Consider the following 127,632-nt stretch of genomic DNA (forward strand, 5'->3'; position numbering starts at 1 on the left):
GCCAGTAGAATGTGACTTCGGGTCTTTGTCTTCTTCACTGGATATACCATATCTGGCAGGGGAGTCTAAGCTTTCACCTGCTTCTGTAGTGGAGACTAAATGATCTAATGATTTGTATTTCTCTGGACTCACCATATCTGGCGGGCGAGACCTGGAAGCTCTCGCCACTGTTGTTGAACTGCCAGTAGAAGGTGACCTCGGCGGGGTCCGCGCTGACGGTGCAACGCACGCGCAGCGGCTCGTCTAATCGCGCACCAATGAGGAGCGGCGTGGGCTGGGCGCATACTCGGCGACTACCCTCGATTCAAGAAGATGACGTCCACTCCTTGGCCAAGACCTCCAAGGATTTCCACAATAACCGGTCCTACGCTGCCCACGTCCAGGTCAATGCCCAAAACCTTCACTAGATCGTCAGGTTACCAAAAAGGAAGCCCGCTTACACTACTTTTACTACGAGAACTGTTCTGACCCAAGGGTCATCATTTCTAGAGCTATGTGCCTTGCTTACCGCTACTTAAATTTGGCAATGCTGCGGGCTATTTGAAGTAACGAGACGTGTTCTTCGCTGAACTCACAGCTTTCGCCTGCTCCTGCAGTGGAAACTAAAAGATGTGATGATGACGCTCTTTGTGGGTTAAAAAAAGTAACCTTCCCAGCTCGTCTGGCCACCGTGGGAAGTGAAGGCTCCTTTTGCTCCAACCCTCGACCTGCCTCTAGTGTATGCAGGAGCAGTGGAGACTAAATGACGTCACAAGACTCACCGTATCTAGCGGGTGAGACCTGGAAGCTCTCGCCGCTGTTGTTGAACTGCCAGTAGAAGGTGACCTCGGCGGGGTCCGCGCTCACGGTGCAACGCACGCGCAGCGGCTCGTCTAATCGCGCGCCGATCAGGAGGGGCATACTGGGGCGACTACCCTCGATTCAAGAAGATGACGTCTATTACTGGTAAAAGGCCTTCTTTAAGGATTTCCACAATAACTGGTCCTGCGCTGGCCGCATCCAGGTGCTTCCCAAGGCCGTCACTAGATCGTCGAGGAAGTCCGCTTACACTGCTTTTACTACGAGAACTGCTCTGCCCCAATGGCCATCATTTCTAGGCTATGTGCAATGTGCATTGCCTACTGCAATAATTCTGCGGGCTATTTGGAGTAAGGAGATGTGTTCTTCGCTGAACTTACAGCTTTCGCCTGCTCTTGCAGTGGAGACTAAAAGATCAGATGATGATGTGTGATGTAACTTTGTGGGTTATAAAAAAGTGACCTTCCCAGCTCTTCTGGCCACTGTGGGGAGTGTAGGCTCCTTTTGCTCCAATCCTCGATTTGCTTCTGGTGTACTATAGGGTCAAGCTCCTGCAGTGAAAACTAAATGACGTCACAAGACTCACCATATCTAGCAGGTGAGACCTGGAAGCTCTCGCCGCTGTTGTTGAATTGCCAGTAGAAGGTGACCTCGGGTGACTACCTTGTTAAAGAGTGACTAAGGGAGAAGAAATACACTTACATCAAGCCTGCTCGTCTGGCCTGCGTGGGATTTTAAGGTCAAATCCTGTATTTGCTTCTGGTATATTAGAGCAGTTCGTACTCCTGCAAGCCTGCCTGTCTTGGTCTCCACCAAGACCTAATGATGATGGACTCACCATATCTAGCGGGCGAGACCTGGAAGCTCTCGCCGCTGTTGTTGAACTGCCAGTAGAATGTGACTTCGGGTCTTTGTCTTCTTCACTGGATATACCATATCTGGCAGGGGAGTCTAAGCTTCCACCTGCTTCTGTAGTGGAGACTAAATGATCTAATGATGATGTATTTCTCTGGACTCACCGTATCTAGCAGGTGAGACCTGGAAGCTCTCGCCGCTGTTGTTGAACTGCCAGTAGAATGTGACTTCGGGTCTTTGTCTTCTTCACTGGATATACCATATATGGCAGGGGAGTCTAAGCTTTCACCTGCTTCTGTAGTGGAGACTAAATGATCTAATGATGATGTATTTCTCTGGACTCACCGTATCTAGCAGGTGAGACCTGGAAGCTCTCGCCGCTGTTGTTGAACTGCCAGTAGAAGGTGACCTCGTGTCTTTGTCTTCTTCACTGGATATACCATATATGGCAGGGGAGTCTAAGCTTTCACCTGCTTCTGTAGTGGAGACTAAATGATCTAATGATGATGTATTTCTCTAGACTCACCGTATCTAGCGGGTGAGACCTGGAAGCTCTCCCCGCTGTTGTTGAACTGCCAGTAGAAGGTGACCTCCGCGCTCACGGTGCAACGCACGCGCAGCGGCTCGTCTAATCGCGCACCAATTAGGAGCGGCGTGGGCTGGGCGCATACTCAGCGACTACCCTCGATTCAAGAAGATAACGTCCACTGCAAGTAAAAGGCCTCCCCCAAGGATTTCTACAAGAACCGGGTCTTGCATTGCTGGCATCCAGGTGCATCCCGTGACCTTCACTGAATTGACGGTCCAGGCTTACTTATGCTTGTTTCCTGCCCCACGGTCATCCTACGACATAGCTCGTAGGTTGACCGTGGTCGTGTCTCATCAACTGCTACTAACATTTGACAATACTGCAGGTTATAACAGGGTAGTCCCTGTAATAGAGACATATTATTCAATTGCAAGCGTAGCGTGAGACATCCACGCACAAAAGGTGGACAAATGACATTAGGTTGCAGGAAGGCGCTGGATGCAGGCTGCTACTAACCAACCAAACTGTAAATCATTGGGAGAGGCGGCCTATGTTGAGCCGTGAGTATCCTGAAATGATGACGATGCTCTTCACTGGACTCACCGTATCTAGCGGGCGAGACCTGGAAGCTCTCCCCACTGTTGTTGAACTGCCAGTAGAAGGTGACCTCGGCGGGGTCCGCGCTCACGGTGCAACGCACGCGCAGCGGCTCGTCTAATCGCGCACCGATCAGGAGCGGCGTAGGCTGGGCGCATACAGGCGCGACTGTTTGTAAAAAGTAGTAGTAAGTATTATTCTTGGTATTTTTTACAGGCGTCATCTTTCGGGATTCATGAGATGGAACAGGACTAGATTTCCTCGAACCGAAGAGCTCTGGTACCTACTATAGTCTGGTCTGTGAGCACGTAGAATTTTGTCCAATGACCTCAAGCTACCCATCCTTATCGCTCGCGCGTAATTATGTTGCTGTCGCGCTCGCACACTCACTGCGGGCGCCCGTCGCACAGTCGCGACAGCAACATAATTACGCGCGACAAAATTCTACGTGCTCACAGACCGGGCTTTAGTTACGGTACTATTACTCTGGTACGCACCTGCGAGGATCGCCAGGAGAGGTATCATTTAGGGAAGGCAACTGTTTGAAATGCTTTCAATGACATATTTTACTCAGTTTAAAAATAATTATTTATTGTAATGAGTTTTTTTACTGGGTCGAAAAAAAAGTATGAGAAGTAGTCTCTCGTATACAAGGTGGAATTTTGTAATGCCACCTGGAGGGAAAGTACTCTTAATACTGCAGACAGAAAATTTCACAGAAAGAAAAATTCCTTTATTTTTTTAAAGAAAGAGAACTGCATTAATAGATTTTCGAAAAATTTTCGAAAATTCACTACCATACCATACAATTTTCTGTACACATTAAAATAATTTAAAATTTTATGGATTTCCTTTCATTTGATTTATCAAGTTTGTTAGAGAGATTTCACTTGACCCTAACGATCGATGCAATAAAATACAGGGTGTAATTTTTAACAGATTTTAGTTAGTTCGATTCCCGGGTGTGGCAAGCAAATTTTTGGAAATCTTTGAATGCAGTTCTATTCCTTTTCAAAAATAAAGGAATGTTTTGTTTGAGAATTTTTTTCTATCTACAATATTAAGAGTTATTTCCCTCCAGGTGGCATTACAAAATTCCACCCTGTATACTGTATAGTTACCTACTCGTTTCCACCGTTGCAACTTTAGGATATTATACATTCAGCTTTACCGTTAATGTAAAGCCAACCAGACCAAGATTTGGTTGAAAGGACATAAGTACTTATCTTGTTTAAAAAAGTCTATCAAAAAGTGACCAGCTCCACTCACACTGCACCCTCAAGTAGACCGCCTGGCTGCTGGACTCTCCCATCTGGTTGGCCGCACGACAAGTGTAGAGCCCTCCATCCCTCCTCGTCACTCTCTGGAGGACCAGGGACTTGGTGCTGATGAAGACTCCCGAGGAAATGTTCTGCGCCACTAGCATATCCTGGAATAGGATTGATGGTTAGGATTTGACCTGATGAGGAGAAGTCAAAAGATTGTCAAAGTAACTAAGTACCTACATACAATGTTGGGAGCAGGACGTAAGGTATAGATCGTTTCATCCACAAAGACGCGCCCCACCATTCTTCAGCTAATGTTTGAGTGCTATCGGTAGGTACACGCTAAATTATCCATGAGTGCACACTCACACTGCAATTTAATGACACTCGGATTGCTCGGATCAAACTCCCCGCACCCCGCGCTTCACTCGACCAAAAATTGGTGGGGCGCGACTTCGTGGATGAAACGATTCCTGTGTAGCTGAGGATGCCGGTTAAATGTGACCGTTTCCATCTTCGGCCTAGTCATCACTTTGTATAATTTTTTTGTAATTACTCCGACAAATAATATTAAAAGAAATTATGTGTAATACCTTACATCAAACTACCTATACATTTATGTTGCAATATAATGTATGTATAACCTTTTGATATTACGTATTAATTATGTCCGTGTGCTTAATTTGCCTCTTGAAACTGAAACTGAACTGTTTCAGTAACCACAATATTATACGACTTTTCAATTAAATATAGGTTTATGCACATCAGTTGTGAACTAAATATCTAGTTAAGTGTCCATTTCAGTCACCTAAAATGGTTCGCATGATTGCTAAAATCTTTTGTACTATAAATAATTTCACATATTGGAGCAAATAATACGTAATTTGATATTAAAATTCAAAGCTAGTTTATTAAATTCCACGTTATATTTCTAAATGTTTCACAATATTTTCAATACATTAGAGGCATATTGAATAAATTGGCAAATCACGAGCATGGTTCGAATATTTTCATAAATTAATTTGTAAAAAATCCATACGTCGTCAAATTGAATAAAAATAAATGGAATATTTGTGTAAAATTACCGAGGTTTCAATATAGTCGATTTATGACAGCGTTATTAGGTATTTTATTACGGAGGAATTTAAATCGAAATACTTAAAATTTCATATCGGTAGCTGAATTTGTTCATTCATAATATTAACTTATTACTGTAGGTAATCATTACTATCTTCGCAGATAAATGTTAAGATAAAAAAATACTAGAGTTTCATTCAACTTTAAGCCCCTTCCTCCCTTTTAATTTTATTCTATCGTAAATTCAATGTCTCCTGTCAAATCAGATACAGGTAATTTTCTGCTAAATAGAGCTTTAAGTAATAACACATATTTCAGGTTTACTCCCGTAGTGGTGGTGTGAAGCCAAAATATCTTGAACGTAAGTTAATTTAGGATCGAGTAAGTGTTTTATTTAAGGTTGTTGGAAGTAGATACATAAGTGAATGAATAACTGTGAGTGAATGATTAAAATAGAGAAACAGGTTCCAGACTCACTCACGTTGTGAAACGAGGAGATCCGGTGCTCCTTGGTTGGCTCAGATGTTGTATTCGAAGTACATAAATAATTGATTGATTGAATGAGTGAATTAAAGATAAAGAACATATTATGTATATTGCAAAGTCATTCACGTTGTTAAACCTGATGAGCTCTTTGGTGCTAGCTTCAACGTACTACTAGAGTGCATATGTTAATGAATGAATGAATGAGAGTGAGTGAATGATTCCAGACTCACGTTATGAAATATCTTGTGTTCTTTGGGTAGGCTCAGATGTTCGTCTAGCCATTGCTAATAAATTAATGATTGAATGCTATTAAGACTATCAGACTCACTCACGTTGTGAAACCAGGAAATCCTGTGCTCCTTTGGGTTGGCTCGGCTGTTGCACTCGTGGTATATAAATAAATGATTAACTGAATGAGTAGGGAACTATAAAGTTACTACCTACCACCACCACCACCACAGGATGGCGCTGAATGCAGGCTGGTTCCAACCGGTGAATCTAAAAATCATTAAGGGAGGTCTATTCAACAGTACTACTGCTGAATACTGCTGCAGTAGGCCTCCAGTGGCTGAAATGATGATGGTGATAAAATAAAGTCACATGTGCCAGACTCACTCACGTTGTGAAACCAGGAGATCCTGTGCTCCTTGGGGTTGGCCCGGATATTGCACTCGAAGTACACGTCGTCCCCTTCCTTGATGTCGTTGGGGTTGAGAGTGCTGCCTAGGGACATGGTCAGCACCGGTCTGTCTGTGGAGAAAGATTGGGTTCACTTCAGAAATAGTTTTCTCAGAAAGGAATATCCATTTTCTGTCTGGATAATTTTTATAAACTAGTGAACTCATTTTCGATGGCTCCTACGTATAAGGGCGAAACTGCCGCTTACGCCTTTTTCCAATTATTTAAGCAATGATTTCACTTTGCCCTAATCTATAACATCAGTAAGAAAAAAAAAATTTTTTTCCATTAGATACAAAATAAAATTTTAGGCAAATAGGCGTATGTGCAAAACTACGCCACGTATAAAGCCCAATCATACGATTCGTCAATCTATACGAGTAGTTGCTTACATAAACATATATTTTTTATAATCCAAATCTTAAATAAAGCCATGAAAATATTTAGCAAATTGTTTTATTTATAAATTATGACACATTATATAGTTATTTAATTTTTAGCGCTAAGAGTCGCATCTCAAACTAATTTGAAAATTATAAATAACTTGAAAAAATCGAACTGCCTAAGGCATCGTGGGTTAAAATATGACACATTATGTTAAAAGACCTAACTAAATTTCGAGCACAGTATATGGGCGTATTTGCGTTAAAACGTAAAACGGTACATTAAACGACTTTTTCTAACTGATTTATTATTGATATAGCACATGATAACAATTAAAATAATTACATGCATAAATAAAGAGAGTAATCGCTTAAAATATTATATTTACGTTGTCATTTAAGTCTCTTTACGTTGAACAATATACATGAAATTATAGAAATATGCCGACGTAAAAGGGCAATGCGTAAAATCTCAAAATATATAAGAAAAATATAAAAATTGATAACAGCAGTAGCAAAAGCATTACATGTTAAGGCTAAATGTGAAATTTCATTAAATTCGTTTTAGTACGTCAGAAGATATGACCCAAAAATATGGTTCTGGCCACTAAAATGGCTCTCCTGTAAAATTTACTTTTTTCACTTACGCCAGTATACGTAGGAGCCATCGTTTTGGAGATCCGGACACATACTACATACTTAAAAAATCCGTTCTCTTTTTATAAAATTACTGGTAGACTATTGAGAAAAAGTAGCCGTGTGATTCCGGCAGAGTAGAATTGCACCACGCCCACTTTCCCTGCAGTAGAAAGTGTCACCACTGCAACTGTTCCCGAGTAGGTACTTTTCCCGGAGACGGCCAAATATGGCCTATGGTTGGGTGTAATTTTTTTATATTTTCTATAATAGGAAAATATACAGCTTAGAATAATGAAATCTGCATTTTAACGAGTTTTACATTATGTGTGAAAGTATTTAGTTTTCCTTTTGTCTCTTCAAAATCAGGAAGGGCTGACTGTCATCGTCTGACTGGTGAATTTCCTGTGCTATCTCAATGCTGTGACTTACAGACGACGCTCATCCTGAAGGAGTCTTCTAGGCCGAGTACCGGGTTGTCAGCGCGGCAGCGGATGACAGCGCTGTCCTCATTGCGGCAGCATGTATACAGAATGACTTACAGACGACGCTCATCCTGAAGGAGTCTTCTAGGGCGACGCTGAGCACCGGGTTGTCAGCGCGGCAGCGGATGACAGCGCCATCGTCTTCTGGCTGCGGCAGCATGCTCAGCCGACTAACTGTCGTCGTCTCATTGGTGAATTCACTGTGCTGTACAAATATTTGAAATTAAAATATCTAGTTGGAAACATTTTTGGAAGTTGATCCCTTGGGAAAGGTCTTTTTCCTGAAGTAGGCTTGGTTAATCCAAGCCAGCCATGACAAACTGGGAAGAAATTCACAAAAAATAATTATGTTCCAATTGGGAATCTAACCTGGAACATGGATTCTTATACCATGGAACCAAGAAGGCGCTTAGTCTAAGCGCTATATTTCACCGGGACACCATGGCGGCGCAACCAGTCGCCGGCTACCAACAAAATGTATACAGCTCTATAGTAGAGAGTTACTCACCTGTTGTCCGTTTGGTTGCGCAAAGCTGCATACATTTTTTTCGTAGCGGCGACTGGTTGCGCCGCCATGGTGTCCCGGTGTAATATAGCCCTTAAACCCAGTTTTTTGATTCGTAGTTAAATTATCCAATAGTCAAATTTGACAGATGTCAATTGACAAGTGGTTAAATATCAGAAAAAAATGTTTTTAGAACAATGATTAGCTTGACTTTTAATACATTTTTTTTTCTGTTAGTTTACATTTTGGGTAATATTAGTAGAAAAATTTAACAATGAATCAAAAAACTGGGCATAAGGGTGAAATTAATAATTTATATTTTTCTTAGCAGTATTTACTAGTGTTTAAGAAAGTTACTTTTTCTCACCTTTCCCCTAGTGTATCTCCTATTTTCCCTGTACCACGTAATTTGCGCGGACGGCCGACTGCCGTGCGATACGCACACTAACGTGATCTCTTGGTCCGCTGACATCTGCCCTGGTTTGTTCGTGATCATCACTGATGTTGGCCGTACTGCGGACAAAAATGGTCTTTAATGACGTGGAATTTGTTAACAAACCAAAAAGATTAAACTCATCCTTGCTATAGAAAAAAACCTACACTAAAAAGCAGAATAATAATTACTAATTACCTACTTATTTATTAGGACGAATTATTAATATTTATGTAGGTATACCATGATTGATACTTCTGGAGTCGGTGCCAAGATTATGAAACATGTAAAGTTTGCCTGCACCGACTCCAAAAGTATCAATCATGGTATACCTACATAAATATTAATAATTCGTCCTAATAAATAAGTAGGTAATTAGTAATTATTATTCTGCTTTTTAGTGTAGGTTTTTTGGAGTCGGTTTTATTTTTTTTTATAAAATTTAACTTATTTCTTGCTTTTTAGTTGACTAATTATTACCTTGATGTTACCACTGAAGGTAGGCAGTACATTGAGACCATATTCTTAATGTATATTATAAAAAAGTTCATCCCCAATTTTCCACCCTTGGGGGTTGTTTTTTTTATTATTAAATTTAAATGGGACCACCCTTGAGATATTACCTATACGCTGAAAAAAGATTTGTTCAAATCGGTTCATAATTGGCGGAGCTATCGCGTAACAAACATAGAAAAAAAAACATACGGGTCGAATTGAGAACCTCCTCCTTTTTTTGAAGTCGGTTGAAAACATGTAATGATCTATGATCATTATCTGATGGTAATATGGAACGTCGTGGCGGTATACGTCACTTTGTCCGCCTTTTGCATAGCTAAACATACTGAACTATACACTCGAAAGTTTGGTACCTACAATAAATCAATGGAAAAGACCTATTAACACAAGAACAGACGGATATTGACGGTTAATCCACAGTGTGCTTACCATGCGTTTACTTTACGTGTATTCGCTAGAGACTGCATATAAAAATGACATTGTATGTATGAAAGATTGTATAGCGCCCTTAGCGGCTACTTTCAAGAACTAAAATCTTCATAGATTTTTGTGACGTACTCTCTAGAGACCACACTGAATAGCACATAGGCTATATTTATCCAAATCTATGAGGGCAAAGCCACGGGAAAAAGCTACTCGTGTAGGTACCTAATCAAAGTGACTGCAAACTAAGCGTTAAGTCCATCTATTTAAATGTAAAAAACTTCATTAAAGTAGGTAGGTAATTCATGTGGGACTGGGTATTTTAGAAAGTAAAAGATTCGAAATAAAGTTTTAGGACAACACAATATCGTACATCGGCGTACGACATACTCCTAAAAACGGCGTAATATCCTTTTTCATTAGCTACGGGCATAAAAATTTACAATAATCTGCCTACAGAAATCAAAGCTATGGAAATGCCTAAATTTAAATCAAAGTTGAAGTCTTGGCTGATGAAAAATGTGTTCTATAACCTAAGTGAATATTTTAAGTTACATATTAAGAAAATTATTATAAGTGCGGTCGGTAGCACATCAGACTATACGTGTTTGTTGCAAAGTCACCAGTAGGTACTACGTCGAAATAAGTTTTGTCTCGATGTGGCATCGTCTGTATAATTTAATATTGCATGCTCAATATGAGCAATCTGTTGTAACGAATTTTATGCCCAAACAACTGCAAACTGTATACAGAAAAAGCAATAAATAAATTCTATTTTATTCTATTCTACTTTGGCATTTTCATGGAATATTGATCTAGAAAACTTACATCTCATCTCAACCCTAGCAGTCCTTTCATGGGGGCTCAGCAAGGGAGTATTCGTGGCCTGGCACCTGATGCTGGTGTTCAGCCAGCTCCTCTCAGCACCGCCCACGCTGATCCTGCTGATGATGACCTTGCCATCGTTCTTCAGGACCGTGTGGTCTTCCAACGGCTTGTTGTTGATCAGCCAAGTGAGGGTCGGCTGAGGGCGGCCTGCAAAAGAGAGAGTAGGTTAGAGGTGTTTTTTAAAGCATTTGAAGAGTTAAATATGGACATTATACGCATTTTTAAATTCCACAAAATAAGACAGACAATTTCTCGATGCGATAAATACATTTTTTTCACCTCAGTAAGGTGCCAATTCTCAAGAGAAAAACATAAAACGAAAAACTCAATTGATTTGAGTCTCCTTAATCGAATTACCGTGATTTTTCAAGTCCATAACATTATCTCCCATTTACCTCCAACTCAATTATGTAACTGCTCACAAAATCTCTAAATGTGGTTCAAGCCTTTCAGAAATGAGCCCCGGAATATCGCCATTGGATATGACTTAGGAACTTAAAATTGAATTCCACAAATGAAGAAGATTTGAGTGGATTCGTTAGAGAGCACTTAGTATGATAGACTCTACAAAAAATGCGGCAATATTATAATTTTTTTTGGTATTACTTGTTGCAATTCACGAAGGCGAGTGAGCATTAAATGTGTGGTGGCTCGCTACCGTTCGTTTTTCAAAAGTTTTGATAGACATTACACTATCCTTATATTGTGCATGTACACGTACACACACAAGTGAAGCTCACTCACCTTTGTAAGTTGCAAGAACTATAAATCTAACTAAATTAGTGGAAATAAACGACAGTCAAAGCACTTTGACTGTGACTTTGCCAATACTTAAAGCGTTTTTAACAATTTATAAGTTAATTGCAAAGTAAGTATTATTGGCGTACCTCTAAGCACCTTATATCGAGGTAAAGTAGGTATCAGTAGCGGGTTTTAGTTTAAATTGCACAGAAAAATCCTATATTTGATGACAAAAAATCGGCAAAAATGATAAACTTTCAAAGACTCAAAATTTCATTGCTAATAACTGCTGAGTAAAATGCGCACATGGGTGACTTTTATCACCGTGATAGTATGTTTCTCCATATATAAGAATAAGGACTACGTTGTCTCTCTTTTTCTCTTAAATATAAAAGTGTAAAAGAGAAAGAAATAGCTGTAGAAATACACATTAACTCTACCACCATAACCTATGACCTAGCACTTAAATATGATATGTTTAATTTTAAAAGCTCATCTCCTTCAGCGTAGGACGAGTCTAAGATTGTCTATGGATTTGTGAAGGATTCCGAGACGTCTGTGATGTTATTTGTCTTCATTGTACGGTAATTGATGGAGATTTAGATATAACAGCTTGATAGAGCGCTACTTTGCTTCGGAAAGCAGTTATTTTCGAAATGATGTTCTATTTACAAAGTCATTTAGTTAAGTATGATTTAGGTACGGTTATTAAGTGAGTATTTAGGGTACGTTTAACTAATTGCTACAAAAATATATTTGATTTTATGTACGTACCTATTTACGTGCGTTAAAGTTCTTCAATCAATACAAAAATGTTTAGGTGAAGAAAAGTTTCAAGCAGCATTCAAATAAAAAATATTTACGTATTTTGCATTAATACACAATATTTTGAAAATTGGACATACTTACCTACACGTTAATAATAAAATAAAGGTTCAATTGCTTAACATTAATGTACAATCGTAAAATGTATTAATGTGTGTAATGTTAGTCACGTAAAAACAATAAAATGTACACTTACAATATTACAACCGGTAGGTTACGCGATTGAAGAGAAATAATATTTTTAATTATTCAATTACTATTTGATTACTCTCATACGAGTAAACACGCTTTCATTACAGATTTTAATGACGCATTAATTCGTTCACGATAAAATAAAAGAACGTCGAAAAATATCAGCACATTATTTTTTACGTTTAAATTCGGAATCTCCATTAGCCAATTTTACTTTTAAAACTGCAAAAACAAACTCTATCCAGCCAGCCTCGCAAATCGAATAGCCACTATTTAAAAACTTTTTGGACATTCGCATTTTGATTCGATTTTTTAAAAATCGAAAAACTGATGGCGTTTAAAAAGCTGAGGTGAGGTCCAACAAAGTGTAGTGTTGTTCAAAGGTTTAATTGCCAAAATGGTGAATATTAATCGATTTATTCGATTGAAGCTTATACGAGTGCCTATCGAATTGGTACGAAAAATAACTGGAAAGTTATAAATTTTAACGAGATAACGTAAATATTTGTGGATTGCCTTAATCCAAGAGGTCTTATTCCGTTGGAATTTTCTCGTATAACTAAGTTATTGAGTTTGCGAACTCCTCAAAGAATTGAACGAAAATACGTCAGAGCTTGTTAGTGTTTTTATGTTTCCCACTCATAAAGAACGTAGGTTCGATAATATTTGGCGCAAGCAGAAGTTTGCTGGAATGTTTACAAACGTAAACGAGTGTTCTCTAACATAATTTTGTAAGAAATAACAACATTGAAAGTACTTACTTAGCGTTGGAACCTTGTGTCTAAATTTTGAGTTAACGTTTATAATTAAGTAAGGTACTCTGACTTTTGCTTGCTATTTTACAGAAGTAGGCCGTGAGATGAATGTAGGTACCTACTACGAGTACCTCGTCAGGTAAATGTCAAATCAAAAATTGGCTACAACTAATACTTAATGCAAAGTATAGGGTTATTTTAGTCATCTTGGAGATCCTATTTGAGATCAACTCTATCATTACCACATCAGAATGCATTTTCAAGGATTATTTTAAACTAGCGATAGATAGATGGCTTGAAAAATATAAATAACTTGAAAAAACGAATTGTCTAAGGCGAGAATCGAGCCCACGATTCGATTCAATTCAATCTTGCCAGGCAGTTCGATCAGCTTCTTCTTATCGTGTCGACAACAAACCTACAGTATCAGCCTAAAACTCTGCTACAAGAGTGGCGTTGTCAGCAGCATTCATTAAATTCTCCTGCGTGCAGTTGCTCGGGAACTCAGGCAAACATGGCAGTTCGATTTTTTCAGATTATTTATAATTTTCAAATTAGTTTGAGATGCAACTATTAATGCAAAAAATTAAATAGCTAGATAGATAACTTTGTAAGGGTGCATACTTATACAAGTTCAATAGATTTAACATTCCTCTTTAATGATCAAAACCGCATTAAAATATGTCATGTAGCTTCAAAAATCTAAGCACACGTATAAACAGAGCTATTCCTATTTGTCTGTACATATCCAAATGAGACTCTTCGCCTGCTGGAATATGGTTTAAAAATTTCTTAAAATAAGTCAAGATAACATTAAGGACATAGTACAGGATCAACCAGTAACTTTAATATAGACGTTCATAATAATAGTTTTGTAGTTGATTTAGTATCAATAGTGTCTATAGTGCCAAAGGTATTTACTTCGTGAAATTACTACTATCAATCCTAAATTCTTTCAATTTTAAAAGACTCCCCGCAGACTACAGAGTTTTAGTCGGCTGATAGTTTGGTCGGGTTGTTAAGTATGAACATGTATGGAAGGACGCATATTCCTCGTTCGTCAGCTGTGTAACTACAAATACTGAAGTTTTTTGGTCACGTCTCTAAAAATGTGAACTCGATGGAGAAACTGGTGGTTCAGGGCTAGGTGGAAGGCAAGAGAGCACGCGGTCGATCGCCAATCCGCTGGATAGATGCCATCACAAAGGCCACTGAGTCCACCATGGTCCAGTGTACTCGCGACGCCTCTAACCGTCAGAAATGGAAGCACATCGCCAGGAGAGCTACCCTTGGAGATGACATCACCACACCATGTACCTCACCAGCGCAACCACGATCACTCTGACAAGAGTGCCCGACTAAGAAGAAATTCCTCATTCAAATTGCAGACCGGCCTATCAGCTGACTAAAAATCTATGGGGTGTTAAGTTAGCATCAAAATACTACATAGTAAAAATAAAGAGTAGACTGAAAGAGGTTAAAATTCACTTACTGTTTCATTGACAAGTTCATTACTGCTAACATTTCGATTGTGGCGCGCAAACATGGCCTCTTAAATTTAAGTACTGGAATCATTAGGCCGGAATATTTTACGTGCCCTCTAATAATTGTAATCTTCTTTTTATAATTATAAAAATGTTATTTTGTTTTCGTTTCTATCTCCTAATATACATAATGAAGGGCGACTTTGATCCTTCTGCGCTTAAATTTTGAAAAGGCTTATGAAAAATTTTTGCTGAAAATTACATTTATGACTGTTTAACTGTTTTAAAAAAAGGAGGTTCTCAATTCAACTGTATGGAATGAAACGAAATAATAGTATTATGTTATAAGCGGATTAGCGGGCAATCGGCACGTATCACTAAAACAGACTTACAATCGAGCAAAAACGTTCTGGAGTAGGTCTAGTCCAGGGATGGCGAACCTTTATGTATCAACGTGCCACTTTTCCGAAAAAAATGTTTGACGTAGTCTTAGATGTGCCATGAAATAACACCTAATGCTATCAATGAGGGTATAGTACAAGTGGCGCCACTGGCGAGTGTCAGGACCTTACTCTACAGTGGCACTAACTGATGAGGGCAAATACGATAGCCCTTATTACATTATATTTCTACTATTTTATTTTATAGTGAATTTTGTGATTGGTGGCGTGCCCTAAATATTGTGGCGCGTGCCATCGATGGCATTGCCATTGGTTCGCCATCCCTGGTCTAGTCCATTCACCATACAATTCTGTTCTTTCATGAACCATCTTAGAACTCAACATTACTTTCCATCATGTGAGATTAAGTTCAGTTACTCAAGTAAAAAAAAGAAAATATAATTTTAAGACAAAATCGTGTCAGACGGAGGCTGGCCAAAAAATTTTACATAGGAGATCCCATGGTCGTGGTCACAGTGATAACGACGATGATATTATGCCTTTCGTATTTGTGTGCAGGATTTTTAATAAGCTAACCCAAATAGCCAATAGAGTCCAAATTTCCTTGGCAGAAGAGCATAATTTTAAGTTTCCAGTTCCTAAAACCCCGAAATTACAACTATTTAGATACCATCATTTCCTACTGTTAAGCATTCGACAGTTGATGCCTGAACTTTTGATATTATCCACATGCCTGAAGTATCAAAAAAGCAATTAAAATATAGCTATTTTCTTGCTACTATTTTAAGTAATTTGTTCGGAATTAGTGGACACAGTTTTCCGAGTACGGTAGACAATAAATTATCATTAACGTTTGTAGAGGTCTTTTTTGCGGAGTTTTTTGTGGGTTCTCAGATAGGGAGAGAACGTCATTATCTTATATTATTTCATACGTGAGGCTAGAAAGAAGATGACGTCATTATTTTTTTACTGGCAAGAATAGCTGTGATTTCATAATTTCGTAAACCTTCCCCAAGGGAAGCCAGAGCTGCTTTTTTGAGGTTTGATTTGAGTAGGATGCATCCTACTCTATGTTTGTTGAGACTTATGCCATCCAAGAACTTGTTTCCAGCTTTCGATGGTTCTTCAACAGAAAATATTGAGCTTGCTATTATTATCATGGGACATTATGTCCATTATTTTGGTCTTTTGCCCAACTTTAGCCTCAGCTTCGTTTTTGTAGGTTTTTTTCCCACTGTAGAATTAACAATCGTATTTCTGCTCACGCCTAGGGTATGGGAAGGGTAGTACTGAACCACACGAGGAAAACCATAACTTAAATTTCCCTTTCTGATTTAATTCACTCTCATTATACACATAGACGTTCCTCGACGTAGCTTCTTGGTAATTTCTCAGATGAAGTTACTCGTAATTTGCGAATATTTCTCTTGATTTAAATCCCTTTGAGGCATAAAAATGGAATGGATCCGCCGTAATTGGGTATGATTGAATTTGTGAAAAGTGTGATCTTAATTTGTTTTTGTAGACTTGAAAATCTTGTTTGATTCAAAGATTATTGTAAGGGTATTTAAGTAGGTATTACCGCGCAAAATTTGATTTCTACCTTCAATATTATTATTCTATTGGGTTCGTAAAAAACATAACATAGTTCCACTTCCACATTCCACTTTATTTATCTTGGGCGTGTAATTTTCTGCATTATAATAAATACTGTAAAGTCAAGCTTTATTGAGTGAATAAGCATAAGATTTATTAATGAATTAAATAGCACATTTAGAGGTTTGATGTAAAAATCTGCAACAGTTAATCAACACATTTTCTTTTTAATTTGTTCAATTCCAAATTAATTTAAAAATCAAAAAATCAAAATCAAAAATATTTAGGTATTCAGTTTAGACCACAAGTGGCACTTATGAACGTCAAATATAAAAAAAGAAAATATATTTAAACAAAATTCCGTTGTTCGATTCCAAAAAGAAAAAAAACTAGAATGTTGTTGTTCGAATCCAAAAAGAAAAAAAATTTAATGTTGTAGTTCGGTTCCAAATTTAAAACAGCAAATAAAATGTTCCGTGAAACACAATACAGATTAGCTACATTCCCCCCAGTGTCGGGAACGGGCTTGGCGGGAAGAATTTGATACGGCGATGTCGCGCGGAGTTACGTCGACGGCATGCTGCTATTAAATTGGATGTCCAAGCGATGTTTTTATTTTTATTTTTTACTGTTTTTATTGACTGCAAGGTCGACATTCGATTCAATCAAGGAAAGGTTGAGGCTTTTTATTGCTTGAATTTCAACGTTAAGACTAATCTCGGGACAGATTCTATGACTGAAGTTGCAACAAAACTTTTGAGCTTTGTTTTGTAATTTTCTTTTGACAATGGATAAAAAAAATTACGTTAGGGTATTATTCTATCTAATATATTATTATCACCTTTGTTCTGCTGTATTTTTTAGGTCTGTCACTTTTATTACAGGTAAGTAAGTACCTATACCATTTATTAACTAAATAGTTTTCTCCTGTTGTAGCATGTGACGTAACAGACTTGACACGGTATAGCATCTTCAAGCATATTTATATTTCACTGACGTTTGACATAAGTAAAAAAGGACACTACAGTTAGTATGTGCTATACTTGTTGTGTGACATAAGGTTGCCAACTTCCTGTGCAGTCATATACATATAACGAGGTACAAATCTACTTGTCATGAGGTCATGAACTTTGACCTTCAGTATCTTAAGATGCGTACTTATACGAGAGTTCTTAGCTAATGATATTTACAAAAGTTTACTCATATATTTAGGCAGGTTGAAAGATGTTCCCGTAATTTTGATAGATGTGCTACAAAATTAGGAATTACTCAGTTAAGAGAAGGCATTTACCTACAGAAACAGAGGTGTTGCTACCATTTGGCATGGGGCACACTGAAAACCAGCGCCGTGGCCTTCGTCACCGTGGGCCACGGCATATGCTGAGTGGGGTCCCGTTTCAGTGGGCATCTTGTTGGTGAATGGGTGGCACTACTCAGTTTACTCTTGTTTTTATTTTTTCTTCTTCCATTATTATGTACTGCCACTGTCATGTCTATGTAATTGCCTGTATTTGTGTAATGTCCATTGTAATAAATGTATCTTTTTTTCTTTCTTTCATTTTTACAGTCAGCATCAAATAGTTCGTGACACCCAAAGTAGCGCTTAAGTTCGCAACGTCTTTGTTACAATTGGAATAAGGTTGTGTTTTAACTTTTTGGCCACTTTGTCACAAACTATTTGACGTTGACTGTACATAGACTTTAACCCCCTCATTAATAAAAGTGACACCCTAGTTCATTGGTTCCCAAACTTATTTGAGACGCGCCCCCTTGTGACCATACAAAAAATTCCGCGCCCCCACTCATTCCAGTCAAGATTATTTATTTGTCGTATCGAGCAGTCTGGAATGCATTCCCCACGCCCCCCACTTTGGTAACCAATGCCCTAGTTGAACTCTGGCTAAAATTGACATTTAGTATGGATATGTCATTTTAATCCAGGATTCATCCTAGGTGTAACTTTTTATTAATAAGGAGGTAAAGTTTCGGGTGTCTCTATGTATAAAACACATTTTATGTTTACAGCCGTTTTCGGGAGATAATATTACAAGTTTAATTAACTTGGAATCAGATAGAACTTGGGTTAAATTAAATAATTACCATGAGTAGGTACTTTCAATTATAATATGACTAGCTTTCCACCCGCGGCTTCGCCCGCGTGGTATTTTGTCTGTCACAGAAAAATTTTATCGCGCGCGTCCCTGTTTCAAAAACCGGGATAAAAACTATCCTAAGTCCTTTCCCGGGACTCAAACTATCTCTATGCCAAATTTCATCAAAATCGGTTCAGTGGTTTAGGCGTGAAAGCGAGACAGACAGAGTTACTTTCGCATTTATAATATTAGTATACTTAGATTTATTCGTATACATACAAACTCCTATTTAACACGTGTAATAATACCTTTATCCAAAGGCTTTTGAGTCAAAAACATACTTCCAGTAGGGATGTTATGGATATGTAGTTTCGGTTATGGATACGATAACGGATATTGGAGTAATATTATACCGGTTTCGGTTACGGATATTTTTTTATTTCAGATATCCGAAAGTTTTGGTTACGTTTACGAATATCTGTGCTAAATATAGAATGCAAATTCCAATAGTTGTCTAACACAGTTCATGTCTTACGAATAGAATGGGTACAGAAGATATTTCTTTGGCATCTGTCATCTTCTTTTGGTCTCAAAAAAAAAAAGCTTTTATCTTATGGGAAAAAACTCATGTAGGTACTTCAAAATGCAATCATTAAATCAGCGTAGGGACTTGCTTGACTCTGCCTACACTATCCGAAACCGTGGAATCGGTTATGGTTACGGTTACGGATATTTTTTTATTTCGGATATCCGAAACTTTCGGTTACGGTTACGGATATCCATAACATCCCTGCTTCCAGGTATTTTAATGCCTCCACTAAACCAAACCACGCAAAGAATATGAGCTCCAAAACAGTGTGCCACTAACAGCCCATTTCGTTTTAGCTGGTTCACACGTTACGGCTTAACCACGTAATTTGAGGTTTATTTTACACGTCATCTCGTTTGAACTGACTATGAAGCTAAAAATTATATTATGCCTATATTTAGAACCAACAAAATGGCGGAGTTAACAAGGTTTTTAATGAAAACCACGTCTAAGCAAACTTATAGAACTATAGATGAATTTACTGATTACTTTACGCTACAAATCATTTTTCAGGAAGATTAGCTCTTAATTAAATTGGGAGAGCCATGTTTTGACAGCCCATAAAAAGTATAGTATTCCTTCGTTCGTTTCAGCCAAATGACGTCCACTGGTGGACAAAGGCCTCCCCCAAGGTTTTTCACAATGAACGGTCCTGGGCTGACTGACATAGCTCGCAGAATTGCTAAAATCAAGTGGCAGTGGGCGGGGCACATAGCTCGTAAAGACGATGGCCGTTGGGGCAGAAAAGTTCTCGAGTGGCGACCACGGGCTGGAAGACGTAGCGTGGGCAGGCCTCCTACTAGGTGGACCAACGATCTGGTAAAGGTCGCGGGAAGAACCTGGATGACTAGTATTATAGTGTATCAACAACCCTACAAAACTATAATACGAGTAGTCTTGATTCCTGTTTTCGAACAACCACCTTTATGGCTTATAAAAAGAGACAGTATTATCACGTCTTCTCACCGCGAATTAATGCCATACATTTTTCTCTGCAACTTGAAACATTCCGACCGATTTGATCATTTAAAGTAAGAAGTGGAGAGACAAAGCGTTTCTCGGCGCGGAATCAAAATAAATTTGCGGGTAGTCGGAGATGTAGGTCAGAAGTTATAGGTTATGTGGGAGTTACCTGGAAACGTGGAGACAATTTAAAGTTTAGCAAGGCTAGAGAAAAGTGGTTTATGGAAATAACTAGCTGTAGCCCGCGGCTTCACCAGCGTGAAATTCAGTTTGTCTCAGATCGTTGTAAATTATAGCCTATATGGCGTTATTCTGGGTGATAAACAATAATACTGTAAACTTTCATCAAAATCCGTTCAGCAGTTTTTGCGTGAAAGAGTAACAAACATCCAGACATCCAAACTTTCGCATTTATAATAATTAGTAGGACTATTAAAGCAGAAACAGGTAATTAATTACTTACAATAGTTAATAGTCACCATTCAGGCAATTTAAACTAAATAAAGGAAAAATTATACTATTGAACATTTTACACAGTGTATGTTAGTAGTTCGTGTATGTTAGGGTACAAAATCAAAGGTCCATTTCATTAGTTAAGTACAGTAATAAATGTTCCTGCTTTTCACACTAATTCCTTTAGCGACGAGATTCAAACTGTTTGCAACCGCAGTTGGACTTGTACGAAAGACTAGTTTTTTTTTGTAAAACAGCTCGTATTCAAATAACATAAGATTCTATATTGTTTATCTTCATATGCTGTCAACTATACGTACTTGACCATGACATACTTCGTCTATGTTTTCATACTTCCAAATCTATGACCACTGTCACCCTTTATTAACTACTCCATTTTACCAAAAACAGAACATCTGCTGCGCATTTTTCATCAAAAAACGACCATTAGACACTAACAAAAAGAACAGTTACCGCATCAGTCAACCAGACGTCCCTACAAAGGCACACTTTGCGGGGAATTGGGAAAATAGTGGGGAATTGGAAAACACCGACTATTAGTGTTACAAATGACGCTTCCCGTACAAACGTTCGAAGGAAATATTTTCTGAGTTGTAACTTTGGAAGATTGGGTGGTGTAATTCATAATATGAAGCGTTAAATTATTATTTACTTTCAAACATAACAACATATTTTTGCGTAGGGGATTAATAATAATAATAATAAATAAATAAAATATTTATTTTCATGAAAAGCTATGTACTCAATACTCAATTCTTTACTGCATTTAGGTACAATTCAAGGCAGCAGTAGTTATTGCACTAGTCTCGCAGACCTGTATCGCAATAACTATAAGTGGGTTTACAAATTTATGATTTACTTTTTCAAGTACTGTAGCTCCGGTTAATACTAATGAATTTAAAAAAATTTCAAATAAGAGCGACTTTCTGGTGAAGGTCGCGGGAAGTACCTGGTTGCAAGCGTCGCAGGACCGGTCTTTGTGGAAATCCTTGGGGGAGGCCTTTGTCCAGCAGTGGACGTCTTTCGGCTGAAACGAACGAACGAACGAACGAAGAGCGACTTTGAGACAAAATAAAATTAGAATTCAGTTAATATAGCCTAATTAAACTTTCGCAGCATTCATGGCTTGTTATAGATATTTATTTTATTGCATCTACTAAACGTATTCACATAATAATTAACCGCTAAGTCTCTAATCACCTGCCATTGAAATAGATTATAGTTACATCACAGGTAAAACCACAGCAGGTTCACTCCACCAAAATAAATCCTTTCAAGTAGAGTTACGCCCGGATTCCGCGCGGGCGAACCGCCGAGCGGGACCCGATTACAACCGCGCCCGCTGCGGGCGAAAACCGCGTCGTGAGTTTGTGCATTAGTTTTTACATAAGTATCTGCATTCTACAGAAGCTGCGGGCCCGCAACCGCCGCGGGCGCGGGTGAAAATCGCGCCATGAGTTCTTAGTCTTATAGGTTCGTATTAAGTATAAAATGTCATCCCAAAATCTAAACACTAAAATGGCATCCAGCTTGTTACCTACTTCTGTATCTGCAGTTTTATATTAGACGTTAATTGTAAAGCAAGTGTCGCCCTCTTTGTCGGTTTTTGCGGTATGCCCACGGGGTGTCAAGTGTGCAAGCTACTTCTCACGTATGTTTTACCACCTGTATTTACAATGTGACAAGCAAATAAAGAACTAATTCCACCAGCCCCCTTCTATCATCGAGGAACCAGACGCAGGTTAGCGTACCATCCCTATATTGTTGACATTTCACCAGCTCGCACTAAGCGTTTCGATGACTCTTTTATAATGCGAACAGCTAGGGACTGGAATTCGTTGCCTGCTGCTGTCTTTCCCGAAGACTATAATCCGGGCGTTTTCAAGGCGAGAGTGAACAGGCACTTACAGGGCAGATACGAGTATGTACCATCCTAGTCTTTAACATCTGGTGCGATTGTGGTCAAATATCTGCCTTGTTTTGCATTAAAAAAAATTGAGTAGCTAATCGGTGGTTAAATCCACCTGGCGCTACTTATTTACTTCTACTGTGACATCGGTTTACAAGTTAATTAAATATGTAGTCAATGTTATTTCGATTCAAATCGGTCCCCATTTGCTAATAGAAGCCAATTAGGTGTGTAGAATGTTCGATTAATTCACGTAGAGACAATTGACATACACTTTACTAAGGCTGGGTTGCACCATCTTACTTTAACTTTAACAAACGTCAAAAATCTGTATAACTCCATACTAAAAACACCGGTTATTGTTAATATAACCATAAGGTTACGGTGAAAATAACATGGTGCAACTGAGCCTAAGGCTGAGTTGCACCACCTAACTTTGACCGTAACTATAACGAAAACCGGTGTTTTTTGTAAGCAGATTTTTGACGTTTGTCAAAGTTAAAGTAAGATACTGCAACCCAGTATTAGTTTAATGCTGAAGTAGATTGAAAACATTATAGACTAAGAGCTAGTGAACGCCAGACCTACGTTATTTTTAGGCTGAAAGTTTGTCAGCTCATTCTTTTTTTGCCCTACCAGCGCTTCGAGACAAACATTTACCAAGTGCTGAGAAGAAGCGCCGCAACAAACTCAGTCACCACTGTCTGCCGGTTTAAAAATATAATAATATCATCATCATGATCATCTCAGCCATAGCACGTGGACGTGCACACAAACACACTAATGGGCATTCCTTACTGGCACTCATAGGACCGACGACATCATAAAGATAGCAGGAAAGTGCTGGACGCAGGCCACTACCAACCGGGTAACTTGGAAAGCATTGGGGGAGGCCTATGTTCAGCAGTGGACGTCCTATGGCTGAGGTGATGATGATGATGATGATAATGAAATGGAGGAATGGATAAACTATTTTATTTTAACGTAATCTAGAACGCGATTCTACAAATAAATAGGAATGGGTTTTGTAGAGCTTAATTTATAAAATTAGTTCGCCCACTATTCGCCGTGATTTCAAAATAGGTTCTAAGTTAATACAATGATAATACTGTGTTAATGGATTTATAGCGTTTTGCTGAGTACAAGGTTGTTTAGGTGCTATAATAAAAGAGATTAAGTGCTAACAATACTATCGTAGGCGTAATCTTTATAAAGGCCAGATAGCCATATTATTTTGCTCGACAATTTGAATTAGGATAAAATTTTAACGACTTAGATACTAAATTGCGAAAGGTTTTTCCTTTATTGTGCGTGACGTAAAACCTTATTGAAAATGATATATGTATTCTTAAAAGACGTCATAAGAACTCAAAGTAAAAAGTGGACTGACACTAGGCTGAGTTGCACCATCTAACTTTAACCGTAACTATAACGATAACCGGTGGATTTTGTACGGAATTTGACAGACTTTTGAAGTTTGTTTTTAAAGTAAGATGGTTCAACCCAGCCTTTAGGTTGGACACTTTAGGTTGGATAGATCTACTTTATTTTGGTTTTAATTAGGTTTAAAACGTATTCAAAATGAATAGCTGAAAGATAAAAGATAAAATCTACACAAAATAAGTTATCAAAAATACTTATTATTATTAGACCTCTCCCTGAGTTGTCTGGAGCACATCGCATCAAGAGATAAGACCACCTAAATTGTAACGTTTTAAATTTTTTTTGGCCAATTTTAAATATCTACTCCTATGTATTCGTATTTACCAGTATTATACCACTTAGCCCGCATTTTTGTACTTGTACCTACATCTATCGTTCACTCGTCTCCCTTGTAGCAAAAACCCGACATATCCTCAAAAAATAAAGGAAAAGTAAAAATGGCTGACTCCACGTGACTCCAGCGAACATGTTCGCCCACGTCTTTGTGATTTCAGCGGTGAATATATTAATTTTGAACAGATAGCGACGTGGTTACAACGGCAGTAATTTGTTGTTTGCGTTTATAGGAAAGGGGAGCTTAGCATTTTCAGGGAATCCTGTTCCCGTGTAATGTAAGTTACAAGCTTTTTGTGTAAGGATGTTTTATCTAATTGTAGGTAAATATAATATATCGACACTCTACAGTTACTGTCTCTAACAATCTAAGGCTGTGTTGCACCATTCCACTTTAACTTTGACAAACGTCAAAAACCTGTCAAATTCCATACAAAAACACCGATTATCGTCATAGTTACGGTCAACGTTACAGTCCTCTCAACTTAAGCTGAGAATTGCATTTGTGTGAGTGCACACCGATAGTGTAGAGTGGCAATCGGCTTGAAGCGCGGCGCGTCCCGCGCATGGTTTAAACCGGTTTATTTATAGCAAGCGGCTTGAAGCGCGGCGCGTCCGCCACGCACCGCTTCCTTGCCGCTCACATACTTCACTTCACCCCCGGTACTGGTAGCAGATACGTGTAATTTTATGTAATTGTGTTCCAAATATTAGTGAAATGGCTCCTACTGTAAGTGAATTTCCTGTACGAAATCCATTAAGCAGCCAAGTGAAAGAAATTTTATGCAAATTGAATACGTATTTTAAAGGTGTGAACGAAAAGTTTTTAGTCTGTTTTTATTTTGTAATTTTATAAAGTTTGTCTTTTTGTTGTATTTTGTAAGGCTGGCTGGACGCCCTCTCTATAAACGGTGCTCGCAGAATATCAGCGTCGAGGTACTTCGTGCCTTGGCATATGCTGAGCGAGGACCTGTTTTTATTTATTTAAAAGGATGTGTCAAGTAGAGATGAAACGGATATCCGGCACCTATACGGTAGGCCGGATATCCGGCCTAAATTTACTATCCGGCCGGATACCGGATAGTAGCTCACTATCCGGCCGGATACCGGATATTTAAAATCTACGAAAATTTCCTTTAATAAAATGAAACACAATAATATTTGAGTTAAATATCAATAAAATGGCTTATAATAATGACGGTTTTTATCTAAAGTCCAAAAAGTTACAAAAAAGCCATATTAGGGCCTTTCAAAAAACTAATTTCCTTTCTGGGCTATTCACTCTAATGACGAATACATAAATACAAAGTAAATATATTTTAATGTCGAAATATTGCCAAATAAAATAGGCGATCTTTTTTTCACTGAGATGGTCTGATGACATACAGGGTCACTTTGAAATCGTTGGCATCCTTTTAATATAAGACTACTCATGATACATAGTGCATTCCCCAAATATGAGACAAATCCAATGACTTTTTTTGTCATTATTTTAACTATGTATTTGTATTAGTGTGCTCTTAAAAAGAGTTTAAAACTATTGTACAGTCAACAGCACATCATTCTATACATTTTGTTGCAAAATAACACTTAATACATTGAAATAAGATGCCACAGTATGAAGATTGATGTGCTGTCGTCTGTACAAGATTTCAAATATTGAAATTTTAATTCATTTGATTCATATTTGGGGAATCATGAGTAGAGTCTTATTTTAAAAAGAATGCCAACGATTTCAAAGTCACTCTGTATAATGCAGTTCAGTCAGATTACGCAGCAAGTAAACTAATTGAATTTTCGCTATTCAATCACATACTCACGATGGCAACCGAAATCGCCCGAATTGATCTGCCCCTTAGGCGAGTGGCAAAATCTGACATTCTATTCGAACGAATTCGATTTTCGAAAAGTGTGACTTGTCTAGTCTACTAGACTCACTGATCGCGTTCGAAGCACCTGTGCGGCACTAAACTCGTTACGACATGCAACATGACAATGGGACAACTATCCGGCCACCGGATATCCGGCTATCCGGCCTAGTAGCTCGCCGGATATCCGGTATCCAGTATCCGGTAAAAACAACTATCCGTTTCATCTCTAGTGTCAAGTGTCGTTACATCGGCCCAATTGGTAGCAAGTGTTTTATAGACTTCCTTTTAATAAAACATTAATTTTATTTGTATGTGTTTTACTAACGGTACTTTTGGCGATCACTCACACAAATGCAATTCTCAGCTTAAGTTGATAGGACTGTACGTGGTGCAACCCAGCCTTAATCTATTAAAAGCGAAACTCACTGACTCACTCACTCATCAAGAAATCTCGGAAACTACAAGTGCTAGGAGTTTTACATTTTGCATGGGGGTTCCTTTTAGAACGTAGGTGCTCACTCAGACGGGATTTTACAAAACTCCACCCCTAAGGGGGTAAAACGGGATCCACGCGTACGAAGTCGCGGGCGGCCGCTAGTTCCTAATATATGTAGATGAAGGTACATCAAGCTCTACACTCTTTATGTAGTTGTAGCAAGAGTGACATTGCAACAAAAATATGTTATCTAATGTGTGGACTAAAATTTGGTTAGTTTGGTACTATACGATTTGGGACTATTTAGTTCTAAATCATAATATAGAATGTCCAAGGATCATCATTTCAACCACAGGACGTGTCCAATACTGAACATAGATCAGCCCCTAATGGTTTTTAGATTGGCCGATTAGAAGCTTGCATCCTGCGGCTTCCTGCAACTTTAATGTGGTCATCTGTCCACCTTGTGGCTGCGCTTTACTGGTAAATGGCCTATATTCCAGGACTTATCCAATTCACTCAATCATTTAAAATCAGGCTTTGAAGGATTTTAGAAGTTCTGCGCATGGATTTCAAAAGTTTAGGGAGTCAGAGTGAATAAAGTCATTAAACAATTTGAATTTGAATTAGAGTTTTATTTAGTTATCAAGTCCATTTTAGACTAAGTACCTACTTAGGTATTTATAACCTTTTTTATAAGCAACTGTGACGGGCGTTAGATAAACGAATAACAAAAAGTTAGCATCTTTTTGTTATTCGTTCGTCTAACAACCGTTTTCACAAACGATGCTTGCTTAAGTGAAGCAGCAAATCGATCGCACAGCGTTGAATAGAGCTCTGTGATTGGTTCGTGTGTCACCCTGTGCGTCCACGCGCACTGTGAGACCTCATAGTAATGTTTGTGAATACGGGCGTAAGCGTTTTATGAAATTATTAAGTAGGACATCTAATTTTCGACTACTTAGACTTTATTTATAAGCAGTTTTGTTCGCAACTGTGAATGCTATCTTTTCGTTATTCGTCCGTATAAGACTGTTTCTATTCACTTAATACTTTTTACCTTTTTTACGACCGTTTGCCTTTGCGATAGCTATAATCATCGGTATAAAACTTGAGTAAACTAAAACTTTTCTTTTAGTGCAGACATGCAACGCATAAAGCACTGTGTACATTAGCATTTTCACTTTAAAATGGTAATTTTTGTAATTAACAGCCCTACCTTTATAAGGCTGTGTTCATACTCGTACGTTGGAAAGCGCTAAAGGTAAATAAATGGCCTGGCTTTCGATTTTTTGTACCTACTAAAGTTGCTTTTATGATTTAAAGCTGCTTTAAACCAGGCCAAACAAACTACATATGTATTTGAACAGTATTTGCGATGAATTACGTAGTTTACATAATATAAAACTTCGAGTGTAGTGTCTCCAACCTTCAGAGGAGTGGGTACAACACGGGCATTTGACATGATTTTTGTTGCAAACACCCAGTTTGATACAAAAAGGTGTCCATGCACACAAATAAATAAATACTAAGTATAATTTTTTGCTTTTTTTTTGTAAGACAAAGCTTATATGTATTATCTTCGTAATTTATCTTTTAAATATAAAAGGGAAATACCACTCACTGATTATAATCACGAAATCTCAGAACCTATAACACCTACAAACATGAAATTTGGCAGGTAGGTTCCTTAAAGGGTGTAGACATCCTTTAAGAACGAATTATACGAAAGTAACGTACCAATTTGCTACATTAAGGCCACCCCTAAGAGGGTAAAAAGTGGGTTGGAAGTTTATATGAAAGTCCTATGTTTTTACGCATCCGAAGTCGCGGGCGCTAGTTATTTATATTGTCGCTCTTATTTTTTTTTTTGTATTGTGCAGGAATCGAACCCATGACTATTTCCATAATATTCAGGTACACAAAGTACCGGTCAACCAGCCCTCAAATTTCCCGGTAAAGTTCTCAAGAAATACACAACAAAGCAGGTAAATGTTACAAGTAAAGAATTTGTAAGACTTTTAAGAAAGTGTTCTATGAAATATGAACTACTGCGTTTGTGAGGTTTCTTACCAGCAAACCTTGTGTTTCTTTTCAAGTGTTAGTTTATGTAATGACTTCAAAGGAACGACTACAAATGCGAAGGGGAAAGTAGGATATTAAGCTTTTAAAATATCGATATGTCTGTCAAAACTATGTATCTGTCTGCCTATTTCGATTTGCGTGAGAGGAACTTAGACTTCGAAACTTTGGATAAAGTTGTAGAGAAATACTTACCCCCTGATCAAATCGTAACTCAACATTAAAAGAATCGCGTTATGTTCACGCATTTTCGTTAAATTTCATTTCCATCTCGTGATTTCATCTCATATATGATGTATACTACCAGAAGGAGTGTGAAGTTTATCTGTTTAGTTGTTTTTTCCATGATAAGATTGTTGTTATCTTATGCTAATTGCAGACTTATCAACTCGGAAAGCGATCAACACCGTATCGTCTTTCGCGAGCTGTCATCGCCTTTTGCGCACTGTCAATTGCGAGGCGAGGCGTTTATGTTACGGTGCGGATAAGTGTGCGTTGCAGTATGGAGTTTCATACAAAGAATATTGATCGCCTCGAGTTGATACGGTTACGATCCCTTTCCGGGTTGATAGATGTGCGACGTCCTTAAATCTTTGTGCTGTCCAAATTTTTTATACAGTGTGTTTGGGATAGGGCTAGCGATAATTTAAGGCGATGTTATTAATGTCAATTTTATTGACAAAAATGCCCCCATATGTGGGCCTGTGTGGGTGTTTAATTTTTTATGTGAGTCTACATCAAAATTGTTTGTATTATGTGCCCGTCTTACAAATAAATAAAAAAGCGATAATTTAAGACGATGGCGATGGGATAGCCCAAACACACTGTATATCATCCTCAAATATCAAACTTCCAAGTCAACGCATTCTAATACATAAAAAATATCACTTACCGCCTCGAAGCTCGCAAAGGAGAGTGAAGTTGCCTCCTTCTTCTAGAGGGCCGACCACACCAGCCACGTCCCTCCCTGCCTCGTCGTAGAGCAGCAGTTGATGAGGCGGCACTGTAACAAACAAGATTTATGCATTTTATTTGTCTATTTATATTTGTTGCACATAATCATCTAAACTAAACCCCGAGGACGAGGAAGACCCCGAATCACATGTAAATAAGGACCTTAAAGAAGCCCAAGTCAACAGCGAGACGACCCAGGATCGAGCTGCCTGGAGACGCATGATTCAAAATCAAAAATATTTATTCAGTTTAGACCACAAGTGGCACTTATGAACGTCAAATATAGCAAACAATAAAAAGAAAAGGTAGCCTTTATGGATTAGGAGGACCGACCCCAAATAAAATGGGAATGGGCCAGGCAAAGAAGAAAATACTTGTTGCACATAAACACTGTACAGTGGCGGACTTAATGCTAGGTGGTATTCTCTACCAGTCAACACAGGTCAAGCTGAGAAAGTAAGGCGGCGTAAATTACAACAATAACGACAAAAAATTATATTGTATGTACTATGTATTAACGCATGAAATGTTCAAAGATATTAGTTGTCGATTTCATAAAACGTTAAATCAATGTTGTAAATCAATGTTTTTTTTTTACATTCATGCGAAACAAAAACTGAATTTGAATGTGGACTGTAACAATATTGAGTTTCCGATATACTTATCAGTACAGTTGGAGCGTAATGATCAATTTAAATCTATGCGGGTCATGTTGTTGTAGGGACTCGGTTACAAAACATTTTTATGTTCCACTGTAACATTTGAAGCAGGGATGTTATGGATATCCGTAACCGTAACCGAAACTTTCGGATATCCGAGATAAAAAAATATCCGAAACCGTAACCGTCACCGATTCAAAAGTTTCGGATAGTTTCGGATGTAGACAGTTTAAATTGTTTTTGTATAGCATTATATGTAAAGGCATAACAGCCTGATTTACCTTTATAAGTGATGCCGTCTAGTATCAATTTTCATTTTTTTATTACTTTTTATTCGATGTAAAGTGTGCGACCATGAATGAACCGTATTGGACAACTATTGCAAATTGCATTCTAAAGCACAGATATCCGTAACCGTAACCGAAACTTTCGGATATCCGAAATAAAAATATATCCGTAACCGTATCCATAACCGAAACTACATTAGGTATCCATAACATCCCTAATTTAAAGTTTCACTCGTTGTCATTTTAGTACAAAGTATATTTCAGTACTAAGCGATCAAGTTCTGTTAAAAATCTGTTGCGGAAAAACTGAAAATTCTCCATATTTGTTGAAAATATTATTATTTCGCTTTTTTTAGGCAGGTTTTTTGTCCCATGTTCTAGATTAAACTCTATCTATTAGGAATTAACAATTGCTCATATTATATTTATGAAAACCGAAACTAAATTCATCAGATTTCATACTAGAAATGGAAATACATTTTCCATTCCACATAATATCTGACTTCGCAATGTTAGTAATTCATTTACGAGAACGTGTATTTACTTCGTAAACTATTGTGGAGCTGCCTATTTATAAATTCAAATAACATATCAAAATACGCAATGAAATAGGGATTTATAAAGCTTAAGATTCTACAATAAAATACAAAAATGTGTAGGAAGCCGAAACTGCCTACTCGTAGCTCGCATTATCCTACTAATATTAAAAAGGCGATACTTAAATAATATTACGCCCGTATTTACAAACATTACTATAAGGTCTCACAGTGCGCGTGGACGCAAAGAGTGACACACAAACCAATCACAGAGCTCTATTCAACGCTGTGCGTTGGATTTGCTGCTTCATTTAAGCAAGCATCCTTTGTGAATACAGGCCTTAATCATTTGGAAAAGAATCTGACAAAGGTAACCGAGTATTTTTCACTGGTTCTTCATAATACTGGCCTAGAACTTTCCAAGTCTCCCAACTTCTTCTACATTTCTTTTCATTACAACAAAAAATAGTCAGATTGTAGGTATGTATGTAAAGCTTTTTCGGTGTGTCACTCCTGTCCCCTCGCTTCTAAACACCCCTGATCAGTGAGTCAGTGAGTAGTGGTAATGGAGCTTTCCTATATTCTAGGTTTTTTCCCACAACTTAACCCGCGTGAATTTTGCTACGTAACAGAAACACTTTAGCGCGTCCCTTTCAAAAACCGGGATAAAAACAATCCTATGTTTTCCTCTGGGTCTTAAACTATCCATAGACTACATTTCACCTAAATCATCTCAGTAGTTCGAAGCATGAAAAGGTTACACTTTGGCAGCCAGAGTTACTTTTGCATATAAGTAATTTGTATGGATGAATGGTAAATCGATTGCCATCTTATCTTATTTTATTGGATATAGGGTCATCTATCTCTGCATTGGAGACTAACCTTTTTTTCGGTGGTAAAAATGCATTGAGTTAACCCGCTGCTGTGGTTAGGCAGTGGGTTATGTGGGGCTCTCCCCTCCAGAAGGAAGGGGCCTACCCACTAAAAATCCACCATCTCCATCTCGCTGAGCATAAGTGGGAGCCGGTGTAGCGAGGCCTTTCACGACATGTTCCACCTATGCACAGACCACAGATCACAGAAACTAAAGGGAGATGTGACAAGGGGGCGGGGCCGGTGTCGCAGCAATATGCCCAAAAATGCTGCAGACGTCATAATGTAAACAGTTTACATTGCTTGCGTAGTACCAGGCCTGTTCATCTCCGCGAGTTTACATCGAAAACAAAACACGCACGATGGCCCACCTACAGGATACTATTCGACAAGGCCTCACATACGAGCGAACTTTGACTCACGCACGCGTATTCTTGTGTATGATGGAAGAAAATAAAGAAAATGGTGTACTAAATACTGTGCAGTATTTAACTGCCTAAATAATAATAAAAACACAGAATGTACTTTTTTAAGTTGCCTCAAGACACTGAGAGGTAAATAAGTAGTTAATATTATTCATGATAATTCATGCTAAGTCATGTATTTCCTCCGCCATTTTGCAATGACATTGAGCATACATTTTTTTAAATACTTTCGCGAAGTAAAACTTCTGTACGTAGTACTTATTATTATTCTGTGGTAGTACTAAAGATTATTCGAACAAACTGATACCACAGTGGATAATAAGCACATATTTTGATTACTTTATGTGTGTGAATTTCCAATGCGACACTGAGTTTCGAACTCAGCGCATTAGTTGGCATCTCTCTATATCTCTATGGCGCAGACCATCCGCTATGAGTGCAGAATCCATCTTTAATTGAAGACTAACCTAACCTGATAATGGAAATATTCAAACTCACCAACAACGTTCAACTTGATCTGGAAGTTCCTCGTGGGCGAGTTCTTGAAGTCGACCCTGCACCGGTATATGCCTTCATCATCCAGCTGTATGGCGTCCACGGTCAGTGACGAGGGTCTGGACATCGTTACGAAGTACGCCCGCCGCCCGAAGGCTAGCGGGTCCGACCAGTGCAGCGCTTTGTTGAAGCTGCGCCCGCGCACGTCGAAACTGGAAAAGAAAGGGTAATTAGATATATTTCTTCACTCACAACGGAGATGTCCGAGGTAAATATACATATCTATTTATCATTTATTTGCATAATATATTAGCATCATACAAAACAATCTCGAGAATCAAGCTCCCAATGAGCATATCTGTCAATGTCATGTCAAAAATAACCAATCATGCAGCATTTGGACCTCGCGTCTACGTATTGCCATCTGGCGGATTTTTCAAACGCGAAAATCCTTATTGAAACTGGGTAGGGTGCAACATGGACATTCGACATAAGCTTCGTTTTGTCCACGTGCAGGTGCACCCTAAGGCCTGCCTATTAGGAAACTCGATTAAGGCCTTCGAGCATTGTGTCGGGCCTACTCTTACCTGATGGAAAGTAATGATCGAAAAATCGAGCTTTGCCCAGAATGGAACACATAGGAACTGACTACTATCATCATCATTATGGCATTATGATCATAGTGGTAGCTACTCAGGCAGGAGGACTAGAATAAGCCCTACCCACCACTATGATAACCAGAAAATGTTGCCCATACTGGGAATAGAATACGGGACCCCCTGGGTCTGAGACAGACAGAAGTACTTATACCTATCAGGGCTATCATTCATCATTTCAAAAAAAAGTTAGGTAATAATATAATAGATGCCAAAAAGTCTAGAGCCCCAATTCAAAAGAACATAATTTTTATACCATACAATTTTCTATGGAAAGCGAGAAAATTTTCTAAAAAAAGTAACAAGATGTTCATACGTTATTTAAGATATACCAAACCATATATTTACCTACCTACTCTCATATAAACTTGAACTGGAAGCGTGCCAGCGTGTCGTAATACATAACTTAACTACACATATAAAATGAATGTATTTTTCAAAACCACAACCTTATCTGAGGCCTTAGAGACCGCGCACACTTTATACTTTGGCGACGAATTACTTTAATTATTAAAATCGCCGATATTTTTAACTTCTACCCCATGGACCTATAAAAAAAGGCGGACGGAACTCGCGCTACAACAAAACTGTGACGCAAAATTTTGGCGTTTGTCTATTGTGTGAGTGAATTTAGGGATGCCATGTTAGCCAAAACATTTTACCCATTTATTTTAAGAAAAACATAGATCGGCAGATTTTACTTGGAAATGTAGACAGAATTATTCCGTGCCATTTTAAAAGGATGAAAGGTGTATGCGTTGAGGTAGGCGCGAAATTTTCAATGTTCAAATTTTCTTACATTGTTTGCAAGTCAGTGTGTCAGGGTATGTACATAATGTTGATCAAAAATGATTCACGCAGTTACAAATTACGAATCTTGTGTACATTATAATCATAATCTTATGCATCATCAATATATTATTATTATCTCTGATAGATTTTTTTTAACATACAACCTGACACTGACTTGCAATCAATGTAAGAAAATTTGAATTTCGCAGTTCCACATTTTTGGGAAGGATCAAATTTGCCTATGAAAATATATCCCATTAAAACACAATTATTATGATAAATTATTTTATTTCCATAGTATGCGTAATACATAACTAAAAAGTCCTAAAATCATTATTAATTTCCCATATTTCGGGTAATTTTCCCACGTAAATAACTGAGAACACTGGTCTTTGACGTATTATTTTTTCGAGTGAATGACGTTTGATTTCAATTAATTTCAATATTTTAATGTCGGGAAATAAGTGATTGGATTATTATTTTGCCTGTGAAATGTGATTCCTTAATTTTTGTTTGTTCGAACAGAACGGTTTTTACACAATTTCATCACACAAGACATGTCGTATTCGTGTTGTTTTTTCGCTGCTTGAATGTGTCAACTGTGTGAAGTTTGCACTCGAAGTGGTGTAACAGGGTGTGAATGTGTGCGTGCCGGCCTGTACGTACAGGCAAGCTGGTGTATCCTAATGTCACAGTATTTTGTTGATGAGAATCCGTCCGACTTTTTTTATAGGTCCATGTTCTACCCCCTTATTAATAAAAGTTACACCCTAGTTGAACTCTGGCTTAAATTGTCATTTAGTAAGGGAATGTCATTTTAATGCAGGGTTCATCTCTTATTAAAGTGACTTAACACTTATGAGCTAACTCAATGTTCCAAACTGTTTTCAGTTAACTTCAAATTGCGACATGGTACAACAACATTAAATACTTTTCATTCGATTATTTACTGTCGTAATTATTTTAGCCCTCCGTCAACTCATTATGAAGTAAGTTCCACTCTTTAAACTGAGTGCCTAAGCATTATTGGGCGATGCGGTGCATTGTTATAATTCAACGATACTGTAAGGTCAAATGGCAAAAATCGGAGCTAATACCCCAATATTGATAGTAGTGCCCTCCTGCCAATGTCATATTCGGGACACTTCAGTGTTGTCTAACTATATCTATCTTTACATCTCAACAACAACACATAATAAAGTATCGAGTGTGCTCGCACCCTTAAATCCTGTCGTATTTATCACGAGAACAAGCATTAAACCGGCACACACGATCGCGTCTCTCGCCTCGTTACGCCGCTATTTGCCTTAGGCCGATTACACACGGACGACTGGCTCTAAAATCTCAAAGTTATGGCCAGCTGATTCGAGGTAACGTTTGAAACTAAATGTAGAATGTAAATATTGATTTCCTTTCCAAATCGTGTGTGGTTTTTAAATAGGAAAACGGATCTAGACCCAAGTTCAAGCAAAGGAACTGGGTAGCCAGCGCCAAGTGTAATATTATAAAATTATCAAAAGCATCCTCTTGAAAAAAGTAGTAATAGGTAGACTTTAAAGGTTTTCTGTGTCAGTGAAAAATGAATAAGACTATTAAGTTTATCAAGATACTATTTGAATTAAATACTTCAATATTAATATTGTGTGTCAAATGATATAACAGGCGGCCTTATTAATATGATACAAATAATAAACAACCTGAAAAATATGAGTGTTAGGCAGAGGCAAATAAAATAATAATTAATATTAATTCACCTTGTAATGAAATTCGAATAAGAAATTAAATACTTATTCAGTATATAAAATATTTTCTTTAATACTTACATATTTTTATGGCTTCATATTTTCTTATGGAATCTTTGGGGCAATAAATTAAAGGGAGAAAATTGATAACATGTTGTCCTCATCAAAGCCACTCATTTTTATGGCTTCAGTAAAATATAGCTAAATAAATATAGGCGTTGTTAAATTAAATTATATTACGAATTATTTATCATTCATAAAAGATAACCTTTGCCCGCATTATTATTCGCGTACGAAAAAAACAGGTTTCTTATTGAGGTCATCGGTTCATCAAGCACGCACCCATTCATCATCACGTAGACACTCTTAAAGGTACTTCATTGAATTTTGTCACAGCTTGCCTCAAATGGAGGTCGAACCTACGACTTTTTTGCTAGCCTGTAGTTGCTCATACCGCTGAACTACAGTTTTAGTTGGTATAAGTAGCTATACGGTACTCAAGTAGTGTATTTTTTTTTATCCACAACGAGGAAGCTCTTGGTCTGTATCTCACCTGATGGTAAGTGACGATCAGGCCGAAGGTGGAAGCGAGCTTCACCCGGAATCCTCAACCACAGAGGAACTGGCTATCTTACCTCTAACTGCCGGAACACAATAATGCTGTTAACATTGTTGTTATGGCGACAGACTTCGGTAAGATGGTGGTAGCTAGCCAGGCGGACTTAGAAAAAGCCCTACCACCAACCAAACCGAATAGAAAAATCTGCCCCCACTGGAAATCGAACCCGGGACCACTGCGTCTGAAGCAAGTGGTCTTACCACTAGACCACAGAGGCGGTTAATAAAAATTGCAATAAATATAAAATAGAACTTATATTTAAACTGCAAATAGCAAACCAACAGCAAAAATATAAGTTTTAAACTATTCCATTGATTGGCAACTTTAAATTTAACTAAAAAACTCCCGGCGCTACTACCCTCATAAAAACTGTATCGGGGATTTAAATATTTAACACTGAGCCCGGTCAGAGGCCAGTAACTTTGCTTTAAACGGCCTATTTAGTTGATAAATCCTTTTACTGACGTTTAGAGCCTGCATTATTTATGAACAAAAATAAAAATAAAAAACTAATGAAACAGTTAAGTAAATACCAATTTGGTGGCTTGGACTGGTCGTTAGTGGACTGTAAGACTAGCAGTTGCAGGATTGGAACCTGATGGTAGCACGTATCAACAGTATCATAGATCTCAATTATATTAATGAGGATTGTAAAAGGTGCTATCTTGCAACAAATAACTTAAATTAAATCATTTATTAATAATTTTCCATACCTACTATGATGTTATGAAGAGGTTCAGTTTGTAAGTTTTTTAGTTTCTTTGCAGGAAGTAATTTCTGGATCTACTGAATAGATTTTGAAATATCTTCCAGCAATAGAAAGCTACATTATTTAGTGCTAAGGCACTAAATAATGTAGCTAAAAATGCTAGCCTAAGGGCTAGCATTTTTGTTTTTCTTAATTCATTTCCTTGTATGCGTGTTTGTCTTGTTGGTTGTCCTGACCTGATAGATAATAACTAAAGAGAAAAATGCAGAAATCCTCGCGTGCGAAGTTACCGGCAAAAGCTAGTTTTAAATAACTTTATATCCACAAAATCCAATACACCAAAACCGCAGTTATGCGGTCAGTTTATTAATGGTTATTTGTATGGATGTTAATTAGTAAAGTGACCTTAAACAGTTTAGTATTCATTAAATTCATTAATTAATACGCGACACTAATCAATGGTCGCATTTCGGTCACCATTAAACGGATTTTCGATCGTGTAAGAAAGAAAGAAAGAAAGAAAGAAAAAATGTTTATTCAGTATCATCAGTTTTCGCCTTTTAATCGTTAATTGTTGACTATCGTTTGAATACTGTAATAAAATTGATATTTGACACATTTTTATCAGAAAAACTATGTTACTTGGTGGAATCAAAATCAAATCTTTACCATTTAAGAAACAAATGAAAACCTATGGCTGAAACTATCATGTGCGAATTGAAATTATCACGCGTGAAAACCCATTGAAACTACCTATCATGTGTGAAAACCTACTAATAGTTAAATTATGTAGGCACTAATTTTTAAGTGTGCGATAAAAAAGACACAAAAAAGTGCATTGCATGAAATAACATGGTTTCTGCTAGTTCTAAATATTTCCAAAACTTTTTTACGACTTTACGACTAATCGCAAGTGTGTCGCAGCCTAATGTCCCGCCCATCTCGTCACCTCGTTAGCGTCGGACTTTAAATAACGTTGCACTTTTAGTTGATTTTCAATAATCCAGCAACTTTCAATTTACTTAGAGTTACACTTTGCCAAGAAAAAAGTTGCCTGACCCAGTTTTTCGTCGTGGAGTCTAGGAAATCCGCTTAAAGATTGTATTTAGTTTAAATATAATATTATGTTTCTCATCTGTCTATCTATTCTTACGACTGAGTGTGGTATCGTTGTTAGTTTTTATACATTACAACATTATAACATAGGTAAGTGTAATTTATTTTCATAATCTTCATATTTTAAGACCTCACTAGAGTAAAAAACCGTGGCTTCAAAAATTGAAAATTGAAGATGTAACGGAGATTTGATTTTCATTCCGAAAATTCGGAACTTCCGATTGATTTAACCTATTGATCTAACCTTCGATTCCGATTTCAGTTCCGATAAATTATATTTTTGGTCTATAAATTGTGTAGGGTATTCAATTGTATTACAACCTTTTATTCTTGGTGGGGATTCTTGGATGGCTCAAACTTGGAGTGCGAATGTGGTTTTGTTCCCCAGTCGACGAAGCACTTGATGTCGTGCCCTGCGTGCCCAAACAACTGCACGCAGGAAGATTTAATGAAGGCTACTGACAACGCCATTCTTGTGGCGGAGTTTTGGGCCAACGCTGTGTAGGTTTGTTGTCGACACGACAAGAAGAACAATCTTTTATTTAAATTAATTTGATGCTTCTGAAATGAACCTACCCAGATTTAAAAGCTCATAAAACAAATTAGGTGGTAATTAACAAACTAAAAGTTTACTAACTGTGCTTTCAAACTATTATTTCGCTAAAATATGAAATATTTCTAAGATACACTCCTCAATCCTAAAATTTTTCATCATGCGTATTCTTAAATATGAAAAATTCATTTCATTCCTCCGTCAGATAAAAAAATAATGTTGTATTGACAATAAGTAGTTTCAATGTGTTAACTTAAGGCTATGCTTGGTCCAATTTCAATTTCTAGTTACGAATATCTAGCATGTGCAGTTCGACGATTAGAATGGCTGAATACATATAGGTCTGGCTTGAATGAAAGCAAACAACAGCCGAGAGCCTTATGAATGACTTGATAAATTGCTGTTGATGCCGACGAGCTTTAGGGTAAGCCCTAAGTAAGGGCTTGTATACGGTAGTGAGTGAAGCGGCGATTATTTTCGAAGAATACGGAATACCCAAGGTTTTTTTATTTCTCACATCTCAGTAGCCTTGGCATTATCAAATCAATGACTGCTTTTCTTTAACAATTCCAAAAGATACCTAAGATATAGACTATAGTTATCATGACGTCATTGGTCATGTTAGAACGACACGCAGAGTCCCATACAAGTTACTATGGGCGGGTGACATTTGACGTCACGCTCAGTTATTTCCATACAAAGTTTAAACACTTTTTTTATTTCCAGTCCGATTTCTTTAGTAGTTTTTCAGAAATTCTATGATTTAACTAAAATGTTTATTTATACATAATTTATTAACTTTTAAAATCGATGCATATTCCCCATACTGTAAGGTACTTGTATCTAACATATTGACATAATATACTTAAGTAGATTATGCTTTAGTTAGACAGTCAACAGTTTGGTCAAACTAATACTTATACAGTAGGTGGGACAAGATAAATTCTAGCTAGGTATCATGTTAATAATTGTGGAGAATACCAGGCAGAAATTTTAAATAAGAAAATGAAATGCTCTTGTAGTATTAACAGAAGTATGAATAATAATTTTAGTTGGGTCAAAATAATTGTAAAAGTAATTTCAGTAAGCATTCGCAAATTAAAAGTTATCAAAAATTCTGTTTACGACTTCTATTTTATGAAATCTTAATTATCATAGTGCTTAGGCCATGTTAAAAACCTACTTTTCCATGTTTTTCAAATTCTTATTGGACTTTTCACTATAATTAGTAAAAGGCAAAAGGCATTTTACTTTAATCTTTCTGTCGAAATAGAATTAATCCGATTAATTATTAAGCTGATTAAAAGTTTAACGAGTCTATTTCAGGACTTTCCTAAATCTCACGTAGGCAGGATAGTAGTGATTTTCTTTTTGTTCTTTTATCTGGCATCACAAAGTATAGATTAGTAGAAAGATTCATACTGTACCTATCTTAGAGAATGGAGACCATTGGAGTTAAATCAGCCCGTATTCACAAACATTACTATGAAGTACACAGTATAAATTAAAAGTAAATTAATCACTCACTGGCTGCGATACAGGCCTGCGAGCCTAGTGCAGGAGCCGCCGTTAAACTCAAATTATGTAACAGTTTTGGCAAAAAAGTTTATTTATTTCGAGACCTGCTCGGGTAAATGTAAACTAGGTTCGGTTTTCTTTATCCATTCACTTTGTTTTAATTACTAACACTAGCTTATAAGTACATCTGTAACTACTAACCCACTATGGAAAATGTTTTTTCTGAAATAAAAAAAAAATTATTTTTATTTAAGTGCACAGTGGGCGTAGACGCACAGGGTGACACACGAACCAATCACAGAGCTCTGTTCAACGCTATGCGTTCGATTTGCTGCTTCACTTAAGCAAGCATCGTTTGTGAATACGGGCGTCAATCTTTTTCTATAGCTATGAGACGTGTAGTAGTAATCAAAAAACCGAATCGAAATTGTATGTCAAATTGTTTACAGGTCTAACTACATTGGCTTATTGAAGTTCAAGGCAGCAAGGTTCTGGAGTGGTCCACCCATGCTTCCAACCGAGCAATATGGAAATCATTGGGAAAGACCTATGTTCAGCATTAGACGTCCTGCGCCTGAAATGATGATGATGTTATTGATTGAAATACATAGATAGACTATGTTGCGAACTTCACACAAATTTTCCATGCATCTTTTTCATATAATTAAACAAAAAGAGAATGCCCAACTCGCTGACTTATCAACGCCCCACAAGTGCTTGGAGAAAAGAAAGCCCTCCTAAAAAGCAGATATTTTCTTTTCTCGTTTTCAAGATAAGTCCACCATAAAAAGTTCAGCGGTTTATCCATAAAACTTAACTATAATAACACACGGAATTACTTTCGCATCTATAATATTACTATTATGATTCGTATCAGAAACCATCAATCCTTAGAGACCAAACCGAAGTCCTGCAACTTACTATCACGTATCGCAATAAACCTGGAGACAGATACTCTTCATAACTGTAGTCACATTTTATGGTAATGGTAATGGCAAAACCCTGTCAGTATTTAGTAAGAATCTCGTAAATCTTAGTCACGTCCGATGCCCTTGAGGAGCTCAGACTAAGGCTGGGTTGCACCATCTTACTTTAACTTTAACATACGTCAAAGGTTTGTCAAACTCCAAACAAAAAACTCCAGTTATGGTTATAGTCACGGTTAAAATAAGGCGGTGCAACTCAGCCAAAGTTTCAAAAAGTTTTTTGTTGAAGATCTTAATATGTTAATAGATGAAGCTATTTCATCATGATCATTTGAGCCACTGTCTGCTGTTGAATATATGCCTAAGAATCAACAATCAAGAATATTTTTTTCGCATTGATTATGGTACATTTATGGTAATTTAGTTAGTTATTGAATTTATCTAAAAACATCAGTACTAAAGTACGGCCAACGAGAAGCGATACCAAATGTAAACAAACCCAATGTCATGGGTGAACCCGTCTGACTTTGACATATTTTGGCGGGAGAACGAGACATTACGACAAATACACAACATGGGTAGAGACAGAATATTATATTGTAAACTCGACAGTCTATCGACCTTTTGTATCGCTGCTAGTTGGCCGTACTTTAGCTTTCTAAACCTAGTCTTCTGTATTTTCCTTAAGGTAGCGTTGATGGGTCAAAGCGACACATTCACCTGACTGTAACCGGATTACTATGATTCATGACGTCAGAAGGACGAGTCTATCTCGGTTCGTTACTTTTAGCCACAGCTCGAATAATACAGCCAATGCATTGGAAATTAAAAAAAATCACTGTCATATCATCAGATTACTACTGAAATTAATATTGTTTTAATTTAAAGTTTTAAACATGTATGACTATGTTCAGCAGTGGACGTCTTATGGCTGAAATGATGATTAAACATGTAAAATCAATGCAGCAAAGAAATCTAGTTTATTAGTAGCGCAGCAATCACGTGATTGTAAAGTGACTAGTACACTTGCGTCACAAAGCTCAAGCGCGTGCTCTCAATGAAAACACATCACACATATTATAAAACTAAGTCGCTTTCCTGTGTCTGTCCCTATGTATGCTTAGATCTTAAAAACTACGCAACGGATTTTGATGCGGTTTTTTTTTATTGATAGAGTGATTCCAGAGGAAGGTTTTTAAGTTTAAATTGTACCTGTGCGAAGCAGAGGCGGGTCGCTAGAATATATTATTATCTCTAGGTTTAATTGTTCAAGCTGTTCTACTCCCGCTGTGTGTAACGAAGCGTGGTCACCGCACGCGCGCGATTACCGATCTCTAATTAGTTCGCGAACTATCCCGGGCACTGTAATTGGCTCTCTAACTCCGATACACGTGATATTTGGTAAGTTTCTCTACGAATAGTAAGCTTGTTTGTTTGTGCATGGCATGGATAAATGGCTGCCTAAACTGGGCATTGCATGTAAACTATATCATTTACTAGCGGCCGCCCGCGACTTCGTGGGCGTGGATCCCGTTTTACCCCCTTAGGGGTTGAATTTTGCACAATCCCGCCTTAGTGAGCACCTACGTTCTAAAAGGAACCCCCATGCAAAATTTGAGACTTCTAGCACTTGTAAATTTTTGAGATCTCGTGATGGGTGAGTGAGTGACCTTTCGCTTTTATATTATAGAAGATAGATGAAAGAAGAATGAAGAGGTTGCGGATTCAATTCCTGATGGGTACATAAAATATGTTGCGAACATTTATATCACAGCCATATCCTACGGACGTAATATTAAACGGATATTTTTTTATTTAGGATATCCGATAGTTTCGGCTAGGGTTACGGATATCCATAACATCCCTTGTGCTGAGCACTATAGCTTCTCATAGTACAGACAACACATCAGTCCATACAGTACATTTGTATTGCAAAATCGCCTCTACCACCAAAATTAAGATGCCACTGTGTATACCTTGACGAGCCGTCGTCGGTACCCAATGATGAAGCTATTCACGCCTCCGATTGGCTTTGTCAATCACGGAGCACACAAACACTGCTGATTGCCTTCAGCCACTGATACGTAAAGGTGTGTTCACATTGCTTAGGCTATCCTACATTCACTACCCTATACAAACCTACAACGCGAAATACCACTCACTGATTAATCACGAAATCTCAGAAACTAAAACACCTACAAACTTGAAATTTGACAGGTAGTTTCCTTATAGGGTGTAGCATTCGCAGGGACATTCGCAGTGTAGCGGGAAGGCGCTGGATGCAGGCCGCTACCAACCGGCCATTGTGGAAATCATTGGGGGAGGCCTATGTTCAGAAGTGGACGTCCTATAGGTGACATGATGATGATGGATGATGAGTGTACATCTCTGTTTCAAAAATTACTTATGGCTCCGCCTGCCACGAGTTTTTGCGTCGAGTGAGAGCTAATAATGGCGATAATTTGGTTAGTTTGGATAAAGAAACATGAAACTAAACATTGTGTCTTATCTAGCTGTAATTAACACTATTTTACAACATAAATGTTAAAAAAAAAGATTTTTGTCGCCATTTGACAGTATATCAAGTGAAAATGTTGCCTTAGAAGAGTCATTCTTATTTAGTATCAAATAAGGTTGATCATGAAACTCAACATGATGTCTTATTTGCACTTACTCATTTAATCGACACCCTGTATAAACTTGATAGTATATGTCACTCATGTTGACTTTAAAGATCGTCTTGGAAACTAACGAATCGAATAAACAGACCGCTTTCAGAAAACCAAATCAGTAGATACTAAATTGATTACTTGAAATGTTTGAAAAGGGTTAGTTACAGAGACACACATAAAGTTTGCTGTCATAATTTAGTAATACCTAAGTTAAGATTTGGTCTGAATACTACTTTCGAAAGTCACAGAATGACCTTTTACTCTAGATATTTATTTAAACTGGGCAATACATATACACGTATAAGCGCTCCTGCACACGACGCCGCTACCGCGCCGCCGCCGCGCCGTTGCCGTGCCTTTGCACTGTTTATACGCGCCGCATGTACACCGCTGCCGCGCCGCCGCCGCGCCGCGCGCGATATTATGCTTTGATGGCGCGGTGGGGCGGCGCGGCGGCGGTTTTACTCGGTGCGTATGAACAGAGCGGCGCGGCGACGACGCGGCGGCGGCGCGGTGGCGGCGTCGTGTGCAGGCGTGGAGCCCTAAGAATAGGTATTATAATAATATGTGCATGAAGCCACAAAATGAGATTGACAGCTTGCATTTAGGGTACAATGATAATAACCGTCGGGACTGAAACCTTTTATGTATAATTTTACCAGCTTGTTACACCTTATATTAATATCTAGCCGAGGCTCTAGCCATTCCATCAAAATTCAGTGCGTTTCAATAAAAAATAACTTGCTTTGTGAAAAACTCTTTATACTCTCTAAACCAGTCTGTCACTGAAAATATTCGTGCATACCAGAAAATATTTCAATTTTATTACTAAAACTCAGTACTACAAACATAATATCCATAAATACTGCAATAAAGTACATTTATGAAGATTTACATCCAGATAATGCTATTGAAGAACAAAATTAAGGTTTTCTTTCTCTAAAATTTATGTACGCACTTTATTTGTACACTCAATGAATACAAAAACTTTTGTATCCAGCAATTTTCCTTTAATATATCCCTAATGTGTGAGTATTTTTGTAAAGCGGCAATAAATGTATGTTTACGGTCCGGAACACTGTAAATATTTATGAGTGTGTTAGTGTGTGTTTTGTTTACAATGTGTGCTTAGGCTGGGGACACATAATAGAGCAAGGCAAGCTAGAGTCGTGGTAAGAACGAAGCTTGGCTCACATTGCCATAATGTTTCATACTTCTAGCTAGAGTTGGGGCAAACTAATATAGAAAACTAATAAAATAGTGTCTGAGTTTCTTGCGCTGGCCCATTTATTGTCCTGAAGCAGTGGTAGGGTTAATACTGGGACGTGTAAAAGTGGTTTTTTAAAGCCTATTTACAGAAATAAATGAGTTTTAGAAGTTTGGCTTACATTTTAGGGCATTTTTTTAAAGAGTATTAATTAGTGATTGGTGCTCTACAAATTATTATAAACTGGCTTTTGGCCGCAGCTTTCCCCGCGTGGATTTCGATCAAAAGATAATGTAACATTCTAACACGGTAATACTATCATATCTAATGATGAAAGAATTTTTGAAACCGGTGTTGTAGAGTTCATTCGTTTAAAATATGTAAAGATATACAAATCTTTCCTATTTATAACATTAGTGTGATATGCACTATATTAAACCCACCATAACATATTTGACTACCAGCGAGAATCAAACTAACGTTCATCCAATTTGCTATGGTCGCCTCAATAAATTATACCAAAACTTACCCTTATTAATAAAAGTTACACCCTTGTTGAACTCTGGTTTACATTATCATTTAGTATGGAAATGTCATAAATCCAGAGTTCATCCCGGGTGTTACTTTTTATTAATAAGGGGGTAGAAGAACTGAATAAGTTCATTTTAAGCTAGTTAAGCATAATAGACTGTCCGTTGACTTCGGCAAAGCTTACACTTGACTTTTGCAAAGCTTAACCCTTGGTTTGTCACCGACTTAAACGGCTTATGGAATTATCCAAGGAATTGACGCTTCCGTGGTATTGTGCAGATGACAATACTGAGGTAGTTTATGTTTGCAACAAGTGCTATTTTGACATTAATTGTAATATACAGGGTTTCCTTAAATTAACACGTCGCATCGACACAGGAGGTAGCTAAAACGCATCAAACAATGCTAATTAGAAAAGTGTCATAAGTTTTGAGATATGATCAATTTCATATAAGATTTTAAACTTTCGCGTTCCATTTCAACTAAAATAGTAAGACACGGGTCTTAACGCAACGTTTATTAATGAGTTACATTATGTACTCACGGCTTGACGTTTCGGCTGCGATGCTGCAGCCGTGGTCACAGATCTATTTCCATAGAAAACTCATCTAGTTACCTTTGCTCTGGTATGAACTGAATTTGAAACGGTCAATTTTGATGCCATGTCGATTGTACTAAGAACGTATCATCCTTTGCCCTCATAATATGGAAAATAATAACTTATCCGGAGATTCTACTTTCCCCCAGACGTGGTAAATAAAAATTGATTTTCTATTTTCTTATTGCAATTACAGCTCTTTACACGAACAAAAAGTTTACTGGCTAGGAATGCTTTTATCACTAAATCCCTCTTTTGTACTTAATTGTAAGTTTTATTTAATAGTCTACTTTAAAAATAAATAATGATTTGACTTTGACTTTAATCACTATTTGAGAAAGGGTGACCTTCACCTATCAATAAAAGTCAACGTAGTAGCTACAAAAATACAAACATTTTTTGGATAAAATCACCATAATCGAAATGTATTTACTCACACACTAACAGCTATCTTTGACAGGTGGACACATAAGCAAACATTTTGTTCTTATAATAAAAAATATCGTAACCTCGTTAAAAAACGGAACATTTCCTAATTTGTGACTGAATTTGCCCCTGTTAGGTATAATATTTTTCACAAAACTCTGGTAAGACCCAAAAGATAAGAAGACATATAAAGACGAAAGTAATTAGAGTAAAATCAATTGAAGACATTTCATCTATATTTATAAAAGCGAAAGGCCACTCACTCACTCATCACGAAATCTCAGAAACTACAAGTGCTAGGAGTCTCAAATTTTGCATGGGGGTTCCTTTTAGAACGCAGGTGCTCACTTTACAAAATTCATCCTCTGAGGGGGTAAGGCAAGGCAGGTAGCGCAGGACCGATCTTTGTGGAAATCCTTGGAAGAAGGCCTTTGTCCAGCAGTGGATGTCATAATTTAAAGACACCTTGCAGACTACAGAGTTTTAGTCGGCTGATATCGGAAAACGCAGCATGGGACGTCCATCTACCTGATAAAGGTAGCAGGAAGGCGCTGGATGCAGGCCGCTACCAACCGTGCGATGTGGAAGTCATTGGGGGAGGCCTATATTCAGCAGTGACGTCCTGTGGCTGAAATGATGATAGTTTGGTCGGGCTGTTAATTACTATGAACGTGTATTACACCGATTTGGTATCGGCTGATTCTTCATACAAACTGGAAGCCGGTCAACTAAAAGTCTGTACGTAGTCTTAGCTGAAACGAACAAACGAAGGCAAAGCCGCAAGAAAAGCTGATAGCAGTTAGCTGTTGCTGACGCGCTCGCACACTCACTGCGGGCGCCCGTCGCATAGTCGCGACAGCAATATAATTACGCGCGAGCGATAAGGATGGGTAGCTTGGGGTCATTGGACAAAATTCTACGTGCTCACGGACCAGGCTTTAAACGGTTTTCAAGCTATGCATTTTAATACACGTGGGATATGTATGTACTTCACGTGCATTGTGCTCGTATCGGTAGGTTCCCGGAAATTATCAAGCCCTATTACGTAGTCATCCCACCGCGCGGCCACAGCGTAAAGACATGATTAGTGAGTCAACTTCGTATGGAACAGCTGATATGTACCTACTACGTAAAGTGCATGCCATCAACGGAAAATCATATTTTTGAAGGAAAAACATTATGATTGTCTTTAGAGCATGACGTGCAAGTTAGACTGCAGAAAAATGAATAATCGTTGATTATACTGCAATTTGAGGTCTTTGTCACCATGAATGGTTTTAGATAATGTCACACAAGCTTAACGATTTATGCATAAAAAATGTATAAAAATTTAAATAGTCTTTTGTATTACACAATGTCAGAAAACTATGCAAGCTATAGTATGAAAATATCCCGGATCTCTTGTAACTTGTGACCTATATTTAAATAAAAACAGAAATACTTTACCTATGCACTAGCATATTGCATATTGCAAAATATTTTTTTTAGAATGGTGTATTATGTACTAACATAATACACCATTCTAAAAAAAATATTTTATAATTTTGTTACTACAATCGACTTTACGACACCTTCCTACGTTATGACCATTACGTAGCATCCTTCCGCGTAGCGCTGTAGCGCTCGTAGTCCGTAGCGTTTTGTAGCATCGTAGTCGTAGCGCATGAATTAATGAGGCGAGCGCAAATATCCAGTCTGAGTGGGATTCCTAATATACTGCCCGTACGTAATCTGACGAAATAACTGGGTACGGTCAGCAAATCAATTATAATAATACTAGCTTTTGTCCGCGGCTTAACCCGCGTGGAATTTTGTCTGTCACAGAAAAATTTATCGCGCGCGACCTTGTCTCAAAAACCGGGATAAAAACTATATCTATGCCAAATTTCATCAAAATCGGTTCAGTGGTTTAGGCGTGAAAGCAAGAAAGACAGACAGAGCTACTTTCGCATTTATAATATTAGTATAGAATAGATAGTGTACCTTAATAGAAAATCAGTCTCGAAATAAAATAACCCAATAGTTCAGAGAGCGAAAAAAACGCTTGTTCCCAATGATTCACACCCAAACGAGTAACCCTATTACTCGTTGGAAAAAAAAACCATCTAGTCACACCCTAAAAGATTTAAAACTACGTTCAAAATGGAGGTTGTCTTGTGCTGTGTACTATTCCTAAATAAATAAAAAAATACCTAACACTTTTTTGTCTTAAAAGTGCGATTCATAGCTTAAAAATTTAATGGATTATTAAAGACTATTTCTATTACTATATAAATACTAGACTATATTAGACACGTATGCTCATCAGAATTAATGACGAATTTTTTCAAATCGATCTAGTAGATTTGGAGCCCATCAAATTGTTCTTATTTATAATATTGTTTTCTTTTTCTGCTGACGGTACCTGATTCTGTAAGTTACGAAATGAATTCTGGGATGAGGCATTGTCCCAGCGGTGGGGATGCAGTAAAGGTTTCCGCTTTGGGATAAAGTTATGTCTACAATATAATCTTAAGTAAGGGCATGTTCACATGCGGAGCCTTATGCAGAGATTTAAGCAGGGCGTAGGCAGATTTTTTTCCAACAATTACACCAATAATTCTAACTTTATTCCAACCTAAGTAGGCATACTGTAAGATATGGGATTAAGGTACTTATAATTCATTAATTTACAAAAATATTAAAACGTTCATAACGTATACTGGTTACGTACACAAGGTGGACGGACGGTCTCATAAAGATAACAGGGAGGTGTTAGATGCAGGCCGCTACCAACCAGTCATGATGGAAATCATTAAGAGGTCTATGTTCAGCAGTGGACGTCCTATGGCTGATATGATGATGATGATGAACGTATGACTCATATTTAGCAGAACCCACTCTAAGCACACTATTCTTCTTCTTTTCGTGTCGACAACAAACCTACACAGTGTCAGCCCAAAACTCCGCCACAAGGGTGGCGTTGCCAGCAGCACTCATCAAATCCTCCTGAGTGCAGTTGCTTGGGCACTCAGGGCACGACATCAGGTGCTTCATTGACTGGGGAACAAAACCGCACCTGTACACCATTTTTAATGGTTAATTAAAAAAAAATTGAAATGACTAAAAATCCATTTTAAATCACCCGAGTCTGTATTTTAATTTACCGAAGGTTTCCCTATAAAAGCTATTCCAAAGTACAGTTCCATCCCAACTATCCAGTCCAGCATCAAACAGTAGTTTAATTTGATCCCGGGTACCCGTGACGTCACGGGCAACTTAGCTCCCGAAATTCCGGTGAACAGGCAGTAGCGGTAGTGTGGTTATAGTATGGTTCCTATACGGTGTTTAATTGTATTGTAGTTCAGCTTGAAGCTGCTTTTGTGGATTTCTGATTATCACAGAAAGTTCTTGAATTTCTAGCTGTTGAAGCGGTATTAGATTCTAAGTTTCGAATCTTAAAATATAAAAATAATAAGATATTAAAGTTCCTAGTACACATTTCAAAACTTATTTACCCTCAGACCAGAGGCAATTTTACCCCTTGACAAAATAGCGAATTCAGGTACATAATTAAAACCACCAAAGAAATTGTTATAATTTTATGAGTTTCCCACACGTGTTTTATTATTTTTTAAATAGGGATTAGGAATAGGGATGTAGATCACCAGATCACTAATGCTTCAACCACACCAATGCGTGAAGACAGGTCGCGCGGACTGTCATGGGTCGCGCGACCTGTCATTGGCCTATGATTGCGCCGGCTATGGCGATCTGCACGCGTTGGTGTGATTGAAGCTTATTAACACAATTTAGTATGCAATTTAAACTTTTTATAGTTAATTGAAGACTAATTGGCTAAAGGGACGCCATGTGCTTTTAAATTCTTGAACTTATAATATCAATCAACCAATTAGCGTTAAAACTAATGACTAAACTAGACAAGTAAACTTTTCTATCCTGTAAATATTTTATTGAACTCTTTCTAAAACAGTTTCAGCTACTTGTTCCAGAATCAGACAGTACGAGGTCTCATCTAATTTAATTCTGGGATCACTGGTGAGTGACGTCACGGGAACTTGGCGCAGTTCGGCGCTGGTTAAATACAATAGAGGGCGCACTTAGTCATTATACAGGGTTACAATGAAATTGTATAATTTTGTTGCTATAAAGCTGTATTATGTTGCCACTGTGGCTAGAAATTTTAGGCAGAACTTGTCTTAACTGCTAACCGGTAATTTCAATGGAAAATTGTCTGAAAGTTAGTATCCGTATAGCTCTGAAAACAACCAGTTAGTTTTGAATTAATTTAACAATTCGGTGTAGTTGCTTTAAAATTAGTTAAAATCATATTGCTCTAAATTACTCGACAGTCAAATTCTTTAATAACTAGAACTAGTCTAGTCTAAGCCTAGCCGCAGACCACCGACTTTTAGTTGGCCGATAGTTGGGTCGGGCTGTTAATCAGTATGGACATGTATAGAAGTGCGCACATTACACCGTTTTGTTTTTCATACAAATTAAAATCGGGCCCAACTATCGGCCGACTAAAAGTCTGCAGTCGCCGGAGAGTCTAAGGCTGCATGACATGCCCGTTTATCCTACTTAATATTATAAATGCGAAAGTTTGGATGTCTGGATGTCTGGATGTTTGTTACTCTTTCACGCAAAAGCTACTGAACGGATTTTGTTGAAACTTTACAGTATTATTGTTTGTAACCCAGATTAACATATAGGCTATAATTTATGCCGATCTGTGACACTAAATTTCACGCGGGTGAAGCCGCGGGCAAAAGCTAGTGTTATACATAAAAAATAAGCAATTACCATGGTTAGGCTCGCATGCATTTTATAAAAAGTTTTTCATTAGAGAGAGCACCTGTATTTTATCTATATCTATAAAAAGCCAAAGGTCACTGACTGACTCACTCACTCACTCATCTCGAAATCTCAGAAACTATAAGTGCTAGGAGTCTGGAATTTTGCATGGGGGTTCCTTTTAGAACGTAGGTGCTCACTAAGACGAGAATTGGCAAAATTCAACCTCCAAGAAGGGTAAAACGGGATCCACGCGTACGAAGTCGCGGGCGGCCGCTAGTCTATACTTTTATATCTATACTTCTATATCTATACTAATATTATAAAGCTGAAATAGTGGAACATGACGCTCAACCACCATAAGGAGTTAGAACATTTAATTTACACAATCTTGGTTTGTCTATATATACTGGGCAGGGTAAAAAACTTCGTCACCGCGATGCAGGATTGTATGCGCGGTGGAGTTTGCCATAGTAAGATCGTAACAGCGCCATCTGTTGGTACGGTTTGTAGTGGCGCAATTTATTAATCACAGTTTGTTTATTTGGTTGAACGCGCTAATCTCAGGAACTACTGGACCAATTTGAAAAATTCTTTTTGTGTTGGATAGTCCGTTAATCCCTGAAGGCTTTAGGCTATATATCATCACGCTAAGACCACTAGGAGCGGAGCACCAATGAAGAATGTTTCAAATCAGTGATTTTTTTCCTTTTGAGAGCTGACGCTGCGTAAACGGTTAAAGTTTCGCATAAATTATGTATGATAGGATTTTCCCCTTTAAAAGTTCTACAAAAAAGTCCGCTACAGCATATGTCTATCTTTTATGGTTGGCTCACTGTAACCTTTTTGTCTGGATGTCTGGATGTTTGTTCCTCTTTCACGCAAAAACTAATAAACGGATTTTGTTGAAACTTTACAGTATTATTATTTATAACCCAGGCTAATATATAGGCTACAATTTATGACGATATGTGACAAACTAAATTTCAATAAATAGTTAAGAGGTGAGAAATATCCTTAAAAACGCCATCTATCGACGTGCTTTTGACGGTCGTAAACATTCATGAGAGCGAAGCCGTGAAACGTATCATTAGTCCTAATTAGGAACTAAATATTACATTTATAGAACTGTTCATAATATTTAAAATTTAGTCAATAAAGATATTTTATGTAATTGAATAATTCACTGTGTTTAAACGAGCAAATCAAAGTCTAAATTAGTGACCGCCATCTATCGACGAGGTTTTGACGGTCGTTAACATTCATGAGAGCGAAGCCGTGAAAAGTATCATTAAAAAAATATGTAATTGAATCATTCACTGTGTTTAAACGATCAAATAGTATTCAAACATTTAGATAATAAAATAATAGTTAAAAACCATTTAAAAATCCTATGAGAACTTTTTCGACTTCTACACGGACGAAGTCGCGGGCAAAAGCTATTTGTAAAATCATCATCATCATCATCATCATTTCAGCCATAGGACGTCCACTGCTGAACATAGACATAGGCCTTTGTAAAATAATTAGACTAAATTATTAAAAGTGCCTACTCAAAGTCATTACCTAGTCCACGCGGACGAAGTCGCGGGCACAGCTAGTTTATACATAAATGTTGTTTCAAACACCTTATGTAACAAACAAATAAGTAAAGTCTCTCTCAAAGTATACTCAACTGTTTGTAACCAGTGCAGCATCAAACAGGAGCTCGCGGGCGCGTCTAATTCGATTCCGGGATCTAGCGAGTGACGTCACGGGAACTTGGCGCTAAGCACCGAAACACAAGGTCTGACACACTGTATTATGAACAAACTAGTTACTACGGCTTTACTTGCGTGAATTTGTTTTATGAAAGTTGTTTTGGGGTGTAAAATAAATCAAATATCAATCATGAGGGACATAACTTTGAAATCATCGGGGAACCAGACGCAGGTTAGCGTACCATCCCTATATTGTTGACATTCCACCAGCTCGCACTCGTTTCCACGACTCGTTTATAAAGCTAACAGCTAGGGACTGGAATTCGTTGCCTGCTGCTGTCTTTCCCGAATCCGGGCGTTTTCAAGGCGAGAGTGAATAGGCACTTACAGGGCAGATATGTACCATCCTAGACTGCATCTCACTTCACACCAGGTGCGATTGCCTTGTCTGGCATAAAAAAAAAAACTTCACTTATGTGAATTTGTGTTGTGAAAGTTGTTTTGGGGTATAAAATTAATCACATAATCAATTATGAGGGACATAACTTTGAAATATGGCCAGATATTTTTATCAGTTTCTGTATGAGCACTAACTCGAAATGAGAATTTTATTCTTCAGTTTTTATATTTTATTTTTATACAATGTGACTGGAACTAGACCCGCCCTAACCCGCCATAGCAAATTTCCATGTAGAGGAGGTCGTTTGCGAACTATAGTACAATACTTTATCTAAGTAAACGTAAGATATTAGAAGATTTAAAATGTGCTTGAGTGTAAGCTTTATTATTTGCAATAATACAATTATTATTACAAATCACAGTAAATATTAAATATGTACAGGCACATCATAGTCAACAGCGGCATCTTATGCCGTTTGTCATTAAGGGTTTCCTGCTTCAGACGCAGAGGTCCCGGGTTCGATTCCCAGTGGGGGCTGATTTTTCTGTTCGGTTTGGTTGGTGGTAGGGCTTGTTCTAAGTCCGCCTGGCTAGCTACCACCATCTTACCTAAGTCTGTCGCCATAACAACAATGTTAACAGCATTGTTGTGTTTCGGCAGTTAGAGGTAAGATAGCCAGTTCCTCTGTGGTTTAGGATTCCGGGTGAAGCTCGCTTCCACCTTCGGCCTGATCATCACTTACCATCAGGTGAGATACAGGCCAAGAGCTTCCTCGTTGTGGATAAAAAGGGCGTTTTTACAACATTAATGTACCGCTCGCTGTCGACTCTACAGTCTCCGTACTCCACTTTACACACGAGTAACAGATGTATTCCGTACAGTTTGACGTAAGTGTCAACGGAGGGATATTTACTGGAGTTTTGGAAACTGTCTGGAACTGAGTATGACCTAATTTTGGTGCGGGGGATCACTTGAATCTTTGGAGTTTTGTGGTATATCTACTCGTACATAATATGTCCTACATTAATATGCGAATGACACAGATAGGTAGGGAAGGCCTGATGTTCGCGTAGTCGTCTCTTAGTCGCATTTATGTCATCCACGGAATTGGAAAGAGTGGGAGTGTTCCTTTTCTACTCCGTCGGAACTATACGGCCTCCCGGCTTAGCGGTTGGGAGGGTAGAGAGAGTAGGAATGCTCTCCCCAACCCGTGGCCAGCGTAGGGAGTGTAATCCTCCATTTGCCTCTGGCCAAATTAGTGAGAGTCATGTTCCTGCAATGGAGAATAAATAAATGACGTGATTATGCTAATCAGGGTCATTGCAGGTTTGAACTAACCTGTACAGATATAAGTTACAGGGTAATCTCAAATGTCCAATATAAAACCATGTCTGACTTAGCGGTACCCAAAGTTTAACGGTACATTCAAATAAACAATTTGACATTAAATAGTTGCAATTTCACAATAAATATAGTCAATACAGTAGACTGAGGGCTTTCGACTGTATCTTGCACCAAACCCTGCACGTTAGTTGCGACTCGTTGAGACGTGAAGCTACCACTCCAATGTTATTTCTATAGAATTTCGATGTGCTGTTTTATACCATTACCCAATAATGCACTCTATTTCATTGAAGTCAAAGATGATTTTTCTCTACACAGAGAGACCAGAATGTCATTTCAAACTACCTTTCGGGAATGTTTTTGAAGATTGGCGACAATATTGTCGTCACTTATCGTATGTAGCAGAATAGAGAAAAATAATTGCTAGACTCAATTTAGTTAAATATTGGTATTTGAATTTTTCATGAATAAGTGATTGTTTACTTACTTGTATTTTGAGAAATAAAGGTGAATATTATTTGTAAGAAAATTAATTAAACTTCGACAAATAAGAGCTAAAAAAAATACAAACGTACGTCTCTATGACTACATTGTATAATATTTTGGCTGCAAAGTTACCTTGAAACTACTGAAATAGTCTGGCTCTGTTACATTTAACTGTAATTTTTCTATTAATTTTACTACTTTTAAAAGTAGTAAAAGATTTTCATCGGGAATAGCACCTTAAAATACCAGCTATCATTTCACGTATTAAAACCACCGCCTGAAAATCGTTCCTGAATTCACTAAAAACGAAATAACGGCCGTTTCAAATCTGGCAACACTGAAACTAGACACAAATTGTTTTCGGGAATTCCCCGTCCGTCCTGAAATGCAGCTGCTTGACGATGCTTAGCGTAATGTAATGGCTGCCCGATGCATAAATATTTCACAGCAGACACAACTGGAAATGGCTCGGCCATCACGGGTGTGACCAGGCTGCTGGGATGATCGGGACAAACTAAGAAGATAGTATACAGGGTGTGACTAGTATGGAATTATTGATCGAATAAAATAGGATTGGTAGAATCAATCCTTTTTGTTTGATATGGATCTACAGGAACAACCTGTATAAATGTTACGGTTAATGTGATAAATTGAAAATTATTTATAATAACCGGTTATTATGAATAATTACCGCATGATTTGGTAAATGTGATTAATATGAGGTGATTTATGTGTGTATAAAACTAAATAGGCGGCTTAGGGGTGGCCCAAGGGCCTATCGACAGGTATTTTTTTTAAACAGAAATTGTGAAAAAAAAATCGCTGATTTAATTCCTTTTAAGTTTATTAAAATGTGTTTTTAGCAGTAATTTAAGGTTAATTTACATTATTAACGTATAAAATCTTTATATTTTTGTTAAATCTTTAAAGATATTCCAAAAAAAAGTCACTTTTACTTACTTTTTTTTAATTTTTCAGAACCTCATAAATCTGTCAAGGCTTAGTCGAAATCGACCACTTTATGTTTCATTCCATACAACGAAAATGGAAAATATTTTTTTCCAGTCAAACTATTGGTTTTAGAGAAAAACTTGTGCAGCATTTATTCATCAGAATAACGTAACCTATCGATAGGTATTTTTTTCAAATAGAAATTGTGAAAAAAATCGCTATGTCCATAAATCGCAATTTCGCTCCATAGTGTGGAGGTAGGTGGGAGGTGCCTGGATGCGAGCGGCGTAGGACCGGTCTTTGTGGAAGTCCTTGGGGGGCCTTCGAAAATCCTACTAATATTATAAATGTAAAAGATTCCAAGGATGATAGATTAGGGCTGTTTGTTACTCTTTCACGTAAAAAATACTGAACAGATTTTGATGAAATTACAGAATTATTGTTAAATATATTTTTAAGCCCGATTAGCAGGAGCGTAGTGTAAGAGAAATCCTGCATCAATAATTTAAAGAACATCGTACTTCTTGATGGCCTGATGAAGACGATGATGATGATGTTTTTGGTCGAAAAGGCCTAAGATCTAATTTTTACTAAAATCTAGATAAATTCGCTTTGAAAAAAAATTTAGAAATAAAAAAGAAAATGGTTATTCTACTTATTTATTTTACTCGTATCTAACCTTTTGTTCCAAACAATGTTATTTTATAAACAAAATGACCATAAAACTCCGGGTCTTTCAAAGATATAAAACGTTATACAAATTGAGTTACCTCAAAGCACAGTTTCAAATAGTGGCAACGCTGGCAACCCAAAGAAACAATCTCAATGTACAGCGCTTGAAATAAACCATGTTTTACCGCAAAAAATTACAGATAAATGGGTAACAATTGTGGAAATTCTATAATGGAGCGTATTTTCAGGAAAGCTGAAATGGGGTAAGCTTTGTACGGCTCGGAATTGATATTAATCGTTGTGCTGATAAAAGATAGGTGTACTCGTTCAGCTAACAGTAATAAATTGTTCTGTCTATCATATGGACTAACATCTAGATAGGTGAAGCTTCCAGGTATTATGTTTGCCCGATACGAATCTTCGAGATCCGACTCTCTAATTGTAGCTATTTATTATGTGATTAGGAAAATACAAATCACGCAATAGCTGTGATTAGATTGATTTCGATCTCTTAACTGGATTTGGTTCTCAGATATTCGTTCGTTTCAGCTAAATGACGTCCTCAGCTGGACAAAGGCCTCCCCCAAGGTTTTCCACAATGAACGGTCCTGCGCCGCCCGCATCCAGGCTCTTCCCGCGACCTTTGCCAGATCGTCGGTCCACCTAGTAGGAGGCTTGCCCACGCTACGTCTTCCAGCCCGTGGTCGCCACTCAAGAACTTTCCTGCCTCAGCGGCCATCAGCTCTACGAGCTATGTGCCCCGCCCACTGCCACTTGATTTTAGCGATTCTGTGGGCTATGTCAGTCACTCTGGTTCTCCTACGGATCTCCTCATTTCTGAATCGATCACGCAGGGAAACTCCGAGCATTAAGCACGCTCCATCGCCCTTATGGCATCCAGGTATTAAGTAAAAGTAAAGTAAAAGTAAAAAGTTTGGACGCAGGTCGGCCGTAGTAAGGACAATCTGTTCAGGTGGGGATTCTTGGATGGCTTAAACTTGGAGTGCAGGTGTGGTTTTATTTACCAGTCGATGAAGCACGCAGGAGGATTTAATAATGCTGTTGACAACACCACTCTTATAATGAAGTTTTGGGCTGACAATGTGTAGGTTTGTTGTCGACACGATAAGAACAAGAACAAAAAGAAGAAAGTCATTTATTGCCAACAAAGGTTATAACAATGTTTTTCTAGCGGCTGCTGCACTAATTGAGGAATTGCTTTGAGTAAATGCTGCTGGACAAAGACCAAAAGTATAAGATTTTAAACTTTCACGTTCCATTTCAACTAAAATAGTAATACACGGGTCTTAACGCGACGTAATAAACGTCTACAAATGAGTTACATTATGTACTCACGGCTTGACCAAAAGATTTACACGACTAGTTCAGCACTTTGGGTCACATTCATTGGGTCGTCGGTTCACCGAGTGGGAGACCTGCCTACATTACTATTTACGTTATTACGCCACTGAAAACGTTTCGATTAATTCACGAACGAGTATGTATGTACAAGTAAACTACACATAAATTCTTTAGGGCATACGTGTTTACAAATTGCTTGTATCTCTAAAATCTCAGAAGGGCTCATCAAGATCTGTTTTCCTGGTTACCCTACAACAAACTAATTCAGGATATCGATCCCAATCGGTCGCCGGTCGCATCATAACCGTAATGGAGTCCAGACTTCATATGCGTTTCATTATGCGTGACTCGATAAATGTACGGTTAGCACGTCAAGTTTTACTGTATACACAGTAGCATCTTAAGCCGTTGTAATACAGGCTATTTTGCAAAAAAAAATTGTCTGGAAATATTGTTCAATTTATTTCCACGGGAACGAAGTCGCGGGCACAGCTAATTATTACAAATTAAACTACAAGTGTTAGTCTCAAATTTTGCATGGAGGTAACGTAGGTGCTCACTAAGACGCGATTTTGCAAAATTCAACCACTATGGGGGTAAACGGGGGTTTCCACACATACGAAGTCGCGGGCTGCCGCTAGTATTAATATAATTTTAACGAAAACATTACTAAAGGTCTTAAATCTTGTAATTATCCGTTAAGTAATATAAATGAACTTTTAGTCCCCTACAATATTACAAAACAATATCGCGTCCCAAAAATTAGTCCCGGAACTAATCCCGGTGCGGCGGCCATAAATATATTAACATCGTTCCCGATATTAGCCCCGGATGATCGCCAATCGATTGTCGCTCGATTGTGGCGCGCCGATAATATAATCGGTTTACTATTGGATACGAGATATTTTTGTGGAAGTAGGGTAATTGCGCCGGTTTTCCGTCCAGCTCCTGTTTTCGTCCATTTGACCGACTTGCCACAAACAAATACGGAAAATTAGAATACAAACCTAACTTTCCGTGCAAGTTTGGACTTGTTACAATCTATAATTGAATGATCAAACGANAAATGATATACCACAATCCATAGTTACTGTATTGTAGAATTGGTTTTAAGTTAATAATTCAACTGCACCCTTTTTTCTATACAGTGGTCGAAAACTAGTGTACACTAGGACGAAAACTGATTTTTTTGGACGAAAACTAGTGAAATCGCCTCTTTTGCATAAAATATTTTTTATAAAAAACCCGTGGTATTTACTTGTTGTCATATAATATTAACGTAAAGTAGACTATATAAGGACTAAAATGACATATGATACATATGAGTAAGGGTATTTTAAGATATTCATTTCGCATCACAAAGTTGGCAACTCCGATAATTGGACGAAAACTAGCGCACTTACCCTATCATTAGGTGGCAGTTTAGTTACTTAAATTAAAATTGATTATATTTTTTTACTTTTAGATTCGCAATTGTATTGTTTTTAAATAATATTTTGTGCTAAAATTGACACGACAACTTCTTAGGCTGAGTTGCACCAGCTTACTTTAACTTTAAAAGACAAAAAATCTGTCAAACTCCATACAAAAAGCACCGGTTAGCGTTTTAGTTACCGTTAAAGGTAGCCTTAGACCTATTCGTCCAATCATCTTGTCATAGAACCAAGTAGGTAAATAAGTTATTTGACAGCTGCTTGTTTCAAAACTGACTAGATATTTTGTCTTGTTTGCTTTTTATTGTACTGTGCTTTGTGGTATGTTTTTATTAATTGTCGTCCATTAATTACTAGATTGCTTCGAAATAATTTAAGCTATTGGCCACCTAATTTAATTTGGAGAGGTAGCAAACTAACCCATTTAAAGATGGTTCCCGCCAATATTAACCTCGAATGATCGCCAATCGATTGTCGCCCGAATGTGGCGCGCCGATAATCGGTTTATTATCGGATAGGGATGGCGAGATGTGGAATGCGATATTTACATCACTGGCGAAAATATTTTGATATTATTTATCTGTAATTAGATACTACCTACATAGTAATCAGAGGTCGTTTATGCTAGACACCTAAAAAAAATCTAAATGAATATTATCCTATACTTATCATCATAATTTTAGTCTCCACTGCAGGAATACGATCTTTTCCTATTTATCACAAATGGAGGATTTGGTCTTCATTTTCAACATTGGCTATACGGGCTGTCGAGGTCTGATGTTCTCATATTTGTCCCTAAGTCGCCTCAGAAAGAATGAATGGCAGGACCATAGGCAATGGCAAGACCATCCCGGAATCACACGGCCTCAATACATAAACAATAACACCAAGACCTACTCCTACATAGTTAATTTAGGACTCAGGAACCGATATTGTCGACTCGCCACTCCAAGAACGCAGTGTAAAAATAAAAATAGGTAACATATTTTTATCGGCTTTTGTTGCACGTAAGTTATTAATTTCTGACTGTTTTTTAACTATGTAGGAACCATCTTACACTTATTTGCTGCCTCAGTTCTCAGAAAGAGACTAAATTCGCTTAGCGATAAGTCCGCCTACATTTTGCTATTGTATGTACTTAGTTACTTACGTCATGTTTCTTGTGAATTCCAGTTTCATGTGGCGTATATCGGGCTTAATGAACTGACTTTATGCAGAATATTCGAACCTTTTCCGAGAACTCCTCTTCAATAACATAATATTGTACTTGATAATAGTAACGTATTATACAGTGATAATACTCCATGATTTTCCTTATTTGCTTAACGAGAGCAAATTTTAATACCACTTTAGACTGATACTATCTTCGTAAACTTATTTCCTGTCCTATTATTTTCTGCCCGACGGATTAGCAAGCTGAAGTACAAGCCAAGAGCTTCCTTTTTGTGTATAAAAAAGTGGCAATTGGCAGGGCACATAGTACGCAGAACTGACGGCCGATGGGGCAACAAGGTTCTGCAGTGGAGGCCATGTACCAGAAAAAGCAGCGTGAGACGTCCACCCCACACGTAGGCCCGATGACCTCAAAAAGGAAGGCGTTGAATACAGGGCGCTACCAACCTTTCACAGTCTAGCATAGATACCAATATTTATAAAATATGCTTGAAACACGACAATAATTGTTTTGGACTTTGGACTAACAAATAATAAAGCAAGTGTAAGTCAAATTATAAACATTAAAAAAATATAAGACATTAAAACTTTCATTGTCAATTTTCTCGAAACTCAATTTTACGAGATACGCCCTTGTTGCACCCAATGCTTCAATTCTAAGTTATTCTTTTGAATAACTTCTAAACTGAACATATCTTATACTCTCAGTTTACTCACAACGTCACAAAAATAAATCAAAACACCCCCACGCCAATGACAGTTACCTGTCATACAGTGACTAACAAAATCACAGATACTGATACTAGTGACTGGCACGTGATACCAGCTCGTTAGCTGTAACGAGGCATCGCAGCGCCGCGAGCGATGTTTTCTAATTTCCAATATTCACATCCCGCTGGATACCGCAACGCGAACGGTACTTAGTGACGGTTTGATATTATATTTCGGTTCCGTAATGAGCGGTGAAATTTACTGATGCAATGTCCTTGTCTGTTAGTGCTGCAATTGCGAGAAGTAAAATAGATTTTGATGCTGCATTTAGGTCTCTAATGTTTTTGTTTATACAAGGGGTCACTTAAAAATTAGGGATCGATGGTGAAAACGGGCATAAATCTTTATTACTAGGGGTGGGTTGCATTTAAAACTGGTTAAAACAAAAATGAATGTCAAATACGCTTAATATCACCGTAACGATATCTTAGGTTGCGTCGTATTATTCTCTATTAAATATCCAATTCAACTTCACGAGAACTTAACTTTATCCCAACTAATATTATAAATGCGAAAGTAACTCTGTCTGTCTGTCTGTCTGTCTGTCTGTCTGTCTGTCTGTCTGTCTGTCTGTCTGTTACGCTTTCCCGCTTAAACCTCGCAACCGATTTTGATGAAATTTGGCATAGAGATAGTTTGAGTCCCGGGAAAGAACATAGGATAGTTTTTATCCCGGTTTTTGAAACAGGGACGCGCGCGATAAAGTTTTTCTGTGACAGACAAAATTCCACGCGGGCGAAGCCGCGGGCGAAAAGCTAGTTATCTATATACAATACTAGCGGCCGCCCGCGACTTCGTACGCGTGAATCCCGTTTTTCCCGCTAATTCCCGTTCCCGTGGGAATTTCGGGAATTCCTTTCTTAGTGCACCTCTACGGTACCTAAGCTACGTCCCTTCCAAATTTCAAGTGCCTACGTTTAGCCGTTTAGGCTGTGCGTTGATCTGTCAGTCAGTCAGTCAGTTTCTCCTTTTATATATTTAGATAAAAGAAAGTCGTGTTAGTTACTTCGCTTATAACTCAAGAACGGCTGAACCGATTTAGCTGAAAATTGTCAGGGAGGTAGTTTAGAGCCAGGAGAAGGACAAAGGATACTTTTTATCCCGTTATCTATTGCCATTAAGGCGGAACAAAGTTCGCCGGGTCAGCTAGTTTTACATAAAGTTTAATCGGGATTGGATAGAGTCTCTCAATTTTACGTCAATTTTATATCACTAACCGGTCCATTGTAAACATTTTGACCATCAAAATTGTGCTACTTATTTTAAATATTCAATTGATACTTTCACTGTTATTGTCCAAGTAAGGTCGTGCAACCCAGCTTATAATTCGAATCGTAAAACAATACAATAAAATACAGCATATTAACCGTAAACTGGCCTGTTTAACTGCACCCCGAATTTCGTTTAACGTCCACTTTGAACCGGCTTTAAAGGGCTTAATCCGGGTCGGGCCGGTTTTTTCAACGTTTGAAACTAAGGGCGCCGAACTTTAACTTTGTGAGTTAATATACTTCAGTGTTTGGGAAACTGCTGTAATTAAAATGCTGATGGGAAAAACAATTTAATGATCCACTCTGCTAGGTTTAGGCTGAGTTACACCACCTTATTTTAACTGTGACTTTAACCATAACCGGTGTTTGTTGTATGGAGTTTGATCATAGAGATATTATTATAGAGAGATGCCAACTAATGCGCTGAGTTCGAAACTCAGTGTCACATTAGAAATTCACAGACACAAAGTAATCAAAACATGTGCTCATTATCCACTGCGGTATCAGTACTCAACGTTCGAATAATCTTTAGTACTACGCAAGCATTGTAAACTGTTTACATTATGACGTCGCCGCTGTCATCATTGCTTTCACGAGCAATGTGTTCTGTTTTGGGCATATTGCTGCGACACCGGCTCCGCCTTCTTGTCACATCTCCCTTTAGTTTCTGTGACCTGTGAGTTTGATAGACTTTTGACGCTTGTTAAAGTTAAAGTAAGATGGTGCAACCCAGCCTTAAAAATGTTTACAGGGATTTGTAAAAATAATTCCGCATCTCTGATAAAATAAGGTGACAACTTGAAAATATAATATTTTCAGTGAAAAGCATCTAAAAACATGGAAAACGTTTTCTTTTGTTTTGTGTGAAAAAGTAATGCACACGAGTAAACATTTACCGAATAAAGCTTCGAATTTTACCTTATTTGTTAAGCGTCAGCAAGTTAACCATTTTCATCATTTTGGATCTTAATGCAGGGTAATAAGATTCAAATCATGTTGAGGGGACTCTTGAAACAGGTAATAGCGATACAGTATACAAATATCAATATGTAATTGTACCTTGCCACGTTATATTGAATGTGTCACCCGAAAATGTTTAAATTTTTTAATTGCTGACGCTCAAAAAAATGCTACAATTGGGGACTCTAATATACCATAAACTGACTATAAATATACATGTAGTTTGAAGCTAACAAAAGAAAACCGTCAGTATTCTTTGTTGTATCCCGTGAGCCAGCTCTTACCACTAAGCGGGTCTCCATCAGTTTCAATATACAATATCGGGGTTACATCGAAATCGCCAACAAGGCCGGATCTATGCCACAGTACAAATTATGTAGAGAGTCTATTTACGAGGGGCGGCTGAAAAGTTTTGAGCCTAAGTATCTTCAAGTGTTATTATTGACTCGCGCTAAATTTAATTAATTTGCCAATAACCTCCTTAGTATACGTACAAAGTTTCATTTCATTAGCGTCATCAGTCTTTTAGTAATTCATCCGTAAACAACATCATGTCTCAGTCATCCGCCCAATGTACGAAATTGAAGTACACAGTTGTCATAAAATACCTCAAAAAGAGGAACAAAACGCTGACGGTAACATTTGAAGAGATGTCTACAGTTTATGGGGAGTCTGGGCTTTCATTTGCCACCATGAAAGATTGGATCCGATAATTCAAGCATGGCAGGGAGTCGCTAAAAGATGACCGCAAGTCAGGGCGGCCAGATTTCGCCATTAACAAATAAAATAATGAAAATTTAAAGAGTCTTGCTTTAAAGATCAGCGAATTAAGTTGTGACATATAGCTGAAGCCATAGGCATTAGCAAGGAACGTATTGGCGATATTTTTCATACTCATTTGCACATGAAATAGGGGTGCGTGCGATGGGTACCAAAAATGCTCACGCCGTTCGACAACCAGCGTCGAGTCACAACTTCGCAGGAGTTCTAGGACATCTTTGGCTATAATCCTAACAATTTTTTTCTCACATTGTCATTATTGATATATAATAGATCCGGCAGTACGATCTAGAGTCAAAATAAGAGTCAATGCAATGGATTCAAAAGGGGAAACGCCGCCGCGGTAATTCAAAGTGGAGCGATCGACACCTAAGCTCATAGCCACTATTTTTGGGATTGTGGAGGAATTTTATTCATTGACTACCTACTTGAAAAAAATTACAATAAACGAGGATTATTATGCTGTACTGCTGATAAAAGTGCGTCAAGTGGTTGTTGAAATATTAAGAGGCAAACTGGCGAAAGGAAATCTGTTATTGCAAGACAATTCGCCCGCGCACACCGGACATTTTGAATGGCTTGCCCCGGGAAAAACTGGATTTCAAGAAATTCATCACCCACCACACAGTTTAGTCCGAATCCTTAGCTATTTTGTCTAATTCTCAAAGTGGAAAAAAGGCCTCCAGGAACGAAGATTTTTGAGTGAGAAAGAAATGAAGGCGGCGTTAAAGGCTCATTTCGAAGGTAAAGATTGCGAATTTTTTTTCAGTGGGTTAAAAGCTCTTTTACACAAATGTAAGAAGTCCATTGTAGTAGAGGGAGATTGAATAGAAAAATACATTTTTTATACTTTTCTATCGGCATTTTTAATACCCTAGGCTCAAAACTTTTCAGCCGCCCCTCGTATATCTAAATCTTTATTAGTAGGCCCTTTTAGGGCGATTATGTTTTTTGTCTTTAGTTTTTGTTCTTTTTGTTTTTATTATGGATTGCATGCAGCATGATGGCAGCATAAGCCACTTTAATCAAGTAATTGCATTACTGTTTCTATTTTCTTTTTTAAGTCTTATACAGACAATAGTAGTATAGACTAATTTTTTTCCAGTAAAATAACACCTATTAACCTATACCACCCTACATCACAGCCCATACCAACCCATATGAACAGTACACGATTACGCAAAAACTTAAAAAACATACCCGCTTTTGCCTGACGATTCTACCTGGTTGTGGTTGTAAGTAGCAATTTATATTAATGCAACCCCAAAATTTAAAATAATTAAGATGCCCCAGTTTTGAGCTTCATGTACTCTCGTCTGTATCAAACGATAATTTTTCATTCTTTCTCTCTATACTGTGTAGAATACGTTCGTATTACGATATTTTGAGATGCTCGAATTGTACCTGTACGGATTGCGATACTAATGCTCAGGGATAAGTGCTCTTGGAGCTGAAAGCTGTTGTTATAAAGAGAAACACATTGATTCGAATTAGAATACGTATTTAACTTGTAATAGAGTAGAAAGTAGAGTTTTGAAACAGTTTAATGAGATAAAGAATTTAAATAAGTTAACAACGTATTTTATTCTATTTAGCCCAAAGGTTGAGTGATAGAGAATGCATTGTGGCATTAAGTTCTTTATGTACACTTGGCAATTTATATGGCATTAAAGCTTAAATAAACAAATAAGGTGCAACAATGAACCTTATTTAATAGAATGGCATTTTTTTTGTAACGAAAAATAAATTTTAATACTTTTCTTTCTTTTTCTTTTCAGCCAAATGACGTCCACTGCTGGACAAGGCCTCCCCCAAGGTTTTCCACAATGAACGGTCCTGCGCTGCCCGCATCCAGGCTCTTCCCGCGACCTTTACCAGATCGTCGGTCCACCTAGTAGGAGGCCTGCCCACGCTACGTCTTCCAGCCCGTGGTCGCCACTCGAGAACTTTCCTGCCCCAACGGCCATCGTCTCTACGAGCTATGTGCCCCGCCCACTGCCACTTGATTTTAGCAATTCTGCGAGCTATGTGGGTTACTTTGGTTCTCCTGCGGATCTCCTCATTTCTGATTCGATCACGCAGGGAAACTCCGAGCATAGCCCGCTCCATCGCCCTTTGGGTGACCTTGAGCCTTCTTATGAGGCCCAAATTTTAATACTGATCTCACATATTTTATGAGGAAGGCGCTGGATGCTACAAACATGGCCTATGTTCAGCATGGCTGTAATGATAATGATTATTATTTTGGACAAACCTCCCTGATTGAACTGTGTTTCCTAACTTCTTATGAATATTTCTGTTTACAAGAGTGTCTTCAGAAACCATTAAAATGGACGCTTAAAGGACCTAGCGCACTTAACAACCCGGAATGGCATCGTAACCATCAGCTCGAGGCAGTCAGTATTCTTTGTATGACACTCCGTACTGCAACGCACACCTAACCGTACCGTAACGTAAACGCCTCGCCTCGCGGTTGACAGCGCACGTAAGGCGATGACAGCTCGCGAAATTCGATGACAGCTCGCGAAAGGCGATGGGGTGTTGATCCCCTTCCGAGTTGATAAGTATGCTATGACCTAAATCCTGTTCCCCCATTTAACGAGGCGGTGTATCGGTCCTTGAATTATTCGGAATTTTATCAATACCCTCGAATGTTAATGTGTCCCGGATGAATGTTTTGAATTGATATTCACAAATACTTACGCTTACGGATCATATTCAATACGTTTCGGGGAGATAATTATGTTTTGGTAGGTCTTTTTATTTGATTTGAACCTCTTTTAGGAATTGAGGGCATGATATGAAACGACGCCTAAGTACGGATCTATGCTGAAAAGATTCTGTCTTTTCAGTCGTTCGTAAGTTGTTGAGGATTTTGCTGACGTCATACTTAATACCAGGCATGGAACATTTCATGAATAGCAGGTGAAAAATCATATGAAATGAATTTCATTAATCACACCTGCTATTTTACTTCACATAGACTGCTATAATTTCACAGTCAACGAAATCACGAATCAGAATAAGAATAAGAATAAGAAAAACTTTATTTGACACAAAAGAAAACAGAAAAACAGAACAAAGGGACTTAAAACTATACACGCATAATATTTTGTGCCAAAAAGGCGCCCGCTCAGCATTAATCAAGCCACGCGTGCATGCACGCGTGCCCCGACGCTGGTTTTCAGCGGGTGCCTCTCCAACCAACATTTTAAATACAAAAAACAAAACATTAAACAAGACATTGACATTGACAAGAGGGCGCCACCATCTCACCGAATTTCATTCATTCATTCGAGCGAAGTTCGTGAGCGCAGCTCTGCGAAGCGACCGAGCGAGTAAGAAGGAATGATTTGATCATGTGCGTGTTAGAAAAGGACAAGACATGTGATGACGGACGTAACTAGTCATTTTAAATATGAACTTTAAACTCAAAGGTGTAAGGTTTAGATTTCCTTGTCATGATTCATGTGATTTCATTAGATAGCAGGCAGATGAAATGAATGATTTTCATTAGTCGCGCGGTTATTAATGTGCTGTGAAACTGTTTGTTTTTTGTTGTGCGACATAAATGAAACAGATATTGTTACATTTCATATTTTAGCTAATTAGCAATCCTTCATCATAATTCATACTTCATTAAAAGTAGCATATTACATGAAAGAGCTACATTAAAACACTGCGAATAAAAATCATTGCCTATGAAATTTCGCATGTGAAATCATATGAAAAAAAATCATCATTTCATACAATGAAAATGAATGAAAAATAGCAATCATTTCCATGCCTACTTAATACTTCATCATTCTTCCTCCTATTACTGTAATAACTTGTCTAGCCTGTTTTGAGACAAATGAATACTTTCTATATCTATCTATCCTTAGCTTTATGAAAAGATACGCCTCTAGGTTTTTTGCCCTGGAATTTTCTGGTAAAGACTAATCTTATGGTAAGTAGTAGGTAGGTAGTAGGGGTGCGGCAACATACAGGAATTATAATATAATACTTTAAGTGCGGCAAGCACACCACAGTGGCCAAGACGTTACTGAGAGTGGCCTTTTTGTCATTTTTTTTTCCTTCTTTCTTTCTCTTTTTGATGTTTGTGATGTAAAATGTAAACTATTATGTAATAGTAAAAATAAATACGTTCATAATATTTTACGTCACAAATAAAGATTTTTCTTTCTTTTTTTCTTTCACAGTGGCGCCACTGCAGCGCTTCGTCACACCTCTAATTTGAAGGTGCTTTAAATCTTGACGTTTAGATACTAATCGAAGGCATTAAGCCAGCACTCTAGTTTTATTTGCTGTATGTCAATCTAATCTGATCTAGACCTACCTGTACAGCGGCTTGCCCCCAGCATGTCGGAACCACAGCACCATGTAGACCCGATCCTCATTGGAGTCTGGCTCGATGTCGCAGGGCAGCGAGGCGCTCCGCCCCACCACCGCCTCGACGTCCATCGTTGACACCGGCACGAAGTCCACTGGAACAAACGAATAGCTTTAAATTTCTATAAAATTGATAAGAAAAAAAAATTAAATGAAATATTTTATTCACCGACATAAAACATTAAAAGCATGAAAAATATAACTATGGAGTGATGTGCGCGTGTCACCAACACGGTATCCACTCAGCATCATGCCGAAGTGTCGTAACGGACACCAAGACGCTGGTCTTCCGAGGATACTCGAAGAGCAAGAGGCACTGCAAGATATTCAATTTTTTATTTCTTGAAAATCATGTTATTTGGGGAAAGGATTTTAGGGAAGCTTTTGCGTGAGCATATTAGAGTCCAGCAGTAGATTGCACTAACGACCGGGAATTTGACTAATCTAATATCCATAATCCATATTGACTGTGGCTTCGCAATACATATTTGATAACATTATGTATGTCCGTAAACATATACATTTATTTACTAAGAAAAGTGACGTCCACTCATTTAACACGAGACATAAGAATAAACTTGCTGTTCCATCATTTAGGTTGCATAAGATAGGTAATTCATTCTTGGGGAAATGTATTACCATATTTAACAAAATACCACACAACCTTGTCGAATTGCCAATAAACAAATTTAAGATACATATAAAAAATACCCTTATGTCCAAAGGGTACTACAAGGTTCGAGACTATATTGATGACAAGGATGCGTGGTCAGTTCAGTCTGCACATATTTGATGTACTTAAATTTGACTATTCTTACCGTTAGATAATTCCTGGCAATAAGTGGTGACTGAGTTTGTTCCGGCGTTTCTTCTCAGCACTTGCCATATGTTTGTCTCGAAGCGCTGGTAGGGCCCAAAAGATAAGGAGACATTTTTATAAAATTTAACTTATTTCTTGCTTTTTAGTTGACTAATTATTACCTTGATGTTACCACTGAAGGTAGGCAGTACATTGAGACCATATTCTTAATGTATATATGTATATTATAAAAAAGTTCATCCCAAATTCGCATGAAACCACCCTTTTGATAATACCTATTCAACAAAAAAATAATCGTTCAAATTGGTTCATAATCGGCGGAGATATTGCGTATAAAAAAGTTCATCCCCAATTTTCCACTCTTGGGGGTTGTTTTTTTTATTATTAAATTTAAATGGGACCACCCTTGAGATATTACCTATACGCTGAAAAAAGATTTGTTCAAATCGGTTCATAATTGGCGGAGTTATCGCGTAACAAACATAGAAAAAAAAAAAAACATACGGGTCGAATTGAGAACCTCCTCCTTTTTTTGAAGTCGGTTGAAAATCGACAATGTTAATGTCGAGGAGAGTGTTGTGACATTGTCGAATTTTTGGAACAACTCTCTTCGGTCTCCCCTAATATTGATGTCCCTGGAGCATAATTGAGAAGTATTATACCATTATAACTTGCCTAGATAAATGAAAAAACAATAATTCAAATGCTAAACAACTTTGACAGAGCATCTTTCATTTTGACAAAAGGGATTGAGATTGCAAGCAAACTTCGCCCGCATTAATTCCCAACAAAATTAACTTAAAGATTAGATTAGCCGAGTCAATTAAATAATCAGAAGAGTAGTCAACCCTTTCTAATTAATTTACGAACAAATTACGAGTTTTAATATTTCACTGAACAAACATCGTACCTTCGTCATTTTGGGTACTTTGGGTTGCACGATCTGAATAATAATATGCTTGTACATATGTACAGCATACCGAGTTACCCAAAAAGAGAGATTTTGCAATCAATTTTAAACGTTTTATCTTTAGCAAAAGTTTCAGAATCAAGTCAGCGATTTTTTAGTTGTCAATTCAACTGTAAATTACTCCTAATATTTATTTCATTTTCTATAATTAAGTACACCACAAACTATGTAGAAAACTTTTTAAATTTGAATACATGTTAAGTGTAAACTTAATAAATCGGAAGGATTGATGATTGTTTTCAAGGACATCAATATTGGTCACAACAATTATTGTTTTAACCGAACAAGTTATGTTAAAAAATGCAAAGTAAATTCATATTTTATTTTTCACAACAAAAGTCATTTTATGTCGCACTGAAGCTGAATGAAACTGTGAAAAGAATAAATTATCTTTGTACAAATAGTTTTCAGCCCGTGCTCGTAACTGAATTTCGTGAAAAAAAAACTTAATAGTTTTTTTTTATTTCAAGAGTTTTTCAATGACGTAGAGACAATGATGATAATTATATTATTAGAGTTAGTCCTATTCTACTCTACTACTAGCATCTTACATATATTAAATTTATTTCATTAAATGTATTTGAAGCACTTTAGGACAGATGACCTTATAAAGGTAGAGCTACCAACCGGCAAATCTAAATATAAATAAGGCCTGTTCATCAGTGGACAAACCATTTCACATTTGTATTGGAGGCAGTTTTAAATATTTTTAAAATAACTTGAAAAATATCGAACTGCCTAACGCCAACTCTTAACGCCAGTTTTTTTTTTAATAACGATGCTGGTTTAGTCAATATTTTTAAAAGTTCTAAAAGTAAACAGGAATCCATCGTCTAACAGCCCACAAACAAAATAACAAAAATCCCGGACGCACGTCGTCGCATCACGGGCGTGGTGTAAAAAGCCGAAAGTAAAAACTATCTGACAAACCATCAGTCTTGCTCGCAATCCGCTCCCATCCGTCACCGCGCAATGAGATGTCGCGATGAGTTTGCGTTGTCGACTTTATTTCCCGGTTCCCACAAAGATTTTAGTGTAAATGTAAGCACATTTGAGTATTTATTTTGTTACGTTACGACTCCAAGATGCCGATGTTACGTTATAAAACAAAAGTTTTTTTTTCGGAGTTAACCCTTGAAATAATTAATCACGGTTAACTGAAGGATGACACCAACCAACGTAATATTTTACTTAAACCGCTCTTACTTATACAGGACACTTATCTATAAGAAAAGGAATCTAATGCCCGTTTTCACCTTCAATCCCTAATTTTTAAGTTGTTGTACGCCGATGACTTAAAGCTTTTCAACTCGATCACCAGTACCAGAGACTGTGAAGCAATGCAGAGAGATCTTGAAGCGGTTGCGGTTTGGTGTGAGTCGAATCGAATGTTCCTCAATATAAAAAAATGTTTTGCCATGTCTTTCACTCTAAAGAAGCGAAAAATACACTATGATTACAGGATAGACCATCAAATACTGGATCGGAGCAACGTGACAAGGGATTTGGGTATATATTTTGATGACACACTCTCCTTTCGCTCTCATTACGACCATATAACCAAGAAAGCACTACAGTTACTAGGTTTCATCTCTAGAAACACGAAGGGTTTTAGAAACCCAAGAAGTTTCCTTACACTTTACTTCAGCCTAGTTAGAAGCACACTAGAGTATGGTTCAGTTGTATGGTCTCCTCACTATGCTATTCACCGCAACAGACTTGAAAATGTCCAAAAGAAAGCTCTCAAAATCTTAAGCTACCGACAAGGAGTCAGCAGACAATGCCGTTCATATGAGGATCGCTTACGTAAATATAACGTGGTGCCACTTCATATCCGCAGAAATGAACAAGAGCTCATTTGTCTCCACAAAATACTGCACTCCCACATATACTCTCCCAAATTGTTAGGTAAACTTAGCTTTAGCACGAATCACAATCCCCGCAGGCCTAAAACCTTCTCAATTTCTCTTCAACGTAAAAACGTCTCATACTACCAGCCTCTTCTTAGAATGTGCCGATTGTACAATGAACTTGCATTCTTGGATGATAGTCACCTGGATATCTTCGACCAAAGGAAGCATACATTTAAGAAACATGTCAAGGATGCCCTCAGCCAAGCTACCCATGACTCGTCATAAATAAATAATGTTGAGGAACTCTTTGTTTTGTTTTGTTTACTCTGCACTAACACTACTGCATTAACACTTTCCGATTTATTTACCTATATATATATATTTTTGTACCTAATGCATGTATAACAAATCTGTGAAAACATATTTAGGGTTACATTTTAGTCTATATCTACATTTAAGTATTATTTAAACCATGTAAAGAATGTAATCTGTTTTGTTTTCCAAATAAATAAAATTAAATTAAAATTAAGTGACTCCTATGGTAACACATAAAAGGTTTTTTTTCAAAGGGGTCACTTCAAAATTAGGGATTGTAGAAAACGGACATAAGAAATCAAGAATGGAAACAACATTATTAAAAATTTAGTTTCTCATGTTTTTGTAAATAATAATATGTTAGATTAAATAACAGTAATTGAAGAAAAAAACAACTTAATTGCATTCTACTTTACCTGCTTATCATGTCATATTATTTTCATTGAGGAAAAAAATATCATTGTTATGTGTAGAAGAACAAAAAGCTAACGTATTTTTTGTTTCTCAGAAATCAACTCTTGAACGAAGAGTTCCACGAAAACAGGCTTCTAACAAAAATATTTCTTACTGAAAATTATACTAACCAGGTTTCGAGAAAAATGTTTTCTTTTGATGTTCATTTCAATATTTGGAACTCGGAGCGAGTGTGCGACAAAGTTTTAAATGTCTTAAGGCTTGTTGAAATGTTATTGTAAAACGAACTGATGGCCGATGAAGCAAGAGAACGGACGTCCAACCCACTAGCTGGACCGACGACCTCGACCTTAGCAAGAAGACACTGAATGCAGGCCGCTACCAATCGGTCTTTATGGAAATCATTGGGGAAGGCCTATGTTCAGTAGTCGATGTAACGTCCTATGGCTGAAATGATGATGATGATGATGATGATACTCCAAACCTTTGTTTTTTCATGCACCAGTTTTCCTGAACTTCATACTTTACGTATTGATGCCTAAACAGCTGTTTATGTTTAGATAAATAAAGCGATTCTGCTCAGAAAAGCCCGAAATCCCAACTTGTGAAAACTGCACAGTAAGGAAGATCCTTGTAAATACTTATTTGAGTACATAACATTCTGCAATAGGTACGGATAGAGTCAGCTGACTCGAGATACCCTATAATATTGTGGGGTAAAAATCCTCTGTGGTTGGTATTTAAATGCTGACTTCTAAGCTTTTAAGTTCTCAATGAACGTTTACCTTTGCGTAGTTTTAACTAGAGACTATCATGTCATAGTATATGAGTTTATGGTATGAATCATATCACCATATCACTTACATGAATAACTTGCTAATTTAACAACTTGTTACTAAAAAACGTGAAAACTGTAAAGCCCTGGTTTTCCTAAATAAAATAAATAAATCCATACTAATAATATAAATGGGAAAGTAACTCTGTCTGTCTGTCTGTCTGTCTCTCTTTCACGTCAAAACTACTGAAATTTGGCATAGAGATAGTTTGAGTCCCGGGAAAGGACATAGAATAGTTTTTTTTTTCAGGGACCCGCGCGATAGTGTTTTTTCTGTGACAGACAAAATTCCACGCAGGCGAAGCCGCGGGCGGAAAGCTATTATAAAATAAATTATATTTCTCACTGGCGATTTAACTTCGCAGTAATAAAATAATTACCATTCTAATTTTAAAGTGCGTGGATCATTTTGCAGTCACAAGATTAAACCTGTAAGGAATTCTAAGAAATATAAATTGGTATGAAATAAACACTTGCTTCTTTAACTTACTCTAATTTTGTCTCCAAACTTAATCCAAAATTCCAAATAGGTACAGCGAATATAGAAATCTTGGAGCATAATATAACATCGTCAACGTGAGTCCCCTTACTCTAAAATTTTCCACTTTAACCTAAAAAGGCGAGAGCGTTCGCGTCAACCAAAATAAATAAAGCTGCATTCTTATGATAAGTTTGAATTCGGCGAGTTTGCTAAAAAGCTAGGTGGATCAAGTCTTGTGATGTCCACTGTCCACTGTAGATGATTATGTAGTGAGAGTCACACTCAGGAACTTAAAATACTTATATTTATGATCGAGTAACGAATTAACTGCGTACTATGTGCCCTGCTGCCCATTGCCACTTCAGCTTGCTAATCCATCGGGCTATGTCAGCGACTTAAGTTCGTTTACGGATTTCCTCATTTCTGATTCGATCTCGCAAAGAAACACCAAGCATAGCCCTCTCCATAGCACGCTGTGCAACTTTGAGCTTCTGTATAAGGCCTATAGTGAGAGGCCACGTTTCGGCCGATGGGGCAGCAAGCTTCTGGAATGGAGGCCGCGTACCGGAAAACGCAGCGTGGGACGTCCACCTACAAGGTGGACCGACGACATCGTAAAGTTAGCAGGGAAGCGCTGGACGCAGGCCGCTACCAATCGATCAACGTGGAAAGCATTGGGGGAGGCCTATGTTCAGCAGTGGACGTCCTATGGCTGAAATGATGATGATGATGATGATAATCGAGTAAATTAGGTATAATATTCGTCTTATATTCTATTTACTTGACTCTACATTGCGCTGAGTCTGGTAGTATTTCTATAAACGGAAGGAATTTGTTCCTTCAAGCCCAGATTTCACCTTTTACCTTTCTTGGCTGGCTTGGCCATTGCACTTTTCATATTATTATAATTCCAGGGAAGTTTGTTTCCTTGAAAATACGAATATAATTTTCGTGTCGGATGGAGAGACGAAACTGAGAATGTAGTCTGACCCAATTTAGCCTTTATTATATTTGTAAATAGTACAGAATATCTATTTACTAGCTTTCCGTCCGCAGCTTCGCCCGCGTGGAATTTTGTTTGTCATAAAAAAACTTTATCGCGCGCGTCCCTGTTTCAAAAACCGGGATAATAACTTGTTTTGATTGATTTGATTCCTTGTCCTTTCCTGGGACTCAAACTATCTCTATGTCAAATTTCATCAAAATCGGTTGTGGTTTAGGCGTGAAAGCAAGACAGACAGACATTAAATGCTGCAGTTCTCATGATAGACGAAAAATTATTATTTATTGCCTCAGGTGATATTTGAACGCTTAGTAGTTAGATGTTTCTTTATCGATTCTTGAATAATGTTTATCCGTAGGTTAATACTTTTATTGAAAGTAAGTAACATATTTATTTATTATGCAACACAAACTAGTAAAGGTTGAGTCGTACCGCAACATAAGCAACAAAGCAACCAAAAATCCATAAATTCGTACACTACGAACACTCATTGCTTCAAAAGTTCAACACAAAACCAATAACAGAATGTAAATGCTGAAACCCCGACTAACACCCCCACTTATCAAGCTCCAATTCCTGAAAACCAGGTCTTAAATCCTGAAGGAACAAATCAACGATCCGGAGCCGGCAATGAAATGTTTGCACCGAAATAAAAAAACGTCCCAACACAGGAATTCAATTTTAAGATTCAATACAGCTATAAAATCCGGGACAAACCATGAATACAATCGGTTGAAACAGGAGGCCTCCGCGGGTATTATGGGGTGACCATTGTTTTGTGATTTTGAAGGATACTTATAAAGATTTTGATGCTGCTCCAAGCAGCCAATCTGGATATTATTGGGAGAAGCCTATGTTCAGCAGAGTCCTTTGGATGAAATAAAAAAGATGATAACATTTGAGAAAGAGGGATCAAACGAGTTTGATCTGACTAGCCATCACAACCACCCATTGACATATTGACATTTGCTTAGCTTTTTGAAGAATTGATACAGATTTTGAGGTTAAGAGCCCTCTACTAATCCAATGAATCAGTTGAATGAATGAGTGCAACCTGCACTCAGGAGGATTTGATGAGTGTTACTGACAACGCCACTCTTGTGGCGGAGTTTTGGGCTGACACTGTGTAGGTTTGTTGTCGACACAAAAAGAAGAAGAAGAATCAGTTAAAGCTGTGGTTAAAGTCTCATGAGAGAAAACCATAATATTAATATTATTTTTAATAATTATTGTACCATTTTTTTCACATGTCCCACAAAACACAAAACAACGCCACCCTATCCCCGCCCGACGCGACAGGTTGAATTGAACGAAATCACAAACCAAATTATGGAGAAACACAATGGAATACCGTTCTTATTCCAAAGACAGAAGTGCTTGTGCGAACGCAGATACTTGAAGATATTCTGCCAATAAATCGAGGTAAGAAGAATTTGTAAGTACATAAATATACGGGCGCGCGGAACGGCGAATAATTTGCTTGTTTTGCATGCGAGCATTAATTCTGCTTGCTTGTATAGGCGGCACTTCAAGCTAAGTACTGTAGCGTCTTATGTGGTTTAAGTAAGATCTATTTTGCAACAAACCTATAATTGTGCACGCTGGCTGTCAAGAACTGCTTATAACTGTGAACGCTGTAGGACATGTAGAATGTGGATTTTTATTGTGTTCAGATCGGTAAGTTTATTATTTGTTAAGACGAGTTAAGAGGAAATCTGAAATACTAAATTTATTATTCAAAAATAAAGGAATAAAATAATAAGCTTTACGAGAAAAAAGGATGTTTATACAGAAATTAGCAGCACTATTATGACGTGGCCTATTAATGATTCATTAATGCTATGAGTGTGCAATATTAACTGAATACAATAATGTGAATGCTAATAACGGTCTACATTGAATAATTATGTTTAATTTATAATTGAATGTTGACATTCATCAATGCTGTAACATTAACATATAACATATAACATATTTTGTTAATAAAATCTTTAGTATTTATATCTAATAATTGTGTTTAATAAATTAAATTATAGCTTGAATTGAATCCCTCGCATTTTACATAGCGAAGAGATTGTGGTTTTTCGTTGAATCAGTTATATAAATTGCTAACTTTTACTGAAATAATTTAATCCAAAAGTTCGAATACGATTGTAATTTCAGATTCTGCACGAAAATACCTCGTAAATCGCTTGAAAGAACCACTTACGTCTCGCGAGCATAATTTAAAGCTTTAAATAAATGCAATAAATCCGCTTGCCGTTCGTCACGTCCGTGTGTCGCGTTATCTAAATTGCGCGATGTGTTCAAGACGTCTCATTGCTGGGACCTGTGCCACAATACGCAGCGATTTGGAGGCTCTGAAATGTTGGTGTAATCACCTGGTTTGATGCGGGTGTGATAAATTTTTGATGGGTAATGGATGCCTGAGATTTTGTTAACGTTACAAGCACATGGTATCGCTTTAATTTTTGAGTAGAGTATTTTCCTCGGTGGAATGGACTACTTTTGTTACAAAAAAAAAGGTTTGCACATAAACACAGTGCTATTAGTTCAGTTAATTAAGATCTATGATTAGCTGGCACAGATTAAGATGTTGCATTACATTTCAGTAGAGCCTTAAAGGATTGAGGCATGAATGTGAAAGTATTCCTACCGCTGCGACTCCAGTATAAGGAGGCCTTCTTGGGGGAGGCCTTTGTCTAGCAGTGGTCTTACGTTTACAAGAAATGATGCAATTTAAAATCCGCTTGCTATCTGCGCGTGTGTCGCGTGCATCCCCAATCGTGTAATTCTTGGGGAAGGCATATGCCCAGCAGTGTATGATTTTTAGTTGAAAAAGAAGAAATAATGAATATTTACAACTGCAATGTGCGTATGGCATGTGAATTCCCGAGTGCTAAACTCTTGGGAGAGGTCTTCTTCTAAAAATTTTAGTAATAAAAAAGGATGAATTAAATCCGCTCGCCATCCTTACCGCGTGTGTGTCACGTGCATCACAGAGCGTTATCTAAATTGCGCGCGATGTGTTCAAGACGGCTCGTGGCTGTGACTTGTGCCGCTTGTGGCACAATACCGACTTGGAAGCGTCAAAGTATTCCGTAATCACCTGGTTTGCATATTCCTTTCGAATGTATTTTTCAAGTATCATGACCGTTTGATCCTTTTATATTGATGGTTTGTTTTAGATGAAACAGTGTAAAAATGACGTTCTGTTTTAGTGGAACCTTTTTTTATTAATTCCTGGAAATTCTCAGTAAAAATAATTTGGATTTTTTTTTTAGAAACTAATATAGCGGAAATGTTGTGAGAGTAAACACAAAGCTGTCAGCAACATACAGGTGACAATGTTTGAAGGTGCTCGTGACAAAATATTAGGAATTTATCATGGAAATCAACGCTATTTACGCCGAACCCCATTGAAAGTTCATATACATGTTTAATAGTTACTCGTACATAAATATCTATTGAATTACTAGAATTATGAACTCATAATATTGATGTAACATTTCAGAAATTGTATGGCTAAAATCAATTAATTACTTCAGGATAAATGCTGTTGTCTTTCCTGAAAACTATAATCCAGGGCTCTTCAAGGCGAGTGTGAATACTCATTTACTGGGCAAGTATACATACTTGGCTGGTACACCATCCTAGACTGCATCTCACATAACATCAGGGGGCGTAGTGTGAGTTTACGTCAAACGCATTCGATGTCGACTGCGTAGGAATGTACAGCGCCCCTAGCGGAAACATTCAAGAACTAAAATCTTTATGTATTTTTTAAAGCGCTCGCTAGTGACATTGATGTAAACTCACACTTAGCCCTCAGATGCGATTGCGGTCAGTACCTGCCACGTTCTGCACAAAAAAAATCCGCTAGATTATCAGGATTTCATTTCCTTTTCCAAATACATAATATGTATCTCTAGGTAATATTTTTAGGGAATCCAGGTCTTGTCCGTGTCGCCAGCAGAACGTGACTAACGCACGTCAAAGCAGTGGCACTGCGCAAGACAGCTGCATAAAGGTGCCTGCATGAAAATGAAATTAAATGTCATATTTTTATTCCTTACTAGCGGCCGCCCGCGACTTCGTACGCTTGGACCCCGTTTTACCCCCTTAGGAGTTGAACTTTGTTAACATAGTAGCTAGATAAAAATCAAGTGGCAGTGGGCAGGGCAAATAGCTTGCGGAGCTGATGGCCGCTGGGGCAGAAAATTTCTCGATTGACGCCACGAGCCGGAAGACGTAGTGTGGGAAGGCCTCCCATTAGGTGGACCGACGATCTGGTGAGGGTCGCGGGAGGTGCCTGCATACGGGCAGTGCAGGACCGATCTTTGTAGAAATCCTGGGGGGAGCTTTGTCCAGCAGTGGACGTCATTTGTCTGAAACGAACGAACGAAGTACTTAGCTAGATTCTGTTGTTGCTTGGACACGTTAGACCATTCCCCAGTGAACTGAGAACGGATAACAAAATCATACACAATTTCGTCAAATCCATACATATTCCGACAAAGCCTCCAAGCTTGCGTGACATTACACCGAACCATACGTTTTCATTAAAAACGCACATTAGTGCGTAATTTACTGGAAGTGTTATCGAATGTTCTGAAGTCGTTTAGGCAGGGCCGAGTCGTTATTAGTGATGCGACGCGATTTTTCTGTCTATAAAATATCGATGTTTTATCGATAGAGCTAAACATCGACCAAGTTTTACTTCCAAGGCTGGGTTGCACCATCACTTTAACTTTAGCATACGTCAAAAATCTGTCAAATTCCATACAAAAAACACCAGTTACCGTTAAAGTTACTGTTAAAGTTAGGAGGTGCAACTCAGCCTAAGAATCTTTTATTTTTAAAATTGCTAAATCATGATAGAACAAATCAGGGTGGTGTGATGTATTTTCTACTATTTACCAACTTAACCACACAGGTAATGCAAATAAAAGATTTGAAATCCTTTTATCTATTCCTAGAAACATCCACGTTTACAAGATTGATAGAATGGATGGGTTTCTCTTGTCCGATAAATAAGGCTCATTTTGTCACCCCCTTACAATAAGTTTCGTTAAGTGAAACCTATGATTCATAGTGACAATATTATTTAAGACGTGGATAAACGATAACAATGCTACAACTAATGCTGAGGGCACTAGACCAGTGAGACAGGTAATAAATGAAATGTGTGCCAGGTTAGCAACCTCTAAATGGGTCGCTGGCTAGTAGACAGAAATTGTGATAAAATACGTAAGAAAAATTTAAAATAGCATTAAAAAAGAATTTACCAATTGTCCTGGATGAGGGCAGCGAAGGACTGTTCATTATGGAAAGCCTTGGGGGAGGCCTTTGTCCAGCAGTGGACGTCATTTGGCTGAAACGAACGAACTAATCGTCCCCTTAACTTCTCGTGGTAAGCTAAAAATATGCTTGTGTTACGTGTGGGTTCACCACAATAGTCTAGCGGCTTCCTGCTTCCTGCCCCGTACAACCAAACTGTGGAATGGACTGTCGTCTGCGGTGTTTCCGGAAGGATACGACCTGCAAGCTTTCAAGAGGAGAGCGTATCTTCACCTTAAAGGCCGGCAACGCACCTGTAATGCCCCTGGGTCTGCGGGTATCTATGGGCGACGGTAATCACTTACCATCAGGTCATCCGTCTGCTCGTTTTCCTCCTGTCACATTAAAAAAAAAGCGGCGATGGATTCGAACCCGCGTTCATTCCCGCGTTCCTCGGATCTTGATTCGGCCAGTCTGACGCCAACACTATTGGGCTATTTATTTATCACTATTACACTTTTTCCCAAAAATGAGTTTAAATTACCCGATAATTACGACAAAATCGATATAATCATCGACAATATCATAACCCACATTACCATCGACAAAAATATCGACATCGCATCGACATCATCAGCGCTAGTCGTTATGTTTTACGACACAAACGGCGGTACTCGGCATGCTATGATGGTGCGTGACTCGGCCCGGTGATTTTGGGCCTCGTCACGTCACATCTTTGGTTTTTAAGCCCGGTTCCCACCAAAGCGGAGCGGAGAAGAACGGTGCGGAGACGAGAGATGTGTGAGCTGTGCATGGCTGTCAGTATATTGCTATGAAACACCGCACAGCTCCGCACCACATGGGCCCTGCTCGTCTCGTTAACGTCACATCTTTGGCTTTTAGGCCCGGATTTCACTAAAGCGGAGCGGAGAAGAACGGTGCGGAGACGAGAGATGTGTGAACTGTGCATAACTGTCGGCTGTCAGTATATTGCTTTCTATGAAACCGCACCGTTTCGCACATCTCCGCATCGCTCCGCTCCTCTCCGCACCTCTTGGGCCCTGCTCGTCACGTCACATCTTTAGTTTTTAGGCCCGATTTTCACGAAAGCGGAGCGGTGCGGAGACGAGAGGTGCGGTGAAGCTGGACGGCTATTTCCACCAAAGCGGAGAGGAGAAGAGAGGAGATTGTGTGAATTGTGCGTTGCTGTCAGCTGTCAGAGTATGTCTATGATACATAGTCTATGATACACGGCACCCCTCCGCTCTTCTCTGTTCTTCTCCGAGCCACGTCGCCGCCGCTGTCAAATAGAAAAACAAGTGTGCCCGATTCTTCTCCGCTCTATCCATTTCCACAGAAGAATGGAATATGATTGGTTATTCAAAAACCTTCTCTGCTCCGCTCCGCCTTGGTGGAAAGCGGGCTTAAGGACATTGGTTTTTAGTGACTATAAATTTAATGCCGACGCAACTTAGAATAGAAGGGCTGCGATAAGATTTATCGTGCTTCCTTATAGGCTACCGATCGGTGACTGAAGACTGGCGTTAATTTATTGCCTGAAAAAATATTTATATCTAGCGGCCGCCCGCGACTTCATACGCGTGAACCCCGTTTTACCCCCCTTAGGGGTTGAATTTTGCAATTCTTGCCGTAAAAACCATCCTTGGACTTGTTACATGAATTTTGTCTTTAAGTAGATCATACAATAACAGATTTACTCACTAATCTTTCATTCATTCATTCATTCTAAACACGGTGCAGTGTTCGCGTCCAAATAAGTACCTTAGAAAGTGTATTGAAAATTCATTTACTAATGCCCTTCGTTCCCTCAATTGAATCACAATACAGTGAAGCTGTTATTTGCCCGATTGCGCCAAAAGAAGAACTGTTTTTTTACTTTTGAAATGACTTATGACTTGCTATTATATTATTGGTGAGTAGGTACAACTATACGCCCATATTTATAAGCATTACCTACTATAAGGTCACCCAGTGCGCGTGGACGCACAAGGTGACATACGAACCAATCACAGAGCTCCATTCAACGCTCTGCGTTCGATTTGCTAATTCACATAAGCAAGCATCGTTTGTGAAGAGGGGCGAGAAGCTTTTTAAAAAACTTACGATTATTCTCATAAAAGACGAGCATTCCAAACTCAATGTCAATGGGTAGTATCTAGTATCGATTGCTTGCCTTAATGTGGGTTTGTATTGTGACACATTTGCCCCACTTTTATGCAGAACAAAGCAGTGATTTGACCGCAATTACCGGATTTTAAGTAAGTAATATGCAGTCAAGGGTACATACCAGGCCAGTACATAACGATAAATAATATGAGTAAAATGAGTGAATAATACACTGTTTACGACCAAAAATGAGCACAATCGTTTTGATCTATCCATTTCCATTTATCCATTTAACACATTATCCATTTCATTAAAACAATCGTGTCATTCATTCACTTCTGTACGCGGTGTTTGTAAAAGTTTTTGAAAATGAAAATTAATTTCCCATTAACTCACCAACGGCATCGCTCACTCACTCTCTAATCTGTGTTGTGAATTTCGGACTGTGAAAGAAGAATATTATCATTATCCTTTTACTTTGTCACTCAAGATTTTTCTACTTGTAAAGTAGGTATTTTTCAAAATACTCATTCACTCACTAACGATGTCACTCACTCACTAACGACGTCGCACACTCACTCTCTAATCACAGTGCAGTGACCGCTAAGGAACGCTGGCCGTTGTATCGTCGGAAACGCGGGCGCTTACCATTTGTTCCCGGGTGCATTTCCCGGCTACACTGATGTAAGGTGACTGAATCTGACAGCTGGATAAAACTGCATTTTGAAGGTAGAAGTAGGTCAACGTTGATTGTATAAAACGTGAGCATTATGTTATAAAAGATAATACCGAAATGAAAAGTGAAATTCGTTTTTAATACGTCTCAAACCCGTTTTTTCAGCTTCGCCCGTGTCGGTTCAGTCTTTCTAGAGATTACGTCCTAATATAAAAAACACACAAACTTCAAATCTTATAATATTACTAAGTGATAAAACATTTAATTTTATACTCCTGGGAAACTTAAATTTCTGCTAACAAGACTAGACATTTACTAAAAGCTGAACTAAATTTTGTCTAGATAAATGAAGGTGAAACAAATTAGACTTGTCTCTGAGTCATCCCAAAATTAAAGGCCTAGTTAATGTCAACGTCCTTCTCTCATTATTAAGGAATTCTTAGTTTAGCTGACTTCTTGAAAAGTGCTTTTGTACAGCGAAAACATGATTCTAAGTCTAAGTCTAAGCAAAATAATGTATTAGGTATACTGAAGTCTGCTCTGAACTTTTACATTGAAGACAAGTCGTTTTTTGCAACAGAAAAATGTTGCAGCTATCTGCTGCTAACTATCTGTCAATGGGGTTTGGGAATGAATTATGGGGCTTCTTTTGCATTGTTCCCACTGAGCTCTTGATCTTTGGCTATCCAAATACTACCAGTAATCTGCTGTCTAAGTTTTACTGGTAAATTGAACTATAAGATGTCCACTGCTGGACAAAGGCCTCCTCCAGGGATTTCCACAACGGCTGCTCCTGTACTGCCCGCATCTAGGTGCTTCCAGCAAAATTCACCAGATCATTAGTCCACTGAGTCGGAGACCTCCCTGGCCAAATCAGTCTATGGTCGCTACTAGCCAACTTTCTATAGGTACTAATGTACCTAACTCCCAACAGTAAGCGACATATTTACGGGACTATTCTCACCTCTCGTTCCCACCGCTGCAACTCCTGTGTAGCCATGATCTACAGCTTGACCGCCAATAAAAACCCAACCAGTGAAGGTCAAGTTGAAAGTTAAACTGTCATTGGATCCGCAATGAAATTAATCAGAAGAACATAGGAGGAGTTCGAAGTTAAGGTTCGACTTCCCTCCAGTGCAAAGCGGATGACAGGTGACAAAGCAAAGTAAGCTAAATCTAAAGACTTTTAAAACATTTCCAAGCCACATCTAGTGCCTAACATCGTGCTCTTTAAAGCTTATTGGAGCGGCAGTACGTTAGCTACCAATCGAAAAGTATGCATCTAGCTTTATTTATATGCGCCGTATCCCGTGTGCCTTCTAAACGAGCTAGCAATTCCCGACCTTATCGCCCTCGAAATACAGACTGAAAATTTTCCAGAAGTTTCCGGACCTAGCCACAGTTAATGGCCCTAGTTATTACGCCAACTTGGAACCTATAACGAGGTTGATAAGGGCGCAAATTGATTGGGCCGGTTGAATTTTGTTGCAAACTCAGTGACAGATAAATCTGATGTTATACGTTTATGGGTAGTTTCGAAATTGTAAATTATTGTAATAAGATTGATCTGGAATGGGTAAATCTATCTATCTATGTCAGCCTTTGGGTTCGCCTTCGAACATAGGCCTCCTCTTCAACCCTCCACCGTTTTCTGTCCCTGGCCACACGCATCCAGTTCACTCCAGCCTGCTGCCGGATATCATCTGTCCATCGTTTAGGCGGTCTTCCCCTGCCGCGGGTGTTGTTGCGGGGTCTCCACTCCAGGGTCTTTCTGGCCCAGCGATCCTGGTTCATCCGTGCAATGTGTCCTGCCCATCTCCATTTACGGCTCTCTATCTCTTCCACCACGTCGCTGATCCTCGTCTTATGAATGGGAATGGGTAAATAGTTAAACTAAATTATATGTAATTGTTACTGCGGAACCTGAACTACGGTACCTAAATCCAAAGATTTTCTTTAAAAAAATGTAAGACTTACCACCTAATAATGGTAAATGTCCAAAATGATCTAAGATCAAATCGATCATTTCAAACTTTTATCGCTTCCACTCATATTAAATCTCAGGTTTTACAACATACGAGGTGAATAACGTGAAAAGTCTTATAACAACATGCATGACTGCATGGCTGGTCATAAAAAAAAATCATCAGCAAAGCTCCTGAAAACCTCTCAAATCTCGTCAACAATCTAATCATCAGGGTCATTATTATTAAGTGAAGCAGCAAATCAAACGCACAGCGTTGAATAGTGCTCTGTGATTGGTTCGTGTGTCACCCTGTGCGTCCACGCGCACTGTGAGACCTCATAGTAATGTTTGTGAATACGGACTGTATATTAGTCTTCATTGCAAGAGCACGGCATTCTCTACTAATTTGCCAGAAGCGAATGAAGGATTTGACCTACATTCCCGAAATAAATAAATGAAAATAATAAAAAATTCGAAAAAAAACCACTTAAAATTTTGGAAACTTGATTTCTCGAACATCCTCTTTTCTTGAGGCACCACTGAATATCCTCAAAAAAGAAAGCAAACTGTTCCTTTATTTAGATTTATATTTCCACCAACGTCATTCCGGTGGTTTTTATACCACAATATTTTAATATTAAACGAGATCACGCGCGAGTTTTCGTAAAACATTATTAAATCCCACCTGATTTTGAGAAAAGTGGAATGTCTAGTTTTATATGCACAGTTTTAATAACTGCAATCTCCTCAGACACGTATCTTTACGGTGAGTTATGTAAGGAACTGCTTTATGGCTTTAACCGTAACTATAACCGTAACTGGTGTTTTTATGGAGTTTGACAGGCTTTTGACGTTTGTTAAAGTTAAAGTAAGATGGCGCAACCCATCCTTAGTGCCTGTTGAAATTATTATTGTAGAGGTCGCATTAAGACCAAACTCCTTGGCCGTTCGCCTGGCTGGCGAGAAACTTACTTTTTATTTTTATGTTTTTTACGACTGGATATGATGCTTAAATGGGGCTCTTGAAATGATGATGGTTTTGCATGAAAGTGAAAAATAATTAGCGAGAATAGACAAATATAACCATCTTTCTGGCGCAGTTGGGTCGCGCAACATTTTACATTCATTAGAAATAAAACAATAACAGAAAGTAAAAGTACTTTTGTTTCATATTTTTGATGCTGTTTTGTGTCGCTGAATAAAATAAATTTCATTTTCATTTCATTTTTCAAAAAAATACAGATTTCTAAAATTTAAAAAAACTGATTAAAAAAGTTTAAAAAGGGCGTTCTCAGCTAGTACCACAATATTTTAATAACAAACTAGCTGACCCGGCGAACTTTGTTCCGCCTTAATGGCAATAAATAAGCAGACTTTTTTTTAATTTCGAACGGGATAAAAAGTATCCTATGTCCTTCTCCTGGCTCTAAACTACCTCCCTGACAATTTTCAGCTAAATCGGTTCAGCCGTTCTTGAGTTATAAGCGAAGTAACTAACACGACTTTCTTTTATATATTATACTAGCTGACCCGGCGAACTTTGTTCCGCCCTAATGGCAATAAATAAGCAGACTTTTTTTTCTATTTCGAACGGGATAAAAAGTATCCTATGTCCTTCTCCTGGCTATAAACTACCTCCCTGACAATTTTCAGCTAAATCGGTTCAGCCGTTCTTGAGTTATAAGCGAAGTAACTAACACGACTTTCTTTTATATAATAGATAGATAAGATCACGCGCAAGCTTTCGTATAACTTTATTAAAATCCTACCTGAATACGAGAAAGTGGAATTTTGAGTAAATGCAGTTTTAAGATTGTGCAATCTCCTTCGGGAGGTAAGTATATCTTGAAGTGATTTATGTGTACTGCAAAACTGAAGTGCAGATTGCTCGAAAGCAATGTTTTATTAAATTGTTTGAGAAATTCACCTACGTAAGGTTAATATTGATATAGGAAAGTGCGTTCGTTCGTTTCAACCAATAAAACTCAATAAAACTCATTTATTTCTGTAAGTAGGCTTTAAAAAAGCACTTTTACACGTCCCAGTATTAACCCTACCACTGCTTCAGGACAATAAATGGGCCAGTGCTGAGAAGAAGCAGCGCAAGAAACTCAGACACTATTCCTCTACTAATAGGTTCCTCAAGGATTTCCATAATAATGACCAGGTCCACCTTCGCCAAATCAACGATCAATTCCTATTCTATCGTTAAATGAATATAGTCTTAACTTTTTGATTACTATGACACAACATTGCATTATTTAATTAAATCATCATCATTTCAGCCTTATGACGTCCACTGCTGAACATAGGCCTCCAATGATTTGCATAATGACCGGTTGATATCAGCCTGCGTCCAGCGACTTCCTGCTAGCTTCGTGAGGTCGTCGGTCCACCTTGTTGGTGGACGTCAATTTTAAATACCGTCCGCGTAGAACGGTATTTTTTTCCCAAATAAAAAACGGCCTTAATATCTAAGCACCTGACAAACAGACAGATCCGTGTCACATTTTAGGTGTAATCTAGAACGAGTCGCACATAAATCACGTAGATACCGCACCTCTTCCCTCTGGAGGCAGAACTAACTTCAGCTATTTAAACTCTGATATCCGTTCGCTTTTAGTTAAAACACAGGTTTTTTGCCCTTTTTGTTGGCTGTATTGTTATCGTTAAACATTTTGTTTGACAATGGACAAAATGGATCACTTTTAAAGCAATGTTCTGTAAAATTTTACAAGGCAATTATTTGAAAATATTAATTACGATTTGCCAATTTCATGTGTTTAAATAGGTACCTAAGTACCTACTAATGGAAGAATCAAGAAGCTTTATTTACCAGACAATCATTGATCATAAACAGACTCGGCATTCGTACAGGTAAATGCAGTAGCAGTGTATTTATAAACAGACAAACAAAAAATACTCATTATATTATTATTTTTTATTCTTGGCCCTTCATCAAATCAGTAAACCCTTCATTAAAAAACTATTTAAAAAAAAACAAGTTTTAGTTTAGCAAGCTTGAAAATTTAATAAATAATTTAAATAACCTAAAAGTTTTATACGATCAAACTTTCCGAACGAATGACATCAATCACAATACAAATTGAATTAACGAACGAATGATATTGAACGAAGGCCATATTAAGAGGAATGAATGAATGTCAAAGTTGCTAAATACCGTAAACTAAAATGGCGTCGTGTTTTTAGTTGGTGTCCCACGGGATGGACGCATGATCATGATTTATGGGTTCAAAAGTAAAATTTAACATTTTACTGAGTCCATCTGTCCACCTGGGGAATAAACTTTGGAAGAGGGCGGTCAGAGTTTTTAAACTCCTCCATTTTTAAATAGTTTTAGTTATGTCTTCTGTCACGTATAATTTTATAGCAAAACTTCATATAAGACGTCTTTTAGAACTAGTTTGGTAATACGTGATTTCATTTATGTTTGTTGAATAACACTCTCAGCTCTATTTCCAGAGAATCGGTATTAATATCATAAATAAACTAGTGGCCGTCCGCGACTTCGAACGCGTGGATCCCGTTTTACTCCCTTTGAGGTTGAATTTTGCAAAATCCCGTCGTAGTGAGCACCTACGTTCTAAAAGGAAACCTCATGCAAAATTTCAGAATAGCAAGTGCTAGTGTATGAATTTCCTCCAAAAAGCACAAGTGTACTTTCTGAGATTTTGTGATGAGTGAGTAAGTCATCCAGTGACCTTTCGCTTTAATATAGTAAGGAAAAAATCAGTTTGTTCGTAAATTTTTCTTTCAATTATTAGCTACATAAGGCCATGTAATAATGCCTTTGAGCCTTTTTAAAATTTCAAAATCAAAAATCAAAATCTTTGTATGTACCTACTCAGGACAGTAATGCAAGTCCCAAATATAACTTCACGTCGGGACGACATATTATCTGCTGATGCTGAGAAGAAAACTTTATTGTTTTAATTTATTCATCATCATCATCATCATTTCAGCCATAGGACGTTCCACTGCTGAACATAGGCCTCCCCCAATGCTTTCCATGTTGATCGATTGGTAGCGGCCTGCGTCCAGCGATTCCCTGCTACCTTTACGATTTCGTCGGTCCACCTTGTAGGTGGACGTCACACGCTGCGTTTTCCGGCACGCGGCCTCCATTCCAGAACCTTTCTGCCCCATCGGCCGTTAATTTATTCATCGTTTCTGAAAGTCTTAGGTGCAACCCACATCCTTCTTTAACTTTAAACAAACGTCAAAAGTTTGTCAAACTCCATCCAAAAAACACCGGTTATGGTTACAGTCACTGTTAAATAAGATGGTGCAACTCAGCTCTAGTGATTGACTCATTTGAATTTAGAACAAACCGTTCGATGAACTAATGAACGACTGGAAATTCCAACAGCAGTTCAACAATACACGGGAGAAATATCAGGAAATCCGGTTTCGTATAGTTTTAATAACAACAAAGTTGGCTGACTACCTACCTCCCACAGGATAGAGGTATCTTACGATGATTTATTATAGCACGGTAGAGATTAGAGGAAAATACAACTCCGCCTACCCCACGGGAGTGACTTTGCGTTGAGAAATAGTTGGATTAAATCGCAGTAGAGGCGAGTACAGTAGAGTCTTAATGCAAGGTATAGTGGACAGCACTTGAGAGTATCTACTCTCTGACCTATATTTTTGTTGCAAAATCGACCCTTTTACAACTACATAAGGCAGGGTACTTACCTGCCATGTAGCACGTAACGTAGCATGTAATGTTACCAACCTTCAAGTGAGTACGGCTCGTCCATGGTCAACGCGTATCTGGCTGCGAGCTCCTGGATCCTACTGCGAGCCGCCTTTGTGCTCGCAGTGATACCGCCACTCGGCGGGTCGCTACGATCTCCCTGCGAACCACGCGCGAGCAACTCGCAGCGGGCTCGTGCCTATGTACTCACTTGATACAGTATCTGATACATTACATGCTACACGGCTAGATGAGTACCCGCTTAAGAGCGTTTACACGAAGCGCGGCGTTTCAAGGGGCAACATTGGAAATGATTCGCCAGCGGCGTTTTTTAATAGTTTTCAAATGTTTATAGCAAAACAATAACAATGAATTATATATCGTTTCAAAGTAAATATTTTAAAGAAGATGCTGTTTTATTATATTAAGCTATTTTTATTTTGAATTAAAGACGAATAATGGTGTAAAAATCACTTTGATTTTTGGGTATTTCACGTTCTTTGAATTTGTGATTTCTTATTGTAAAATGCTTAAATCTAAGAATTTTCTCAACTAACTATTTGCCTAAGGACCTATGCTATAAGATATAAATGTTTGTTATATCGTTTTCACAGAATTTTTATAAAAATTTCAGCTTGTAAACTGACGCTAAAGTGGAAATTTGAAAACCTGTGTGGACTTATCTTGATAGAATTCTTAAATACTATACTAATTGAAATATTTTCTCAATTAACTATTTAGACGACAAAATTGCTTAATTATTTATGCCTATAACATATTTGTAATGTAACTGGTTAATGATTGTAACGGGTTGAAAAAGTACTGTTTTTGCACCAAACGGCGTAAACGCTCTTAAGTGGCACGCTAAGACAACGTTCGTCCGCACATCCACTCCACACTGATCACACTGTCCTGTAACCTGTCATTGGCCTATGATCGCGCCGGCGATGGCGATCTGCAAGCGTTGGTGTGGTTGAAGTTTGACTCTACATAATTATGTTTTGTAGAGCAATATTTTGCGAATCATGCACACTTGTGCTTATGTAGTCGTAAAAAATACTGATGTGAATTGTAATTATGTAATCGTAACAATTTTAGTAAATTAAATGGCGCAGGCTAGCCAGTTCCTTTGCTTGAACTTGGCTTGACACGCTGTCGCGTGTCTAGATTTAAGATCTGAAAATTCCCTTTTTGCTGAAATACAACAATTGTTATCTAGAACAATTTACATATTAATTTTTCCTTTGAAGCATGGTGACAGCTGTCATTCAAATGTCATGTTATCAAGTTAGTATTTATCTACATAATTATAAGAATTTTTTTTTTTTGTGGCAACCAAACCTCTCTGGGAGGTTTATTTCTGCCAATGTCGAGTGAAAAATATTGACATAGTTATCAATAGAACGTGGGTGTTTCAGTTCTATTGATTTTTCATGGATTCCGTGGAGTTAAGTATGCCCGTAAGCAGGTTTCGAGACGCCACCGGGTCCAAAGCGGGTTGTTCATACGACAACCCACTCGACACTCGATGCGCGCTCAAATTCGAAGTATTTCAATGTTTTTTATAATTTATCACTTCACTGCACTTTAGAACACAAAATAACACCAANCCATTAAAACGACCATGCTTCCCGTTCAACTACCCTCCACGGAATCCCCATGTAATATTTAAAGCGATTTTTTAATATGACAGGTCGCGTGAACTGTCATTGATCGCGCGACCTGTCATTGGCCTATGATTGCGCCAGCGATGGCACGATCTGCACGCGTTAGTGTGGTTGAAGCTTAAAGGGATATAGTTACATTAATATTTCTGGTAAAGCTTCGCTTTCGCTAGCTTTCGGGAAGTTTCGCGATATTCTAACGTCCGAAATACCGCAGTGTCTCAAGACAAAAGTCTTTGACAAGTGTGTGTTGCCAGTGATGTTATATGGATCTGAGACGTACTCACTTACTATGAGCCTCATAAGAAGGCTCAAGGTCACCAAAAGGGCGATGGAGCGTGCTATACTCGGAGTTTCCCTGCGTGATCGAATGAGAAATGAGGAGATCCGTAGGAGAACCAGAGTGACTGACATAGCCCGCAGAATCGCTAAAATCAAGTGACAGTGGGCGGGGCACATAGCTCGTAAAGCTGATGGCCGCTGGGGCAGGAAAGTTCTTGAGTGGTGACCACGAGCTGGAAGACATAGCGTGGGGAGGCCTCTTACTAGGTGGACCGACGATCTGGTGAAGGTCGCGGGAGGTGCCTGGACCGGTCTTTGTGGAAATCCTTAAGGGAGGCTTTGTCCAGCAGTGGACGTCTTTCGGTTGAAACGAACGAACGAACGGACGAATATTTTCAGGTGGTCACTTGCATCACGACACTGTATTTTGACTTGAGGCTTGAACCCACTATGTATAGTTTTATTGTGTTGCACAGGTTGAAGATTACGTTACGCATCCATGTGAATTTGGATTCAGATTAGTTTACTCGTGATAAGGTGTGTTTTGAATAATTGAAGAATGTACGAGTAGAAGATTTTTAATAATTGGCCGCGACTCTGCTCGTGGAATTTCTGTTTCGCGGAAATTCACATCCTTATTATTTTTTGGAAGGATAAAGGTATATTTTTAACATCATGAAGGTACTTACATTATGCTTGTATGTTAAATGGTTTCTGGGAAAAGAACGTCTTAGATAACACTGTAAAACATTTTATAGGCGCGTTCACTGCTTGGGCATGAATTATTTAAGTTCCAAGTCAAAGTAGGTAAAAGTCACAGATGAATTTAATAATTAACTGGTTAGGTTGTTATTGGCGGTCAAGCTGTAGATCCTAGCTACACAGGAGTTGCAGCGGTGGGAACGAGAGGTGGGAATAGTCCCGTATATAAATTCAATACTATACTTATACCTAATTACTCGTAGTCGTAACATTGTTGTTATTAATACTAATCTCCTTATATTTCTTTCCGGATAATTATCCAATTCCCTAACGAATTGTTCTTCCATTAGTATCCGATATCACATATTTATCAACAAACACTGTCGTTGAGGAAGAAAACTAATTAGTTACAAGATATTGACTACGAAAATAAGTAGCAAGAATAATAACATAATTACGGTTTGATCGAAACTAATAAATACAAAACGGCTGACTAGCCAAACTAATCCATACGAATGTGGGGGATAAACACATAGTAGAGATAGGCTCAGTACGTTTACGTTGTCCAAAATCAGTGCACCTCAAATACTAATAAAATAAATAATGATAAATATGTTACAAGATCAATGTCGCCTACTCACACAACCGCATTTTCGTAGAGTGATTTTGATGGCGCATACACAATATCAACGCCTATCCGTGATTGTCTTACGGTGAGTATCTAAGAGCATTTCTTTGTAAGGTAACGTCCTTGCAAATGGTACAATACAAGTCCTAAAATGTATGATGTTTGCAGTCCGAGCTGCGTATTTTTTAATATAACTTTTTTCTATCTAACAGCCCACTGGGTACCATAGACACACAAGGGCGGTAATGCAGAGTGAAGTAAGTGCTAAGTGCAACTTTTATGGCTTTGTACTCAAGGACTTCTTACTCAGTTACCTACATACTATAAATGTTCACATAATGTTTGCCGCTTTAATAATAAATACACCAAAACCACGTTTGTTGGATTTGTAACGACATTTGTTGGATTTGGATCAGACGCAGTGTGTCGTTCTAACGTAGTATTACTTTTGCACGCTACTGCCAAAAAATTTGCTTGTTTAGAAGTTAACCTTTCTGTTCCAATTTTAGTTATGACAAACATATTTGTATGGGCCAAAGCAGAAAATGTCCGTTCTTTATTATCTTATTACTAAGGGTCTAGCCGAAGTTTTGCTTCAGGGATGTGGACCATATGTGGTGGTATTAGAGGCCAGGGTGCGGTGAGGATGTGGTAATCATAATAATGAACCCGTTATCGGGACAATGTCTTGGGACAACTCTGCCATGAGAATGGGGACACTTTGCACTCTGATTATTTTTACACAAAACAGGTTTTGAAAATAAATGCTTCTGAAGCTTTTTACTAAACATAAGGGTACTGCTACTATTATGGCTTTGTGTAATAGTTTTTATCTTTAAGTTTAAATGAGATAATTTTAACAAGTGGTAAGACAAGTTTTATTTAAGACGTTTCTGCACCTGATGGAAATTTATGATCAGACCGAGGGTGGAAACGAGCTTCACCCGGTGTCAAGGACAGGAATTAAAAAGAAATTGAAACAAAATAAAGACGTCAGTCTTTCGAACAAACGCAAAACGGCTTTTTATTTTTGCTCTCTTCGTAACAAATTTATGAAGAGAAGCCGGAACCCTCGACCACAGAGGAATATTGTTAACAGAGTAATGGTGTAAACAGCGCTGTTTATGGTTAGAGACTTTGGTAAGATGGTGGTAGTTCGCCAGGCGGACTTAGGACAAGTCCAACCGCCAGAAAATTGCCTCCACTGAGAATTAAATTTGAAACTGGGAATTGACTTCTGGTTCTCATAACCTTTAATATTAGTAAATTATTCGCAAAAAAATGTTGTAAACTTACAACCAATCGTCTGCCTGATTTAAATATTCGAAACATAATCGTTCTTCGCAACTTGTTTAAACTAACCCACATTTTCTCCCCCACAAAACTCAGCTCACTGAACATTTATAAACATTTCAAATCCGAAAGCACAGGTTGACGGTCCCACTGGACCCCATTTCAACACCAGGCCGGTTCAACCCAGTTTGTACCCACATAAGTTCCCATTCACCCCCGGGACTGGCGTGGCTAAAGTTAAAAACGCGCCGGTAATCCGCCAAAACCCGTCTGATTGAGCGTGCTGAAATAATTTCTATATGGCAACCTTGAATAGGGCTGCGCGAAATAGTGACATGTATTTCTGTACCTTTAGACTTACGCCCGTATTCACAAAAATTACTATGAGGTCTCACAGTGGGCGTGGACGCACAAGGTTACTCACAAAAAAAAAAAGGAAATCACAGAGCTCTATTCAACTCTGTGCGTTGGAATTGCTGCTTCACTTAAGCAAGCATCGTTTGTGAATACGGGCGTTAGGCTGGGTTGCACCATCGCACATAATTTTAACAAAGGTCAAAAGTCTGTCAAACTCCATAGAAAAACTCCTGTTAATGTTTAGTTACGGAATAAGTCAACTGAGGCTTAATTTTCAGTATCTCCGTAGAGTACTAAGACAGTAAGTCTTTGATCTTAATTTTTCCAAACCTGCAGAGAAAGAGAAGAAACTATGTTTTAAAATCAAATAAAGAAACTTTATTAATTTAATTTGTTTTATTTTAATACCTATTATAACAATATTATGCACTTCTACTTTAAGTAAAAGTCATGAAATACATATATTTTTTGCAATTATACCTAGTTACTTTTCAAGAGCGACTTCACAAAACTGAAATAATTTTAACCCTTCCACTTCTACCACTACATTTTGAATAAATTAACCAGTGTCAGCCTTCAAAACAAACCATTATCTTCCCACAAGGAAGCAATAAAGCTCCCTTGAGAAATGACATCACATGGTGTAAGAATTTAAATAACAATTCCCAAAAATGTCCCCTCAACCCTAACGCTCGCGTGCCGTGTTTTTTTCATTGTAATCATTTAATGTGTGCCCGCGATTGTTTCCGTGTCCTTGGGTCGAAAGGGCCCATTCAGGGGCTCCACCCGGGTTTATTGCTCAATGAGATAATTATGTAATGTCTAATTATTAAATTTCGGCCTTCCAAAGATCACATGAGGTGTTGGGACGGAAATAAAAGGGAAATATAAACCCATGATTTGTGGGTTCTGTTATTTTGGCTCGATTTATTTTTGCTTACAATCAAGGAATTATTTATGAATGTCCATTCCCTTTTCCAATGGTAGCAATATCGAAATATCAAAAGAAATATCCATATTCTGTTCAGCAGATCAGCATTGAACTATTATCGATTCTGAAATAAGAAGATCCGTAAGAGAACCAAAGTAACTGTCAAACTCAAGTGACAGTGGGCGGTAGAACTGATGGCCGTTGGGACTAAGATGTTTTTTTATGGTATGCCATTGCGTTGGGGTAGAAATAATGTGTCATAGGTGAACCGATGCAACGATCTGTGTGCTTAACATGAGTTTACGTTAGTTGTGCTCGCTAACGACTACGTAAAAAAATATCATTAAATGAACGACAAATTGTACAACGCTCCTAGCGGCTACTTTCAGGAACTAAAACCTTCATAGATTTTTTGACGCAGTCGCTAGCGAGCACACCTAACGTAAACTCATGGTAAGCACAGGTCTCATTCAACGATTTTCCGAGTCAAAGCCAGTTACTCTACCCGTTTAGACCCGAGTGTCGAGTCAACAGCCGTCAGGACTTCAAACGGAACGGAAGCGAGTCATGCGCACGAGTGCACCGCCTCGGGAGCTTTGGGAGCTTTCGGCGAATTTGTGTCGGTAAAGCTTGGAATGTTAATTAAAAGCTTAGCGCTAATCGTGTGTGATTTGTCAAAGTATTGGTGGTGATGTTTTAGTTACTTTTATAGAAACAGTGAAGAAGGAACTTGGATTATTTATATTACTTCCTATCAAATAGACAAGCTTATTTTATAAAGAGTTTATTATTTATAAAGCAGGACGATGAAATAGGTTCCAAGCAGATTTTAAATACAAGTATTATGAAAGCCCTACGTCTTTAAAAAAAACTAGTATCAGCACTCATTAATCTTCATCATCATCATCATCATCATTTCAGCCATAGGACGTCCACTGCTGAACATAGGCCTTCCCCGATGCTTTCCACGTTTTTCGATTGGTAGCGGCCCTTGCTGCCTTTATGATGTCGTCGGTCTACCTTGTAGGCGGACGTCCCACGCTGCGTTTTCCGGTACGCGGCCTCCACCCATTGCGGGATCAGAAATCGATGTCTTTGTAGTACCTACAACGTCTGTAGACAATTGCATTCGTGATCGCATCGTTACGACTTTATCAAACTTCACTGTACCTAGGACACTGGGTTATTTTACAGCCACATGTAGCCCCTATTCTGCTTCAGTTTTCATTCTAAGTATACCTAAGTTCATTAAAATTGGTTCAACGGTCTGAGCATGCTAGTTCAACAAACAGAAACTTTAATTTTCATAATAATAGCACTTTGAAATTAACAACGAGGTTTCTTTTAATCAAACTTCTTTCACTAATTATTACCTCGAAACTGAATAAGTTAGCCGTTTTGTTCTAATGTTAATTTTGTGTTAGAGCACGCCTCCATGATATTTCTATAGAAATTGTAATTAAATTAATATTTTCATAGAAAGCACAAACTTCACGCAAATAAAATATTAAAATAAGGAAAAGGCTTGGGCATTCAATGAGTTTAAATATTTTTAAAGGATGATATTCTATATATATAAAAGAAAGTCGTGTTAGTTACTCCACTTATAACTCAAGAACGGCTGAACCGATTTAGCTGAAAATTGACAGGGAAGTATTTTAGAGCCAGGAGAAGGACATAGGATACTTTTTATCCCGTTCGAAATAACAAAAGTCTGCTTATTTACTTATTGCCATTAAGGCGGAACAAAGTTCGCCGGGTCAGCTAGTTAGTTATTTAAAGGACTAGCGGCGTCCCGCGACTTCGTACGCGTGGATCCCGTTTTACCCCCTCAGGGGTGGAATTTAGTAAAATCCTTTCTTAGCGCATGACTACGTCTTCTACCTGCATGCCAAATTTCAGCCCGATCCGTCCAGTGGTTTTGGCTGTGCATTGATAGATCACTATGTCAGTCAGCCAATCAGTCAGTCAATCACCTTTGAGTTATATTAACCAGCGGTCAGGTCAAAGTGAACGCAGCCCGCATCATGTATGAACAACATTGTCGATCTCTATACATTTTGTATTGATGCGATCTGACCTCAGATCATAGAAGGGAATAGATGTGAAACGGGGGCGTGGCGCGTGTCTCCGCGATATGCCCAGAAACGAACATCGGCCGCGACGCCAGATTAGTCGCGATTCAGTCGTACTGAGGAAATATTCTCCGATATTGTTGGATAATGCGTCGTAACGTGCAATAACATAAGTGAAACGAAGAACTACAGGAACAATGAAGTCATTTACCACATGTAAGTATTGCAAATCCATTGGTATTTTGCTTATAAATAAAAAAAACTAAACATTTTTACGAACGAATTCAGTGCCGTGACATTTACTGCGATATCGAAATTAGTGGTGATAAAAATTCAAACACGTTGTACATTGACGATTTAGTCAGCAACCACTTTATGTCATGCGTAACTACTGCGCAATGTATTTTATTTCTTCCGATATCCACTGACGCGTGAAAATACACAGTACGGCCGCATGTGCCGGTCGTAACATAGTGCAGGGCTCGTGTTCTAATACGGTTTCCTATTATCGATAAATAGAAGTAAATTATTATTTTCTATTTTCTAATTTTGAATGAAAAAATCATGAGTTGCTTGCGATTTTTAAGTTTTTACAAAAACAATAACAATAGTAGAAGGGATTAGTAACTGTCAACTATGTAATTACTATAAGAGCTAGTTGAAAGCCTAATATAGGCATTATTTTTGATAAACATAGGCGGTACGAATTTCGCCATAATTAAAAAGTTAATGCGCGATAGTAGTTAATAATAATTACAGTGATCCTGTTATTATTATTAAAGTAAATAATAATATATTACCAATTGTTCACAAGAACATCACTACGCCGCGTGCCCCACCGCCCGCGCCCGCGGGGCCCCGCGCGCGCCTGTCACATCTCTTTTGTTTTTACATCGTTCACATCAGAGCAACTACGCAATTTTAATGTATTTCCTTGTAACAAGATATTCTTGGTAGTAAACCGTTTGAAACACGAAACAGCGTCTCCTTCATCTATAAGAATCCCGAACAATTTTTGGCGACCGTGACAGGACTCCGCAAAAAGGAGAAATTCGAGGCGATGCACGGACTCGACGTGGAAGGCTTGGACAAAATGGCGGCATAGAAGAAAATGAGAAAAAACGGCGGAGGCTTGGCGTTTGGAGCGTTGAACTCGAGGATAGTGCTCGTTCCAATCCTATCATTTCATCCAAGATCCGTGTAGCTTTTTTCTGCGCAATTTTCACCGTTAATTTGCTCATAACGTGTATTTCCCAAAACATTTCTATGTAACATTGGATTCATATAATTTATTTCTTTTGCATTTGTCTTCAACATCTTTTAAACCCTAGTCAACTAGCAGTGCTGCTAAGTCAAAGTGCTTATCCACCCGGCTGAAATTTTCAGAACCGGTGCGCGCGCTCGCACCCAACGCTTTGGCTCGGACCCCACGCTTGGGAACCCCTTGTGTATGCTACGGCACCCAGCAATTATCCTCAACCTTCGCTACTTCACAGCTGCTTCAAGGGTTTGCTTCAAACAGAGGTATTTATAGTGCCTTTTATTATTTTGTTGTGCAAAGTGCGGTGAAGCGTTTTTGTTCATTTCATTTTCAAGTGCAAGTAATTACCAAAGTTTGAGTTGTTGTTTAATTTGTTGCAATGGCTGACGCTAAGGAGCTTAGGATAAAGAGAGGGTCGATAAAGGGCAGGTTGACAAATTTCAAAGGTTATTTGCAATTGTTAAAAGGTTTGACAACGTTGACTGCGCTGCAGACTAAAGAGTTACAAAATAGACTAGCAAAGATAGAAGAGTTATTCTCTGAATATGACACAGTGCAGTCTAATCTAGAGCTTAAAGAACATACTAGTGAAACTCCTTCAGAGTCTATTTTTGCTGAAAGATATGAGACAGAAAATATATTTTATTCAGTTATTGCAGAAGCCCAAGAATTAATTGAGAGAAATATTGTAGATTGTTCAGGAAACTCAGCGACTGAAACTATAAATAATGCAAATTTTCAAAATTCAATGGTAAACAATGTTAAATTACCCATTGTTCAGTTGCCTACATTTAGTGGTGATTTAAACAAGTGGTTGGAATTTCATGACGTTTTTGCTTCTCTAATTCACGAAAATGTTACTTTGTCAAAAATTATTAAATTTCAATATTTAAAGGGCTCATTGATAGGAAATGCTGCTTCAGTAATTGAGTCACTGGAGCTTTCCGATGCGAACTATGATATTGCATGGAACTTGATTTGTGATCGCTTTAACAATAAACATCAATTGGTTCACTCACATCTTAGGTCATTATTTGATATTCCCATAAACAACAAGGAATGTGAGCAATCATTGAGGTTTCTAGTTGACCATATTTCTAAAAATCTAAGAGCATTGAGTAGTTTGGGGGAGAACACAGACAATTGGGATTCTTTAATAATTTTTATGTACTCTGCCAAGTTAAATAGTGTTACTTGTAGCAAATGGGAGGAACACAAAATTAACATGACAAACAAGCCAACATTAGAAGATTTTTATCAATTTTTAAGGAAAAGAGCAGATCTAGTTGAATTGCTCTCAGCGGGAGGTAGTGACAAAGGTTTCAAGCCACCCAACAAATTTCAAAGGGCTTTTGTTGCTGCGTCTTCTGATAGGGCCATGGCAGGCCAACAACAGAGGTCATGTATGGTTTGTGATGGTGAGCATTTGGTTTACTATTGCAAAAAGTTTCTAAATATGTCACCGGAGAACAGACTTCAACAAATTCTCAAGTTAAAAGCATGCATTAACTGTCTCCGTAGCGGGCATTTTGTTCACCAGTGCAAATCAGGGCCATGCAATATATGTAAAAGAAAGCATAACTCTCTTTTGCACTCAGATAAGTCCAATGAACCTGTACAGGGTGCAGAAGAGAGGTCAACAGTTACTAAATCTACTTCACTATCAACATGTATTTCAAATCAAGTATTGTTGTGTACAGCTAATGTCATATTAACAAACAATGAGACAAATCAAAGCCATCAGGCTCGTTGTCTACTAGACTCGGGGAGTCAATCATCATTTGTTAGCAAGGATCTGAAAGACAAATTAGGTATAAAAGGTGATTTCATGAATTCAGTATGTGTCACTGGTATANGTGTTCAGTTTAACGGCAATCTTGTATTATTACTCAAAATTTTAGGTACCTAAAATCGTGTGACCAACGTATTTCGCTTTCTCAATTCAAAATAATTATAAGAAGATATTTTTTTGACTATTGTGTGGAAAGTATATTTAATAACGATGATTTTAGTATATGCTACACACAAATTGAATGAAAATTGTGAATGCAGTAACCAAATGTTTCATTGCAACCGAAGGTGTGACACGATGAGAACGCGAAAAATGACCCCGTTTTTTATCGTTTCATGTGATTTTTTCATATTATTTTTGCGTTTATTACGATAAAATTTATTTTGTATGTAGCTAAATAGATATTTTATCATCTGATTTCAAAGTTATTGTTCTAACTTATACCGTTTACGAACTATTATTGTGTGACCATCAAATTTGAGTGTAAATGAGAAGTACCCACCTACTACTGCTTTTTCTATTTATTTATATTAACCGGCAGACAGTGTTGACTGAGTTTGTTGCGGCGCTTCTTCTCAGCACTTGCCAAATGTTGGTCTCGAAGCGCTGGTAGGGTAAAAAGATTATGAGACATGTAGAGGCTCCTTAAGAGCAAAATATTTGAGGATTTGTAAGAACTATTTAATAGTCTATACAAATAGAAATTTTGACTTTGACTTTGAAACATCCATGATAAAATCTGAAAAAATATCAGAGCCCTTTTCAGCGTGCCAATGAGTGCTAACGAACTGTCAAATTATTGCAAAAACGGTTCTGTTACGTCGCATAACGTATCTCTTTTTATCACACTGTGTTGCTTGCAAGTACACTCAGAAGGATTTGATGAGTGCTGCTGACAACGCCACTCTTGTGGGGGAGTTTTGGGCTGACACTGTGTAGGTTTGTTGTCGACACGACAAGAAGAAGAACACTGTGTTGCTGCTAGTGAGATCTCGCTGTCCCAGTCCTTTGTTGCTCTATCCCGCTAGGTATATTTTTTTGACTTTATGGTACCACCTAAGTAAAGCCTGGTCCGTGAGCACGTAGAATTTTGAAACACTCACTGCGGGCGCTCGTCGCACAGTCGCGACAGCAATATAATTACGCGCGAGCGATAAGGATGGGTAGCTTGGGGTCATTGGACAAAATTCTACGTGCTCACGGACCAGGCTTTACCAACCAATAATCTCTGGAATCAAAGTACCACTCCCCAAGTTTTCAATGGAATTATGAAAATTAAACTCCGTCTAATTGGAGATGGGTCCAATTTCAGGAATTGTAACTGGAATCACTTCTGAAATGGAGTTTTGTGTTCCTGGAAACGAAGATTGTAGACAAATTCCGTTGAAGCATTTATAGGAGTTCGGTAAGCGGCTTAGTATTTGAAAGTTGGAGGCCGTTAGAGTTGGATGAACTATGATGGGTAACCTTTAAATAAAATTAATTATTATAATTTGAGGCGACTAAAGCCCAACGGTGAAGGTTTCGGACTGGCCGGCTCTAGATCCAAGGAACGTTGGTTCGATCCTCGCCGAATTAGGAGGACGGAAATTTATTTGGGATTACCCATTAAAATAAGCAACTGTTAAAAAGAAGTAAAATTCTAAAAAAAAGGTTTCATGTCAAAAAGTTTTCAGATCTTATATAGAGCCAAGCTTCTAACTCAACTCGACCTAACTTCACAAACTACACCTTAGTCAAAATATGTAGCTTGACCATTTCTTTACTACACTGTAATTAAATTTTTCACTTATATCACTCATGTGAGCTACATTTTTGATTTATACTTCAACCACACCAACGCGTGCAGACCGCCATCGCCGGTGCGTTCACGGCGCGATCATAGGGAAATGACAGGTCGCGTGAACTCAAATCGGACGAGAAATCTTCAAGTAATCGGTGAACATCGATTACTTAAAGTTACCTAGACGACGTAATTGTCACAACAAAGTGTTCAAATGAGCATGCTAAAAACTAACTAATCCGAATCTAGATTTATTCTGTGATAAGAAAATGCTTTACGTTTGTTAAAGGCACAGTTTGACACATATTTTTGGCATAATCAGTAATTTCACACTATTGATATTTTATTAGATCTGCTTGTGGTCGGACCAGGAACCGTGATCTCCAGCCCGACCACAATCGTCCTCTTATTACTCAAAAAGTACAAGGCACAAATTCTTGGGATAAGTGGCACAGTAAAAACTCCGTTCCATGTCGTGGTCGGGTCAGGAATCACAACACGTCATTGGCCTTTGTTCGCGCCGGCGATGGCAATCTGCACCCGTTGGTGTGGTTGAAGCTTTAGGTGTAGAGGTTGTGAAGTGAGGACGATTTTTAACTATTTCTTGTAAACATACATATTACATAAAAAAACACCCAGACCAATACTATGTTCATAAATATCGTGTGATAATCGAACCCACCTTTGGCATGGTAGTCCGGATCCACTAGGCCAGGCTGTCATCAAATACACACACCTGGTTACAATAGTCGCATTTCTATCCCAATTCCTGTAATTGCAGTAATCCACGTAATTACCCCAAATATTGGGGGAATATTTATACCACCCAGGTCGCCTATTACGCAACTCGCACGTAGATTAGCGAGCGAATATATCGCGCACGAAAGTAGTTCGTCGTCCCAAAGGTGTGATGTTCGTTCATCGGTATTACAATTGTATTGAAAGTGGTAAACTCTCTCTATCAGTATTATGACGATTGTTTTGTCAGTAAATAAGCTCCTGAATTCCTGATAGACTAAGGTATAATATGTATAACAGCACTACCTTTTACCGTAAATTTTGACGTAGTCCACATAGAGCATCCGTCCAAATAGCACTCGCACGAATAGCACCTGGCCTAGTCCACATAGAGCACCTGTTTCAAACGAGATGAAAACTGTCCTATGTCCTCAAACTCTTTCTTATACTCGTACCAAACAAAATCAGTTCAGTGATTTAAAATGTGAAAGCGTAACAACAGACAGACCGATTTTCGCATTATAACAAACATTAGTAGGGATCATATCAATAATTTCAAGGTAAATTCTCTAACTGAAAGAACTCTTCATTGTTGCCGTAGAAACTCAACTTAAGTTAAGATATTTGGTTGCTTCGAAACTGATATAGGAAGTCAATTAAACGGCGAACTAGTGACGTCGCTCGTAAAAATATTACAAACAACTTTAGCCTGTGACTTTGCCCGCGTGAATCGGTTTTGTCACAAAAAGTCTCTCAAATACCGGGATTATATCTATGAAATGTTTTTTTTTGGCAAATAAACTTTTCGTATGAATAACTCTTATTTTGGCGAAAATTGCTTGCATCCGTTCAGTAGTTTTTGGGAGATGGTGATTGCCTATCATCACCGCCATAAAGTTTTTTATCTCTTATGATCAAAAATACTTTTTTCTACTCTTCACTATTGAGTGCTATGATACACGAGACGTATGGTACTTAACTAAGGCTGAGTTACACCACCTAACTTTGACCGTAACTTTAACGATAACCGTTGTTAGTTATATGGAGTTTGACAGATTTCTGACGTTTGATAAAGTTAAAATAAGATGGTACAACCCAGCCTAAGTTACTAAGATAAAATGGAGGAAATATAATTACTATTTACTAGCAAATAAGGATTTTTGCTATGTAATAATTACTCGTATATCTTCAATATTCCACGGAAGATTCCAAGAAATTAAATGAAATATTTAAACAGAACAATGTGGGCAAAGAATAAATAACACACACAGAGAAGTCGGCTGTGTGTCGCTATAAATTTCAAACAGACTAACATGGGATAGCTCTCTCCTTAGAACTTGGTTATGGCGACACACGGGGAGAAATTGCGGCGAGCATGTTCGGTAAACTGCTCGATGACACAGCTTTTTAAAAATTCTTCTTTTTATTCTTTTCACTCTTGGCAGAACGGTCGTGGTCACGTTGAGGCGTTGTTCACATCGGTTGTAGAGGCGGATACAACTCTCCGCTCGATCTCCCGCCATCTTTCTCTGTTGGCAGACTGACTGGTTTCAAAATGTAGTCTAAAGCAAAAACCAATCGAGTGGTTTTGGCAGTTGGAGTTGATAGTAATGACTTCAACTCTTCCCGTGAATGTCGTGAAACGGTGGATATCGTGAAATGGACATAGGTATTATGCCGTTCTGTACCATAACACAAGTTTATTACTGTGCACTATACTGTACAGCAAAATTATCTGTTTGTATTATTTCGGAAGCAAAAAAACGTCAACAATAAGACGCCTTTCTGCTATGTCCCTCAAAAATCACCCCCGCGATTTAAATTTTCATTCAACTTTATGATTTTGGTTATTTTACTAGAAACAAAATAGTAGTAAGTAGTTAAATTACCGTAATAATTTCTACGGTTTAGACAGACAGATAGAGAACGGAAGTAAACAGAGAGAAGTTCCGAATAGGTACAAACAGGCGTTAAAAACCATTTATTTATTTCTTATTTGAACGATTTTAATAACGCGAAGCTGTGCGCAATACTAGCCCGTGTACACTCACCCTCCTTTCCCCGGATTAAATAATAGTAAAATCGTTGCCAACGCGAAATTCAAAGAGCACCAAGTGGCAAGAGTACTGGGACATAATTAATTTGGGAATTTGCTCGAGACTAAATTATACGCTCGGTTTTATTGTTGGCTAATTAAAAATCTAATTAGCTACGTCTTATTGAGGTAGATGGAAACCGACATTCTTGAGGGGGATGATTGGGAGGTCATAACAAACCTACACAGTGCCAGCCCAAAAGTCCGCCACAAGAGTGGCGTTGTCAGCAGCACTCATCAAATCCTCCTGAATGCAGTTGCTTGGGCACTCAGGGCACGACAGCAGGTGCTTCATCGACTGGGGAACAAAACCGCACCTGCACTCTATGTTTAAGCCAACCAAGAATCCCCTGACCGGATTGTCCTTACTACGGCCAACCTGCGTCCGAAGTCTATTTAAAGACTTCCAGGTAAACCAGGGGAGCTCATGTCCAGGTGGAGGACTTTCAGACACAGGGACAAAAGGGCAGGGGAGATCAGCTCTCTCACGCCATAACCTGCATCTCTCTTTTGATCGATCGTCATGAAGGAGAGGGGACACACTTTTTACGAAATTGCTTCGGCAGAATAGCAGACTTATCAACTCGGAAAGGGATCAACACTGTATCGCCTTTCGCGAGCTGTCATTGCCTTTCGCGAGCTGTCATTGCCTGCCGCTGTCAACCGCGAGGCGAGGCGTTTTTACGGTGCGGTTAAGTGTGCGTTGCAGTATGGAGTTTCATACAAAAAATACTGACCGCCTCGAGTTGATACGGTTACGATCCCTTTCCGAGTTGATAAGTAAGTGTGCTACGTCCTAGAATCGGAGTGCGCACCCATAATGTTGCCCCTATTTTTAAATATATAACTCAAAGGTGACTGACTGACATAGTGATCTATCAACGCACAGCCCAAACCACTGTATGGATCAGGATGAAATGTGGCATGCAGGTAGATATTATGACGTAGGCATCCGCTAAGAAAGGATTTTACGAAACTCCACCCCTAAGGGGGTAAAACGGCATCCACGCGTACGACGTCGCGGGCGGCCGCTAGTGTGATAATAAAACTTACAGTTGTATAAATAACTTGTAGGAAATATTATGTCTTGGTTACTTTTTAAAACGTCTTTTCATCACTTTAATTATGCGCCTAAAAGATGAAAGACTTTTCAAAGAATTCCAAAAGTTCTTAACCATTAATTTCAGCAGAGCTCAACCCTTGTTCCTGAAATATTGCCGCGTTTACATTTTACAGAACAGAAGCCTACATCCGCCTGTTAAAAGGCTAAACAGTTGTCCCGAGGCGAGGCGCTGTTAGAACAACGTTATTTTTCTATCTTCTTGCAGTCGAGGAGTAGGGTGGCCAAGCTTTGGGGAAAAAACGGGATAAGTAAAAAAAAATATAAACTGATTGAAGCTTTTTATTGTAGAGGGCACAATACGATGATGGTAAGGAAAAGTTGAAAAAAGAAAATTGGAAGTGAGATGTTTTAAACGCGGATTGTATCGCCTATCAGTTGAGACAAAAGAGCCACTTAAAAAATCCTTTTTATATTGATGACTAGGTATTTCATGATTTTTACGGTTTATAGGTTTTAGCTTTAACGATTTCTTACCTAAATAGTTCCATTTGAATTCATGAGCTACGCCGAAAAAACTTCATGCTACTTTCGTGCCTCTACTCAGAGATTAAAGCGCTTTTTAAAAGCATATTTGCTGAAAATAAATTACTTTTATGACTTTTTAATTAGACTCCTAAAATACTCAAAGTATCCAGACACAAGTGGAAGGGTTAATGCACTCAATACTAATTAACGTCCTCATAATCTGTTAATTAATCTGTACATAATGTCTCAGTATTTGATAGGTTTAGATGCTGGAATAAGCCCTTTGTGCATTTAATTATCGCATATAGTTTAATCACACTAATTACGAGGATTATTAAACTCGTTGTATATCAAAACGCATTCAAAACTTTTTCATAGAAGTTTAAACAGAATCTCATTCTATCTAAGTGTACAATAATAAAACTACATAGATGCACTTAGCGCAGGATCGGTCGTAGTGGAAATTCTTTGGGAAGGCCTTTGTCCAGAAAAAATAAGTTTTTTTGTTGAAAAAATAATTTAAGTTGCGTTCTCTTTCGTCATAGGGACCATTCCCACGTCTCGTTCACATCGCTGCAACTCCTTTGCAGTCAGGATCTACAGTTTGACCGCCAATAAAACATAATGAAGGTCAAGTTTCCACGGGAAAATTTACATCGGGATTTGTCCCACTGTCTCCAGAAATCATGGTCACCCTACATCAGTGTCTCGGGCCGCGTGTCCCGCGCAGTGTTTGCATTCACTATTTGCGTGGGACGAACTACCCACAGTTGGTACTTTGTTACGCTTGCTTTGCTGTTGTAGTTGGTATGGTTACTGAAAAATGTAGTACGTTAAATGAATTACGGTAAATAAGTTTGAATCTGGAAGAACCCCTACTAGGTGGACCGACGATCTGGTGAAGGTCGCGGGAGGTGCCTGGATGCGGGCAGCGCAGGACCGGTCATTATGAAAATCCTCGGGGGAGGCTTTTGTCCAGCAGTGGACGTCATTTGGCTGAAACGAACGAAGTTTGATTCTGAAATGAGGAGATAGAAAAAAATCATAAAGGTAGCAGGGAAGTGCTGGACGCAGGCCGCTACCAATCGATCAACATGGAAAGCATTGGGGGAGGCCTATGTTCAGCAGTGGACGTTCTATGGCTGAAATGATGATGATGATGATGATGTAAAAAAAATCAGAGTTATCACTTCACGGGATTTATTGCAACAATATCTATTTTAACGGTAAATAATATTTACCCTCCCGACGTTTCATAGTAAAAAATGCAACATAATAGTTTAAAATATTAAAAATCAAAGTTATTGACAAAGCCTGCAGATTGCTAAACTTAATTGACATAGCTTGTAGAGCTGATGGCCGCTGTGGCAGAAAAGTTCTCGAGTGGTGTCCACGGGCTGGAAAACGTAGTGGGAATTCTGGGCAGGCCTCCCACCAGGTGGGCCGACGTTCTAATGAAGGTCGCGGGAAGTGTAGGGCCATTCGTTGTGGAAAACCTTGGAGGAGGCTTTTGTCCAGCAGTGGATGTCATTTGGCTGAAACCACAGAACAGAGCGTTTGCATAAGTAAACTATGAAGTTGAAACGCACCTGCCCCGCCCACAAGGTCCTTCTAACCCTTTCTATATTCTGTGGCTGAAACAAACGGACGGACCACTATAGCAGGTGATCCGATTGAGCTATCAGATGCCTGTACTCATAAACTCTGACACTAGACTCCCAACTAACACAACATAAAACTACTCAGTAAAATTCCAACAATAAAACTAAAAATACCTACAGCAAAAAGTCGTATTGATTTCGTGATTGCCCCGTGTCGCAGCTCGTAATGAAATATCGGATGTTTACCGAAACGTCCGGACAGATTGCTTGTTTCGCAAATATGAAATCTGTCGGGCCGCGACCTGCCACGTGCGCCCGATTATATTTAAAGTGAATTGTGACTCGAATTAAAGCTTTTGGCGTGAGACTTTTTTATGTTGGCTAGTGATACATAAAATGCATGCATAAATGAATGGATGTTTTTGGCGTAAAATGTGGATTATACGAGGTATAATGATGAGGAGATACGAGAAAGAATAAATGACCGAATTTGTCTAAGGCCATATTAGAACGCTCTCAAAACTCGAGCTTGTTGTGTTTTTGCAATTTGAATGACAAATTCGAACTTATCGGTTTTTTGCGAGACATTGCAAACGGGATGTTCGTGTGAACATTAATAATTAAAACACATTATAGACGTAAACTAAAAGGGATCCTGCAACAAACAGTTTATTTTCCAAAAAACGTAGGTATGCTGACAGCTTTCTTCAACTGCTTCAAACAATTATGTCCGATTACTGTTTTACTATAAATCAATTACGAAGTTTCAATTTACATATTTTGTTGTTGCTTGCGAAAAAGTTACAAAGCAAAACCAGGGCATTATTTCAAATGCCGGATTGATCTAATCCACTGCAACATCTAAACATATACATGGCGATTGGCGACTTATAGTTATATACCCCAACATATAGGGACAGGCAAAAGCATATTCCACCTAAGTTATTGGCAATATTATGATGATTCATGCCACCATGTTATTTTCTGCCAGAGTATGTGTGATGTATTGATATATATTATTTGTTACCGCGCCCTTCAGCGGTCTATGTGGTTTGTTTACATGTTAACATATATTTGTGTTTATTGCCTTTTTATTAAAACGTTAGTGGTAGCTTTATTGAAAGATATAAAAGTTAATTTATTATTTCTTTTATATTGGAACTTTTATTAGTTTATTGATATGAATGTTACTTTGAATAATAACGCGAGGCGGACAGATGATCTTATAAGGTTTCAGGGGCTATGTTAGGTTATGTTTAGCAGTAGACAGACGTCCTAAAGCTAAAATGTTGATAATGATGAAATTACAAAACTAAGGTTGAGCACCATCTTACTTTAACTTTGACGAACGTCAAAAATCTGTCAAACTCCATACAAAAAACACCGGTTATAGTTAAGGTTAAAGTTAGGTGGTGCAGCCTAAAAAATGTCAGTCATAGAAGTTGATTTTCCTTAAAAATATTCTTATCTTACATAATAACTGGCTGACAAAGGTGATTGAGTTTCTTCCGCCACTTCTTCTCAGCACCAGCCCATATGTATATGTTGTCAAGAAGCGATGGTAGGGCAAGCTATATTTGGGACGTGTATAAGCGCTCTGGAAAGGACCTAACTACTGATTAAAAGCTTTGAGTTTCTAACTTAATTTTGAAAGGACTCTAATTTCATTTAAACAAACCGTGTCAAGGATACATTTATTTATATTTATGCAGAATAATGCCCGTTTTCACCATCAATCCCCAATTTTTATGTGCCCCTATGAAAACGAGATCCCTGTCCATAGGGGTCACTTAAAATAAGGGATTAATGGTGAAAACGGTCATAAGTGTTTTAACTGCGGTATATCGACGGAAAGTGTTTAGAACTATAAAATAATTATGACTGAAATATCAAGCGAAGTCGCGGGCTAATGCTAGTGGCTAAATAAAGTGCTTGACTTGACAAACTTGAAAGCAAAACAAGAATATCCCGTCAAACTTAAAAGTAATTCACAACTTCACAAGTAATTGTCTTGCTATTCGCACACGGGAGTATGGTGTAGTAAGTTCTCTTTTGATACAATGCTATGGTTGAGTGAAGCGATGGCTGGTTCACTCGTTATTTCTTGAACAGACGCTGGTTTCGGAGACTGGACAATCCAAATTATCCCGATTTTTATGCTTGTGTAGTGTCATAACTGCAAGTCTAGATCAGCACATCACTACATTATTTATTTTACTACACAATTTAGTATACCTGTTTTAGTAAGATAAACTCGTGTACCACCCATACAAGAATGCGTAGTTAATTCAAAGAGCTGCTCCTGAATCAAAAATGTACCTACTTACTACCGGTATTTCTATTTATTTCAACCGGATGACAGTGGTGATGAGTTTGTTGCAGCGCTTCTTCTCAGCACTTGTCAAATCTTGGGTTCGAAGCGCTGGTAGGATTAAAAGATAATGAGACATGTAAAGCCTTATAGTCCGCAGAATTGCTAAAATCCAGTGGCAGTGGGCCGGTCGTATCTTGTAGAGATAATGGGCGTTAAGACAGAAAAGTTCTCAAGTGGCAACCACGGGCCGGAAAATGTAGCGTGGGCAGGCCTCCCACTAAAACGGACCGACGATCTGGTGATTGTGAATCCGCGGGAAAAACCTGGTTGCGGATAGCGCAGGAACGGTCGTCATTTGACTGAAAGGAACGAACAAACGAAGGAAAAGCTCCTAAGGGCAAAGCTGATAGGTTATTTTTATTAAAAGTCTTTTATTTTATTTATTTTTCTACTTTTATTATATTATGTTATATTTTTTAAGCTTCAAAGTGAACCTGCTTCTTTTGCCTCAATTGTGTCGTTTATAAAGAGCGCGCTTTTTTGCTTCGCTCGTGCCGTCGCTTTTTGTCTCCGCTCAGATTTCCCGGTGCATTCCCGGGATTCCCCGGCCATCCTGCTTTTTATTATTGCGATTGCGAAATACTTTATGTGATGCGTCTTTGTAAGTACTTCGATATATGTAGCGTTATAAAGAGACAATTGACGTTTTAAATTCGAAACGTATCGTCAAATCTTTCGGCCTGATCATCACTTACCATCAGGTGAGATACAGGTCAAGAGCTTCCTCGTTTTGGATTATAAAAATTGCGGAATATAGTTGATCTATATTATGTCTATTACTATATTTGTCTGATAAAACGTATTGCTAGGTCTTAACTTTTAAAACTATCCTTAAAATATTTATACGCTATGGTCTACCCACAACGTGGGCCGACAACCTCATAAAGGTAGCAGGAAGGCGCTGGATGCAGGCCGCTACCAACCGGGTGATGTGGAAATCATTGGGGGAGGCCTTTGTCCTGTGTGGCAGTGGACGTCATTTGGCTGAAACCAAAGAAAGACTTTGTTAATCGACAAGGACAGGAGAGACAGGCCTAGGTTCGAATCCCACCTGAGACTATTAATTGTATTCAAAAACGATGCTTGCTTAAGTGAAGCAGCAAACCCAACGCACAGCGTTGATTAGTATAGAGCTCTGTGATTGGTTCGTGTATCACCCTGTGCGTCCACGCGCACTATGAGACCTCATAGTAATGTTTGTGAATACGGGCGTATATTTACCTTATTCACGTGAAAAATTATGTGCTAACTTTGACCTTTCTGAATATTTATTTTTTAGGAACAGTTGCTTTTGCATACCGAACCTAATCACGGTGTAGTAAAGTGGATAATAATGTAAGTAGGATAACAAATTAGGCTGGAAAATTTTCTAGAGTGCTTTTGGTACTCGTGTACCTACAAAAAATTCCAGCCTTTTCTAGGAAAAAAGATCGTTATAACTTTATGTTATTCATTATTTAGATAATTTGACAATCTCTTTAATAAAGACGGCTTTATATTACTGAAGCCTTAGGGCCCTTTTACATTGCGACTTTTAATATAATTTTACACTAAAGCAGGTACAAACTTTGACCTTCACTGGTTGAGTTTATTGGCGGTCAAGCTGTAGATCCTGGCTACACAGGAGTTGCAGCGGTGGGAACGAGAGGTGGGAATAGTCCCGTTAAATAGCTGGTACAGTCCCAAAAGTGTATATTATTGGAATTGGAAACTAAAGTAGATATAGGTCTAGCGATTGAGGCGGCTTTAACTGAATTACGCCCGAATTCACAAACGATGCTTGCTTACGTGAAGCAGCAAATCGAACGCACAGCGTTGAATAGAGCACTGTGATTGGTTCGTGTGTCACCCTGTGCGTCCACGCGCACTGTGAGACCTCTTAATAATGTTTGTGAATACGGGCGTCAGTGCCTAGGTATGCTCTTACCCGCTGCACTAAAGTGTTCATATTTAAAACCTACCTCCATCACAGCCTCTAAAGTGGGGATTACGAAAAATGCAACAAAAAGGATAGTTTTAACCCCTCCGAATCCGCCTATGTATTTAAACACCTCAGCAAAAACCACCAACAGGAAACTTCAGTGAACTTAGTAGAGCATTGGTTCCCAAACTTATTTGAGACGCGCCCCCTTGCGACCGTACAAAAAATTCCGCGCCTTCCTCCAGTCAACATGATTAGTTGGTCGTATCGAGCAGTCTGGAATGCATTCTCTCAGCGGTCGCAGGTTTTTTATACTTAAGTACACAGATTAGCGTAGAACATAGAGCGTAGAACGTAGATCATTATATGAGCATAGAATGACTGGTCGTCCAAGGTCCAAGGAAAAGTCGAAGGAACCCGATCGCGTGGCAGGTCTCCAATGCGCTGGACCGACCAAGTGAAATCAGCAGTGGGAGACGGCTTATGTGACTGCACCAGACAGTCTGCCAATAGAAAAAGATGGCGGGAGATCATGCGGAGAGTTGTATCCGCCTCTACAACCGATGTGAACAACGCCTCAACGTGACCACGACACGATGACAGAAGAAGACACAGATGGCCCCCCTTTAAAGGTCTTTGCGCCTCCACTGGGGGGCGCGCCCCCTACTTTGGGGACCAATGTGGAGAGGGTTAACCCCCCCCCCCCTCTACCAAGCTCACAGCGTCTCTAAAACTAGCCTCTGTCTGTACCGGAATTTCCGTTTTGTTTGAGGGAACGTGCCTTCGCATAGATTATAAAGTGCAGAAGAGTTGTGTAGTTTGTTTTTATGCCTACACTTTGATTACTTCATTTTTTTACAAGTCGTTGCGATCTGCAAACCTTTTAGTTTTACCTACATTACAGTACATTATTATTCTGTATTATTATTTTAATGAACACGTTCACAGATAAAGACGCATGCTTTAACTAGTACCTACCTACCTAATAGTACGTATCTAGCTACAATGCCATCTGTGAATGTTGCTAGTTCGAATCCCGTAAGAAACATTTTAAAACATTGTAAACGTGTAATGTGATTGTTAGAAAAGTAATATTTAATTTATTAAAATACAAACAGTTAAGATGTTAGAAACAAAATAGTTACCAGAATTAACAAAATACAGAATGCACTTCGTGAGAAATAAAATAGGTAACTAAGTATTAAAATCTTCAATGAGTAGAAAAATTGTAATCGTACTGGAATCGTTTTTCAAAATAAGTGGCATAACCTCTTGCCACTTATTTTGAAAAGCGACTCTACTACGACTACGAATAAAGTATGTAGACATTTTAGGCTTTGCCTTTTAATAAAACCACTATTCCAATAACATTCCAATAACAAAAGAACGTCTTCATTTGACTTTACCGGCCCTCAACATTAACTTCAACGTAATCACCAAACTACAAAAACAAAGTGACCTGCCCTCCGAAAAGTCCGAAAGTGTCGCAACTGGCAATTAAAGACCTTTTTTGCATCGTTACGACATTATGACAATCCCGAAAAGTAAGAAGATTGTAACATTAACTCACGCTTCGCTTGAGGGGTTAAAGTTGTAAACTTGCGGGCGTGTCTATCATAAAGGAAAAACGGACGCCGAATTTATGAAGATAGACAAACTTGGGCGAAGTTTGGAGATCTTAGTTGTCAAGGTTCCCGCTGGATATGAATCTTGAATCAATTTGGGTTGTTTTTATAACTTTGAAGAGCCTCGGTTAAAACTACTTACGATTTTTTTGTTGTAACGAAAACAATGTAAACTTACTACACCTGTGTGCTTACCATGACTTTACATTAGATGTGCTTGTTAGCGACTGCGTAAAAAATGACATTAAAATGTAAAAATGACAGATTGTGCAGCGCCTCTAGCGGCTACTTCCAAGAACTAACATCTTCATAGATTTTTTTGACGCACTCGCTAGCGAGCACACTTATGGTAAACTCATGGAAAGCACACTGAACTAATATCTTGAACAGAGAAATAAGTGGATAAAATATTAATTTTGCATCTTTGCGTGGGTGCTTTCGATAAAAAAAAATTTAAACAAAACGAAGTGTTTAAAGGAGAAAGTAGCCAAACTGTCAGGCAGTGTAGGGAGTTTATGTCAAATAATAAATCAATTGCCATAGTAAAATGGAGAGGATCATGCTTCTGTAGTGGAGACAAAATCATCTAATGTTGATACAGGACTATTCCCACCTCTCGTTCCCACCACTGCAACTCCTGTGTAGCCAGGATCTACAGCTTGACCGTCACAAAAACCCAACCAATGAAGGTCAAGTTTGTCCCGGGGGAAAGTTAAACTGTCATTGGACCCGCAACGAAATTAATGAGAAGAACATAGGAGGAGTTCGAAATTAAGGTTCGACTGCCCTCCATTGCAAAGCGGATGACGGGTGACAATCAAAGGTTTTAATAACCTTTATGAAAAGACAATAAATATCAATTATGGGGGCCTATCTTATGAGCAATTAGCTACCTGCCAATAATATTTTTCACAAAATCATTAGATTTCATCATCATTAGATGATGATGATGAAAATGGAAAAACAGTAGGCACAAAACTCAAAATTTTGCCTTGATTCTCATCCACTCTGCAACATGTATAATCCATGCCAACTATGTTACACAGTAGTGTGTGTGTATATATGCGGTATAATGCTCACTACACTCCAGCTTTGATACCTTGTGTCAGTTCATCTCGCCCCTCTGTTTATATGCATACTATTACTATACATGTACATACAGGGTGTCAATTTGAAGGTGAAAATTCTAATCTTTATTTGCATAGTAAGTTCACAGGGTGTTATTCTTATTCATTGAAAGATTTCACTCAAGTCAAGTTTTCTATTGACAGAAAATATCTGATGTTACTGCAGCACTGGTTCAGACGTTACACTATTGCCAGTTTAACTTTCCCCCGGGACAAACTTGACCTTCATTGGTTGGGTTTTTATGGCGGTCAAGCTGTAGATCCTGGCTACACAGGAGTTGCAGCGGTGGGAACGAGAGGTGGGAATAGTCGTGTAAGCCACTATTGACGTCTGACAATACCTACCTCGCGATCATTCGATACAAGGAATCAATGCGAATAACCAGTTGAATCAATTCTGCAATTTATTCACTAAAATTGACCCGGCGAACTTCGTACCGCCTAAGTAATGTAGAGATTCTAACGGTGAAAGATTTTTTTCACATCGGTCCAGTAGTTTCGGAGCCTATTCAACATCAAACAATCAAATCTTTTTTCTTTATTAAAACAGCAATTATCTTTGACAATTTTTTAACCCCCAATGGAAAAATTACGCACGGGAAAAAGCTGAATAAAGGATCTGACTTACACAAACGGTACCCTGACACGACATTAGCGGTTAATATTTATTAAGGCTTAAAATATTATTTATTAGTTTTTAGACTTTATTTTTTGTATCGGGAGTTTTGAAAATTTTTCATTTTATTTTATTCAATAGTCTAAACTGGATGCAAAGCTCCCTATACCTATATTTTATTGTTAACTATAACAGTTTAAGCCCGTTACAAAACGCTTTATTATTTGCCGGTATACCCGGGTCCTGAAAATGTATCGGTTCCCGGAACCGGTGCATAACCGGTTTTATGAGCCGCTGGCAACTCAAAATAACTGATTTTGGGACGTATAGAATCCCATCACCGTCGTCAATCACTCAAGAGAGTAGGAACTAGGAATTTAATGGTTTTGCACTACGAGTATGTCCGATCCGAATTCGTGAAAATACGTTTTTTTTTAATTCACAACGAGGAAGCTCTTGGCCTGTATCTCACCTGATGGTAAGTGACGATCAGGCCGAAGGTGGAAGCGAGCTTCACCCGGAATCCTCAACCACGGGGGAACTGGCTATCTTACCTCTAACTGCCGGAACACAGTGTTATGGCGTCAGATTTAGGTAGTTTTCCAGTGACTTGGCCCACTTTTAGCTTGGTCCAGGGGTCAAGTCGCTGGTTTGAATTTTTAAATAGTTTTTCTTACAGTGAATGGGCCTGGGAGGGTCTTTTTGTGCTGTCAAAAAATGTCTGCGACATTATATGAATCTCGATCAGATTTGTATATTCACTGAAAAAAATGTTTGGTTACTGCTTACACAACAAAAGTGACCACCGAACTAAGTGTTAACTATAACCAAACTAAGTCTAGCTCACTACAGAATTATTTGTTTAATTTACACAACATTTTGTCCCTCATAACCAAAGTGTTCGGTGGTTACTTTTGTTGTGTAGGTAGGTAAGCAGTAACCAAACATTTTTTTCAGTGTTCTTTTACGTCATACTAGCTGACCCGGCGAACTTTGTTCCGCCTTAATGGCAATAAATAACGGGATAAAAAGTATCCTATGTCCTTCTCCTGGCTCTAAACTACCTCCCTGACAATTTTCAGCTAAATCAGTTCAGCCGTTCTTGAGTTATAAGTGGAGTAACTAACACGACTTTCTTTTGTATATAGATATAGATTATGTCAATGTCACTCCTCCCATGCCCCTCCTATACCCAGGCACTGACTTAGATATGAGCTTTAGACCTTCTCACAGGTTTTTTTTAGATACAGGTTTCTTACAGACACATTTTTCTTTAAGTTTTTTAATGAGAAAAAAATATATTTAATAGCTAATTCCTAACAAAAAAACAAACCAAGTCAAGTGCAAAAACGAGTATATAAATAAACAAACATACATTTCTACGCATTGCGGCTGAGGCGGGTACTAAAGGATCCACTAAAACTGACCTCAAACTACCCCCAAGTTTCATTGTGGACCTTAAGTTAATGGCTTAAGGTGCACATTGTAATGCTGCCAAATAGTTGACCGGAGGCTAAATTGTGAATTAGCTTATCCATAAGAGAGAAAGAGTCAGAAATCTCTCTCGCTCTTGCCTTTTTATTTGAATAAATAATAATAAATAATCTTTGGACAATTTCACACAGCGCCAGCTAGCCCCAAAGTAAGCAACTTAATGCTTGTGTTATGGGTGCTAACTTAACGGATATACTACTTATACACTTTTTTTTTTAAATACATACATATTATATATAGTCACACCCAGACCCGTCACAGAAATTAAAATTCATCATTTCAATTTCTGCCCGGCCGGGAATCGAACCCGGGACCTCTCGGCATAGTAGTCCGTTCTGAACCACTACACCAAACGGCCGACCTTACTTTATAATATTCCGTACTAAACATCACTTTGAACTAGTGTTCTATGTGTGTGTAACTTTTATTAGTCAGGGCTCTTTCCTACCGCGACATCCCGTTTTTTACAGATACTGTTTTTTACAGGATCTCCTTTCTTCGTTTCAGCCGAATAACGTCCATTGCTGGACAAAGGTCTCCCCCAAGGATTTCCATAACGACCGGTCCTGCGCCGCCCGCATCCTGGCACCTCCTGCCACCTTCACCAGTTGGTCCACCTAGTAGGAGGCCTACCCATGGTGTAGTGGTTCAGAACGGACTACTATGCCGAGAGGTCCCGGGTTCGATTCCCGGACGAGCAGAAATTGAAATGATGAATTTTAATTTCTGTGACGGGTCTGGGTGTTTTCTATGTATAATTGTATGTATTCACAAAAAAAAAAGTATTTAAGTATGTTTATATCCGTTGTCTAGTACCCATAGTACAAGCTTTGCTTAGTTTGGGGCTAGCGGCGCAGTGTAAAATGTCCAAGGATATTTATTTATTTATTTATTTATTTATACTACTTCTTCCGGCCATCTTTTAGTAGGAGTAGGATCTCTTTAAGTAGTTGGTGATTAATACTGAATTATAATTATAGTGTATAGACATTTGTCTCGAGCGCATACGTCACAGCCCAGTCAGCGGTGGGGGCATTCGGCGTCCGACCGTGGTGCGGGCAGGTCGTGCTGTGTGCGTAGGCGAGCCAAATAATAATCTAATGGCGGAGATAAAGGTGTACAATACAATGGCGACGAGGATTAAAAAGGAGTGTATAAAAAAAAAACGGCGAATTTCGAAAATGCTCAGGTGAAAGCAAGGCAGTTGGCCATTTTGGATGAGGCTATCATTGACTGGTACTTAGAGCAGAAAAAGGACGTCGAGGAGGAATACGACACGGCAGATAAGTACCAGCATGACTTTCGTCTGCTCAAGAAAAAATTTGACAGAGCCTGTGCAGCACAGAAATCTGCAGAAGACCGTGAGGATCGACAACCCAAACGCCAATTCAAACTCCCACAATTGGAATTAGTGAAGTTCGACGGAAATATTAAAAATTGGCTACCTTTTTGGGGTCAATTCGTCAAAATTCACAGTGATAGTTCTATCGATAACAGTGACAAATTTCAATATCTAGTTGCCGCCATCCCCAAGGGTACACCTGCGAGGGAATTGATTGATAGTTTTCCTCCTTCTAGCGACAGCTACCCAATGGCCATTGAACACTTGAAGCAGCGATTTGGTCGTGAAGACCTTTTAATCGAAGTGTATATTCGTGAGTTGCTAAACCTTATTCTTTCACAGGCAAAACATGAATATGAGCTGCCACTCAGTTCGTTGTACGACCAATTGACGACTCAGCTTCGGGCCTTGGAAACCATGGGACTTACCAGCGACAAGTACGCATTATTGTTGTTCCCATTGGTTGAGTCAGCATTGCCGTCGGATACACTAAAGGCATGGGAGCGTTCGCGAACAGGTACGCTGGCATATCAGGGCAATAATTTAAACAATTTGCTTTCATTTTTGAAACACGAAGTAGAGAGTAACCAGCGAATTGTGTTAGCTAGATCCGCGTTTAACAAAAGTGATGTTTTGGATTCAATTTCAAAAGAAGACGCGGTACCTACTACTTCATGTTTCGTCAGTAACGAGCAAAAGAGCGCGAAATCTAAAGAGAATTGCATTTGGTGTGATAAGGATTCTCATATAAGTGCTCATTGTGCCAAGGCAGTCACACTCAGCCTTGACGATAGGAGAAAACACATAAAAAAGGTCAAGGGTTGTTCTAACTGTCTTAGACTAGGGCACAGTTCATTCAAGTGTAGAGCGTTTATTAAATGTGTAGCATGCCATAGGCGTCATAACGTATTATTCTGCACTGAAATCAATAAACACATTCCAAAACATTCTGAGCAAGAATCAAAACCAAAACGTGACAGCCAACTGTCAACAAGTCATTTTAAAAGTGTCACTTTATTACAGACGTTGCTAATCAAAATAATTGTAGACAGCAAAGAGGTGACAGTTCGTGCTTTAATTGACAGTGGCGCACAGAGGTCTTATATTAAGCGGAGTTTAGCTCAGAATTTGAATTTAACCCCTGTTAGGCAGGAGGAATTAGGACATGTTGTTTTTGGTGGTCTTGAAACCAAAAAGGAGATGCATGCCATGTATAACATAACGGTTTCGAATTTACAGGGTTCCTTTAAAATTCCCATGGAGGTATTAGATGAAGATCGGATTTGTGGTTATTTACCTAGGGCGCATGACCGTGCTTTATTGGAGCAACTTCGCGCTCTAGATATTAGCTTGACAGATGTCGGACATGACATTCCGGAAATAAGTTTGTTAATTGGTGCGATTACAGTGGATTGCTGTTAACAAGTAAGCTAGTGCAGTTAAATAATAGGCTTACAGCAGTTCATACCAAGCTAGGATGGACGTTACAAGGTGTAACTGATATTTCAGACACTAGTTCATTTACGACAAACCTTTTAATAAACGATATTAACGATTTATGGAACTTAGAGTCTTTAGGGATCAGGGATCCGGCGGAAACAAAGAGTATTAAACAAATAGAGGATGAGACACTTTTGAGGTTTGAAAAAACTGTCACTATTAATCAAGAGGGCAGGTATGAAGTTAATTTACCATGGAAAGATGAAGGTTTTTATCAGGATCCGCTAGGTAATAATCATGAATTGGCTTATAAGCGTTTAATATCAAATTCCAAACGTTTATTACGGTTAGATATTTATGAAGAATATGGAAAAGTTTTACAAAATTGGCTTGAACTCGGGATAATTGAAGAAGTCCGCGATGATGACAAAAGTGGCCATTATCTATGTCATCACGGTGTAGTAAAAAATACTAGCGCTACCACCAGACTTCGTCCTGTTTTTGATGCGTCCGCTCGGGATAATTCAGGCAGGTCTCTTAACAGCTGTTTAGATAAGGGTGCTAATTTGATAGAAAAAATTCCAGAGCTTCTAATCCAATTCAGATTACGATCAGTAGGAATTTCTGCCGATATAGAGAAAGCTTTTTTGCAAGTATCACTAAAAGAAGATGATCGTCAGTATTTAAAATTTCTTTGGTGGAAAGATATTGCCAAAGAAGAGACTATAACATTTAGACATTGTCGAGTTGTGTTCGGTTTGACATGTAGTCCCTTTCTGCTTAGTGCTACTATTCGATACCATCTCAACAATTCACCACAGGAATTACGTCAAACAGCTGATCAATTACTCAAAGCATTCTATGTTGACAACTGCATTCTTAGCCTAGAGGAAGGTGACGTAGATCGTTTTGTTAGTGAGTCTGTTTTATTAATGAAAGGAGGGAAATTCAATCTGCGAGAGTGGGTAGTTTCACCTATGGCAGGATATGTTTCACAGAAGCCAGATCGTTTCCGTTCTTGGCATGCTGTGGGATACACAGGCGGACCAAATTTTATGCAATTTGAATTTACCATCCGTTCAGAAAGAAAAAGTCACAAAGCGGTCATTGTTGTCAATAGCTCAAAAGGTTTTTGATCCTATCGGTTTCACGTGCCCTACATCTTTAGTTCCAAAGCAAATTTTGCAAGAGGCATGTGTGTTAAAATTGCGCTGGGATGACGAGTTACCTTGTGACATGGTGAAAAATTTTAACAATTGGTTAACTCATATACATCTTCTGAAAGATTATAGAATTCCTCGTAGATTAACGGAATTTCCTATAGATCAATGTGAAATTAGTTTACATACTTTTTGTGATGCAAGTCAGAAGTCTTTCGGCTGCTGTGTATTTCTGAGGACCGAGTTTGAAAATCACGTGACTGTACGATTGGTGCTAGCGAAAGCGAGAGTTGCACCATCAAAGGCAAAGGTTACTATTCCTCGGTTGGAGTTGATTGGTGGCGTAATAGCCACGCGTCTTTGTCGCCAAGTACTAGATTCTTTAGGATTTCACTGTTCAACTTATTTCTGGAGTGATTCTACAGTAGTTCTCACTTGGATTAAAAAACAAGCTCCGTGGGCTACCTTTGTGCAAAATAGAGTAAAAGAGATTCGTAACTCCACTAATGTAGATGATTGGTTTTACGTGCCGAGCCATCTTAATCCAGCCGATTTACCATCAAGGGGTTGTGACGCGAAGACTCTTCTTGAGTCGCAATGGTGGACAGGTCCAGAGTGGTTAGGACTTCCTAAAGATCAATGGCCGAGGTGTGATACGGGAAGTATAGAAGACAAGGAAGCTTTCACAGAGTTAAAGCGCACAGCGGTCTGTTTAAATATATTAAGTACTTCGACCTTTTTACAGGATATTCTTTATTTTTCTAAATATTCCAAAATAGTGAGAATGGTTGCTTATATTTTACGGTTTATTCACAATGTAAGAAATGCTAACGTTCATAATAGGAGGGTTGGTGCTTTAAATGCTGAGGAATTGGATCAGGCAGAAATATTAATCATGAAGTTGATCCAGCAACAGAACTTAGAACGGATTAACAGTAAGAATTTAACGATTTTAGAAGATAGCGAAAATATTTTGCGGCTTAAAACAAAATTGTTACTTTTAGATACGACACAAGGTGTTAAAATGCCAATTGTGTTACCGAGTAGTCCAATAGTTCGTAGACTTGTCGAAGAACGTCACATTTTATTGCAGCATGCAGGGTTGAATATCCTCATAACAGATCTTCGACAACGGTTTTGGATTATAGGTATTCGCAAACTAGTCAAATCAGTTTTAGCCAGTTGTGTAATATGTAGACGTTATTCTGGAAAACATGCGAATGCGCCGACTGCACCTTTGCCAGTTGATCGTTTAGAAGCGGCGGCTCCGTTTCAAATTACAGGCATTGATCTGGCAGGTCCTTTAATATTGCGAAATAATGAAAAGTGTTGGATAGTTTTATTTACTTGTGCCGTTTATAGAGCTGTGCACCTTGAATTGACCAAATCCTTATCCACCGAAGCATTTCTTATGTGTTTTCGTAGATTTATCGCTCGCCGGGGTCGCGTGTTAACTGTTTATTCTGATCACGGGACCAATTTTGTCGGGGCAAAAAATCTACTTGCTTCTTTAGACTGGGAGAATATTCAACGCGAGTCGTCAATTGGTCGCATCAATTGGAAGCTAAATATACCTACAGCCCCATGGTGGGGTGGTTTTTGGGAGCGTCTGATTCGCTTGATGAAGGATCTGTTGCGTAAGGTCTTAGGGAAATCTTGCTTGACATATGACGAGCTAGCTACAATCCTTTGTAACTGTGAGGCGACAATAAATGCCAGGCCATTAACGTATGTAGGGGATGACAGTTGTAAGGAGTTGGCTCCTCTCACTCCTGCAATTTTTTTAAGTCCACTTTCACACTCAGATGCGAATCCTGATCTCGATCAAATCGACGGCAATTATTTGGGCACACGGGTACAATATCTAGCCAAATTAAGGGCAGCTTTCAAACGTCGGTTTGTGGCAGAGTACCTCACTACTCTGATTCAAAGGGGGAACGACAAAGCTACGTCTCCTAACATAAGGTTGGGAGACGTAGTTTTAATTGAAACGCCGGAAAAACGAGTGAAGTGGCCATTGGGTAGAGTCGTTGAAATAAGATGCGGCAGGGACGGAATCCCGAGGACCGCCATTGTAGAGACGGCCACGGGAAGAAGGGCACGTCCTTTCCAGCGGCTGTATCCTTTGGAGGTGTCGGCAACTACCCCTTTATAGGAAGTTTTATTTTAAGTTTATGCAGTTTGTTCTTGTTATTGTATGTTTTATTTTTATTTTTTACACATGCAATAGAATGTAATTTTTTTCATTTATGTTTGTTTAAACTTAATTGTCGCATGCGGAAGATGTAGACAAACCTCCTTTTTAGTTATTTATGGTTTTGTCTATTTATTTTACTTTTTTACTTTTGTCTTTTGTTGCATTACAATGGCGTAACAAGATTGCTGTGTTTTAATTTCTATTCACATTTTACATAAGTTTTGCCCTTTCTTTAACAGATATATTAAATCGATTTTCTGAAAAATATTGTATCGCACTGTAAGAAGATATTATTCAACTTATTGGAAAAATCGGCCATCTTCTTAACCTGAAACTGCATGAAACTGCTGAAACTCATGCACGAAACTCGAAACGTTACGTTATATGCCTATGTGTATTATAAAAAAATTACAATGAAACGATCTAGATTGTTTTAGCCTAGTAGAATTGTAGTTTATTCAACATCAAAGCTAACTCGAGTAAACACTCGAGTAACAACTCTGCCAACAGCAGCCCTTCAAAGGTTTTACTGCTTGCATTGGCCGCTGCAAGTCGCCGATATCCAATACCCGTTCCCATGCGTCGTTACTAATATGTAGGTATTTTTAGATGGCTTCTTTCAATTTTGCATTTATTTCGTTTCAGATGTATTCTACACGAACGACACACCGCGGTCCGACACCATCAATTTGAATTTATCAGAGGTATGTGATTTTGTGATTTTTATCATAATCTACTTACCTATTTATAATAATAATAATAACTTTATTATTATTTATTTGATATGAGTAACCTATCCCTATCTGTATTTTTTACTGGCAACAAAAGCGGTAAAAAAATAAAACATTTATCAATTTGTGTGAAATCGTAGCTTAAACAGGGTTTAGGCACGGCAGCTTTAACTAAGGTTTTGACGATTAAAATTATGAAATGGTCACCTTTTTACAACTTTAAACTTTTTTGAAGAACTTGTGACTTTGATACGAGTGTGTGCCCCATACACACAGGGCATGTAATTAATCCTATGGTATGATCGTTTAAGAGATGAATGTTCGGGGAAAACTCATCAATGCAACTTTGCCGTTCAAAAGGGTTCAAGTTGCTGCTCTAAATTACTGCCTAACTTCAATCCGCTTATAGCTCAAATCAGCTATCAAAAATCTAGATACTAGATTACAGATTATTTAACTTTAGCTATTTCACAGGTTTTGTTTTCAAAACCAACACAATTTGACACATAGGTCAATAGGTTCTATTTTCAACAACAGCATATTTCCCATTGTCGTCTACATTTTACCATTATTACAAAAAATCACTTCACTTAAAAATTAGGGATTGATGGTGAAAACGGGCATGAGACAGTTTAATCTCTATTCTTGAAATGATTTTTGAGTAGGTTTTTTTGGTAAAACTGTGTGAAATTTTCTGTTTCAGTGGCTGAAATGCGCATTAATGTGTTAGGCAGATACAACTACACAGCCATGAAGACCTCAGAAGAAAGAAGATACGACACAATAAAATCTGAAATTTGATAATTAATCATGAAAAGACGAAGTTTGTAGTTTTTGAACTCGGATAAAGACACAAACCACGACAGAAGATTCTAGTTTCGCAGGATGGTAATTTTCTACAAACAACAACTTTTTTTGCAACAAAAATCTTTGGCTTTTATACCTTTGAGAAAGTTATTTAGGAACTAATATCTACCTACTTGAAGTGGCAGAAGATATTAGAATATTAACTACACATAATCCCTTCTATTGAGCTCAAGAGCATAGTGGTATAGTGGTGATCTTTTTAATCTAGAGCTTTCACATTTTATGTAATCTAGACTTTTGAGCATAATACCGCCATCTAGCGCTTCGTTGACAATGCGGGACCCGTCTCATTCTATGCAGGGGTGGCCAACTTGATTAGACATAAGATCTACTGTTTAATAACGAAACCCTGGGTGATCTACCACTTACATATTTCTTGAAATCTTAAATGAAACAGCATAGTTTAGTACACATGTTCAATCATGTAGTATTTTTTGCCTTGGCACGATCGACTGGACTAATATTCACGATAGATCGCGATCGACCGGTTGGCCACCCCTAGTTCTATATGATAGGATAGGATCGTACGATATTAAGATGGTCGCAAAATGATTGAATGGACATTTGCGAGTGTTTTTCCATTGGTTGGCGACGCTATTGAAATTTGATGCCGGTTCAGGCTAATATACAGGGTGTTTCTTGTAAGGTGTCAAGCCGAAGGCAGGTGATAGGTGAGGACTAGATCTATCGATTTCACCCCCATGTATGTTCTACGATTTTTCGTAGTTTAGAAGTTATCGTTAATTTTGTGATTTTTTCAAATTTTATGACCTAGTGGCTTAATTTTTTTTTTATCTTTTTTTTGGGTTGACTTTTCTCAGATTTCTTTTTTTTGACAGATTCCCTATTAGTTGCAGATATTTAAAAAAAATAATCACCTTCCTATCTTTGATGCAAGATACAAAATTTTTGCTAGAAACATAAAAAATATGCTTTTAGCAGAACATTCTAAAATTTT

At 38.2% G+C, this 127,632-nt stretch overlaps 3 protein-coding genes across 3 annotated transcripts; 2 read left to right on the forward strand and 1 right to left on the reverse strand.

Moving 5' to 3' along the window:
* Window positions 1–1,565: 1,565 nt before the first annotated feature.
* Window positions 1,566–76,101, reverse strand: LOC114361681 (nephrin-like). Its single transcript, XM_028316807.1, has 13 exons — window positions 76,080–76,101; window positions 69,475–69,622; window positions 32,974–33,182; window positions 29,634–29,744; window positions 10,495–10,701; window positions 8,662–8,807; window positions 7,847–7,994; window positions 6,227–6,357; window positions 4,049–4,208; window positions 2,786–2,947; window positions 2,180–2,281; window positions 1,999–2,129; window positions 1,566–1,682 (listed from the first exon to the last, which is right to left on the reverse strand). Exons 1-13 carry the CDS (start codon window positions 76,099–76,101, stop codon window positions 1,566–1,568), a joined length of 1,794 nt encoding a protein of 597 aa, XP_028172608.1.
* Window positions 76,102–99,733: 23,632 nt separating this feature from the next.
* LOC114361682 (uncharacterized) lies at window positions 99,734–103,860 on the forward strand. The gene is made up of 2 exons (XM_028316808.1): window positions 99,734–102,062; window positions 103,825–103,860. The coding sequence occupies exons 1-2, from the start codon at window positions 100,563–100,565 to the stop codon at window positions 103,858–103,860; spliced, it is 1,536 nt and encodes a 511-aa protein (XP_028172609.1). The 5' UTR covers window positions 99,734–100,562.
* Window positions 103,861–120,110: 16,250 nt separating this feature from the next.
* Window positions 120,111–121,854, forward strand: LOC114361684 (uncharacterized). The gene has a single exon (XM_028316811.1). It carries the CDS (start codon window positions 120,529–120,531, stop codon window positions 121,699–121,701), a length of 1,173 nt encoding a protein of 390 aa, XP_028172612.1. The 5' UTR covers window positions 120,111–120,528; the 3' UTR covers window positions 121,702–121,854.
* The last annotated feature ends 5,778 nt before the right edge of the window (window positions 121,855–127,632 follow it).

Source organism: Ostrinia furnacalis, unplaced genomic scaffold, assembly GCF_004193835.3.
Source record: "Ostrinia furnacalis isolate ACB-3 unplaced genomic scaffold, ASM419383v2 OfSCF5876, whole genome shotgun sequence".
NCBI classification, from domain to species: domain Eukaryota; kingdom Metazoa; phylum Arthropoda; class Insecta; order Lepidoptera; family Crambidae; genus Ostrinia; species Ostrinia furnacalis.

Bases quoted from the DNA above. Each gene is read 5' to 3' on its own strand.
- LOC114361681 (XM_028316807.1), bottom strand. From the start codon at position 76,101: ATGGCCAAGCCAGCCAAGAAAG. The intron at 33,183-69,474 runs GTAGGTCTAGAT...TTTCTTTTCCAG, and splicing joins GGGGGCAAGCCGCTGTACAG to TTTCGACGTGCGCGGGCGCA. The intron at 10,702-29,633 runs GTAAGTGATATT...TCTCTTTTGCAG, and splicing joins CCTTTGCGAGCTTCGAGGCG to GCCGCCCTCAGCCGACCCTC.
- LOC114361684 (XM_028316811.1), top strand. From the start codon at position 120,529: ATGGCCATTGAACACTTGAAGCAGCGATTTGGTCGTGAAGACCTTTTA.